We start from the raw sequence: 144,179 nt of genomic DNA on the forward strand, positions 1-144,179 counted from the left end.
CTTTAGTGTTTTGTAGTTTTCCTTGTAGATGTCTCTCATCTTTTTTGTTAAATTGATTCCCAAGGTTTTTGGGGTTTTTTTGAGGCTATTGTGAATGGGGTAGTTTTCCTAATTTCTCTTTCAGAGGATTCCTCAATGATATTTGCATTTGATTTATGGGTATTGATTTTATATCCTGCTACTTTGCTGAATTCATTTATTAAATCTAGAAGTTTTCTAATGGAATTTTTCAGATCCTCTAAGTATAGAGTCATGTCATCAGCAAATAGTGATAATTTGAGTTATTTTCCTATTCCTTTTCTATTTTTCCTTTAATTTCTTTGTCTGTCTAATTGCTCTGGCTAGAGTTTTAAGGTCAATGTTAAATAAAAGTGGTGAACGAGGGCATCCCTATCTTGTTCCAGTTTTTAGAGGGAATGTTTTCAAATTTTCTCCATGTAAAATGATATTGACCTTAGGTTTAGAGGAAATTAAGCCCCTGTCTCTCTCCATGCACAAAACTCAACTCAAAGTGGATGAAGGGCCTAGGAATTAGACCAGAGACCCTTCACCTAATAGAAGAAAAAGCAGGCACAAATCTTCATAATGTTGGATTAGGCCCCGACTTGCTTAACAGACTCCTAAAGCACAAGAAGTAAAATTAAGAATCAATAAATGGGATAAATTCAAACTAAAAAGCCTCTCAGAAAAAGAAACAATCAGTGAGGTGAAGAGAAAACCTACAGTATGGGAGCAAATTTTGAGCACTAATCTCCAGAATATATAAAGAACTCAAAAAACTTAACACCAAAAAAAAAAAAAAAAAAAAAAAAAACCACCCCATCAATAAATGGACTAAGGAACTGAACAGATACTTCTCAGAAGAAGGTATATAGTCAATCAACAAATATATGAAAAGATGTTCAACATCTCTAGTAATTTGAGAAATGTAAATCAAAACTACTCTTAAGATTTCATCTCACTCCAGTCAGAGCGACAGTTACCAAGAATACAGGAACCATAAGTGTTGGTGAGGATGTGGGAAAAAGGCGCACTTATACATTGCTGGTGAGACTGCAAATTGGTGTATCCAATCTGGAAAGTAGTATGCAGATTCCTTAAAAAACTTGGAGTGGAACCACCATTTGACCCAGCTATCCCATCTATGCCCAAAGGACTTAAAAACAGCAGTGACACAGCCACATCAATGTTTATAGCAACACAATTCACAATAGCCAAACTGGAAGCAACCTAGATGCCCTTCAATAGACTAATTAATAAAAAAAACTATGGTGTATACACACAATGGAATATTACTCAGCAATAAATAAGATCATGGCATTTGCAGGTAAATGGGTGGAGTTGAAGAATATCATGCTAAGTGAATTTAGCCAATCCCAAAAAACCAAAGGGCAAATGTTTTCTCTGATAATTGAATGCTAATCCACAATGTACGGGGAGGGCATGGGATGAGTGGAGGAACTTTGGATTGGCCAAAATTGTGCTCCATTTGTGTATAATGAATTGAAGAGTATTCTGCTGTCATATATAACTGATGAGAACAAATACATTAATTTTAAAAAATAATGTAAGAAGGTAAAGTGGGGTGTGGATGAGGCTAGAACAGCCATGGACAGTACCTACTGGAGCTAATGATGCTTTATAAGGTTCATTATTCTATCCTTGTTTATATTTTAAATTCTCTATTGTGTTTATTTAATCCTGATACTTCTACTGACACATGAAATATAAACTTCAAAGTTTCTGAATAGTACTTCTTAAGCCAATGCTAAGATGGCACATAGTATTGAAAACTAAGCTTTTAGAAACCAATGTATTTGGTTGTTATGAACATTGAAAAGAAATGTTTACAGATGTAACTATAAGTCATAGTGGTATTATAATCAAAGTTATGTTTCTAGGCATTTCCTATTGGTGTTGCTATACTTCAGAAAGACTTCATTCAGCGTAGGCCTGTGATTGTCAAAGTTTAGTGTGAGTCTGAATGTCTGGGAAATGATGAGAAATATGGACTCCAGGTCTCTTGCTGAAGAGACTGATTAGGAGGTTTGAAGTGGTAATCAGAAATATACGCTTTTAGTAAGTTCATGAGGTGGCTTATTGACTATACTAATCTGCAGACTTTTATTTCATGGATATAAACACAAAAAATGATGAAATGTTTTAATTAAAGCTTTTTGCAACAGCAAAAGCAACTTCAAGGTTTATGGATTGTGTTTTAAACAATGTAAATAAAATGTAACATTTACAAATCAACCAGTGTTGACAAATCTGTATACAAGATTCAAATGAAAAGCATAATTAACAAAGGAGCATAAATAGAGTAAGTGATGACAATACTGGCCCCAAATTCTTCTCACAACTGTTAGACTCATCAAAATACTGATTTGTTCTGTTAGGACATAACCAAATTTTCCAGCAAAAGTCTTTGTTATATGTAAGGAAAAGGTTGGAAAGCTTGAACACAAGAGAACTGGCTGGTATAGGTTTGTGTTTGTGTGTATTTATTTATTTATTTTTATTTTTTTATGGTGCTAAGAATTGAACTCAGTGCCTCACATGCTAGGCAAGCACTCTGCCACTGAGCTACAGACCCAGCACTGGTATAGGTATATTTTAAAGCCACATGAGATGTGGATATTTCCTATAGTGTTGACATTCAGTGGCAGAGTCATGTGCATTGGCAGTCATTTCCACCTGACAGCAGTACTAAATACAATACTAAAGCAACCCCTCTTTATGCTTGTTTAGAAATATGACAAATGGGGCTGGTTGGCCGGCAGGGGAAAGAGAAGAACTACCAGGTATTGAACCCCTGTTAGGTACGAGGTGCTTTGCATATACATTTATCCTGAGGTGTTCTTGGTGGGATAGGTTCCAGGATCCCTGGGGATGACAAATAGTGGATGACAAGTTCCTTATATAAAATGGTTATAGTATTTGCATATAATTTGTACGTATCCTCCCACAGACTTTGTCATCTCTAATGCCTAATTTGATGTAAATGCAAGGTAAATAATTGTTAAACTATATTGTTTAAGGAATAGTGACAAGAAAAATGTCTAATATGTTCAGAATAGATGCAATTTTTTTCTGACTATTTTCTACCCATGGTTGTTTGAAGAACCCAGAGATATGGAGGGCAAACTGTATTGGTTCAAAGGTGAAAAAGTTGCTCTGATGCCAACCCAGATTTCCTCCTTGTAGAACTTTTTGCAGTTATGTTTCTCATAGCCAACATTGAAGTTCCTTTTCATTTAATATTTTAGCATAATAGGAATTAAAATGAGACAGAATTCTCTTGACCCACAGAACCTATCATAAAGCCCAAAAGATGCTAAGTAGAAACAGGTCATTTACAAATAGTTGGGGGGAAAAAATGAAGAAGAAAAGGAGGAGCCATAATGTGAGTGAAATTACTCAATGATATTTTTATATTTTGAGGTAGTTAAAAATTAAGGAAGAAGACTGACGTCTAGTGAACAGGAATACTATTTCCTTGTCAGAGGTTCTTTACTAATCCTATTCCTTCACTGTATTAAGTAAACTTGACAGAGGAAGAGTTGTAAAGATCTTCAAACATCTTACCTATTAAGTTAGGTCTATGTCCCCAAAAGAGTTAATTTCACTGGGTCAATGAACTAAATTCTTACAATTTCAAGTCAAATCTAAAAGGTGATTTGATCTCAAACTTCTCTAAAGTCTTTTATTAAACACAGCAACTTAACATTCCCAATTTATGCTGTAGTGCTAAACCTTTTGTGGTCTTTATCAAAGCCTTCAATCTATTTGCTTTACCCTTAAGATATTAAACATGGAGGTAAACACTAATGAAATGTTTTCTCACTAAACACTGAACTTCTAGGCCCATAGCCACCCTGTAAAATATTGGTGGGGGGCAGGGGGTTGTGGAGTGAGTGGTTAACGCCTATCCCTATGTCAAGTTCAGGTCTACTGTGAGAGAGGTGAGCCTGGAAGAAAAAGCAACAAGGTCAGCATGTCCCTATGATTCTGCCATCTCTAGACTATGCCTGAAAGGAGTAAAAACGTTAAAAAAAAAAAAAAAGTAAGCCTGCTAAGTTAAAGAGCTTCTGGCCTTTAGCCATACTGTAGTGGTCTTATGAAAATAAGCCTGTAAATAATGACAGTTCATTGGGACCAAGGGCCAGGACAGATGATTACGGAATGGTTCCAGCTCTGCTCCCTATAGCATTTCTGTAGTGTATGGATGGGGTCTGGGCTGGTTAATGGTAGTGTTCACCTTGACCTCAAAGGGTTGTTGAGGAGTGGCTGCTATTCTCATTAAGGGAGGGGAGGCAAGGCATGGAGGGCACTGCCATTTGCATTTTATACTCTGAACAGTGTGCTGGCACTGGTGGAATTGTTGGAAGACTGTCCTTGTCTCCAGTCATGGGTGAAGCCAATTGGGACACATAATTCAAACTGGTTTCTTCAGCTGGTATTTCTCCCAGGGAGTTCATGTAGTTTTTTTCTAGTGTCTTTAGTAAATTATCAGGTGAGGTCAATAATCCCAGCTGACATGGCGAGTCTTCAGGAGGTACTGGGACATGGCCACAGGAACCAGAGTCAGAAGCTGACTGATTATAGGTTAAGTTCTCAAAACAGATGCAAGGGCCAGGGTGAGAGGGCTTCTTTTCTTCTTGTTTGAGATAAAGGTAGACAGGCTCAATTAATGGACTTTCTCTGACTGGCTTCCTAGTCTCCAGGAGTTGTGTCTTGGTCCCTTCTGGTTTATTTATAACTTCTATAGCATCTGGAATGCAGTCTTTGACATTCATTATTGTTAAGTGAGGGTTCTCCTAGAAAGGAAGCAAAATATATGTAAATATAAATGTGTGTCAGGGGATGTGTACCGAAGTATATTAAGCATGTGAAATGCACTTTGAGCTTCAATTTTGTTACGTCTCTTGCTGGTCACAAATTAACCTGGAGGTGGTATTGAAAAACCCAAGGATTTCCCCCAACAGAAGAAATCAAAGCTCTAATTGCTTCTATCTTTCTTCTTCTTTCCCTTTCTCAATAATTATTCCTAAGTCCCTACTCTCTCCTAATGCTGGGATGGAACCAGAGGTTGCACATATTCTAGGCAAGTGCTCTAACATTGAGCTCCACTCCCAACCTCTTCAATCACCTATTTAATGGCTGTGGGAGCAGAGGTGCCTCTAATTTGTCATATTTTCCTGAAGAGGTCTAGGAAAGTGTAATTGTTATGGCCCCAATCCACAACAAGTTCTTACCTTGGATTTTATTAATGACAGGATGCTGCTCTTGTAAGGGTCTGGGATATCAGGATAACACTTCTCCTTCACCCTAGAAAAATAGTGATAATGAGATGGAATTTCACGATTTAGTAGAATCATTAAGATCGAGAACTCTGAAGTCAGATTCCTAGGTTCTGATCCTTGTCCTGTCCCTTATTAAGCAAATTGCTTAGCTCCTCCTGGTTGGGTAAGTGGAGGTAATAGCAGTGCTCACAGGGCTGTTGTGAGGATGAAGTGGGTTATCTATATAAAGCACTTGGAACACCACCAAGCACATAGGGATAAATATGGCTATTGATAAAAACATTTGCAATCTCTTAATTTTAAGTGGTCATTATTTTCCTCATGTATTGGCTTGGAAAGCAAAACTCTTCAAAAATTACATATTCTCACATACACCTCCTTCATCCTTTCCCTTTTCAGAACTGTTTTTTTTTTTTTTTTTTTTTTTTGGTGGGAAGGTACTGAGGATTGAACTCAGGGGCACTTGTCTACTGAGCTACATCCCCAACTCTAATTTTTTTGTATTTTATTTAGAGATGGGGCCTCACTGAGTTGCTTAGCACCTTGCTTCTGCCAAGGATGGCTTTGAACTTGCGATCCTCCTGTCTCAGCCTCCAGATCTGCTGGGATTACAAGCGTGTGCTACCACGCCTGGTTCCTTTTCAGAACTTTTGCTCATATTATTCCCTGCTATTTCCATCTTACTAAACTCCTAAGGCTTTCTCTCACTTTCCTAGATAAAACTTCCTCACACACTTACCACTCACTTTTCCAGTAGCATGCTACTATGATGATCGAGACAAAGAGAATCATGGGCAGTATGAGGCGGATCAGCTTATGGTCTGGAGAAGGAAAAAAGACATTTGTAATGGGTACTTCTACCTCCTCAAAAGAATAAAAATAAATTTGTGAGCCAGAATAGTTTACACATTTATTATTCCTCAAATGTTCATTTATGCATGTTTCAATGTGAGTTTTACCTGATGGTGGGGGTAACTGACCAATCAACCCACACAGGGAGCCCTTTGCCATCAGCCAACACTTTGTGATGCAGACTCATTACCTCTCTGATAAAGTGGACCATGATTCCCACTTCTTCAGTTGCTCCCAGAGTTAGAATTATACTTTTCCCATTCTTCCCCAAGCTTCCCGGCAGGTGGAGAGTACCTTTCTGCCCCTTGACTGGGGACTCAGACATGTGCCTTGACTTGGCCAATGAGATGTTGGTAATTGTGATGTGAGGAAGTAGAAGCTTAAGATGTGCTGACAGAGTGAATCTGCCTGGTCTTCTTGTGCTCCTGAAACCACCCCAGGCAGCTGCTGCCCATTCAGCCTGAGCCTGAGTTGACCTACTGTGAAACAAACTTGAGCCCAACTGAAGCTGCAGTCCAGCTTGGCCCAGCCTAGATCAGCCAGGCCACAACTGATCTGTAACCCATGAGCAGAACAGAAATAGTTGTGGTATTGCCACTGAGACCTGTTCCATACAGTTCCAAAACTGATGTACGACTCTTCTAGTTAGTCTCAGATAAAATTAGCAGAAAATGTCTTAACCTCGGAGAATCATTCCATTTCCTTTTCTTTTCTTTTTTTTTTTTTTTTTTTTTGTACTGGGGATAAGACCCAGGACCTCACACATACTAAGCAAGATCTCTACCACTGAGGTACATCCACAATCCTTTTTTATTGTATTTTGAGACAGGTGCTCACTAAGTTGTCCAGGCTGGCCTTGAACTTGTGATCCTCCTGCCTCAGTCTCCCACGTAGCTGGGATTATAGGCATGGTGCCATAGTGCCTAGCTGTGTGCTTTTTTTTTTAATATCCATCTTCCTGTTCCCATTCTTGGTAAATAATACTCATAATTCAAATAGCTCAAGGAGTTTGGAGTCTAACAGTTATTCTATGTACTTAGGATTCTGTTCAATCCATTCACTTCCTCTGTACTCTCCACTCTATCCCTATACCAGGCTATCCTGGAAAAAGTGGAGCTTGGTTTGAGGGCAGCAGTATTGTGGGTGATGTTGCAGTTGGGAAAGAAGAGCTGGCCTGGGCAGATGCCCAAGACAGAGCAATGAGGCAACACAGGGTTCTGGAGAAAAGGACCCAGAAAGATAACAGGCCTAAGCAAGCACCTCAACACCTGGTCTCAAATTAACCTGGCCCCAGGGTGGGGAGGGGGGATGCTCTCTTCCTGACTCTTTCACTAAGAACACCTTCCTCTCTGGGTCAGCCCTTTAAACTACTATAATTAATTTAAAATCTGGTTAAATTATGAATATAGTTTAGAGCAAACCTTGGACCTAACAATGCTTCCAAATTTTCTACTAGTTTGCTAAATCTTTTAGTGAGGCATGATATAGGTAGAATACCTCTTCCTTAAAATACTTGGCACCAGATTTTTTTTTTGGTATTTCAAGTGTAATTTTATTTTATTTTTTTGCATTTCTTTATATACTGCATACACATAATGAGATATTTGTGTTTCCTGTGCACCTGATAGCCTGAAGGTAATGTTACACAATATTCTTAGTGCACTTGTACTTTGACTCAAGGTTCCTTCACTGAGCCGAGGCTGTAGGGATGGATGTCATGTCAGATAGAACTGCTGATCCTAGAGGGCCATGCCTGGTCACGGGGATACACACAGCTACAGAGAAGCAGGTGGTGGTTCCTGCCAGTTCACTCCTAGACCATCGCATAATCTTCTGTCTCCAAACCCAAGTTCAGAATTCAAATCAGTTTAAGATTTGAGCCAATGATTCACATTATATGAGCACTTTCGTCATGTTGAAGTTCATTTAAAATTCATTTCCAAGTTATTTTCTTCCCACTGCAGCTGTGTGTGCCCTTATCACCTGTCAGCACTCTGGGGTCAGCAGTTCCTTTCAGTTTGGCTTTCAATAAAGAGACCTTGCAAGCATCAAGGAGTTGGTGATTTCTGGCCAAACTTTTGAGCCTGTCTGTTTTACAAGGTCCTTTCCAACAGTGAACTTCCTCTGAGTTCATTGGAAGACATTCTTTTCTCCCCTCCCTCTACCAGTGTCTGTCTTCTCTCCCTACTGGATCATGGGATATCTGGGTTGCCCATAAGGATACATTTTTCTATCAACCAGTTATTTGCATTCTTCTTTCTTGCTTTCCCCATCCTTCTAGCCAAATGCATCTTGAAGAGACCCAGCTCTTCATCTCACCCTTTCCCAACCAAAAGTACACAAATGTAGAGCTAGTGAACGTGCTCCTGCCTGGCCTCTGGCCCACTGATGTCTAATTGCCCATGGAGGCCTGGCGAAGCAGGAAGCAATCAGTTTGCCACCAGGAAAACAGCCAGAAGGAAGACTGGCATTTCTGCCCAACTACCAATATCTGCCTGCTCTCTGGCTAGCAACACTAAAATACTGTGATTTTCAATGGATTCTGAGACTGATTCAGAGAAGGACCTCAGCGTTGGCTGAGAGGGGAAAGAGGAAGATTCCAAGCAAAAATTGGTCAGAATAACTCCAACTCTTTCCTGATTTTTGGAGTGGGATTCTGTGTAATAATTTGTGTGTGTGGGGGGGGGGGGGAGGGGGTGGGTGTGAAACAAAAAAGAAGAAAGAGGGAGAGAAAAAGGGTTGGAGAAGAAAAATCTGAAAATTCCTGATTTAGAAGAAGTCTAAGGTAACATGGCTGTAACTTGCAACTTCCCAGAAACTCCCAAGGAGGGACTTTTGATCTGGAAAACAACTCACAGGGCTCATCTGACGTCGTGACCTTCGTGAAAGTACCATTGGGGCCCTCACCAACTCCTGTGTACGAAGTGACGAAAAACTCATAGGAGGATTCCGGCTGTAGGTTTTCCATAATGAATGTCTTTTTCCTTGGGTCATTAATGTCGAATTTGCAACGTATTAAATCATCTGTGGTTGTCAGAAATTTTTTTTCAAGAAATAAGAATTAATTTTTTTTTATTGAGCAGGGTAGAGATCTCATAACAGAGACGGACATAGGCTCCTGTTGCCTCTGCCCTGTCGACATTCTTAAATCAACCCAAAGTCACACCCTGTGGGAGATCTTTAAGAGAGGGCACAATAAGCAAAACAATCACTAAACAGGCCTCACTGGTGACCCAGGTAGAGCATACAAATCAGACAAGACAGTGAAGCTCGCAAAGACTTAAAAATAAGTTGTAATAATGTTTGACGAAGTTGAAGGAAAAAGGGTGAATAAATTTCCTGAGTGGCAGAATTCTTTAAAGAACTGAAGACCAGGCCCCCAAGCTCTTGTTCAGCCCACTCATTGGTCTAAATACTCCTTTGGATCATTAAATCCTGAGGGAAAGGCACTCAGCCTGGCCACAGGGATGGTAGCCTTTGTAATGCTTTTGAATAATGAGATCTTAAAAGTCTAAGAGAATGAATAAAAATAAGTGTTACCTGAAAGGACCTCCTTTTCAAATCCTGGGTGGCACTGTCTGTTCCTGGCTTTCAGATAGACATGGTACCCTCGTATAAAACCAGGCTGGGACTCGGTGGCATAATCCTTCCAAGTCATAGCAAAGGAGCGGGAGGTCAAGTTAGTAATGTTCACTTGAGGGTTATCCAAAGGAGCTAGGAAGGGAAGTTGGAGTATGAAAGGAGTCATGATTTGGAAATAGTCTCAGAATAAAGAAACTACGGCCAGGGGCGGCTGTAAAAACTTATACAGTTCTACCTGTTATCCTAGAGGATTTATGCATGGGGATATCACTTTGTGAGGGATGAGGAGTTGAGCAGAATTCTTGTTTAAGCTTTGCCTTTCAGAGATGGAGAAATAAATACCCAGAAAGACTAAGAGAGAAGACAGACTAAGTAACTTGCACAAGAAGAACAAAACAAACAAACAAAAAAAGATGAAATCTCTTTCTTAGACTTGATTCTGTCCTTGAATTCTAAGTAGTGTTTGAGAGAAGACCCAACCAGAGAACTGACTGAAGGGAAGAGGAGGGGGAGGAAGAAGCAGGGTTATGCTCAAAGAGAGAGCGGGAATCTGCAGAACTCTGGCTCCCAGCTTGAGGCAATGAAAAACTACCCAAGTGTCACAGGGAAAACAAAACAAAACGAAACAAAAAAAAACCTGGGCTCATTTATTCTGAAGCCTTCGTGGGTCTGCTTCTACACACACTTAGCCACACATGTGGTCACACAGGCAGAGGGCACACCTGCTGCCTCAGAGCCAGCTGTGATCTATGGATCATCTACCCCCAGTGAAGGAGCCTGAGACTCTGTCTGATGCTCATGAGGACCACCTGTGCAGCTTTCAGGCAGCCTGAGACCTTGGATCCAGAGGAGGTGAATAAGCACTCTCAGGGAACAGCAACTTCCTGCTCTGCTGGGGGACAGTGGTGGAAGTTCATAGGGGTGATTTCACAAAATGTCTGAAAAGTCTTAAAAACTATAAAAAAGATGAAAAAAATATTTGAGAAGTTCAAACCCTTAGATGTAAGTATTTCACCTCTGGGGCTTCACATAAGAACCATTATCTTGGATATGGGCAAATGAGGTTTGCCAAAATCATGTTAATTCAGAAAGGGCACAAGAGACTGTGCCAAGGAAGAAAGAGAGTTAAGACTTGGCACGTGGACTATAAGATACTGAAATTGAATTTTTACAGTTTATTGTGAAAATTACTGTAGTCATTCTAAATTGTCATATATATGGTGGGGCACATTCCAGTCATGAAAATGATGTGGTTCAATAATGTTGAGTGACATGACTCAAAAAAGTAATTTACAGCTGGGTGCAGTAGTGCATACCTGTAATCCCAGCAGCCCGGGAGGTTGAGGCAGGAGAATCGCGAGTTCAAAGCCAGCCTCAATAAAAGCGAGGCACTAAGTAACTCAGTGAGACTCTGTCTCTAAATAAGAATTCAAAATAGGGCTGGGGATATGGCTCAGTGTATGAGTGCCCCTGAGTTCAATCTCTGGTACCTCACCCCCAATAAAGTAATTTACAAATTGTGCAGATTAAGATCTCATTTGTATTTAAAAGTGTCTATCTGTAGAAAGAAAGGGGTACCAGGATGTACATAAAATACTCACTCTAGCTTTATGCCTCTGGGTGTTAAAATCACCAATGATTTCATCTTATTTTGTAAAATAATTTGTAAATCACCTTTAATGAAAATGTCTTACATTTCTTTGATTAAAAAATAATTTTAAAAATCCAATTTCCAGAACAAATAGAACCATGATAATTAAGGAGATAAAAACTTCCTAAATCCAAAGCTAAGAATCTATGTATGGTTCTGAACCAATCTTTACAGAAGGCATATTAAATCCTTTAAACTTACCCAGTTCCTGGAAGTATCCTGTTTTATTCTCTAGTAAATATGCAATATTTTTCGTAGAAATTCCATGAATTCTGAAGTTATATCGTACCCCATGTCTAAAAGTATCTAGAGAAGAAAAGCCAATAACTTTCAATAACACAGAATGACAATCTCTTTTACTCTGAAAAGGAAAAGGATAAAAAATGAATTTGTGTTCTCCTAATAGTTTTCTTCTCAGGAGTTCTGCATTTTTCTCCACCATCTTCCCTCCTTCTGTTGAGTCTTGGAGTCCCCTGCGTGTCCAACCCTTGACCCCATGGTGTTGACATGGACTGTGTCCTCTTGAGTAACAACTCTCAAACATGTCCTTATCCATCTGCATAAAACTGGGTGATGATCAAGCCAGACACATAAAGCCAGTTCAAACTCTCCTTCCACTTTGAATCTCCTTGTAGTTATTGCCTTCATTCTTCCCATGAAAGCCCAATGCCTAGAAAGCTTGCTTCCACTTCTTTCTTTCTCCTCATACCTGCACCGCTGCAGTCTGCTTCCAGACCCGCTACAGCACTGAAACTGGCAGGGAACCCAGACAACTTCCACATTGTCCCTTAGCCTACTAGATGGTGCACCCACCCTCCTGCTGAAGCCATAAATGGGCTCCTCCTTTGACTTTGATAAAGTAGCAATTGTCAAGTTATAAATCCAATGTGGAGATGAGAGTTCCACCTCCACACATTTACTTATATTGAAAGTTGATAATTGACTCCAAATCAACTCTGTCTTCATCATCTCCCCAATCCACATACTTCTCTGCTTTTGTAAATGCTGTCCGGACAACTGTCATTCTGTCCCTCTTCCACTCATTTGAGAGGGCTAATGTAGAGGAACAAGGTCATCAAATCTAAAATTGATCCAAACCTTAGCTCTCCACACTTTGCAAAAACAGGTTAAAAGCTCAAAGCTTAGATTATACTCTTGTAAAATCTGAACTCCTAGCACCCATGCTGGATTTGTGATTTCAAAACTATTAGCCTAGCAGAGTCAAAGCATCTGTGTGGTAGACCAGAAATCCTGGTGCGCTCGATGTGAGGTGGATACACAGGATGGTAATGTGGAAGCTCTCCTCACCTGAGCTGATGAGTGTACTTGTGGTATTAGGACCCAGTTTCTTCCACTGCAAATTACAAAACAGGTCCTGACGATGCTCACACCAGTCCACAACATAGCCTACAACATCTCCAGAGAGGGGTTTCCAAGACATGAAGAATCCATCCTCTCTGCTGTTAATTTTTTCTTCTTCAATCTCTTCTGTTCCTGTGTAGAAACACAGCAGTGCTTTTGATTTAATTAATTATAGTGTTTAAAAAGTTAGTAAAGAAGAAAATAAATATGCATGTGAAATGTATCTGCTATAATTTGGATCCAAAATATCCCCCAAAGGGCTGTGTTCTGAAGCTTTGGTCCCCAGAGCATGCTGCTCTTGAGAGCTGATGAACCTTTAAAAGGTGGGTCACAGCTGGAAGAAGTTAAGTCATTAGGAGGGTGCACCCTTGAAGGAGCTGTTAGGACCCTGGCCCTTTCCTCTCTCCTTTCTCTCTCCCTCCTTCCTGGCCACCATGAGGGATCAACTTTGCTCCGCCATACACTGTCCACCATGGTATGCTGCCTCACTGTAGCCCCGAAACAATGGGCCAAGTGACCACAAAGTAAAATCTCTGTGAGCCAATATAAAACTTCCCTCCTTATAAGTTGCTTATCTCATATATTTTGTCACAGTAGCAGAAAACTGATTAACACAATAAATGACAGGTAGGAGCCTAGGTCTTTAATGTCCACAGGGGCTTGAGTGGGGCTTCTCACTTCCCAGAAAATACATCTGTATCTCACATACACTTGACCCCCTCAGATCCAACCAGCCTTTGGCACCTAGAACAGGGGTTGGCAAACTATTGCCAAGAGGATGATTCTGGCTTCTGAGGCCAATTTTTACCATGACCCTTGCGATAAGAAGGGTTCAGTTAAAGACAAATAAACCAACAAAGAAGAGTATAAAATATATGACAGACACTGTATGACCTTCAAAGTCTAAAATACTTATTATCTTCTCCTTTAGCCACAAAAAGTTGCTGAGAGCTGAGGATGTAGCTTAGTGGTAGAACGATTGTCAACACGAGCTAGGCCCTGTGTTCCATTCCAGTATTAATTAAAAATGGTTGCTGATCCTTGACCTACACCCAGAGCTGGTACTCAATCTGTTTTCAAAAACTACCTGTTGAATGAATAACCAATGCAGCTTTATCCCTGCCCCCAGATCCCCCCACCCACCGAAAAAAAATGTTAGCTATCCTTGTACAAACTGCTGCTTCTGAGCTGTTAATGGAAGAAATGGAGAAAAGGACAAAAAAAAAAAAATAAAATAAAAAAGAAAGAAAAGAAAGAAAAAAGAAAAAACCCTCAGGTAGGTAAGGTACTGACTTGGGCCAAGCCAGGATCAACATTCCATTTCTGACAAAGGCTGCCATCTCCACATACTTTATACATCCAGTCAGTTTTCCCAACATCTGATAATTGGAGAAAAAGTAATGTGGCCTCAAGGAACTACCAATTCTATAGATTTCAAGCAGGCCACACTTTGACCTTGAGGCATAAGGTTTCACCTATTTCCACTGACTTCCTCTAAAATCGAATTTGTCTATGTACAATTCAAATCTCACTAGGCTTGCTGCCTGTCGTCGGGCAGTCCTGGTGTGGAAGCATGGTGCTACTGACTTCTGGGCCACCAAACTGTTAAGTTCACCCAAAGGAATGAATAGGTATAAGGTAAGACCCCCTCCCCCAGGTGGCTTTAAATACCCTACCCATGTGCTTCCTTCCCTTCTCCACCAAAGAAGCAAATCGCTCTCACCCCGAGGCTGACAGTTTTCACTTTGCTTATTCATACTGACTGAAGCTGAATCCAAACTTAGGGCTATAACTCTTAAGCAAGGTGTTTCTTGAAAATTGCAAATATGTTTTGAGAGGGAGGTAAAGGAAATCTTTTCTTAATCACTCGCACCCTGGTGTGAATTGGATTAACACTGATGGGTTTTCTCATAGCACAGGAGTGACTTTACACACTCTAGTGACCTAAGAGCATGGGCCAGTTAAGGAAGGCTAGATGGAGCCTAACATGGAAGGGTCCCAGAGCCTGAAGGCAGGGCATGGGAATGGAAGCTGTGGTAGGAACCCACAGACAGAGAAGACCCCTGAACTGGCTGCACATGAGACAGTCTTTTATCTACCAGCTCCCACCAGCTGCATCCAATGCCCACTTTTCTCTTCTGGCCTTATTGAGCTCAGAAGGCAACTATTCATCTCCTCTCCATAGCTCTTCACAAAGCAAAGTCACCCTGAACGCTCCTAGACTTTGTCTTCTGGAGCACAATACTAGTTTCTTTTTCTTATCTGACACGTACTGAATAGTTCTTTAAAAGTCAAAAAATGAAACAGCACCACGCTGTAATCCAGTCCACTTAACCCAGATTTACAACAAATTTGAATCTTTGGTACAACACAAACTGCCACACCCTCATAAGCACAGCCTGGAGAGTTTAACAGCAAGAACTGAAGGACGTTATTATTACAAGGCTCATGAATGACCTTAGGATGTCAACTACCCATTGCCTTATACCCCCATGTGCACTGAGCCATGCTGCGTCACCTTTTCTGCAGCTGTCCCAAGAAGGAGATTCATATCCCTATTGACTCTGCATGCAAGGTCATTTCTACCTTGTTTGCTCTTTCACAGGTCGAGGGAGTGGCCACTTATCATCGTTTACTCAATGCAACTGGCAAGGCGCCTTAGGAAAGAAGATGCTAATTCTCCTTATGACCTCTCGAGATGTTCCTGGGCTTTTGGTAGGTGACAAAGACTGACCACATTTTTTTTTATAACACCATAAATGCAACTCATATTTCACAAGTCACAAGGCACAGAAGTGCCGACCCCACTTCTGGGGGAAGACTGTCTGTGGGGTGGTACCTACTTGAACAAATCTGGGATAAGTTCCTGAATGTGCTTCTCTGGCCTTGGCTGAGATCTTGCTAATGTGAGGCTGTGCCCCACTGAGGCATGTGAAGACACTGGCCCCAAAGGAAATGACTCACAGTGCTTGCCACTAGATGTTTTGTCTTTCCAAGTTCATATCTTCTCCATCTATCCAATGATACTTAGTCAAATCACCAATATTTTCCTAGAGAATGAAAATGAAACCAACCAAAAAACAACTCACTTTTTCCAGAGTCTCCAGAGATGACAATCACAGATGCTGGGGAAGTGCCCACACTGTTGTTGGCTGTGATGTGGATTTGGTAAGAGCACAGGTCAAGGGTTAAATTTGCGTCTCTGGTGGATGCAGGAATGGGGTAGAGCTCTGATGTGGATGGTTTGTCTAGATTTTCTACAACCACATTATAGAATAGGATCTTGCCATTGGCATGAAATTTTGAGAGTGGCTGAAAAAAAAATGATGAGTATTTTAAAATGAACTTTATTTTGAAAGGACTTTGTATAATTTTTCTTCATCTCTTCTGGTCCCTCAATAGCCTGACACATATGTGTGCAAGAAAACACACACATACACACATGCATATGCACACACACACCAGCAAATTCCAACAGCTTAATAGAGAAAATATTGTCTTCACCAACTTAGAATCAGATGTTCTAATCTATAACATGAGCAGAGAAGGCAGTCATTTGCATCTGATCCTCAAGACGTAATATGTCCAGAGAGGAGGTCCTAAGTCAGCAATCAAGAGAAAGGGAGATTCTTTAGCCTGGGTGCGGGAGAGATGTGGGAAAGCAGTGGAGAGGAGAAGACCCATAAATAGAAATAGTAGTACCCTGCAGCCTGTGCAGAGGAGCCTGGGCTCTGGTCCCATCCCTTGTCCAGTTCACAGTCCCCTTACTCAGAGCCTGCATTCATGCTTCTAAAAGATCCTTCAGGTTACAGAGAATCGGCCAACACAGCCCCAGGCCCAGGTCCAGGGTCTGTTCCTTGGGCTCATCCTCCCCAGGACAGACTGGGGTGTGCGCATCCCTAGACCTGAGACAAGAAGGTGGCTTTCTGCTTGGGATATGGGCAGCACCTGGATGTAGGACTGGCAGGTCCATGTGTGTGAACACAGAGGTCCTTGCAGAACATGGAAACTAGAGGTGAGAAGAAAGGCAGGCTGGGCCATGGCTGGGGGCTGACCCTCTCAGCATTACCATGCTTTGGTACAAAACACTGTCTCACTCAAAGTTCTGAAAAGAAGGCTGGTCTTCCAGGTGGTCAGGAAGTATGTTAGGCAATAAAACCATGCTATTTTACATAACAGTTTTATAGCCTGTTTATAAATTTTAAACACAAATTATATTAATATTTCAGTATTCGTAATTTAAAAATATGGTGTGTGGTTTTCCACATGTTCCCTTGCCCTGGGCTTTGCTAAGTTAGGGGTTGGCCTGAGTGGAACTTATAGAGAAGAAGGTTCTAGCAATCAGGATTGGCCATCAGTAGCATGGGCTGCCAGGAAAGTACTAGTGCCAGTGTCAGGAAGTGAAAGAAGAGCGGGATTCCTTGGCTGGGGACACAGTTCCCTAGGACCAGTACTGAGATGGCTCCCTGTTGGGAGGCTGCACCAATTTCACTGTGAAGGACACAGTACAAGCAAATCTGGCTTTTTTAAAGGTGCACATCTTACCTTCCAGAATAAGCTCACAATATGACTTCCTTTCTCTGACTTCACTATTCTCCAGATATCAGGAGCCTCAGAGGGAGCTGAAATTAACCAAAGGAAAGTTCCCAGGTCATAATGTGTGTGTAGACCAACTGCTTTCTAAGTCCATAATGAGCACCTGCCCTCCTGAGGCCTGCCTCTCACTTCTTCAGTCCCTGTGACCTCTACCCAATTATCCACAACCACGCTGTTCACTCCTCACTAGGTGCACACAGTAGGGACTTTTAAAAAAGCATCAGCTGGCCTTGAATGTGACACCAAACTAGACCCCTTTTTAAACATCAAGCCTCAAAGCTTTTGGAAACTGCCAAAGAGTTCTGCAATCATTTCTAGATCAATTCTAGGAGGTGGGTTGGGTAAATTTTGCCAGTTTTTGACTTCCCAGGTAGGGATCATGGCCACTTCCTTGTGCCTTTTGCAAAGGCTGCAGTTGAGGAGCACTCACAGAGGCCCCCTAGAGGCAGGAAGCACAGAGCTCTTCTTTGCCCTCCTGATTCCACCTGGCTGAAATGCCTCCTTGTTCCCCTCTGCAGCCCCAGCACCATTCAGCTGCCTAAGGACATGCAGGGCACCTGCCGTCCTGGTCCCTCTATCATGACTTGCCACACTGTTTGGGAATACTTTGATTCCTTGTCTCTCTATCAATAAACTGTGAGTTCCCTGGGGCCAGGGGCCTTAGCTCATTTGACTTTAAGACCCTAGAGCACTTGCCTAGTATGTGTGAGGCACTGGGTTTAATCCTCAGCACCACATAAAAAATAAACAATTTAAATAAAGGCATTGCAAAATTTAAAAATGAAAAAAAAGACCCTAGTCTCAGGATCAGGGCCTGGTACTTAATGATAGTTTTATGTGCACAGTTTGAATGAATAAAAAACAAACTAAGAAGGAACACAGAAAACAGCCTGCTTAATGTCCCAATATTTTTTTTGTCCTCATCCCTCCCTCATCTAATTGGTTGATTGACTAGTTGTTCATTTTGTATTGACTTTATCATTGCTTATTCAACTTAGCATGAGAAGGAATCAGTCTTGTAATCCACACCGACGCTTGATACCTCTGAATAAAGTTATTTGAGGGGAATCTCATTCTTACAGAAAAAGGAAATATTTATAATATTGGACTCCAGATAATATTTATAATATTGGACTCCAAACTCAATGCACAATCTTTAGCTGGCTTGTAAATGACTACTCAAAAATCAAAAAGTGCTGTAACATGGTGGATAGCACTATACATTTATATGCAAGACAGTTTCCACTGCAATGTCATTAACTCTGTGTGTAAACACTGTGTTTTTTTCTTATGCTTGCAATCCACCAAACATTGAGCTTTCCAGGATTAAGCAAAGTGCTATCAGAAGCAAATATCCATAGAGTCACTCTGGATGAATTTAGAGTCACAGATTCATCTCAGTTTATCATTATCAAAAGCAAAGTATTTTCCGGTTTATTATACCATAATCTAAAGACCCTCTCCCCTTTTGTCATTTTCCTTTTGTGCAAAACTATAATTATAATGTTAGAATCAATTTGCAGCAAATAAAAACCCCAAAGCAAAACAGCATCACTGAAGTAAAAATTCCTTAATGAAACACAGCTGAGAAATACACCCCATCCAGTCAGGAACAGGCCTTCCCACAGCAGGAGGATTCACGGAGAGTTTGCCTCCTTGGAAGAATTACTGGAGTCTTGGTGGTCGAGAACCCTGAAGGGGTTGGGAAGGATGCGGAACTCACTAATGGTCATCTCCATCGGTAGATTCTGACCAGCTGCCCTCACTGTGCCCAAATTAGAGCACTGCTCTAAAACGGCTCTTGTAGAATGCAGCAGACATATCTCTGCCAAGCTACTCACAAACAAGAAGACGGGATGAAACACATAGTGTAATCCTTCCCTTGGCTGTAAACAGCCAGGGCTTGAATAGACATGATCACAAAGCTGTGATCACAATGCCAAGAGAGGACACAGGAAACCTGGTTCTGGTCAGGGTGGAGCTCTGCAGCCAGGCTGCCCGGGTGTGAGTCACAGCTCAGTCACTTACTGGCTGGGCTAGTGAGATCACGTCACCACTCTGTGCCTCAGTGTCCTTACCCATTAATAGCACTTGCACATGTAGTGGGGATTAAAAGAGAACGACTGTGGGCACACAGAGCAGGGTCTGGCATAGGATAGATGTGAACTGCTGTGTTATTCTTGTGTCTGACATTCACGAATGTTGCAAACTGGGTAAGCCTCTTGAATCCATGGGTGCAAGTTCCCTCATCTGGAAAATGGGCCGAGGTAATACTTTATGATGATAAATTGGAAAGAGCTGGATGCAAGGCCAGGCCATCTCATCTCCTCAGGTCCATTTGAGCTCTGGGACATAGTTATCTGGGGAGAAAGCCTCTGCATGCCACTTAGAGCATGCAGAGGCTCCCAGAGCACCACCACTGGAGCAAATGACTTACTAATAAAGATTAAGGTCCCAAATATCAAGAGTACATTTCCAAAAACAAACTGAAGCTGTTCAGTAGGAGACCAGTGCTCTCTGTGGCATGGATACTTTTACTTGACGCTAGTCCTGATTTAAAGATCTATACTAATTTACGCAGGCCTGGATCCAATGTGCATTCAGCAATAGCAGTGGCTTAGAAACTATTTTAGAAAAATGAAAGATAAGAAAGAAAATGTATACTAGAAATAATACTGATGTCTCATGTTTGAGATCGATGTCTCCCTCTCATTAGGCATTGACCCAATTTTAAAAGATGGTATCCTGTGTTCATACTTGCCTCTTTTACAACTAAAAGCTCTTAGAGAAGCCAGCCCATCTCTGGGGTTTAGTTCCATGGGTTAAATGCCAGGGAGCTGAACATACCAGCTTCAGGGGTGGTGAAGTTTTCAACCGTCCATTCACTCCACTTCCAGAAGTGTTTGGCATTAGCACAGCGTACTCGGGCCACGTACTGTGTGTCAGGCACCAGCTCCCCAAAGAGGTGCTCCCCATTCACCTTCATGTCAACCCTGTGCTGCTTGATCAAAAAAGAGAAGAAAGGAAAAGAGACAAGGCAGAAGTGTTGGTGAGCTCAGATTGCAGAGCCAAACCAGAACACAGTCAATCCTGGTTTGGAGTAAGACCAGCTCTTCTTCAGGGGAAAAATAGAATCCCTAAAGTTTCCTTCCCTCCAATAAAAATTTACAATTAATGTCAAGTTCCTTTTTAAACAGATGATCCACATCACTGAACTCACAGATGAGTCAGAGTTTGGAGTGATTTTATTCAGCCACCTTCTGTTGAGAACATAGAGAAATATGAAGAACAGGAGGTTAAGCAGGATTCTTACTTGTATCACTTTCCCATTGCCTTCCAGTTCAACCTGACACTGAAGGGTCAAGTAGTTCCCAAGGACGTGCACCTTCCAGCTCATCAGGACGGTTGTGGCGCCTCTGTTTTCAAAGTGGACACTATGGGGAGCCATTGGATGAACTGCCAAAAAATGGAAAAAAAAATTAAAAATAAACAAAGAAAATAACTTAAGCGCAGATCCAAAAGAACTTTGGTAAATTGGCAGTTCATCTTTCCATTTAAAGAGCATTTTTTTGTTTTAGAACATGGTCAACAAAACCGGACTCACTGACAAAATATAGTCTGCCAACTACACAGCTTTTCTCTTTTATTGACTGTATTAGACACTTGAAAAACATAAAAAGAAATAAACTAAGTATTCTTAAAATTAAACATAATCAGGCAGATTGTGGAGGGGAGTTAAAACTTAAAGAAGAAAGCCCATGGAAGAATTTTATAACAGAACTCGGAGTCTAATAAAAACAATATTAACAACGTCAGGAAGATAATCCCAAATAGTCAATGTATAACAATATTCTGGAAAAATGTCACCAATTCCCAAGAGAAAAGATAAGCAAGAGGTGACAACTTCCAGATGACCCATATGAGGAACTGTTAGACAAAGATTTCAAAAGAGCTCCAAGAGGTAAAGGTGAGAACCTTGGGAAAAAAATGGCAAATATTCAAATGAGCGGTGGGGGCTGGGTGTGGTGGCACACGCCTGTAATCCCAGTGGCTTGGGAGGCTGAGGCAGGAGGGAACTCTAGTTCAAAGCCAGCCTCGGCAACAGCAAGGTGCTAAGTAACTCAGTGAGACCTGTCTCTAAATAAAATACAAAACAGGGCTAGGGCTGGGGCTGGGGCTCAGTGGTTGAGTGCCCTTGAGTTCAATCCCCAGCACCCAAGAAAAGGAAAATGAGAGGGAGGAGAGAGGGAGAGAAGAAGAAGAAAAAGAAGAGGAGGAGGAGGAGAAGCAAGAAGAAGAAGGAAAGGAGAAGGAAAAGGAAGAGGAGGAGGAGAAGGAGGAAGGGGAGAAGGAGGAGGAGGAGGAAAAGGAGGAAGAGGAGAAGGAGGAGGACTGCAGGAGAAGAGGAGGAAGGAAGGAGAAGGAGGAGAAAGAGGACTGAAAAATATAATATCTAAAATAAAAAACAGGATGAAATTCAGTTGTGAAAAAAAGGAAGGAAGCATCTTTGTCCTGTCTATCCCACTGAATGCAGTGGGCATAATTCACACAGTGCTCTCTGAGAAATTTGAAAGGCAAATAGCAGCAAAGATCCTGGAAACCAGAATTGGAAGTACTGCTTGAACTGGCAGGGGGTTCATCTGCTGCTTCCTTTTTTTTTTTCCATCAGTCCTCATAATATTTGGCCTTAGATGAAGGCACAGAAGAGGAAGTACCAGAGTGGGCTAATTAAAGTCCCAGATTTCTGACTGGAGAATCAAAACAGAGAGTTCCAGGACACCAGAAAGCACAGAGAAATCATGGAAGGGAAGGTGCTGGAGAATGTGATTTCATGAAATTGCTGAGGAACTCCCATGCTTACCTCTGATGGACATGCCTAGATTTAATCTTATGCAGCATACCAAAGAATCTGAGTGTTAACATACCCCTGTCTAGGTCCCAGATGTCACTGGGAGACAGACACATGGGTGGAATAGATTTTTAAGCCACTGCAAAGCCCTTGAAAACTGAACTGACATTGGGCTGGTTAAAAATGCAGCCCAAACCCATCCAGGTCAACTGTTAACTAAAAACTATCAATAATCCCCAGAGGATCTAAACCTCTGGGGTCTTATAATAGTCAAAATGCCCAGTATAAAATCCAAAATAATTCAGTATGCAAAGAACCAAGAAAATTTCAGCTCATAGGAGAAAATACAGCTGACCAATGCTAGTAAAAAGGTGACCCAGGAGTTGGAATTTTCTACTAAACACTTTTTTTGGGGGGTGGGATTTACCAGGGATTGAACTCCGGGCACTCAACCACTGAGCCACATCCTTATTTTGCATCTTATTTAGAGACAAGTCTCACTGAATTGCCTAGGGCCTCGCCATTGCTGAGGCTGGCTTGAAGTCATAATTCTTCTGCCTCAGCCTCTCGAGCCACTGGGGTTCCAGGCATGTGCCAGGAATGTTTAAACACTTTTAAACAATTATAATCTGTTCATCAAGCAATCATGAACATTCTCAAAACAAATAGAAAAACAGAAAGCCTGAGTGAAAATGTAAAAGATAAAAGGGAAATTTTAGACCTGAAAAATAGATTCATAGAAACAAAAAACTCATTTTAGAGGAACAGTAGCCAAAGAGAGAAGACATGGATAAGTCCATGAACCTGAAAGTAGATCAGTAGAAATGACCCAACCAAACAAGTGGAAAGAAAAAGAGTTGTTGAGAAGTAAGCCAGGCCTCAGGAGATGTGGGATTATAATAACAAGTCTCCAATATTAGTCGGAGTACTCAGAGTGGGAGGAGAAAAGAAAAATGCAATGTTGAGTAAATAATGGCTAAAAACTCCCTAAATTTGGTGCAAGACATAAATCTACAGATTCAAGAATCTCAGGATTAAAACCACAAATGGAGTAAAACTAAAGTCTATCCTAAACACATTAGACTCAAGAAAGTTTTGAGGATATATCAACAGAAATTATTCAACTCAAAGGCCAGAAAAAAAGACTGAAAAAACAAAATGAAGGGTCTCAAGGTCCTTAAACAATGAAGTGATTTTTGTGTGCATGTGTGCACATTGGGGATTGAATTCAGGACCCTACACATGCTAAGCATATACTCTACCACTGAGCTACATACCCAGCCCAATTAAAAAAAAATGTTACAACAATGTCAAAAGTACCAGAAGTACAGAACAAAGAGATAAGTCCAAAGTAATAATTGAATAAATAATGGTGGAAAACTCCCAAAGTTGGTTGGTGAGTTGCATAAAGTTACCTATTCAAGAAGTTTGGAGAATGATATATTCAAGGAAGATTACACCTAGACCAATAATAATTTTATAGAACTAAAATAATTTTCTTGAAAACCAAAGATACAGAAAAAAATTAAGCATCTGGATAAACAACATACATTATGTACAGAATCATTCAAGGGATTTCACATTTTATATGAGAAATCATGAAGGGCAGAAGGTGGTGGAACATCTTTAAATTGCAGAAGAAAAGTCTCAGCCTAGAATTCAATACCCAGAAACAGTCAGCTTCAGGAAAGAAGGCAAAGAGACATTATTCAGAGAAGCAAGACCAAGAATGTTTTACTAGCAGAACTGCCCTAAATGGAATGCAGAAATGCTAAATGGAGAGCTTCAGGTTGAATGGTAAAGGTATGAGAGGGAAACGTGCACCTTCAGATAGGAAGGAATAACAACAGAAATTGTAGCTATTTGGGTAAATACAATAGAAGACTATTTTCTTTTCTTAAGTTTTTTGAAGTATGTATGAATGTTAAAGCAAAAAGTGAAACACTGTCTGGTAGGGTTTCCGCTGTATGTAAGTGTAACACATATGATAACTATACCCTGCCATAGTAGAATAGCATGAAGGAGTAGATAGATAGCTCTGAAACCATGAGCCAAAATAAAGTTTTCCTCCTCTAAGTTGTTACTGTAAGGTATTTTTGTCAGAGTGACGAAAAAACTGACTAACACAGCATCTGAGAGGGAATTAATAAGAAGTCCTACATTTTTACACGAAACAGTGGAATAGTAAGTTGAAGATACGAGATCAATTCTCTAGAAGACATATACTGACATATACTCCACCTCCTACGCTGCCGGTTCTTGTTTATAATTATCAAGAATAACTAGAATATTCTGGGAAGAATATTCTGGGAATATAAAATTCTGAGATAAGGAAGCTGGGGGGGGGGAGTGCTGGTTGGAACAGTGTGGGCTCTCTCCCAGTCCCTTCTAAAAACAAGATGTCCTGATAAGTGAGTTCATATGTCCCCAGGGTATAAAATCCAGGGCTGACTACTTTCTGAGGTCCTGCAGCAGTAAGGCAAGTGAGAAAACTCAAAAGATGATATTCCAGCTGCCCAAGGCAGCTTTCCTGAGCCCTGTGAGGACTAACTAGCCATGAATTCCAAGGCAATCATTATCTTTTTTCTGCTTGTCTTTAATCTACTTCACATAACTAGTATATAACCAATGAGTGAGCAGGATACAGTCTGACAGAAACATGGTTTATTGGCTAAGTGGGAGGAGCAACATTCCCTCTCATACCTGGCCCAGGTAGAAATGTCAGTCTGGTGGTGCAAGGGATGGTCATGCAGCTGAATGATTTATGAGGAAAGAAGGATACTGAGGGGGACATAAGTTTCTCTCTCTAGCACACGCACATGCACACACACACACACACACACACACACAAGCATGTGTTGCATGGATTGAGACAGAAAAAAAATGGGAATAGATAAGCCCACTCACAATTCCCTGACTATCAGGCACTTATGTGATCTTTCATCCCTGGAAAGCCTGGGTAGTAAATATTTAGATGGACTCTCAGGCATCTGTTATGGTTTGGATATAAAATATCCCCCCAAAGCTCCTACATTAATAAAAGAACATTTAGAGGTGAAAAGATTGGATTGTGAATGGAATAAGCGGGTGGTAACTGTAGCCTGGTGGGCTGTGATTACAGAAGGTGGATCACTGGGGTATGTCCTGGAAGGGTATATCTTCCCCACAGCCCCTTCCCATCCCTCTCTCTCTGCTTCCTGGCCCCAAGAGCAGAGCTGTGCTCCTCTGCCATGCTCTTCTGCCATGAGGCTCTCTGCCTTACCTTGGGCTCAGGGCAAGGGACTTGTCCATGAAGTGGGTCTCTGAAACCATGAGCCAAAATAAGGTTTTCCTCCTCTAAGTTGTTATTGTAAGGTATTTTTGTTACAGTGATGAAAAACTGACTAACACAGCATCTGAAAGGGAATTAATAAGAAGTCCTCCAATGATCCTCAAGACATCTGGGAGGGAGCTAACATGAGCACTGCAACCTGCATAGAAAGGGGCACTCGTGATCTAAAGGACAGATGTAGAAAACAGCCAGGGGAGTCTCATGCAGCCTTGTTGGCATGTCTGCTTAATAAAGGGGCATTGCAGACCCATGTCTCACACTCAATTGCATAGTTAAGGATGGGGCCAAAGTTTCTGGGTTTCCCCATGAGGATCCAATGGCCCTCTATTCCTGTCAAGATCAAAAGGAAGAGTACAAAATTCAGACTTTTCAGAGGTTCTTGGATATTAGAGCTCACATGACAATACTTCCAGTCCCCTTACAGGAAAAATTAAATTGAAGACATTGGGAGGTTTGGAGACAGACACAATGACCCATGATACTTATCTGCTTGTGGGGAAGGACCCTTGGGTCACTGGGTATATTACAGACATTGGCATTTTATTTGTTGTAGCACAGAATGCTTCCTCCACCAGAGTGGTAGCTCCTTCACAGCTAAGAATTCCAGCAATAACAGAGGTTGTGTCCACTTCTGCCTCCATCTAAACTGGCAGAGTCCTAGTGGGTTATTCCTCAAAAGCAAAACTGGTACTCAGCAGAAGAGAGGTAGTTACTTTGTTAATGTAGGACCTAACACAGAAATGTCGCCATGTAACAGCCTAGTCTCATTGAACAAAAACATCTCCTGGGCTTAGAGACTAACCAGGGATTATTGGAGGCTAATTGCCAAAGCCATTTGGGCTGACAGCCAAAGAAATATCTGATACAGTCAAGCAAAAAATAGCTAGCCCTGACTGTACCCACTAATAAAAAGGAAGCCCAATAGCTGCTAATAGGTTTCTTTGAGTAATGGACACAGCATGTACCCAACCCGGGTGTCCTTTTACTCCCTTTATTCAAGGTGACCAACAAGGCCATTGTCTTCAAATGGGATCTTTGCAATAGGAAGTTTGGAAAGCCATTAAGTGAGGTGGGGTCTGGCCATTGCGTTTCAAACTTTTGGAGTCTACTAGTCGGATGGAATCACAGATGTCCCAAACTTCCAGACTTCCTGATTATAGAATGTAGCAAGAGAAAACTGCTAGCAGAGTGAGCCAACCTCACTTGCTGTTGGATGATCCTCTTTGGAGACTTAGTGTTTTATAGCCAGAGTTGCTACTTGTGGAGCTAAAACATGAACTGTGCATTCTCATGCGGGTACATGCAAATCCCACCAATAACATTGAGCAGATTCAACAGAGTAAAACTGGAACATTTAAGATCCAGCCCCACTGGGAACTCAAAAGACCCATGGGTGCCGTAAACAACTAACTTTCAGGACCAAGTGACCTGTAAGGTCTGTTTTGGCTCTTCCCATAACTATGTGGAACTCAAAATCGAAAACCATGCCTATGCATAGTATACCGATAACTCTGTAATCTAAAAGCAACCTGTATGTGAGCTGTAGCTGCCATATGGACAGTGAATGGCACTCTTTTGATTGAATCTGGATATGGATGTTCTTCCCAAGAAGCCAAACTTCACACATGGCAATGGCCATACTGGCCACCCCCACCACCATATCTTGATACCTTTGCACCAACCTCATGGGCCATTGCCAAGAGCCTCACCATCTGCTCCAGAAAATACAATGGAGTGATTAAAGAATCCACTGTGTGGGGACAAAACCTATGGCAATCACCTTCTGCCTAGAAGGGATAAATGTGTGTTGCTTATGTGGACCTGGTAGTACCAAAGCGACCCTTAAGAGGAACTGATGGCATCTTTTAGGATACCCTGAGACTTTACTCTGACCAAGAAACAACCTCATTAGACTTTCCATTTGTTATCCATAGGCTGATCGAGCCATTAAGCCAACTCACACAACACTGAAGAAAAAATATCCACCAAGACAGTTACTACTGGATGGCATCTTCATCTGATTAGGGCAATATGGGCACAAAGCACTCTAGTAAAAGCGGTAATATGCCTCTGCAGTGCATGCTGGGAAACACTGAGCATGGAGGGGTGGAGGTGGACCAGGCAGCTGCCTATTAGGCTACATCTACAAAATCCTAATCTCAGTGTTCCCGGTCATTATTTCTCCTTTATCCCATTAGTACACATGTCCTGGAGTGGTCTGTGGTTCAGGCACCATAGTACTACAACAATTTCCCTCCAACTCTAATGTGGAGGTGATACTTCCCCAATATGCCATCCCCATGGAATCCCAAGCAGGTGGAGAATAGGACCAAGGAGTACTAAGGAGTTAGAGTCCTTCTAGTTGTATGGACATTATCATACCTTCTAGGTTTGTATAGGACATTGTCTTTCTCCCTGGACTGGTTGAGGCCAGGAGATCTGGGTCAGGCAACAAGGGCTATGGCTGCCCAGAGGTAGTAGAGACAGACAGACTGGGCAACTATACCAACTAGGTCCAATCCCAGATAAGAAATACCTAAGACCCCAGGAGGGAGGGGAATAGGACGCAAGCCTGCCATCCGCTTTCCCCACAAGGACATGGCAGCAGAGGCCTGGAAGAACACTGTCTTCATCAGGCTCTCCACAGCTATGGCCACTGTGGGTAACCAGGAAGCACTGGATCTGCCACCCTCCTCCTTGTGCGTCACAGAGCAGAGCCACCCTCTCATCCTGCCCATGGTAAACTACAGCAGTATTCCTGATGCCACAATGTTTGTCCAAAGAACAGGAACCGTGCCTTACCAGGTGAGGATCTGGCTCCCACCACCTGGAAGGAAGCTGGAGGTGCTCTGTTTAAACTCAAGGACTCTGTGGCAAGATATCACAACCACAACAACAAAACTGTGGTGGGCTGGTATTTTCCAAAACTTGTTTGCCGGGTTGTTGAAGCCCAAATCCTAGGAGTCCATCCTAAATTCTCTTTCCCTTTTAATCCACATGATTTCCCTCCAGAAGTCCTATCAATTCCATTCTAAACTGTCCTCAAAAGATGCTCTCTTTGCACCAACTCCATTACTGCAACAGCCCCTAACCATCTCCTTCCACCACCCTACCCTTATGGTCCAGTGGGAGGGATTTTTTTTTTTTCTACACATAAATGCCATCATGTCTTTCTCCTGATGAAAACCTTTCAATCCAAAGTTCTCATGCAGTTCCATAACTGTTGTTCCATAATTGCCTGCCACTCCAGTCTCCTTGTTTTTTTCCCTTAAAGACATAAGGACATCCTCACTGCTCCTCAAAACACCCCCAAGCTTTTTCCATTCCACAACCTTTTCAAATCCTGTTCTATTTTGCATAAAATGCTTTTACCTTGGACGGCTCCCTCCTGCTCATCCTTCAGGACTCCACTCCTTCAGAGGAGTTTCCCCCAACTATCCTGATGAAGCAGCATCTTGGGCCTTCTGTACACCATTATTTGCATTTTATCTTCTCAGTAGGAATTATCGATACTTAAAATTATTTCACTTGTTCATAGGTTTCCTATATAAGCAAACGCACTCTGACCACCAGTCCACTTAACATACATTAGCATTTGAGCTTATTAGGGAAGCTTACCCAGTTTTGGTCACTCTGTACTGCAAGGTGGCCTAGTGAATAAGCTGAGCTACAAGATGTGCAAGAGATCAGAAGGTAAAACGAGGCTGGGAGTAGTGGCAAACGCCTACAATCCCAGTGACTTGGGTGGCTGAGGCGGAAAGCTTTGAGGCCAGCCTCAGTAACTTGGTGAGACCCTCAACAACTTAGCAAAACCCTTAAAAAAACAGAACTGGAGATATAGCTCAGCAGTAAAGCATACCAGAGGTCAATCCCCAGTACCAAAAAAATCCTAAGAAAACAAAAATTCTACATCAGAAGAGATTGTGAGACACCTGCAGGAGAGAGAAGGCTCATGACCTCACATTGAGAGCAGAGGGAAAAGAAAAGGTAGCAGCTGCTCTGTGTAAGGCCACCAAGGTCACAGTAAGTGATGTTGTCTTTATCATCAGAAAAATTCCTCATTGAGTTTGAAGCAGGGCAGCAGGGGTGACATGATCAAATCTGGTTTTGAGATGACCAGTTTGCCAAGGTGTGAAGAACATTAAGATACTTCTAGACCTGGGAGGAAGCCGTAGCTGTGGTTCACGTGAGCAGGGTAGTGGACTGGATGAAGAGTAATGGTACAGATGGAAAAAAGCGAGTAGGTGTAAAACATATTTAGACAAAAAATAAACAGTAATTGTAGGTGGAGTAAATGTCAGTGGTCAAAGAAAGAAAAGTGCAAAGATGATTCCCACAATTGACTTACAGAAAATCAGATTATAGGCCACGTCATTCACAGAGATGGAACATGCTAGAATAGAACCAAGTATGAGAAGGAAGCAATAGCATGAGTTCAGTTTTTAAACTTAGGGTATAAGGCATGTTTGAAGTGTCAGGAATATACTCAGATATGCAGAATTACATTGGTTCAGATCATGACAGAGAAATTCATCTGTACACAAGAAGTTACTAAAGCCACAAACATGTTAGATCATCCACTAGGTAAGAGAAAAAGCATATGGGCAAGACTTGAGGTACTGCAAATATTGGTGTCTGGCAGAGAAGGCTAAGCCTCTGAAGAGAAGCGGGAACTAGAGAGGTAAGAATAAAACCAGGATTTGGGCATCTCTATCTAAAAAGACAACCTGATTTGGCATCTTCAATAAAAAGCCAGTTTTTTATTCTAGTTAAGAGAGCATAGCAAAATTGTTGCTATGATGATTCTGCCTTAGTTGAAAGCCTTCAGGTATGATATCAAATATAGATCCTGTCTGGCCACTACAAATGCCAACCTATAATAGTTGGACAGAAGATGACAAGGGAGATAAGGAAAGAAGACTTACTAAAGAATTACTGAACCAGGACAGGATGATGGCTCCCTCCCCCAAACACTGGATGAAGATTCAGAGAAAACTAAGGAATTCTGTACACCCTCCCTCCCACACACACTGGCAGAAACTCAGACCACTGGAGCAGGAATCCCCCAGAGTAAGGTTAGGGGAGGCAGGAACACTGAAAGCAGCTGAGGGAAACCCATGGAGCCAAGGGATCTGCGGAGTCTCTTCCCCCTCCTCTTCCCTGAACTCCCAGGCTGGTGGATTGCCATCTAACCTCCTGATGCTGCTACTCGAGGGATGAGCATGAAACCCTGAGCTGAAGGGCTGACTGGTGCAGGAAGGAATGCTTAATTCTGGTTTCGTAGGGCCTCTATCTCCTGATCCTCAGCTCATCACCTGCCCACAAGACTTGGCCCAGGCTATTACATCTTCCCCTGATAAGTATGCCCTGACAGCATGGCATCCACTTGTAGGAGAAGTCCAAGTTGTTGGACACCACTTGTAGGAGAAGTCAGGCTCACATGCCAAAATGACGAGAGATCTGTGCAACAGGAATACAACCAATTGATCTACAGTCAACAGTGTTAGTCAGCTTTTCATCACTGTGATTAAAATACCTGATATAAAAAACATAAGGGATGAAAGTCCATTTTGGCTCCTGGTTATTCCATGGTGGGCTGGCTCCATTGCTTTGAACCTGAAGTGAGGCAGAACATGGTGGCAGAAGGGCATGGCAGAGAAAAGTGGTTCAGATCATGACAGCCAGGAAGGAGGAGGTTGGTGAACATCCAGAGGGAAGATAGAGTCCCCAAGGGAAGGGGGTTGGTGAGCATCCAGAGAGATGATAGAGTCCCCAAGGTCATGTCCTTAGTGACTTCTTTCCTCCAGACATGCTCTACCTGTCTATAGTTTCCACCACCTTCCAGAGGTCCATTCAAATTATTAATCCATCAAGTGGATTAATCCACTGAGGGAGGTTAAAGCTCTCATGATCTATTTGTTTCCTAAAAGCCTCACCTCTGATCATTGCTTCTTTGGGGACCATACCTTCAAAATATGAGACTTTTAGGGACGTTCCAGATCTAAACCATGACAAGTGGCATTAGAACAAATAGACTGAGAACTTTAAATAAAGATATAGGAAGTCTCATACAAATGGTATAGCAATTTTAAAATATAAGTTTGATAATATCCTCAAAATTCTTCTTTTTTTTTGGCTAGCATCATCCTAAACGGAGAAAAACTGAAGGCATTCCCTCTAAAATCTGGAACAAGACAGGGATGCCCTCTATCACCACTTCTATTCAATTTAGTTCTAGAAGTACTAGCCAGAGCAATTAGACAGACAAAAGAAATTAAAGGCATAAAAATAGGAAAAGAAGAAATTAAATTATCGCTATTTGCGGATGACATGATAATATACTTAACAGATCCAAAAGGGTCTACAAAGAAGCTGCTAGAGTTAATAAATGAATTCAGCAAAGTGGCAGGTTATAAAATCAACATGCATAAATCAAAGGCATTCCTGTATATCAGCAACAAAACATCTGAAATGGAAATAAGGAAAACCACTCCATTCAAAATATCCTCAAAATTCTTAAGACAAAATTTACCGTTACTATAAGGAGAAATGATTCTATAAACAGTGGGTAATTTTAGTAAATACTTCCCAATCATTGGTAGACTGATTAGCAAAACTCAAGGATATAAAAGATCTGAACAACACAACTAACACATCTCGTAGATCCACAGAACAATTACAATTCATGCATGCTAGATTGATGTCTGAAATTCTGCACTTCCACAAAGATCCCAGGAGACAGACACTTCAATCCACAGACCATATGCTGACGGCAAGGTATAAGACCACAAAACAAGGCTCAACAGTTCAATGAACCTGCATTACATAGACAGCTTTACTGACCACAGTGAAATCTGTTAGAAATTAATAATGAAGAGACAAACATTCTTCTATTAGTAAAATTTAAAACACATAATTCATGGATTATAGATGGTATCATATATAGCTCATTATAATAAAGGAATTCCAGTGCCAACATTTACTGGATTATTTTAGATGATAAAATTGATATTTCAATAAAGATTTATGTCTTTAAGCATTGTATTTGTGAACCAGTATCCAACTTCCGAAAATAAAAAGAACATCAGAATAAATCTAAGGAAGCAAAAGAAAACAGATAATGAAAATAAAAGCAGAAAAACAATTAGCTGGGCTGGGGATGTGGCTCAAGCGGTAGCGCGCTTGCCTGGCATGTGCGGGGCCCTGGGTTCGATCTTCAGCACCACATAAAAATAAAATAAAGATGTTGTGTCCACCTAAAACTGAAAAATAAATATTAAAAAATCTCTCTCTCTCTCTTAAAAAAAAAAAGAAAAGAAAAAAGAAATTCAATTAGCAAAGAAAGATACAATTAAAAGAATATTTTAAAGCCAAATTTGTTTGTTTGCTTTTTGGGGAAAAAAGCCCAAATACTTAAACTTCTAGCAGATTGAGAAATGAGAGCAAGGGCATGGGCAAACCCCACCTTGTAAGGAAAAGAGGATGTAACCATGGGTAATGCAAGAGCCAGTGAGATAACAGACTATTTCAAAACAGACCAAAAGACTTGGAAAAAGTGATGCAAGATATTAAAGAACAATATAACTCAGATTTAGAAAAGTCATAACTGAGGGACAACTCAAAAAAGAAATAAATACAAAACTTTTAAAAATGAATTAGAAATGAAAACTAAACTGGGAGAAGGCCCAAGAGCAAATGAACACAACTGATCGTTCCTTTGAGTAGAAAGAAGGTAAAAGAAGACAACTTTTAATAATCTAAATTAAATGAAGAGATAAAAAATAATTCAAGAGAAAGTGGCACATATTGAAGATTGAAAAGAAGGCCTAATAAGTGGAAACTAGCAATTTCTGAGAAAACCAAAAGAAGGAAACTGACTGACTAGGGTCTGTCCTTTACCCTTTGCCTGACGTTTATTGCCTGTCAACATGGTAGATAGTTCAGCAAACACAAACCAACAACAAAAACAACAAAACCCTATAATTCAAATACTTTCAAAGTATTTGTAGCTACATACAGAAGGAACATATCATGTTACCAAAAATATCAACCTAGAATAGCCAACATCAAGACAAACCATAATGAAATTACTGAATTTTAAAGAGAAAAAAAAAATCCTTTGGGCATTTAGGTAACAAGATCACATTGCTTCTAATGGAAAATAAACAGATTGCCATGACCATGCGGCCTTTGTCTGCATTGCTATAAGGCAGGAGAAAATGGAGAAGTGCAGTTTATGACACTCAAGGGAGAAAATGCAAGCTAAAGGATTTTGTCTTCACTCAAACTGACTTTTAAATACAAAGACGAGAGTCAAACTTTGACTGACATTCAAGAATTCACTGGACTTTTGCTCCCACAAGCATGAACTTCAAATAACCAAACTGAATAGATGAGCATTTGCATAAGAACTGGTGGTGGAACATTAAGAATACATAATTACTTATAGACCAAGAAGATTCAGTAAAGGTTAGAAGAGAGGTGGATCTAATATGTAATATCTATAATGCTTTGATGGGGGAGATAGAGTAGAGTAAAATTACTGGATTTTAAAGAAAATAAACAACTATTTTTTAAAAATGGAGGGGTTTCCCAATTTAAAAAAAATCAAAATTATAGGAAAGAAAATGAGGAGATTAAATGTTTAAAATGGTTTAAATTGTTTTTAGAAATTGTTTTCATGGTCGTAGCACAAAAACCATGCAGGAAGTAATTTGGGGGAAGATTTTAAAACCTTTTGTACAGACATTAACAAAGGCCAAAATAAATGTAAAAATATACCATCTTCATGCATAGGAAGATGTAATAACATAAAGAGAGTGATCCAGGTTACATGTGTAAGTTAATCATGAAACTAATGAAAAAATCAACAGGGTTTTTATAGACTTTGATGTATCAATTCTCAGATTTATATAGAAGAATACAGCACCAAGAATCATGAGGATATATTTGGCCAAGAAGAGGGAAGGTATTTACCTTAAGTTGAGACTCATCTGAAACTTAAGAAATTCAATGTTATATCTCTACCTTATTTAATATACAAAAATCAGTTCCACATGGATTTAATTGAAAAAAATCAGGGATTTAATTTAAAAAACAATTTAAAAATTCTTAGTAAAGCATTATAGGTGACTAGACTTCTGATCAAAGGACAGGAAAGGATTTCTTTAAAATATTTTGAGATAACTATGTGAAAATTGAGAGCTTTTATCTATCAATAGGCATGTATAAGATAATGAAAAGGTACAAACTGGAGAAGATATTAGTAATATATAGGAACAAAAAGCATCAGCATCAAGAATATACAGATAACTTGTCAATTAAAGCATAAACAATGTATAGAAGAGTAACAAATAGCATGAATAAATATTTTTATAAAAGAGAAAGCAGATGTGTTCAAAACATAGGAAGAGATACTCAGCCCTAAGAATGTGTAGATTGAAACCATCATCACTACTATTTTATACCCATTCAGTTGGCAAAAATGAAAAGCAAGAATAACCAATGTGAAGAGATATGTGCATCCCTAATATGGTTCCATTGGGATAATTTCTTTGGAAATAATTTGATATTATCTTATATAAGGTAAACATTCAGATACTCTATACCTCTGCCAATTCTATCCTTAGGTACATTACTCAAGAAAAACATTTGCATATGTATACTAAAACACGTGTGTGTTAAATGCTCATTAACTAAAATGGTACTCAAAAGTAAAAACCTGGAGACAACTTGAAATCCATCCAAAGAAATAAGTGAATAAAAGATTGTATATTTACATGAATGCTATATTGTAGTAAATGGATGGACTAGGAACACTCAACAATATGAGCAAATCTTAGCCATTTAATATTCTATAAAAAGCAGTTACTAGATTCTTACACACAGATTGACATCCTTCATACACATTAAAACCAAACAAAATTGAATTATTTTTAGAATTAAATAAAAAATAAGAATATACACAAACACAATTTAAACAAAAATAATCTTGGTGGAAGGAGACCGGTAGGGAGGCAGTGAAATAGATCATGAAATAAGTTTATGTCAGAGTCCTGGTTTTTAAGTTGGTTAGTAAGCTACTAGGTGCTTAAAACATTATCCAAATAAACAATAGGGGTGCATGCATCTTAAAGGGTAAGTGTGGCATGAACAGCAGGTATAAATTATAACTTTCACTTAGGCTGTGTATTAGGCAAAAATCCTACATCACATTTACTCAATCGTACAGTCAGGTATGTTGGTGGCCACAGTTGCTGTAACAAATCTATTCTCACCTCGATGACTCAGGTTAAAAATAATATTAACACTTCTCTTCCTTAAGTTATTTGCTGTTGTGAGAGTGAAATTATACATTTCTTGTGAATCTTCAGTTATTTTCCAATCGCACGAGTCTTTGTGTTTGCAACTTTGTTTTTTCCCAGAAAATCTTCAAAACAAAACAAAACAACAATTAAAGGGTTTACTCCTTTGTCAAAGCAGATGTCTCTCCCTGTCCCTTGGGAGTGACTTTAAAACAATATTCCACATATTGGCATTGATCCATCACTAAGATACCAGTAATGAAAACACCGTTTCTATGTATTTGCTATATTTGATTAAATGTATTAATGAATTGCTGATTCATTCAGAGGGGAGGACATCAATCAGCTTTGTGTGTGTGCTACTGGTGATTTAAGCCAGGGATGCTCTACCACTGAGCTACATTCCCTGCCCTTTTTATTTTTTTATCCTCTTGCCTTGGCTTCCGGAGTAGCTGGGGTTATAGGTGTGCACTACCGTGCGCAACTCAATCAATTAAATTTAAGTAGTCTTAAAAAGTTGGAAAATGAGATAGAGACAGATCATCAGATGAGATTACTTTCACATAAAGATATAGTATGAACTATTTTTCTTATTTCTATGGTACATATTTTTGAAGAAAAAGAAACCGCTCAGGTAGAGAGTACGATACACCTGTGATCACTTAAAGATTTCCTCCTGACCCTGGCAGGTAATTTGGAAACATTTGTATCAACTTTCTAACATTTTGTATATAACATGTAAGTGTAGCTTGTTGTCACTTACGTCACAAACAAGGAAGAATCTGTCAATACAACTAGAGCTAACTTACGATTCAAATAAAGTGTAGCTTTGGGAATGTTGTATATTCCAGTCCAAGCCAGTGTCCACCCCAGGATACCAAGTACATCTCACGGTCTCGAAGTCCTGAGTTTCACAAGAAAAGTTCTTGGGTTCCTCAAGTACTTCTACCCAAACAAAGAAAATAAACAGATGAAAGACCTAATGAAACACTTTTATTGAAAGACAGATTAAATGGAAAGCTCTGGTCAGGATCTGAAGCCATAGGGTTACTCAGAACAATGAAGAAAACTCAGAGTGGAAGTCCACATATCAATAGCCCAATAAAGTCACATCACAGGCACCTCATCATTCCGAAGCCCCCTCTTCTGTGATTTTCTGGGGTATCATGGGAATGGGTGGTCAGTGTTATGCAAGAGGTCGGCACCATGTCCATTTGAGAGGATGTGTCCCCAGTGCCTGTTTGGTGTTTCATTTTGGGTGATGTGACTTACAGAAAGCCCAGAAGATGTTAGAAAGTCAGACTCTGTGACCTGGATAAACTCAACAGCTGGGAGCTGAGTGTCCCAGAAATGGCAAAGCACCTCTGGGATGCTGGAGTCACTGCTGTTCCCAGTGTCCACATTAAGGCACACAGATAATCCCAAGAGACTGGAATTATCCACTTTGACAATAGAGGGAGGAAGAGAGCTGTCACAGGTATTGTCCTACAGTCCAAGGAAATGAGGCACTTAAGACAAAGCACAGGAGGCCACTGAGTGGGCACACAGAGACCTGCAGAAATGTCAACATGTCCCCACTCTCCTGATATAGCCCACAGAATCAACTTTCCCCACAATTTAGAACAAGAATGGCCACCATTTGTTGAAATTTTGGTATTTGCCACCAGTGCGTTGAGGCCTGGCACTGCCCATGGTCATAAACCCCCCAACCACCATCACCCCCATACTGGCTCAGAAAGGCTAGAAAACTTGGCCAAGAGCACAGGCCCAGCCAGGGCACGATTTGGACACACGTCTTCCGGGCCACCACCCTGACTGTGTTGTTGTGGTCAGATGATCTGCAGCCCCCTCCTCCCTCCATGGTCCTGAGATGACTGATTCCACTCCAGCTGAGGCAGAGTCGGCTACTTCCTTAGTAGTCCAGGTCATGACCTGAGCTTTCTCTCTTTTAGGCCTGTCAGTTTCTAGGAATAAAATTGTTTATATGGGCAAGGAAACAACAGGAAATCCTGGAAACATTGCTTTGGAATTCCATTTTCAGACTCTCTCCTAGAAGACTTGGGAAACAAAAGGAAACTAAGATCATTCACGGAAATGTTTACTTGTCTTCTGGTAAAGGAGAGTCAGTGCACTCCACAGAAAATGAGAAGAGGGGGAAACAAGATTTGTACACTTACTTGACACAAAGAAAGTGGTGCCATTTTGAATATCTGTTTGGTTCACTTTGCAAAAGAAATTTGTCCCTGATCTCTTAAAAAAAGAAACATTATTCAACTTGAATGCAGAAGCCTTTGGATCAAGTTGTTCTCCATGAATCAGTTCATTATGCAAGTAGCAGGTTATGTTATTGTGATTAATCCCAGAAATATAACAGATAGTGATACTGGAGCCTTCTTCTACCAGTTTATTTTTAGGAAATACTAACAATGTACTTGGTCCAGGATAATCTTGAACTGCAAGACAAAAAAGCTTGGTTAGAATCTCATTTAGAACTTGAGACAAACCCCTCCTACCTCACCCTCAGAAGACGGCTTTAGCTATTTTCATTTCCTGGGGAAATGAAATTTCTACACCAAACCAATATCCTTTGGTTCATATAAGGCAATGCTTTCACCATGGCTCCTATTGTCACACTAAAACCACCACTGTTGCCTTTATTGCCAAAGATGGCACCATTACCAGTGCCACTGCCAACTCCTGTATTATTGCCATTTTTAAATGAACATAATAGCTCTATAGAGAGCAGCCATGTGGGAGGCCCAGAGTCGAGTGTATCTGCATCTTCCCTCATGCTATTCTTGCTACCTTAAAACAACGGGGTGGGAAGATTGTTCTAATATAAATTAGAACTAAAAGTAAGGTTATAAAGTTTGCTGTGGAGAGACAGATATCTGAGGTTTTTGTTGATGTTGCTTTAGCTTTATTTTTTATTTTTATTTTTTTGGTACCAGGGATTGAATCAGGGGCACTTGACAACTGAGCCATTTCCCTAGCCCTATTTTGTATTTTGGGTCTCACTAAGTTGCTTACTGACTACCATTGCTGAAGCTGACTTTGAACTCATGATCCTACTGCCTGAGCCTCCCAAGCCTGGGATTACAGGCATGCGCCACTACGCCCAGCTCAAAAACCACCTCACTTCTTACCATGAACTTCCTCCCATGAGCTCCAGTTGCTCCAGATACTCAGTTTGGGGAACTTGGCATCGTCCACCATACTCTGTATTCTTACAAAATGTGTTGCACATTCCAAAGGGAGTTCGGATTCCCAGCTCCAGTGCAGAACTTGGTCCCGCTTCACTGTGGTGCTATAATTCCCCTGAAAGTAAAGGAAATATTTGGAATCATATAGCCATCCTGTTCTGAAAAAGAGCTCAACTTGACTTACCCCAAAGCACAAACTTATACCCCATTACAACTCCACCACATGTACAAATAAAGTCTGTCCCCAATCCGTCAATCTCCCTGACTCTGACGCTTCAGCAGTGGGAAACTGGCCTCCTGCCTCTTGAAAACTCAGCTCTCAACTCCTATGACTTTCCAACTCCGGGGGACCAGGGGAGAGGAAAGAGAAGTCATTCAAGTCTTGGGGAGAAGATCAGTGACAGAAGGTTCTTAGAGCCAGTCAGAGAACCTGCAAAGAAGATTCCTGAAAACTAGAGAATTGAGTCATTTTTTGTCATTGAGTCGTTTTTAAGTATTCATTTTTAGCCAGGATTAGATTATATTGGCCAAATCTCAGTAGAAAGAATGGTCCTTCATGGCACCCTGGAAGCTTCATTGTCTCCAGAAGTCAACAGATAGCTCTCCATGTCACCCTTGATTTTCTCTGTCTTTTCAGATATGGTGGATGTGTGGACCAATAACCCCAAGATGAACTTCATCTGTCAGAATCTTTGTTCCTAGAGATGTCAATCACATAGAATGTCTTACACTGTTTCTTTGAGAAGCTTGTCCAGGTTGAACTCTAACTTGGTCTTTTGGCACAGCCTCTGGTCTTAATCTTTCCAAGACATTGGTGTCTCTGTTCTCAAGTTCAAGAGCTCCAATGGCTCCATTATATCTTATCCTGTCATTCAAGGTCGTCTACAAACAGGATCCATCTCTCTCTCTCTCTCTCTCTCTCTCTCTCTCTCTCTCAAGAATCTTCTCTCTGGAACCATATTCCAACATATCTGGGATATGCTTTGTTCCTTGACACCTCGTTGCTCGCTCTTTGTTCATGCAGTGTTTCTGGATTAGTTTACCCTATTTCCCTCTGCATTAGGAACCAGTATCATTCTTGACTTCCAGGTCATGCCCTATCTCCTTGATGAGATTTTCTTTATCCAGTGGTGCTGGGCATGGAACCCAGAGCCTTGCTCATGCTAAGCAAGCACTCTACTACTGGGTTACACCCCCCATCCCCCATGAAGCCTTTATTGCTCTTTCTTCTTAATTCCCCCAACCTCCACCTCCTTGAAGCTCTCAAGAATATGATGTTTAGGTCTTGGTATTGATTTGCGACTCTAGGATGGTCCTGAAACAGCAGGGACTATGCTTCCTTATTGTTTGTGTCCCCCATAGCTTTAAGCACTCGTTCTTCTCAGTGTACCTCTCCCATGACTTCTGCTTTCTGCTCCCACAGCTGGGAATAGAAGCAATACATACTTTGCACTTCCTTGGGGAACCTGAATCTGCATCTGCACCCACATATCTAAGGGAAAATAAGTCTCAATGGACAGGCTGGGTGACCTGCATTTCACAACCACCTGGAGGCAGCAGCTGGGACTTTCTCTGGAATCTTTCTCTGGAATCTTTCTCTGGGACTTTTTCTGGAATCAAAACACCCTGGCCCACTCAGTGGCACTGAATTGTATTCTTCCTTTTTTTACTCTGTAACAAACTGTAATTTTTTAAATGCTTATTTCACCTTATTGAATGATTTTATTCCTAGATCATAAGACCATTTTTAATATAAAAGCAAATACAGGAAGAAAGAGAGAGAGAGAGAAAAAGGAAGAAAGAAAAGAACTTTAAAGAATTATGTTAATGATAACAATAGTCCTTTAAATGTCAACAAGTCACAGACTGGATTTTACCTCCTGCAACTCCCTCAAATTCAGCCCCTTCTCTTGTCTCTGGCCCAACCCTGAAGCCCACTCCTCCCAGCTACTTCCCCCTGCTTCTCCTGTTCTCCTAATTGTTCTCCACTGTGCGGTTGAGTGGGCTTTTAAAAAACTCAAATCAGATCTTGCCACTGCCCTTATTTTTATTGCTCTTGGATAAGAAGCAAAACCTGAGTGTCTCCCATGGCTCTGTGCAGTGAGGCCCCAGTCCCACCTGGCCCGGCCTGTCCCCACATGGTCAGAGCTCCCACACAGCACCCTGCATCCAGGCCTGGCAGTTCTCCAGCCAACATCCCACTTTAAGGCCTCTGATCCCACCCATCAGCTTTTCCCAGAGAGTCTTTCTCCACATTCTCCACTAAATTACTTCCAGATCTCTTTCACATTTTGGCTCAAACAACCCTACATCCAAGTTGCAGGAGGTCAACCCCAATCCCATGGTGCCTGTCAATGACCTGCACGCACACCCCACATTTAGAACAGTCTATTTGTATGTGCATCCCCTTTTCTCTGCTGGCATGCTCAGCACCCATATGCCCCACCTTGCACAATGCTCTACCTGGACCCAGAGTTTATAAATACTGTGTAATGAGTGATTTAGTTACATCATTAATTTTCAGTGTTGTGTTTCTCCAAGAGACTTTGTGTGGATTGTTTGTCATCTCAACTTGTGCTTTGTGGTCTTTACAGACTTGTAAGTAAAGGATAAAACAATCCTTGGATACAGAAATTCAGTGATTTTAAAAAAAATTGTCAAGAACCTTTATTTGATTTATTTATATGCAGTGCTGGGAATCAAACACAGTTCCGAGAATCAAACACATGCCAAGCAAGCGTTCCACCACTGACCTATATCCCCAGCCCCAATGCAGTGATTTGTAAAAAATATGATGGCTGGATGTGGTGATGCATGTGTGAATTCCCAGTGACTTGAGAGGCTGAGGCAGGAGGATCACAAGTTCAAAACCAGACTGGACAACTGGGCAGACTGGGTATAATGACCTGCATTTGGGCCACTTTTATTCATTGAAGGGGCAAGTTTAATTTGGCACTGGGTACCATTAGTAATGGGTAGACACACGTTGACACAGAAGTCTAACTGAGGTCCCCGATTCATTGCTGAAGCATGAGCTCTATCCCTGACTCACACTCTGGGCCTCCTTCCAAGTGTCAGCTGTCACTCTGCCTATTCCTACTGTTGACAAAATCACATGGCAACTGGCTGGAAGGGAAGGGCAGAACATTGGCCCAGGGCAGGGTGATGTGTGAGTCTGCCAGCAGGGCTCTGCATGGCCAGCACTGTCCAGGAGGTGGCCCTGGCCCTGCTCTAGGCACCTGGATCAAGATGCCTTTCTTCTGTCTCATTTGGGAACACCGTGATCTGAAACAGTGCTCCTCTCAGCATGAGTGAGGATGCTCTGTCAGGCCTGTGTTGTGGAATCTGCCGTAAGGGGAGGAGAATACTGTCCATACGGAGGCAGCCTATCTCGCTTGGTTGGCTTTCTTCCTCTTCTATAACTGAGGAAGAATCCTATGTCTTATCTCAACTTGAGGCATGAGAGAGTCAGACAAAAGCTTCTCAGGGCAACATCTATTCTGTTATCCACTGATGGCCCGGGGATATGGCTGCGCTCCCTGTTGGGTGGACACATGAGGATACCACCCTGTCTCTGTCACCTGGAGGAACACAGCAAATCTCTCTGGACTGTGACTTTCTCCTCTGTGGTCATCAGGCCGGGCTGGGTGTTGTGAGAACAACACAACAGACAAGGAAAATCTTGACTCTTAAAGATCTTGAACCCTAATAAGTTAGAGAATAAGTAATAACCCTAATAAGTTAGTTGGTTCCACAAGCTGCTCTACCTTGCAAAGAGACTACGGCATGAATCTAATGGGAAAACAGACATGAAAAACTGCTGTGGGGGAAAGGGGGATCCAGTTGGCTGACACTACAACTGACATGACAACTTTAGGAAAGTACAGCGTAAGATACACTTGCTTTAGGGTTAATGTTATTATTGTTAATAGCAATAAGGGCTAGTTTTTAAAAATTCCTCCAGGACTCCCCCCAGATTTCTTTTTCTTGGACCATTTTTAGCCTAAATAAGACCCTTGTTCAGTGTTTTTCCAGCCCAAATCAACAACCAGTTTATCCATTAAAACCACACACACACACACACATCAAAAAAAAAAAAACAGATTTGAATGTGAGGGGAGTGGTGGGAAGGCGAGCTGACGGTGGAAGTGGACAGCTACACAGCATTACCATTGTTTAAAATCAGCACACTAGACAACTCTCATTGGAGGAAATTGACTTTGGAGTGGTCGGTTATAGACGTGGTATGAGTCCCGTGTGGATTTTACTGATCATAGGCTACTTGCTTGGATGTCAAATACAATAATGGAGAAAGAAAGCAGCTGAAGCAGTGGTAACCTCTGGGCTTTACTACAGGAACTAACATCCTGGATCCCTGCACCCAAGGTTTCCTCTGCCTGAGAGAAGGTGGACCTCTACTGGGCTAAGGAAGGTCCCAAGCAGTCTTGTGCTTCCAGGGAAAATCTCAGGTTGCTTCAACAAGAGAACATCCCACTGTCCTTAAACCTCCCATGATAATAGCAGACCCTTCTGTTATTAAGGTTTCCCAGAGCAGAAACGGTAGTGGGAAGAAACCACCCATGTGTCCCAAGGCACTAGATGTGTCAGGCACAACAGACATGACCCTAATTTGAACCACGATGAGTGAAAATCTACTCCAAATAATCCAAAGAGAAAAGGAGTGAAATTAAGATTTTCTTAACTTAATTTTTTGGTAGAAAATCCACACGGAAGGAGACAAAGAACACTAAGTTATTTTCCAACTGGGCCCATGGAGAACCTCTTTGCTGGCTCGAACATGAAGCACTGCTACTTATTTTTCCTTGCATTTCAACATGGTATAAGCGAAGAAAGTGACAGGAAGCCACACTGGCAAGAAAAATGTTACCAAAATAAAACATTCATGAAAATCTCTGGTGGACAGAGAAGAAAAAAGGGAAGAGAGATGAATGATCTTCATGGATCTTAGGAATCTAGTACTCACAAGAATGGGCCTAATAGCCTTCTTACAGGAAAGAACAGAACTGGGAAAATAATCTGTTTTCATAAAACATCCCATCAAACCAAAGTGGCCATTGTTACTTCGTCCTGGATATTCTCTGAACCAAAAACACAGAAATGCAACTGTTTAGAAAAACTGTTTGGAGCTGTTATTGTGTTTGCAGACTTTGTAGATGTTATAAGGATAAATCATGGAAGGATATTAAAAATATTGAGCCCCCAAGAAAAATACTTACCACCCAGATGACATTGGATGGTCTAATTCTACTGATCTCCATCTGAAATACCATTTTCAATTCCTGATGATAAGGAAGTCCGTGGACATTCCATTGTAACTGCAAACACTGACATGCAGAATTGGTGAAGACTTTAAGTGATTCAGGAGTCAATGATAAATATTCAGCCAAGACTGAAAGTACAAAGAAAGGTACAAAATGACATTTAACAGCAGCATGGTGAATAATCATAGATAGTTAAACTGTTCCATATCACCATTGTTTGGTCTTGAAAAATATTCCTCACTTGCACATCCTAGAATCAGGTACCTTGGAAAGCTGGGAAGAAATTTAGAAACCACTTAGCAGAGGAAGAAATTAAGATTTCGATGAATGAAATAACTTGCTTAGCTGTACACAGCAAGTTAATAAACTAGTAAACAGACAAAACAAGAGAATCTAAATTGGACAATCTAATTGGTTTGAAATTCATAACAGGGCTAAATAAAGAAAGAGAATATGTTGCTATAAACTTCATATTTCCAGAATTAAAATGTTTACAAAAAAGCTATAAAGTGGATGCATAGCCTATCTCTAGACATAGGCCCTTGCATTTTGGTGTATTGAACTTAAAAGCCCTCTAGAAAGAATTTACTGAACTCTTTGGATGAGACCAGCAGTATATGAGGCACTTGGTATGAAACAAAATACTTATGATATGGTTCCTAGCTTACAGGAAGAACTTAGGTGGAAAGAAAAGACAAATTCACATGAAAGATTAGACACTATAGTTTAGGGTAGTTGGTGGTATGATAGAGTTTGTAAAAAAAAAAAAAAATAGGAAATTTAGGCCTGGGGATATAACCTAGTGGTATAGTGCTTGCTTACTATTTGTGAGGCCCTGGGTTTGATCCCCAGCATAGAATTTTAAAAAAATCAAATTTGAATGGATTTGTGGAGGTCATTAACCTTGGGAAGCGGCCCAATAGTTCTCAAACTGACTGTCTTTAAACCATTATTGGCACCACTGCCAGTGACCACTCTGGTAGCAGAGAGAAGATGAGCCCTGAGTGAGTTAAGTTGCTGCTCATTCTTAGAGCAGCAAAACATGGCTTTCCACTCAGGAGGAGGGCATGCCACATAGATCTGAAAAGAATTGTGTGTTGCTGGTTCAACTATTTCCATTGTTGGACTGAAAGGATCTGAGGTAAGCTGGGAACGGTGGGAAGGAATTGAAAAGATAAAGACTTGACAAAATCAGCTGGTGTCTGATCACCGATGGTATAACAGGTACCACCAGCGAGGCATTCATTTTTTCTAGAACCTTAAGAATTTGCTCTAGTGAAATGAAACGCTCTGGCATGTAGTTTAAAAGGCAAGAGAGGGACTGGGGAGGGGATAGCTCAGTTGGTGAGTATGTGCTCAGCAGGAGGAAGGCTCTGAGTTTAATTCTCAGCATCCACTCCCTTAAAAAAAAACCTGAGGAGAGTGTCTCTTTGTACAACAAAAATGGACACTATCTCCAATACTGAAGAGAGTCCCCAAATTTTTGTGATATGCTTTTTTTTAAACTGGAAAGGAAACACAACAACACGATTGAACATGTACTATTTGCCAGGCACAACGCTACTGCTTTATATTATGTGGTCTCATGTAATACTGTAAAACTGTAAGGCAGGAACTTTTTTAAAATTTTGTTTTTGTTTTGAGGTACTGGTAATTGAACCCAGGAGGGCTCTACTGCTGAATTACACCTCCAGCACTTTTTATTTATTTATTTATTTTTGAGACAGGGTTTTGCTAAGTCATGCAGGCTGGCCTTGAACTTGTGATCCTCTTGCCTCAGCCTCCCAAGTCACTCGGATTACTGGCATGTGCCCCTGCACCCAGCTGACAATACTAAGAAAACTGAAGCTCCATGAGGTTGAACAACTTCAAAAAATTTATATGGAATTTAAACCGTGATCAGTTTAATGCCGAAACCTGTGCTGCCCTTTGCTCTACTGTCCCCCAACGGTCAAGACAGGAAAATTTGTCCAATCAAAGGTCTCAGGGTTTGGAATGTCTGAGAGGGATACTTCATGGCTGCACCAGTGTCCTGCCACACTCCCACACTCAGGAAACAGATGACAGGATGGGGCTCTGGATGGAGCCAGATAAGCTGAGGAGCTGAGACAAGAAGGAAGCTCCTTCATCGACGGGTCCACTTAGCACAAAGCTTCAGATCCAGACAAGGAATTACCACCAGAATGTGGAAGAAAACTCCAGACAAGAGATTCTAGGGAAGTAAAATTAATAAGAATAACCATAAAACAAAGGACACTAGCCATCAACAGCTACTTTCACAGAAAGTAACCCATCCCTTGCGATGTTTGTAAAGGTGAGGAGATGGGGAGGGTGGGAGTGCTCCAGGTGGACTCCGCAATCCTGGATTTGGCAGTGAGTCCTAGAAGTGATATTAAAAGCACGGACAACAGAAGAAAAGCATACAAATTGACCTACCTTAAAATTTAAAAAAAATTGTGCATCAAAGGGCATTATCAAGAAAGTAAAGGGGTGACTTACACATGGGAGAAAATAATTGCAAATAACATATTTGCTTAGGTTCTAGCATCTATACAATATAAACAACCCTTAGAAATCAGCAACAAAAAGATTAAGAATTCAGTTCAAAAATGGGCATAAGACATGAATGGTCAGTTCTCCAAAGAAGATATACAAATTGCCAACAAGCTCATGAACATATGCTCAGCATCATTAGTCATGAAGGCAATGTAGATCAAAACCACAGGGAAATACCATTTCACACCCACAGAATGGTTTGAAGAAGAAGAAGAAAGTGGAAATAACAACTGTTGGCAGAAAATATAGAGAAACTTGCAACCCTTATACATTGCTGATGGGAATGTAAAATGGCTCATCATTATGGGAAAGCTTTTTGCCAGCTCTTCAGAAAATTGAAAGAGAATTATAGTATGATTCAGCAATTCCAATCTTAGGACTATATTCCAAAGAATTAAAAGTAGGGATCCAAACAAATACTTGTCTGTGGATGTTTGTAGTAGCATCATTAATAACAGCCAAAAGGTAGAAATAAATCAAAGGTGCATCAGTGGATGGATGAATGAATAAACTGGGTCATGTCCACACAAAGGACTCTCATTCATAGGAAGGAAAATGAATAATGCTACAAATTAGATGAAATTCAAAAACATGCTAAGTGTAGGAAGCCAGTCACAAAAGGTTACAGATTGTATGATTCCACTTATATGCAATATCCAGAATACGTAAATCCACAGAGAAGAAAGAAAACTGGTAGTTTCCAAGGGCTGGGGTTTCCTTTTGAGGTAACGGATTTGTGTTGAAACTAAATGTTATGTTTATATAATATTGTGAATATATTAAATGTCAATAATTTACTCACTTTGATTATTAAGTGGTTAATTTTAAGTTATATGATATAACCTCAAAAATGTTAAATACACATAATCATGATAAAAATGTTGAGGTACTATAGAAGTTGAGCCCCTTCCCTATAATCCCACCAACTCCACTCTCACTCTGTCGCCAAGTTTAAATCATATGTTTTCCTCAAACTTTTCCATACTGCTATGGTTTGAGGATGTCTAACAAAGGGTCTTGTATTGAAAGCTTGATATCCAGGTTGGTAATGTTAAGAAGTGGTGAAACCTTGAAGAGGTGTGGCCTTGTGGGAGGAGGTTAGGTAATTGGGGGCCCTACTCTTGGAGGGCTTTAATGTAGTTCATTGGGACCCTAGTTAGATTGGTTCACTATAAAAGAGTGAGCCTTTTCCCTGAATCTCTTTGGTTTTCTGTCATACTATATAATCTCTCTCTCTCCACATCCACATCATGGGTCTTCCTGATCTTGGACTTTTTAGCTTCCAAACTGTAAACTAATTAAACCTCTTTTCTTAAAAATACCCAGTCTCAGGTATTTTCAACAGAAATGGACTAAGAAACATATGCTTCTAAAAAAATTGGATTAGGCACCCCATATTGAATTTTTTAAAAAAATAGATGTTATTTTTTAACTTACAAAGGAAAGTAAAACTAAAATGTTAACAGTCATTATTTCTAAATGATGAGGTTGAGTGATTTTAATTTCTTTACACATTTCTTTAAATGTTTTGGCAAATGTTGTTTTGAAATATGTATTAGTTTAAGAATCACATAATATGTTATATTTGAAAACAAATATTGTTTTAAAACACCAGGTTTGCTCTGTTATAATGATACTTCAGAATACATCATTCTGCCATGGTTTTTCTCAGGCCTTGTTTGGAGCACTGATAACAGCATGCCATAATAGGCTACCCTCTGTGTTTGTCTTCAGTAGGCTGTGACATAAATAAGGGTGTGACTAAGGCTTACTCAGCTCAGGGAAACAGAGACTAATACCATACCAGTATAGATATTCTGTGATTGGTTGCAGAACGAGTGGGTCAATTACCATTACAGACTTTATTTCCAAAGGCTCTAGAAAATTCTAACATGTTGCTTTTGACATACGGGAAGCTTCATAATTTAAATTATGCAACCAGCAGTACTCAGATTGTTCAATAACGTCAATCAGAAATAATTTGGTCAAAAGAAATAAAATGCCAGGTAAAGTCTGAGAGCTAAAAGAATCATAAAATTTATTAAATCCAATCCTATTGGTTTTTCAGATGAGGGAGCTGAGGTTAAAAATCAGGAAGTGACTTTGCCAAGGTCAAACACCAGGCCAGACCCAGGGCTCCTGGTTCCCAGCTCCAGCTCTCATTGCATCACACTGGAATGTGGCCAGACTTGTGAATCAGACCTGGACTTGATTCTCCTCCTGCTTTCCCACTACTTGCCTGGCTGGCCTGAAACTGCTTGAGGAAAGAAACTGCAATCCATTCACAAGGTGGGATGCCATGTAGCACTGAAATAGAGTGTTATTTCTAGATGGCAATTTAGTATCAGAGTGAAGCACTCACCCAACCTGTATTCATTGTGTAACTAACCAAAACACCCCCAAGATATATATGTGTATGTATGTGTGTGTGTGTGTGTGTGTACATATATATATATATAATATATATATATACAAACATGTTAATATATGTAACTTTTATTTTATAAACTACATATGTGCATCTCTACGGAATATAGACACAGATGTGGAGGAAAATACACCAAAATGCTGCAGTCATAATCTCTGGTGGATGGAAACATGTGCCCAGGCTTAACTGAAGAGAGTCTCTGTGCTGTCTCACTGGGAGTAGCTTGGCCAGGTTATCTGAAGGAGATTCTCAGACCTGCACCTGGATGGTTGAGGGGAACCTCACTCATTTGTGGGAAGGTTTAGTAGGTACTTGGGCAAATGTCGCAGAAATCAAAACAAGAAATCCAAACCATACAGGTGAGGACAAAGACCAGACCAGCTGACCACAGAAGTCCTGCTTGGCAGACAGAGCGGGCAGTCGAAGCGAAGCCTGACCAGTAGGAATATAGGGAAATGCAGGACTGATCTATCAAAAGAAGCTGGAAGAGTGGGCAGCAGGGCCTGCTCTGAGAGCAGAGGGTCTGAGCGGAAGGCCTAGTGTCAATAGTGAATCAGGTAGTGAGACTTCTCTAGAGAAAAAAGCTGTGCCAAAAACCTGGGGCTGATGGCGGGGGTGGCCTGGAAAGCCTGGAGTTGGGGTGGTGGGACTGTCTCAGAATCAGGAGCACGGAGGACAAAGCATTCTCACTGGGCAGGCTCCCCACTCAGCTGGAAAATCTCAGCCTGCTGAGGAGGTCAAGGTGCTCCAAATGAGAAATCCTCTTGCCACCTCATAGCCCACATCAGAGGAGAAATCAACAGATAATCATTTTTAAGAAGTCATAAGAAGTAGTATCTCCCCTTGTGTCGTGGACTGAAAACAAATGAGATCTGAAGCATATCAGGCAGAGAACTGAGCTATTTATTATCAGAACAAAATCTGCTTTTCCCAAACAGCTTTTTATTTGGAAGTTTTAAGAAATGATGAGAAATTCTGTGCACATTCCTTAAAAGTATCATTTTCCAGGATCCACAGACAGGAATTGGGTGGGTAATTCCTAAGAGGAGAGAGCTGTACTCTCTGTTACAAAGCCAGCACAGAATAAACAGAGGAAGAGGAAATGTAAAGTCTCGTAAAATAGGGATGAAGGCAATGGAAATTTAGGAACCAACAGAAACTCAAGTCGATCTCCTTTTAAACAAGTTCAAAGTCCATAAACTTTTGAGAAGTGTTGAATTCTTCTTGACCTGATTTACAAAATACCCTCTATTGGCAAGTAGCAAATGGACAAATTTTATTTCTTTATCTATAAACAGCTTTTCAGCACTAAGTTTAATATCTTGCAGAGATTTGACTGGGTTCCTTTGATTCATGAAATTTTGTGGCTTTCACCTATATTTTACAAAGCTGACAGCTTCTGAATAAATATAGCTGAAGGACCACAGCATGTTCTGACTCAGCAGGCAGTACTGGTCTGGCACACTCCATTTCCGTGCCCAGTAAGGTGAGAAGCAACTACTTTGGCAATGGCCTTGGTTAAATACATTGATCATAAACTTCACCCAGATTGGGTCTGGTCACAACTGTGCTAGTGAGCAAGGCATTGATCATGAAGTCAGGATTAAGGCATTGCAATGAGCCACAGGAAGTGGAAGGAAGACCAAGGCAACTGTTGCTGTGAGATACCGACACATCACTTCTTGTGAACTACACATCATCTGCAGGTAATTCCTAAAGGTGGTGGGGGGGGGGACTGCTTTTCTCCAAAACACCAGTGACCTCATCTTTTCTAAGTGACCTGTTTCCTTACTGTTCTTTCCACTTCTTACCTTCACTCTGGTAAGTTCTCCAGGACAGCAATGCCAAGAGGAATGTTTTCTGAAAGATGGCAAAGAAAGCCATAGGTCCAGGTATCCTGAAAAAGATAAATTACCAAGAAGGGAGATTTTATTTACTTTAACAACAAGAGGACTCTTAGAGCCCATCGTGGTAGATGGTGGCATTAAAGACTCCCATTTTCCCCCACCTTGGATCCACATTTCTTGTCAGATGACGTTAGAGCCCCCTCAACAGAGGAAGAACACACATGCCCCCATCTCATTAAACTTTTTTTTTTTTTTTTTGCCTGTACATAAGGCACAATCGATAGTGTACCTCTTAGGTGGCTGGGCCTCCAGAGCCCTGGTGTGTTTCTGCTTGCTCCGTGTTTCTACTTTGACATGAAGAGAGCATTTCTGTGCCCTAATGAAGCCAGGAGAATGAGCGATGAAGGAAGTAGAGCAGAGTCCTCTCAGCTGCTCCAGCGGAGGCCAGCCTACATAGTCTGAAGCTGGTCAGCCCCAGCTCAGAGCCAGTGACCTCAGGTGTAACAGCCATGAAAACTTATTGTTGTGTGCCACTGAGGCTTAGTGGCAATGGATAACTGATCAGTCAGTTTCTTCAACTCCCTCAAATCAAGCAAAGGTTGATAAAAAGGATAAAGCATTCAACCTTTGATATCCTAGGTCTGGCTTATTTCTCTTAGCACGATGGTTTCCAATTCTATCCATTTATCAGCAAATGCCATGATTCATCCTTCTTATGGTGAGTAATACTCCACTGTGTGTGTGTGTGTATGTGTGTGTGTGTATAAACATTTTCTTTATCTATCATTAGTTGAAGGACACCTCAACTGGTTACATAGCTTGGCTATTGTGAATTGTGCTGCTGTACACATTGATGTGGCTGCATTATTGTAGTATGCTGATTTTAGATTTTTGGATACAGTGCAATGAATCTGACCTAACTTTCCTATGTACATATATGACTATACCAAAGTGAATCTCACCTTTAGGCACTAATTTTAAAACACACTCTAAGTAAATAGCAGAAAGATCAGTAGACTCAAGGGAAGGGAACAGGAGCGGGGAAGACAGGAGGGAAAGGAGAAGTCTCAGAGACTGAATTAGAACAAATTATATTCCACGTTTCTTTATTATAATTGTGTCAAAATGAATCCTAATGTTTTGTATAACTAAAAAGAGCCAATAAATTTTTTAAAAGACCAATAAATAATTTTTAAAAGAAGGGTAAAGAAGAAAAACAGGAGTTAAATATGAAAAACAGCCTCTGATTAGGAAGAGAACAAATACCACAGTTTCAAAGGAGCTGAATTTAAATTATTTCTCTGCAGAGGAGCATTTCCCTTCTTCCCTATCCCCCTTGTTAAAATTCAACCCAGGGAAAGTTAGCACATTCTATCAGGAGACAGTTGGTGTTTCATTGTTCAACATAATTTCCGGTTCTTCCTGCCTTAGAAGAGGGCTGTACATTATAGGCCACTGAGCTTCACTGATTCATCAGGCACTTTGATCACAGGACAATCTGAGGGCATGAAGAGTGAGCCTGGATGACCTCAAAAAGGCTAATCTGGTCTTAATTTTATAATAAATGTATTAGTCAGGGGAAGCACTAAATTTCACTTTTCTTCTGCAAACTGACTCAGCAGAGTTAGCATGAAACAAATCATTGTAGTCCAATTTTTACCTCTGTCCAGCCACCTGGATTTCATCAAAAGCTAGAAACACAATGAGCTAGAGCATCAATTTTTACTGCCCACTCTCTCTCTTTCTTTAAATTAGTATTTTAGAGGTAAATGCAAAAAATAATGGCAGGAAATAGGGTAAACCACACCCATAAATTACCCCAAAGTGATCAAACCTCTTAGGGATGAGTCCATCTGACACAGTAGCAAAGACCTGTAAAGCACAGGACTTGCTCATGTTCCTTTAGCACTACCTCCTGCTACCTTTTAATTTTGGCAAACACATCAATTCGTACCTCCCCCAAATCTCTACTTAAAATTTTGAATAGTTCCTGGTATAAACAAATATCAAAGTCAGAGTCCAGATCAATTCAGGAGGACATAATTTCTGCTCAAAATCAAGGGGAAAGCAAAGGTAAATGCTCAGAGTAAAGACCCTGGAACCCATTGAGCAGTTCATTTTCACCTCTCTCCCATCCCACTGTCCCATCCTCCTCACATACACACCATCTGAGGAGCACAGGGGCCACCGTGGGAGGAAATCGCAGCTCATGCTTTTCAAAGCAAATGATTCGGAGGGTGAAGTGCACATTGACAGATGTTCTCTTTATGAAAGTATTATTTTAAATATTTCCCAAAGCTTGAACTTTCCCCATTAAATCAAATACCTTACATGTCACAAAAATTAAACCAGTTATAGGAGCAGAAATGCTCAACAGTACAATTCAGAAGCCACCTACCATTTAAAGGTAAGCAGATATTAATGAATAAAAGTTGTCATGTAAGACCTGCGTAATATGAGTATTCATGGATGACTGTGGTTTGGGTGTCACAGGAGAGTCTAGGAATCTTCGGGGTAGTCTTGTCCATTGCACCATACCCACTCTCTTTCATACCCATTGGGCTGTGAATCCCAGGCTGGCTGCAGCAGCCACTCACATTCCCTGCTCTCTCTATCATCCATCCTGACATGCACTGGGCAGGTGGCACCTGTGATGCAGTGGACACTGCCCATGAGCAAAGTGCCCACAGTAGTCCCCCTTATATGCAGTTTCTCATCCCTGAGTTTTAGTCACCCACAGTCAACCACGGTATGAAGACATGAAAGGGGAAATCCCAGAAATAAATAATTTATGTTTTAAATACCTTTTAAAAATTTTTATATGTTTTAATTAGTTATACATGACAGTAGAATGCATTTATGCACTTTGATATATCATACATAGATGGGATATAATTTCTCACTTTTCTGAGTGTACATGTTGTAGAATCACATTGGTCATGTAGTCACATGTATACATAAAGTAATGATATCTGTTTCATTGTACTCTCCTTCCTATGCCCATGTCTCCTCCCCTCCCCTCCCTTCACTTCCCTCTATACCTAATCTAAGGTAACTCTATTCTTTACCTTTGATTATGGTTTGTGTTACAGTTGTTCTGTTCCATTATTGCTGGTGTTAATGTCTTACAAGTTTTAATAGACAAATTAAAGTTTCTCGTGGGTTGCCAGAGGCCACCCATGACCCATAAGTGAACTGCGTGTGAACTAAAACACTATTGAAGCCATTAGGCAGGAAAGTCTGGTATGGGGAAATCCCAGCAGAACACTTGGTTCATGTGGCTTCTGACCTAGCTCTATCACAAGTTCAACACAGCAAGGGAGATGGGGTGACCTGCTGGAGCCACACAGCCTCTTGGAGATGGATGTGGCTTGTCAAAATGCCAATCAACCTGTTTACTGCAAGACCTCTGCCACACGGAGAAGCAAGCACCAAGCAAGCACCAAGCCAAGACTCCACCCACTGAAACCTTACCCCTGCCTTTGATGTACTTGCTCCCCATTAAATAAAGAATCAGGGCCATTTTTAAGTTGTCCATTTCCAACTCCTATCAGGACTGGAGGACCTATCAGGTGTTCCCCTTTCTATCTGATTTCTGGCTCTGTCTCTATTTCTTACTAATTATTTCAGACTTTTCATTTCTCAGGTGGTTCACATCTTCTGAGAAGGAACTTACCCTGGTGGGGTGCTAGTCACCCTTCAATAACAGATATGTATACACAGTATATGAAAACACTGTAGATACAGAGTTTGGTACTATCACTGGTTCAGGGGTATCCCTGGGAGTCCTGGAATGTGTTCCCTGCAGATAACCAGGAAAACTGTATTATTTCCATCAATTTGACTGGTCAACCGCCATTTTCCGTGTTTCAGGCCCCAGAGCACCTAAGGACCACAGGTAGCAGGAATACGAGTCCTAGCTGCTCTCTGAAAACCTGGCAAGATCCATCGAGTCCCTCAAAACTTGCAGAATGTGGAGGTGACAACTGGAAGAACATCCTAGAGATACCATGAAGCCCTCTTTTGGAATTACCATAGGGACAGTTGTCCGGATAGCCCAGGGGCTGGGGCTATGTGAGACACTAATGGCTCCAGCCAGTTGCTTCCAAGTTAGGGAACAGCCCAACTGTAAATAGTTTATAGTAAATCCTGCTCAAGCCATCCTGTTCTCAGTGTGCCACCAGCGTCCACATGGGACCCTGAATAAATGCAGTGAAAACCGGCAGATGATGAAGCAATTGTGCAGAGACCCCAAGGTGGGACAGTGCATGACAGATTCAAAGAACAGCTCAGAGTCAGTGTGGCTAGGGCAAGTAGAGAGGAGAGGGGGCAGGCTCAGCACGGGCACACCTTGGGCTTTAACTCAGGAACATGGGGACCACTGCAGGATTTTCAGCAGACGTGTAACCTGGGCTGACACAGAAGAAAATCCTGAAAAGATGAGAGAGAAGGGGCAAGAGTGGAAGGAGGAAGAGAAGCTGGGTCATCACAGATAGAGTCCAGGTGAGAACAGGAGAGCCTGGGCTGGGTGGGGTCAGTGGGGGTTGTGGGATTTGGACGAGGTTCAACGACAGAGCTGACAAGACATGAGGTGGTGAGCAATGAGACACCATGAATGGCTCTGAGTATTTCAGCCCGAGCCCTTGAAGAACGGAATCACCATTGGGGTAGAGGCAGAAGGCTGTGGGAGGAACAGGCTGGGTGGTCTACAGTGAGAACTCAATTTATGACTTGAGTTTGACATGATTTTCTTATTGCCAAGGGAAGACAGCAAGTAGCCAGTCTGATATATACTCTGAAGAGTTCCTGGCCAGGGTATAATTCAGATATCCTTGGGGCATACGTATTGTTTTTAAAGCCATAAGACTAGATTATCAAGATGGGATAAACATAGAAAAAAGTTCAGATCAATACTCTGGGCCTCTCCACAACTCACACTAACCCACACATGTGCAAATGCACATGCACTCGCGCGTGCACACGCCTACCCACACACCATGTCCATCAAAATAAAAATCTAAGCTTAAGCCAGGCTTTTCTGCACACCCAAGGATGAGGGTTTATGGCTGGGGCTGTGACTCAATGGTAGAGCTCCTGCCCAGCACATGTGAGGCTTTGGGTTCTATCCTCAGCACTGCAAAAAATAAAATAATCACAATTTTTTTTTTTTTTTTAAGGAAGAGGGCTGTGTGTTTGAATGGGCTGGTGGGCAAGTACCAACCTGTGGGGCTGCCAGATGCCGCTGGCTGCTGCCCACCGTCTCCTGTTCTCTTTGCTGCTCAGGGCACCCCAAACTCTGGCTGGTTTTCCTCCACAGCCCTGCGGCTAACACAGAACAGGCCACTCAGCCCTCTCATTCATCCAGTAGGCTTGCTCCGTCTGCAACTATCAGTGAGAGCACCACCACTTCCAATTTCCAGTGAAACAAACCAAGTCAGGGAAGTGAGAAGCAGCAGACTTCAGAAACAAGTCCAAACTATTTCCCGCCTCAGTGGTGCTACTTGATCCTTTCCCTAAATCTTTGTCTCTCCCTGTTTCTCAGTTCTCCATCGTTCCCCAAAAGATGATGAGCCAGTGATGGACAGGCCTGGATCTTCTGCCCCACCATCTGTGTCAGTCTCAGAACACAGGTGCCAACCAGGAAATGGCTGGAAAATGAATGCAAATTGATTTCCATTTTCTCATCTTCTCTCTTGCATGGTTTCAACCCTATTGTCATGAAAACAGATTGCTTTTCAGGCCTCTCCACTTCTCTTGCCAAATATTGCTTAATTCATAGTATTTCACAGACATTCCTTTTCTGGGGTCAGGGAGGCAAAACAGGAAGGAAAGATAAGAAACGCAGCCTATTCTTTTTGTAGAACTTCCTACTCAAATGTTGTCTCTTTGCCAAATCTCGTTCTCAGGGAAGATGCCCATGAATGTCCCTCGGTGTAAATTCTCCAAGTGACTAAAACTTTTAAAGAGAGTGTGAGACTGCCCTTCCTCACCAGCACTTCTTGTTCTGCCACAACTGAGACATTTAATCCCGGGGCATTGCCCCATCACAAATAATCCCCATGTGGTGCAGTGTGATTAACAGTCAGTTGCTTCCCAAGAACTTGGGTGTGTTGCCAAATTCTTCAAAACTGGCTGGGTGACCTGATGACGTCACATGCAAATGCTATTTTTAAAAAGAAACTGTTCATGGAGGGCACGTGCCTGGGTGTGTGTGCACATGTGAAAGAGTTCTCTTTTCTCCACGGCACACTGAACACTCTCCAGGAAAGATCATACTGTAGGCCATGGAAAAAAGCCTCAACAAATTGTTAAAAACCAAAATCATATTGAGAATTTTTCCAGTTTTTCTTGGAATCAATAACAAGAGCTCTGTACAAAGAGCTGCTTGCCACATCTTGGCGGTTCCCTATCATTCTCACATTCAGTTACCTTCATTTATTTTTAAATAGCACTACATTTGCACCAGGGAATCCCTTTGAAGTGGCCTCCATCATTACAGCAGGTTTGATTAGCTACAAAGTTTCACTCCAATTCCTTCCTCTTCCAAGCTCCACCACCAGGACTTCCACCCACAGAATTCAAGTGCTTCTCCCCTCTCCACCCTGAACCCATCCAGTGGATAAATGTTAAGTGCTTCTACCAGGTTTATAAAGTATATCCTGATTTATGGGATTGAGTTACCTCATACACAACTGATTTTTTTAAAAAAAATTTTAGTTGTTGATGGACTTTATTTTATTCATTATTTATATGCAGTGCCGAGAATTGAACCCAGTGCCTCACACATGTGAAGCAAGTGCTCTATAACTGAGCCACAACCCCAGCCTCCACAAATGATTTTTTTTAAACAATGTTGAGTTAAAGATTTCTGGAATTTGTGATATCAGCTAGGTTTAAAGCTGAGCCTCTAAGTGGTGACTGAAGCCGAATAAAGAAACAGAAAATCCAAATTTAAGGAGCAGTCTTGATGAAACAAATATGTAGGAATTTAGTATATGCTAAAGGTGATATTTCAAATAATTTAAGAAAGATATATTATTCTCCCAAATGACATAGGAACAATAACCTGGACATTTATGGAAGAAATGAAGGTGTAATAGTTAAGTACATGGGTCATGCTAACTAGGGTCAAAAACTAGGGTCAAAAAACTCTGGCACTTAATATATGTATTCCTGAATTCATGTTATTTAACTTCTCTAGGATTTAAATTTTATTTTCTGTAAATGAGAATAAAAGAACCTACTTCATAGTATGGGCATGAGGATTAAATAACATTAAGAGACCCTCCACATTCAATATCCAGTTAATGTCAATTTAAACCAGTATTGCTGTTGCTTCACTCTCTTCAGCAAGTTAAATTCCAGATAAAGATATACATGTCAGAAATAAAAACATTAAAGGTACTAGAATAAAACATGGATGAACACTTTTATAATCTGGCAGACATGACATAAAGATAAAGAGCACTATGCTAATTACATAAACATTTAAAAATTTCAGTGCTATAACTGGAAATGATAACTTCTCTATATTTAGCAAAGAGCTACTATCCCTAATATACAAAGAGCTCTTAAGATAACTTATCTAAAAAAAAAGCGGGGGGAACAACTCTATAAATTACATATTTATGTATTTGACGAAAAGAAGAAAATACAATGTCCAAAAGAACAGTGAAAAACAAGGCAAGATCACTAAGAAAGAAATGAAAGTTAAAACAGCAATCATGTGTCTGTATGAATATGAATGTCTATGTAGTATCCATTTGGCTAAGCTAAAAAATACTAATGCCTCTCATTGGCAAGAGTTTTGAGAAATAAGCATGTTCATTCATTAGTGAACAAAGAGGACAACTTTATAGAGGTCTATATGAACATATCTATGAAAATTTTAGTGTGCATTTCCTTTTGATTCAGAAATAATTCTGTCACTGGAATTTTGTCCTACAGATAGTATAGATTCATATGTGTATATATGTATAGCTATCATGAAGTCACTGATAACACCAAAACTTTGTGTATATTTAAGAGAAAAAAAATAAAAACAGTGCAAAAGTCCCTCAAAAGGAACTGGAAAAGGAAAATATAATAATGGGACTTTTCTACAAAGGAAAACGATGCAATTTTTGTAAAGAATGAACTACATCCATGTGGGCATGGAAAAATGTCCCCAAAATAAAGTGAAAAGGCAAGTTGCAGAATAGTGTGTGCACAGGAACATCTCTGGAATCGAAGTGTGGCAACTATGCAGCTGGCCTCAGAGCTGGCTCCAGAAGAACCCTCCTCGCTGGAGTGTGGACTCACAAGAGCACAGCTGATAGCCACCCTCCACACACTCACACCCCTATGCTGCTCCCAGCCAGGGATCACAAGACTCAGACTCCTCCAATGAGCAACTCTGTTCAGGCTGTGCGTCTTGCTTGGCCACAACTCTCCTAGAACTATACCACAGCCGGAAGCAACTCCTTCCCACCGTCCTTCTCCTGGACTACTGTTCCAGGTCTCAGACCCACACTGGTCTGGAGGCTCCCTCTGCCCATACCTGCATCCTTTTCCTCCCTCTCTCCCTCCCTCTCCCCCTCACAACTGCTTCTCTCAATACATCTCTGTGTACCTTTTTCTGTCTTGCTGTCCTCTACCTGAGGGATCCCAACAGGCCCCCAAACACATACACATTTACTCATAGTTACAAACATAGAGCTGGGATAGGAAAGGGCAGGTGGAAAGGATGAGGGAAATTACAAATAACTCTTTCAAATTATGTGATTCTGTAACACAAAGCATTCTTTAAATTGGTGTGTGTGTGTGTGTGTGTGTGTGTGTGTGTGTGTGTGTGTGAAATACTTTCCTATGAAAGTAATAGGAAGATTGGAAGTAAAGAGAGGTGACCAAGACAACAATAGTGGAAAGGTTTACTCACAAGCAATTTCTGTTGATTCACTTCTCAAAAAGTTGGTGCCCATACAAATAGTGAAACTTCATTCTGTGTTTGCCAAGTACTATTTTTGGTTTACATTTTTCCAAGTGTTCTGTACAACTTACTTAATTTTTTCTGTTTGCAAAACCACTTGCAATTGTGGCTTTTCTTTCCATGACTTTAGGTTTTATACTCAGATTGGATATATGTTATATGATTTTTTCATTTTAATCGACATTTTCAAATAATCAAGATAGTCAGGGGCTGGAGTTGTGGCTCAGTGGTAGTGCCCTTGCCTAGCATGTGTGAGGCACTGGGTTCGATTCTCAGCACCGCACATAAATAAATAAATAAAGATGATAAAGGATTGACAACTAAATTAACAATTAAAGAAAATATTTTAAAAAGATAGTCAAATGTCTTAATTATTTCATATCTAAGAATAGAACTAGGTATTATAATTTAGTGCTTTCATTAAATGCTGTTATTTTAAAAAGGACTGAAAGAAGGAAAGCAGGGAGAAAAAGACAAAGAAGAAAGGAAAACAAGTATGACTTAGTTCTTTAGCACAGGGTATTTAGAGAAAGTAATTTCTAAGTCCTAGTAATCACATGTGTTACAAATAGGAAATGCTGTCACCAGCAGCATAATTTTAAACGGTAGTAAAAGACTATACACACAAATTATGGACAAAGGACAAGTAGCTTTGATATCATCTGGTAGCTTTCGAGAATGCAACCTCCCAGGCCACATTTCAGACTTATTGAACAAAAACATTTTTCATTCATGCAAGGTCCCCAAGTGATTCATGTGTATACTGAAATTTGAGAAGCATTACTAAATTGGAGATTTATTACATATTTTTTCTCCTAGGATACTAACAATAAATAATTGGCTAGTTCCTACTCTCAACGATTCTCCAAAAATGACAGAGAATGATATATAAAAAATAAAAGGATATAAAAATTAAAAAAGTGATCACAGTTAGCATGCAGCACAGATTAATTCTCCAGCTGGTACTTCCCTAAGCTACTTATAGGCATCATTAGTTGAATCTTCACAACTGTCCCATGGAAGAGATTCTTTCATTATCCCCATACATAAATGAGGAAATCAAGGGTAAAACAGGTGAACAGTAACTTGTCCATGTTGACACAGTTAATCTACTGTGAAGACAGAACTGGAAGCCAGGTGGGTCGCTTACCAAAGCCCAACCCTTTACTGTAAGGCATCGCTTCCTCAATGCCTGGAGTTATATTAAAATGAGCAATAAGGAAGAAACGACTGCTAATGATTATGAACTCAACAAAATTCCAAGGAAGTCCAAGAGAAATTTATTAAACTTGACAAACTAGCTATAAAGTTTATATAACAAAGAACATGTATGAGAACCACTTAAAGATTGTGTGAAATATATACTATTAGACATAAAAACATTATTAAAGCTCTAGTATTAGCAGGGTGATATTGATATGAGAAACAGAATAGAGTCCTGAAACAGACCATTGTATAAACAGGAATTTATTTTATGATAAAATCAAATTTCAAATGAGTTAAAAGATGGACTAATAAAGAAAATGGTGTTGGATTGACTGTCTAAAAATTAAAGAAAAAATAAATTACATTCCTACCTTTAATTTTATTTTTAAAAATCTGATGTTTTAAAGATCTAATGTAAAAACTAAAAAATAAAGATATTACAAGAAAATAAGATAATTTAATTTTTAAGTGAAAAAGACTTTCCTAAGCGAGACAAAGCACATAAATCAAGAGATTGCTGTGTTTAAAATTTCTGTGCAACAAAGATAAAGACAAAAATAGTATGAATTAATAAGCAAAATGTGAAAGATACATATGATGGAATAGAAATCAGCCTTAAAAATGAAAAAAAAAATTCTGGCACTTGGTACGACATGAAGTTGGAGGACATGATATTAAGTGAAGTAATCATGAAAGGATGAATAACTATTTCATTTATATAAAAGTAGAGTGGAGTTTGCCAAGGGTTAGGGAAAGAGAGAAATGGTGAGTTATTATTTAGTGGGTTCAGAATTTCAGTTATGCTAGCTAAAAAGTGTTCTAGAGATAGATGGTAGGGATGGTGAACAACAATGTGAATATATTTAACAGTACTGAACTATATCCTTAAAATTGTTAAATATTATATGTAGTTGGCCAGTGTAAAAAAATGATAAAAGAGATCATTATGCTACAAAAAATATTTGCATCATCTACAAGAGACGCAGTTAATAAACAGATAGGTACAGAGTTTGGGTAATAAATAGGGATGAGGAAAACCCAACTCAATAGAAACTGTCAAAGGACATGAACAATTAATTTATAGTTCATAAGTGATCCATAAATATATACAGGTAATTAAATCATAGTAATAATTAGCAAAATGCAAATTAAAGTACTGTATTGGATTCCATTCTCTTACCATATTTAAAAATAGAAAAGAAAAGATAACAGTTGGTGTTAGAAGGGATGAGGGGTAACAGATTATCATGTGCTGAGTTTAAACCAGTACAACAGGAGGACGCGCAATTTGAAGGATTGTGTTTGCCAAGTAGAAATATGGGCTCAAGAAAAGCTCTCATGACCAGTCTAATTCCACATCATGTACAACCACAAGAATGGGGTCCTAATTAAAATACGTTATACTCTAATTGTATTTTGTATGTATGTCAAAATACACTCTACGGTCATGTATATCTAAAAAGAACATTATTAATTAATTAATTAATTAAAACTCTCCTGGGATTCTAGTCCATAGAAGTACTAACACTAGAGCCCAAAGACAGATGCACAATCTTCCCTAAAGCAGTCAATAATGCCAAATTATTTTAAAGAACACATATGTGCATTGATAAAGGGGATGGGTAAATTATATAGTATTTCTTCTTTGAAGTACATGGAGCCATTAACTAAAGAGATAATGTATAGATTTGGAAAGCTCTCTTAAGAGTTGGAAAGTGAAAAAGGAAGCTGTACACTAAGAATAGTAAATTTGCATGCTTAAACAAACTAAAAAGTGTGTGTATATCTATCCACATTCTGCAAGTCTTTAGAAAGGAAAAAGATCTTAGAATGACAAACTTAACCTCTGCTCTTCCAAGTGGATCCGGGTATCCCTAGATGATGATGATGATGATGATGATGATGATGATGATGATGATGTGCCTAGATATCATTGCATATACTTCCACATTATTTGAGAATGTATTGTCATTCTTGTGTTACTTTACAAACATACAAACCAAATATCATCTAGAGCAGATGCTGAGAAACCAGTAGAACGAAAATGAGGAGGGGTGGAAGAGGTGAAGCCAAGGACAAAACCCTTGGAAAAGAAACTCTCCTTCTATAGCTCTGAGGAAGCTTGCCTTCCTTAGAGAGGCTTTCTCTTGCAATACCCTACTTTTTTTTCCATTTCACATATTATTTTAAAACTAAGAAAGATGTCCTTTCCCAGGGAAAGGAGGTCAAGGCTCCCTGTTATTGTAAGTGATGGAGATGAAATTCAGGAGTCTTTCTACTAGAGCCAACACCCGCCCCAACCCAGTTCCCACAAGGAAAACATGCTCCTTCCTCTTGTCAAATACAATATCACTGGTTCCTCTTTGAAAACCACAATAGTTTTCCTGACTTGGTTCCTTTCTCAGGACAAAGGGTTACAGAGACCTGCCCCCTCTGTATTCTGCTGTAGATGTTTCTATCCAGATAAAGACAAGTGAAGAGGAAAGGTGACCCAGAGCTCAAGCGTCCTCCCCCAGAGGCTCAAGTCCCTGCTGGACACCCAGCACCAGCTCTGTTGTCTCAAAGCTGCTTTTGATCTAAAAAGCTCAGACAACAGGAGGCAGAACAGGGGCCAGGTTGTAGTCCCAAGGAGACAAATGGCTACTGAGAATAAGCCCTGTCCAACAATGAAATGCTAGGTGGTGAGCTTTCTGCCCCTGGAGGCATTCTAGCAGTACTTGAAATGCTGCCAGAGATATTCAACTGCGCATCCCCTGAGATTCTGAATAAGTAGCAGTGATTGAAAATTTTCAGGAATGATTCTCAGACACATCTCAGTTTGGGCCACTGTTTGAGGATTTCAACCTCCAGGGTCTTGGAATATACTTTAAAGTAGTACAGAACAGAGGCAAAGCAAGATACTAAACAAAAACAAAAACAAACAAACAAACAAAAAACCAAACACCTCAGGCCCACTCCAAAAACAGCATAGTGGTTTTGAGAAAACTCCAAGGCCAGTCCTGACACTGTCACCTGCTAGTTGTGTGGCCATAATCCAGTTACCCAACCTCTCTGGTTTTCATTTTCCTCATTGATAAAATGAGGATAATAATATTAATACCTTATTTATTTACTGGTGAAGTTTAAATGAGCAAACACACGTAAAACGCATATTTAATATAATACCTGTCTACAGAATGAACCATTACTTATTTAACCAACAAAGAAACTAAAACCAGTAGGTGAAAAGTAACTTGACTCAAGTTCCAAAGTCAGTTTAGACTGGGGAGTTCTTTTCTCCACCAGAATTCCTCCTAGTTCAAATTAGTTATCACATTCAAGTCCATCTTTCCCCTGCCTACGTCTACGCTCACCTTTAGTCCTCCTGAATCGGTAATAAGCTTGTTCTCAAAGTTTTCCACAAGTTGTTCAAGGCAGGTCCGATAACAAGTGGCAGTTCTCGGCAGTTTCTAGTATTGTGCGTGCCATGCAACAGGAGGATGGATGGAAGGATGGATGGATGGAAGGATGGATGGATGGATGGATGGATGGATGGATGGATGGATGGATGGCGGGGTGGGTGGATGAATGTCAGGAGAAGAACTATCAAGAAGGGAAACAAAGTGTTGGCGAAGAGCTCTGGTTTGTGAGACCTGGGTTCTGATCTCAGCACCCTCACAAGTTACTGACCCTACACCTAAGGTTTCTAGTCTATAAAAAAGGTACTGCTTGCATTCACGTGGCTGGAAAAGAGGTAAATTACTGCCTGCCCCTGCCACCACCTCAGTCACTGGGATTTCCTTTCTCCACCTGTACGTGAGTGAGTGACCGCCCTGCTTCCCGCTTGTCTATCTCAACAGAGACCTGGTGGTGAGAGAGACACGGATTCCCAGAGAAAGGGCATTGTCAGGTGGGAGGTAAGGTCAGGAGGAGCTGGAGACAGAAATTAACTCCAGAAGTTATGTTAGAAGAGAGACAAAAAGGGAATTTTAACTCAAACATTTCCCTACCACTTTAGAAAGAGGCGATGGGAGGTGAACTCACAACCAGGCTGGGAAATGTGGTGCCCTGGCCATCTGCACTAAGGACACCGTCTTTTTTTAGTGTTACCTGCCCGGTAGATGCACCAGAGACTCAGACCCCTTGGAGCACCATTAGCGCAAAGGTTGAAGCTCAAGCCCAAGCGAACACTGTCCCAGGCAGCGCGGAGCTCAGAGCCAGGAAGGACCGTGCTGTAGCACGTCCAGCGGGAAAGGCTACAGAGACGTGGGATTCTTCCCAGCACCGCGCGGGGTTCGCCCTGCGAACAAGTCACCGAGGGAGGCGGGGCGCGCGGCCCGGGAGCTGAGGTCTCCGTGGGGGCGCCGAGCGGAGCTGAGTGGGCGGATCGGGGGTACTCACCCCGCGGGCAACGGGCTCCGCGAGCCGGGCCGAGTCCTCAGAGGCGCCGGGGGCGCCCGTGCGGACGCCGGAGTGGACGCGGGACGGACGTGCTGGGGCACCCCCGCACCCGGTCTATGAATCAGCTGCGGGGCGAGCGCCGAGGGGCGGGAATTACGGGAAAGGCGCGGGGGAGGGCAGAGGGGCGAGGACTTTTGCAATTTCCCGTCTTGCGCCTCACTCTTGGCACTCCTGGGACCCGCAGGAATTCGCCTCCTTCTGGTCCCGGGGGAAGGCGGACGGGACCCTGCGGGGGGCGCGTCCCCCCGGACCGGGACTGGGCGGGCGGGAGGGGACCGGTGGGAAAAGGAAGTGGGAGAGGCTTGAGAAGGACAAGGGGAAACCGAAAACTCCGCGGCCAAGGCTTCCAGCCCCGCGCGCGCCGCTCCTCCCGCCGAGAACCGGGGACTGGTGGGGTCTGGGCCCAGAGTGCGCCCTGGGCCACTGGTTATCCCAAGCCAGAGACCCAAGTTCTGGGCTCCCCGGCAGAAAATCTTCCGCGAAAACACAAGTTCTCCGTCCAAACTAGTGATCTCGCTTCCCTCTGGAGTTCGGAGCAACAAAAACGTGTGGGAACCTGTTTCTAGGATCCGCAGGGCTCCGTGACCAGGGCCTGTCCACAAACTCCCTGACAGTTTCTCCTGCTGCGCTGGCCCCACGTTTGATTTCTGAAAGCGCCCGGGTGCCACAATAGGGTAGTTTACTTTTCCTTTTTAAAAATACCACCCAATCTTTACCGTCCAGGCCTTTGAAAGACCTATTAGAGTGATTCTTTATTGTTACATGAGAGAACAATTGAAAGCCAATCGACCTTCAGAACTGGTACGAAAACCATCCTTAATGTTCAACCGCCTGTCTCTTCTGTGGCAGCCTCAGAAGGGAAGTCTTGCTCTTCCTCTGCCTGATGGCTCTGCAGGCTTGCTCTCAGGGGACCTCGCTCTTGGTCAGCTAACAACTAAATCTGATTTGGTTCAGATTTGGGGACCCTGAAAAAGTGTCACATGTGGAAAGAAGTTGGAGAGAAAAGTGTGATCCGGAAGGATTAACCCTGAATCATGTCTTAGAATCACTTCTTGAATTGACAGTATGGCTCAAAGGAACCTCAGAATTATAAATTATTACAAATTTTACTTTTAATGTTTGTGCCCATTTTTTTTTCTCCTCCCTGATGTCATCCTAGGAAAGGAGATTTTTAGACTCTAATATATTTAATACTTAATGATACCACAGACCATGGTGCATAATAAATATTTGATGATAATGAGGGAAAGGTAACTTTTGCTTAGTGAGTCAATGTATGGTCCCTGGCCACACCTTTCATTACTTTAAGAGTTTGAGAGTCCATTAGTTTAGCCACCTGCCTGGCTATGGAAATTCTGTCAACACAGGTCCTTAGGTCCTTATGGACTAGGAACGCTTTCTGATTCTGTTATTTCAATGAGGGGCAAGAGAGAGAGAGAGAGAGAGAGAGAGAGAGAGAGAGAGAGAGAGAGAAGAAAGAATGATGTGCTGACTTTTTTTTTTTTAATAAACAGTGACATAGGTGTTTCTTATGGCTAATAAATATGTGGAATTTCTACAAAATGACTCTTAAATTTTGGCTTCTCTTACAATTGAGACTAAACTGTAAAAATTTGATCCTCACATAAAATTTATCCATTTTTGTACTCTTCCAATTTCTTACGTTTCCCTTTGTTCTAGAGTTCTCTTGCTATAGCACCTGTATATTTGTGATCTTATCTCTAGGGTGGGTGTATGGAGTTGAGTAGTGTCCTCCCCAAATTCATATCCCTCCAAACCTCAGAACATGACCTTATTTGGAAATAGTATTTTTACAGATTTAATTAAACTAAGATTAGTTTATACTGGGTAAGTCCAGTGACTGCTGTGTTTATAAGAAGAGGGAAATTTGGTCATAGACACCCAGGTAAACACCATGTAATAGTAGAAACACAGACTGGAGTTATTCTGCCTGAATCCAAGGAGTGGCAAAGATTACACAACCAACAGAAGCTGGGATAAAGGTAGAACAGAGTCTTCTTCTGACCCTCTAAGAAGGAACCAGTCCTGACAAAGCTGATTTCAGACTTCTGGCCTCCAGAACTGTGAGAAAATGGCTGTTTTAAGCCACCAAATTTGTGGTAGTTTGTTACGACTACCCTAGGAAACTGATACATAGGTTATGTTCCAAAGGTTAAATTAAAAAGTTTTCCTGAAAACAGATAAAATGAAAAATTCCAATGGCTTATTTAGCTAGGAGTTGAAATACCCATCCTTGCATAGCATTAATAAGATGTTGCAAAGTCACATATTCTGCATAATTTGCCCTCCTCCCTGACACTCTCTTTGCCTTTTGATTTCAATAGCAAACTCTCTTCCTCACCATGTCCCTGACTTTCTTTGCCATCACTTAGGACTTCTTGTTCTCCTTGCCCTTAAGAGGTTGATGTGTCCTGGGGTCCCCTCCTCAACAATTATTTCATCCCAGTTTCAAAACAATTTCTTTGTACTTCAAATTCAGTATATCCATTCCTCAGTTTTCTTCATTATTATCCAAAGTACATGTATGAAGACACAGATTGGTGTGAATATACTTTGTATACAACCAGAGATATGAAAAATTATGTAATAAGAATTGTAACACATTTACATATGTTATATATGAAAAGGACAATTTGAGGGCCATTAAAGTACAATGATCATTAAAACCATGGATATGGATGAGATCATTCAGGAGACTCTGAAATCACAGAAGAATGTACTTTGGATAATAATGATCATCACATTCCACCATCATTAATTACCCCATGCTCCCCTCCCCTCCCACCCATCTGCCCTATCTAGAGTTCATCTATTTCTCCCATGCTCTCCCTCCCTATCCCACTATGAATCAGCCTCCTTATATCAAAGAAAACATTCAGCATTTGGTTTTTTGGGATTGGCTAAGAAAATTTCATATTTATAGCTATTGTAGGGGAGTCATGAGTGGAATCCTCAACCAATTTGTCAGAGGAAAATCAGCTTCATAACTGTCAAAAACATCATTTATTATATATCTCTTATATGCAACATAAAGATATGCACATCATATGAAATCAGCTATCTAAATTATGAAATACAAATGATCCTATTTGTTTAATGACTGCAAGTATCTATAATTACATATTAGGCAGTATTTAGTTACCAAACTGATGAAGTTTGAAGAAATTGGGAGTTTTGTGAAGAAAATGACTTTATCAACTAAGCAATGAATGATTGTTGAAAATCGCCCTAATCTATAAGAATTTTATCAATGTGTGTGTGTGTGTGTGTGTGTGTGTGTTTAATCCAGGGGTGATCTACTCCTGAGTTACAATCCCAGAGGCCACCTCTCTGCCACTTTCATTTTTATCTTGAGACAGGATCTTGCTAAATTTCTGAGGCTGGCCCTGGTATTAAGGCTATACCACTGCACACCACTTTAAGAATTCCCTATTTATCTGGCTTATTACATCATATTTTCACTTTAAATCCTTAAAGGCTGCTTCTGTGATCATGATTGGTGGTAATCTTGATATCATATTAATAAAATTTCATGGAAACAAAAATTCTATTCTTGCAAATGTGTCCTTCTATGGTGAAAAACTGAATAGGTCTTCCGCAAATTTTCTAATCTGAAATATATCATAAAACTTAAAGTTAAGAGTCACCTATCACTTCTATACATCGAAAACAGAAACTCTGCAATGACAAGGCACGATGTTGAGTGTAAGAGGGCCACCGGAACTTTCTTGCTTTTTCTTTCAGCATTTATAAAGTGAATTTAATTGAGGAATAACATCATTTCAAAATTCTGAAGTGGATTATTTTTTCCTGCAAAACAAAGCGCTCACTTATCAATACAGTAAAATGTTAAAGCAGATCTATCGTAAACACGGGACTAATCGAAATCCAGATGGAGTGATCAAAACTACTTTGTTTCCTGCATGGTTTGTCTCCTCAGAAGTGGATATTGTTTTAAAAGTTGGCTAATTGCTTTTGCGTGTTCCATCCTTTCCTGGCTGTTGTAATGGGGCTCACATCTTGTTATAGAAATCAGAAACCAGACAATGAGGAGAACCTTTTGCATCTTTTTTCCCCCATGGGATTTTAGAAAAATGTGGAATGTGCTTTTGTTTAGATGGCTGCTCTTATTCGCTGGGCCTCTGGTTACGGGACTTAATAAATTTGAGTGCAGTAGTTGATGCTAAAGGATGGAACATTAATATAATGAAGGAGGAAGTACTTTGGGAAGAATTAGATGGGAACCTTGGAGACTTTGGAAAACTGTTTGCTTAAAGTTGATCCAAAAAAGATTTATAACTATTTATAAGTTGCATATGTTTCAGAGTATAGTTGGGGCTGAAAAGAAAACCCATTCTGATAATCTCTAATTTAATTTGATAAGGGGTGTTTAGTACACTTACATTTAAGGCAATTGATATACTTGTGCCTAGCCTATGATTTTACTATATATTTCCTTTTTCTGTTCTTTCTGGTTTGGTTTTTTTCTATTTTTCCTTCTTTGGATTATTTTGAATATTTTTTTTAGAATTCCATTTTAATTTGTGTTATTTCTCTTTGCACAATGTTTTAGTGTTTCCTCTGTGGATTACGTTATACATTCTTAATTTTTACTTTTTACTTGATATATTACTGTATCTTTTTACCTAATATGTCCATTTAAACCACACATCCATCCCAGTTGTAAAATGTGTTACATCAATAGACAGGATAAAACCCACGAATTAAAGAAATTAAGAGAAAAACTTATATTTTTAATCCACATATTTATCTTCCCCAATGTTTTTTAATTCTTCCCAAAGATCCTAGTTTTATTCTGGTGTCCTTTACCTAAGCTTCAAGAATTTACCTTAGTTTTTGTGTAGTGAAGGTCTATTGCAGACACGTACTCTTAATTTTCTTCAACTGAAAGTGTTTTTACTTCATCTTTGAGTGATATATTTGCTGGATATAAAATTCTAAGTTGACTGTTTGTTTGTTTTTCTTTCAACTATATAAAGATGTTGTTTTCTAGCTTCTATTGGTTCTGAAGAGAAGTTAGCCATGATTTGAATCTACTTTCCCTGTTCATAAAATGTGTCATGTTTTCTCTGATACCTTTCAGTATTTTCTCTTTACCTTTGTTTGTCAATAGTTTATCAGTGTTATGCTTAGAGATTTCAATATATTACTATTAATTATACTGACATTTGCTGATCTTCTTAAATCCGTAAATTTATGTCTTTTTACCAATTTTGAGAAAATTTCAGCCAGTCTATGTTCCAATGTCCTCAGTGTCCTTGAAATTTTGTTGTGTTCCATCATTTCTCTATGCTCTTCAGGTTTAGATAATTTCTATAAAATGATTAAATTTACTGATTCTTCCCATCATCTTCATTTTGTAATTAAAAAAATGTACTGAATTTTGTGTCATAGGTAGTGTATTTTGGTTCTAGAGATTCAGTTTTTTTAAAATATATTGTTTATTTCTCTACTGATAGTCCCTCTGTTTTTCAATCATTATGGGCAAGGTTTCCTTTAAAACATTGAGAATAGCTATTATAAACTCAGTGCTTTGTTATTCCTGTATTTAGATCATTTGGGGGTTAGTCTCCATTGATGGCTTTTCTTATGAGAGATAATGTAATGGATTACATTTTCCTGGTTATTTATTTATCTGCCTTTGGATTTTCAAGAAATTTTGCAGTGCAACCTGGACAGGATAAATATAATGCAATGAAGACTGTGGATTCTTTCTGTTCTGTTCCTTTCTGTTTTCTTATATTTGGGGAGGGAGTACTTGGATTGAACCCAGGGGTATTTTCCCACTGAGCTTCATATTCAGCCATTTTATTTATTTATTTTTATGAGACAGAGTCTTGCTAAGTTTCTAAGGCCAGCCTTGAACTTGTGATCCTCCTGCCTCAGCTTCCCAAGTGACTGGGATTATAAGAGCCAGGTGCCATCACATCCTGATGATTCTGTTCTATTCCTGCAAGGACACTGATGTTCTTTTTAAGTGGGTAATTGGTGTGGTTAAAGTCAAACTGCAAACTTGATATTGCTTACAGTAAGTAGCAACTGAAATCTGAGTTCAGATTTCTAGCCTCAACAGAACTACTTTGAATTGGCTCGCATGAGCATGGTTCAGACATTTGCCAGTAATTGGTATAGACTTGAAACACAGAATTCAACTTCTTCCTCACTAGCTCTCGCCTTTCTGTGATTCCCCCTCACATTCCAGAGTCTGCGGTTGCCCCAAACTCTGACCTCTGCTTTTTTAAGCCAGAAATGCTGTGTATTTTCTAACAATTTTAACTACCCCTGTACAAACTCAGACTAGTGTCAGACAAAGGGTTATAAACAGTGGGCAGCTCACTGCATGCCAAGTGCTGACTCCCCTCCAGACTTCCTGATGCAGGTCACTTTAAATCTTTCTCTTCTTCAAATATTTCTCTAGCTTTTTATATTGTTATATGCAGGAAGGTAAGTTGAGAAGTACTCAGCTGTGACTGGAAGTGGCACTGCCTACATCAGATCTACTAAGTAAATATGTTATCAGGAGGAAATAGTGTGAACTCTTTCCTCTGCTAGGTTAGATTCCTCTCCAACAGAACATTCTTTTGGACATGTGTTAAGTGTTATTATAATAATAACTTGAGATAATTAACTTATAAAGAGAAAAGATTTATTTTGGCTCTCAGCTTTGTTTTGGAGATTCTGCTCCTTGGCTGGTTGATGTGATTGTTTGGGGGCCTTGGCGAAGCCATAACATGGCAGGAATATGTGTCAGAAAACCTGCCCACATCATGACTAGGAAGCAAAAGAAAAAGAGAGGAAGGGGCTACCGTCCCACTCACTATGTCCTCCAAAGACACGGCCCAATGACCCAAAGAGGTCCCACCAGGTCCTGTCTCGTGGAGGTTCCACCACTTTCCGATATGTGACACTCTGGGAATTAAACTCTCACTACACAGATCCGAGGGGAACATTTAAGATCCAAATTATAGCAGGATACAACCCACTGCTTTGAAAGATTGCCTTATACCTTACTGTAGAAATTAATAAGAACAAAAAACCTGTTGAAGTTATGTAAGGCTAAGCTATTAAGAGTAAATATCACTTTAGAATGAAGACTGCTTACGGGCTTTAATAACACTATACTACAAGGGAAGAAATTTTTAACAGTAAAAAGGAGTGGTTAAACTTGAATTTCCTCTGAACTTTATTCCAATGCTAAACACAAGATTCATTTGAGGGAGTTACTGTAAGCTACATATCTATCTTCCTGATTCCATTGATGCTTTAAATTAGCTCCATTTAGACTGAAATGAAAAGTCACTCATACTAGTCAGTCTTATCAGCTTCCTAAGCGTAGTCTCTGTTATCCAGTTCTAACTCAACAGGAATTGTTTTGTCTATCCTAAAATATTGTTACATGATGCTTAGTCACTTTGGAATAGTAGGTAACTTCCATACTCCCCAGGGAACTACGATGGGACCAGACCAGGGAGAAATGTTGATTCTATTCAATGTGAAACAACTGAGCTAAGGGAGAAAAAGATGGCACACCCAGGAAAGAAAGGAACATTATGAGATCAATTTTCTTAGCTCTTGAAGCAAAAGCAATAAGTATTTGTCTTCCTAAATTATTGGAATAGGATACTTGAAGATGTAAATGTTTTGAAAAAGAAATGCTAGGCATTTTCTTCTGAAAACTGCTTTGTTTTTAAAAAGAAAGGTGAAGGATATTGATACTTCACCTTGATGGGAATTTAGGCTTCATAATATTCATACTTGCAAAATTATAACACACTTACTGTCCATAGAGGCTCATCAGAAGAAATGTGGTAATAGCAAAAAACTGAAAACAATTTAATGAAAAAAAGTAAGAGTTAGAACTGCATATATAGCATATCCTTCTCATCTTTCTTTATGAGATATCTATCCTGAGTAGATGAGGAGAAATTGGTAACCAGGGTTATTCTTGTGGAGTAGCTAAGAATAAGGAGAGAGGGATTTGAACTTTTCATTTAAGACCTCTCTGTGCAGACTGGCTTTTAACATGGGCATATTTACCTTGTAAAACAGTAATTTTGGAAATCTAAGAATGTCCTGCTAGAGAGGTGGCCTCATTTGTTTTTGAGTTTGGATGGTATGACTGATTTATTGCTAATAAATATTATGAACCCTTATATATAAGGCAATAGGCCAGGTCCTCGGGGAAATTCAGGGAACAACTTGAACCTTGGTCTCCCTCCTGAAGGAGTTTACTGTCCAGCTGTTAATGGTGACAGTAAACGGCATGTATGGTAAGTGCCACATGAGGAGCACAGGCAATAGGCTTTATAGGAGTTCAGAGGTGGGGTGGCTTCTGGCTGTAGGGGTAGGGTTAAGAGCTGTGGGAAAGAAAAAAGTAAGCACATTAAAGAGATAATAGAGGTAGCTAAAAGTTATATAAACTCAGCAAGAGGATATACCTCAAAAAGGACCCCTGATGGTATTTCAGGGGGTGGGGTGGGCAAGGAGCTGATTTCTCTCAAGGGAACAGGAATCTCCTTTGCTAGAATGCCTTGCTGGACACAGCCAACCCTTGGTCAGTATCATCCAACTCTGCGTGTCTCTGGGAAGAGTACTGGTGTGATTAACCTCTGAGTGGGTTTCTGAGCTGCAGAGGAACTGAAGGGAGATTCATGATGCACACAGCAAAATCTTGTCAGAGCCTGAAGGAAGGTGGTACTTCCTAGTTCAAGAGCGTGCGTGCTATATTGAAGATAGGAGCCAAGCAGGACCTGTTAGTTACTAGGTAGAAAAGCAGGTGTTCTAGGCTAGGGGAGAGATCTGCATGAAGGAAAATACAGAGGTTACTGGAGAGGCAGTAATCAAGCCTGACAGAATAGATGAAGAGGTGCCTGTTGAAAGGAAATAGGACATTCTTCATAAGGAAGGGTTGGAGCCAGATATAATGACAGATATTGAATGCTGCCTGATGATTTTGCACTAAATTTTATAGGCAACATTCAGAAGTATGGCAGTTCATGCATGGTACCATTCTGAAGAAAAAAAAAAGAGGGTAGAAAAGATTAAAACATCTCTCCAAGGGCATAGAAGAAACAAACCTAATTTCTTCTAGAGAAGTCCTTGGGTGACTAAGTGACAACCTCTTTTATTAAAATGTATTATTTATTTAAAATTATAATTTAAAAAATGATGATTAGCAAACAGAGAGAGTCTGATTTAAACCACTGGGTGAATGGGCTGAGATATCAACAAGTAAGTTTCATGTGACAGACAGATACGTGCCACAGCCTGGGTGCAGATACAGTTGTCTGACAATGCTGATCCTTAACACAGTTTAGGAAATTAAATTCACAGAGTGGGAAGAAAGAGAGCCCTCCAACCAAAGGGGGGCCACAGACACTGCCATGGGGAAGAGAGAACCTTTGTTGCAAGTCAACCTATTGCTGGAAATATCAGAGGCCATTCCACAGACAGTTATCTTAGTGCTACTGCTTTCTCTTCTCCTCCATTTTCTTCTTTTCTTATTAAAGAAGGGCTCTTGGTAGAAAACAACAAAGTGGTATAAGAAGAAAATAGTAAATGTCACTTTTGTTTATTTGACATAGGAAAAGGTTATCCAAACACTTCTGATTTATTATAACTGGAAAGTACCAAAATCTTGCCTTTACTTACAATAATGGAAGATTGGAAACAACTTGCAGGAGGTGGATTAACTGGAGGCACCACTGGGCAGGACAGAGATTTGTTTCTCTCTGGGGTCATGACCTGATGATCTGTCACCATTACTCATATTCCATTGGCTAGAACCCAGTCACATGACCTTGACTGAGCTGCTAGGCAGGCTGGGAAAGGTGACCTTCCTATGTGCTTAAGAAGGGGAAACAGCAGGCAACATGAGTTAAGGCATTGTCTAGACACACAGAAACACTGCTAATAAGTTATGACATACCTTTATGATGGAACATCATTTAGTCATTAAAAATTTTTAAGTAGAGCAATTTAATGATAGGAAAATGCCAGTGATAAGTGCAAACTATAGGATGTTATGATGTTAATTTTTGGAAAAAGAACTATCATACGTGTGTACAAATGCTTATGAAAATAGATTAGAAGGAGACAAAATATGTTATTTAGGTTATCTCTAAAGGGTAAGGTAATAAGCCATTTTTATATTTGATAAGAAATTGCTAAATTTTCATAAGTAATCACATATTTCTTTGAAAATAATTATGCTTAACCTGAAAAACAAGTTTTTTAAAGTGAAATCCTCAGCTCATCTGAAACTTAAAATTCCTTAAGTGGAAGATAAAAGTTGCTACAGACTATGAATCTGAAGTTATGCTAGTAAGCTTTTTTAATCAGTGGAGGGCAAGCTCGTGGTTTTAGTGCTTATTTTTCTGCATAACATAACCCTTAGCCAGACTCCCTGTTTTACACATTAGCTGTGGTCAGAATAACGTATGAAATTTATTCCTTGGGAAAGTTCAAAATATGTCCTTGTCAGTGGAAGACTTATTGAACAGTGTATGTTTTGCTGAACAAAGCAAACTAGCAAACCAGGTCTGCCCATTCAGGAGGTTTTAATTGAAAACAGACAGAACTAACATATCTTCAGGTTCAGCCACAAAACTATGAAAACGCTGAGCTGTCACACAACACATGGACATTCTCCTCACAAGAAGCAACTACATTTTGTTTGGAAGAGAACTGAGGACCAAGCCAAGGTGGCTGGATATTCTGATGGGAAACGGTTACCCAGAAACCTAGTTTCCTTTGCAGAGAAAAACTTCATGGATTAAAAAATATCATTTTGAAAGGCCCATACAGGGCAAAGAATATCAAGAGAATGTGAACTGACAAAATATAACCAGCTAATTAAAAACAGAAAAAATGGGTTTAAGTTGTATTTTTACTTCATTATGCTGGAAAAATTTACAAAATTGATCATGTCAAAAGCTGATGAGGGTGTGGGTCAACAGTCAATTTTCAAATGATGTTGGTGGAAGTATAAATTAATCAGCCTTTGTATTATCAATTTCCAGGTGTATCTACTTTGATGGAGAAAGTGTGCATTCTTTGCCCTGAGGCAACCCACTAAGCAGAGCTAATACGGGAGTTGGGGTGGTGGTTTCTGCTGTCCAGCTGCATACCTTGTCTGCAGAACATAACAGTGCTTACTCATCTGGCCTAGGAAGGTGTAAAGTAGCTCAGGAATACTCTGGGTTTATAGGAGGGCAAGTTGGAGACGGTAGAGGAAGAGAGAGAGAGAGAGAGAGAGAGAGAGAGAGAGAGAGAGAGAGACACACACACACCCACCCCCCCCCACACACACACACCACGAACTCTAAAGAGCCCTCTAGTGGCTGCTTTTTAGAAAATAAGCCATTTAAGGAATTTGCTACAAACCTGACATTAGAGGGCCACCCACTTCCACCTCCAGGGTCTGAGACAGGCCAGGCACAGACTTTGCCTAAAATGTACATCCTCAAGGTGGTGCGATCCCAAATTCCTTCCCATCCATTATTTAAATAAATATTTGCTAAGTCATCGTAAAGGTTTTGTTCACGACCCTTGAGATAGGTAAAGGGACCAGGGCCATGTGTTTTACAGTAGGGGAGAGAGACTGGGGTCAACTCCAAATACAGACAACATGGGAAAGTGGAAATTTATAGCCAAGATTCAGGGTGAGGGTCAGTGGATGGAAACCTACCAAGAGGCAACATGCGTGACAAGGAGGATTATGGAGAAAGGGACCTGACCAGATTCTTGATGAACACAGGTCTAGGTGACCAGACCACTCTGGGGATGGTGTAGGATGAGAAAGCTGATCAGAGATTCAGGATGATCAGACATCAAGGGCAGGATATTTTGCTAAACTAACGTAGCAAGTTACTTTGCTAAAATGACTTTACAAGGGAGTACAAAGATGAAGTGAAGAGAAGGCTCCGGAGTCTGTCTGGGTTGGCCAATCAAGGGATCTTCATCACTCTGTACCAATGCAGACAGCTGAAGAACTGGTGGAATCCTCACAGATGGTATCTTATGTGAACCAACCCTACATACCCTCTTCCTTGTTAAACACAGGGGACACACTGGGTATGGCAATTAGGTTTCCAATAGCATCCTTGAAAGTATGCAAATTAACTTTCCAAGTGGCCTCTAGTTATACAAGATTGGGCAAGTAAGAAGTGTACACAGGGCTGGGGATGTGGCTCAAGTGGTAATGCGCTCGCCTGTCATGCACGGGGTGCTCAGTTCATTCCTCAGCACCACATAAAAATAAAGATGTTGTGTCCACGAAAAACTAAAAAATAAATATTTAAAAAAAATTCTCTCTCTCTCTCTCTCTTAAAAAAAAAAAGAAGTGTACACAGATAGGAAATAATGGTGGAGGTGGACAAAAAGGAACATTTGTATTTACAAAGTGCTTATCGTATGCCAGGAGCCAGAGCTGCTGTATGCACTGGTATCAAGTACAGGACCAACCACCCACCAACTCCAAAGTCCCCCTGCACATCAGCCAAAAGTGGGTGCAGGGCTTGGCAGAGAGATTCAGTTGGAAGCCCAGTTCTTGCATATATGTAGCTGCATGCTGAGTCACACACTTGACAAGAAAATTAGACTTGAGTCTGGTTTCCACTCGCCTCCACTCTGTTGGCAGGAGTATGCAGAAAAGAAGTGAAACTCAAAGAAATAGTTAGACTCAGGAGTTTATATATCATTTTAACAAAGTAAAGTTTGGGCTTTCGGGAATGATAAATAATGGCATGTACCAACCACACAGATGTGGAACAGCCCTGAGTTTCCTGATGCCTCAGGCAGGCAGGCACCCAGAAAGGGGGAAGCATAAAAGCCCAAATGTAGCCCTTGCTCCTTTGACCAACCTCAGAGTCCCATGTCTGGAAGATGACACATATCTTTGTGTCAGAAGCTCAAAGGCACTTTAAGTGCTAGTGATCCTGAGTGTATGTTGTCATCTCCTAAGGACTCTGTCAGGTAGGCAGAGGTGGATTTACTGTTAAGTTAATGACACAGATTTTTCCAAGATCCAGGGAGAAGCCCAAGGACTGGGTCACATGGTTATATTTTGTCCTAAAAATTGCAAAAGTGGGATATTTATTTAACTGTGTCATTATAATACTGTAAACCTGTATTGTAAATTCACTTAAAGCTATTTATTGTGATAGCAACTTGTGAAGACATGTACAGTTACTTTCCCAGTTCTCATAACTGAGCCACAGAAAAGCTAAGCAGCATTACTGGATTTGTTGCAGACTCCAGAGTTGGAAGATCATGGAGAAGATATACATTGTTTCTAAGGAATCAGACTCCCAGAGTGTCCTCCAAGTTCTAGACATTCTTGCCTTAAAGTCTCCAAATGTCACAAGACAAAGGTGAGAAACATCTTTAGAAGTTCTAGTCAAGGGACACTGTAATAGCTAGAGGACAAATTGTAGATGTCATGCCAGAAGAATGAAGTGGACACTGTGAAGCCTTTCCTGGGTGGTGTGTGACAGCTGAACCACACAGACATTGTTACTAAAGAGAATCCCAGGACCACTGTATTATTTAAGTCTGTTGAGGAGGAAGAACTTTCCCTCTGCCTCCTTAGCTTCAATATTTAGAGACCCATGAATTAAACTTGAGAAAGATCAATGGGAGAAAAGGCAAGCACATTTAAATTAGAATTTACATATGCAGGAGTTCACAGAAAAGAACTGAAACTCAAAGAAATGGTTAGACTCAGGAGTTTATACATCATTTTTAAAAAGTAAAGTTTGGGCTTTCAGGAGTGATAAATAATGTGAAGTGACTAGGAGATAAATGGGGGAAGCTTATGGAAGATGAGAGTTATTTTATAAGGTTTATTTGTGTAGATTCATGCCGGTGCCAACTCTCCATGTCTGGTGATAAGAGTGGATCTCCTCTTCCTGTGGAAGGACATGGGACACATTTACAAAGGGAAATTTATGCCTTGCTTTTAAGCAGAAAAAGGGAGTCAGAGAACGCTTCCTGCATCTATGGATTTTTACTTGCCTTCAGTTCAACATAATCCTTTTGCTTAGCAGGTACAAGGCCCTGGGTTTGGTCTCCAGGACTGAAAAAAAAACCCAAATTCTTATAAAATTGGCATATTTCAAGATGGCATATTCTAATCTTCTTCAAGTTTAAAACAAAACACTATAACTTACCCCAAATCTAAATCTGCCTCTCTCCTATTTTCATAGTCTCCAGGTGACTGGCCTGCATAGATAATGCAGCTCCAACACACTCAGCATGCGGCTTCAGGATTGCTCCAGCCAGTCATCTCCTTTCTCCAGCCAGGTGAGAGGTATGGGGAAGTGAGAGTCTTTGGGGTTCAAACCTAGTCATGTGGTCATTTCTGGCTGCAGGAGAAGCCGCTAGGGTTTGGATGTGGTTTGAGTGCATCTACCAACAATTGTAGAGCTGGAAACAGGCCCCAGGCTATATTGGGAGTTGGTGGAACCTTTACTAGGTGGAGCCAAGTGCAAGGTAATTAAATTAGGTCATGGGGCTATGACCCTTGGAAGAGTTGAATGTAGATCTCAGGGAACCTTGGGTAGTTCTCGGAACGGTAGTTGTTATAAAAAGACCAAGTTTGTTCCCTGAATTTCTTTTGCTTCCTATTTTGCCATGTAGCTGCTCTTTGCTTTCTGCATGACCTTCCACCATGATGCCATCTGCTATATTGTGATGTGGTCAGAAGGCTTTCACCAGAGGCTGGACAGGTGGGGAGGCCCAGTCTCGGACTTGTACCCACCGTGATTGTGAGCTGAGTCAACCTCTTTATAAATTATCCAGCCTCAGACATTTTGTTATAGAAATAGAAAATAGAATAACAGAAGCCAAGCTATTAATATGTAGGTGGGCTCAGGTAAACCTGGGGGGAAATTTTACCGAAAGGTAGAAAGAAAGATGAATATTGAGAGATTACTTGCAGTATCTACCAATGTCAGGATGGTTTGACCTAGAAAACTGTGAAAACTGCTAAATGTTAGTATAATGTGAGAAGTAACATCAATTACAACAACAAGGTAAGCAATAAATCAGATCTAGCCAGTGGGTAATGAGATACAGGTTGTGTGGGCAAGAAGAAAAGTGGAGTCAGTGAGACAGCAGTTCAGGGAAGTTTTGCAAGCTGTGGGTGTGATAATCCAACAGCAAGAAAAGGCAAAGAGAAGCTGAGAGCTATTTCTGTCCACTCACAGAAAGATTTGGGAGACCCAAGAAGAAAACCACTTTGGTTCAGTGTATAAGGAGAGGATAATGAAAAGATAAGTCAAAGAGCAGAGAAGTTGGACCTGTCCTAGTCAGTTTCCCTCAGCTAGCGTTTGCCAACCCCTCATGGAGGAGTGATTCATCACTACACTGAGGCACATGGGTGGCAACCACATCCTTCCCCCTCCTTTCTTAACCAAGATTCTGGAAAGAATGTTTTGGATTCATGATCTCCACTTTCTCATCTGTTCTTCATTCCAATGAAGCAGCTCCTGTTCTGGTCTCCAGGGACATCATTAGTACTCAGTTCAGCAGGTGATTTACATTCTTGGCATTCTTCTGTTTCTTTGGATTTTAACATTAATCACTAGCTTCTTCTTTATTGTCATTATACCCAGCTTTGTTTTCCCCTATCCCCCTAAATTCCTCCACTTCTACTCACACAGTACTCTGTGAGGAAGAGTAGATTGGCCCACTCAAGTTATCAGAGGTTGGAAAGCTAAAAAATCACTACCCCAATTTCCTTGCATCTAGGGCTTCAGCTATATTCTGCTGATGAGGTGGATTCACATTGAGACCCGAGGAAGAAATGGGGGATGAAAGGAAGACGTTTTGGAGAGGTTCTTACCAAGGTATTCACTGGACTTTTAAGTCCATGTCATCCAGGCCTGGTGACACACACATATGATCCCAGCAACTCAGGGGGCTGAGGCAAGAGGATCAGAAGTTCAAGGCCAGCCTTGGTATTTAGAGAGACCCTGTTACAAAATACAACTAAAAAGGACTGGAGATATAACTCCGTGGTAAAGTGCCCCTAAGTTCAATCCCCACTAACAACAACAACAACAAAAGTCCATGTTTGGTCCATTCAGGATAACAAAATGCAGCCTGTCTAAGTGGCTTAAACAGTAAACATTTATTTCTTAGAGCTCTGGAGGCAGGAGGGTCTAAGATACACATACTGGCAGATTTGGTGATAGGCCCAGCTTCCTGGTTCATAGAAGGCTGTCTTCTTGCTGTGTCCTCACATGATAGAAGGAAGGAGGAGAAAGCTTTCTCTTAATAAGGACACTATTCCAATTCATGAGGGCTCCACTCTTATGACCTAGTAACCTCTAAGGACCCATATCCTAACACCAGCACCTTGGGAGTTTGGATTTCTTTTTTCTTTTTTTTTTTAAATTTTTATTTATTTTTTTTTAGTCATACATGACAGTAGAATGCATTTTGACATATAATACACACATGGAATGTACATACATCAATCATATTGTCTATTCTGTTCTGCTGCCCTTCCTATCCTCCCTACTCCTCCCCTCCTCTCCCATCCTTTCTCTCTATCCAATCTAATGTTTCACACCTTTTTTTCCTTTTTCTCATTACAACATCATATATGTATTCTGTATAACAACGAGGTTCTCCTTCCATCTTCTGTGCAACTCCCCTTCTCCCTCTTTTTCCCTCCCACCTCTCTTCCCTATTTAGTGGTAGTCTTCTTCTCATGCTCTTCCTCCCTATCCCATTTTGAGTCACCCCCCCCTTATATCAGAGAAGACATTTGGCATTTGTTTTTTAGGGATTGGCTAACTTCATTTAGCATAATCTGCTCTAATGCCATCCATTTGCCTGCAAATGCCATGATTTTATTATTTTTTAGTGCTGAGTAATATTCCATCATGTATAAATGCCACATTTTTTAATCCATTCATCTATTGAAGGGCATCTAGGTTGGTTCCACATTCTAGCTATTGTGAATTGTGCTGCTATAAACATTGATGTGGGCTGTGTCCCTGTAGCATGCTCTTCTTAGGTCTTTTGGGTATAATCTGAGAAGGGGAATAGCTGGGTCAAATGGTGGTTCCATTCCCAGCTTTCCAAGGAATCTCCATACTGCTTTCCAAATTGGCCACATCAATTTTCATTCCCACCACAATGTATGAGTGTGCCTTTTTCCCCCGCATCCTCGCCAGCACTTATTGTTGTTTGACGTCATAATGGCTGCCATTCTTACTGGAGTGAGATGGTATCTTAGAGTTGGGATTTCAACATACAAAGTGAGAAAACATTTAGTCCACAACTGATTAAAGGTGAGTCATTGTATTATACAGTCTTCCTAGAAAATGCAGTTGCTCCAATGTTTCAGTTTCTTTATGTCTGCAAATGTCTTCTGTTTGTCAGCTATTGATGCAATAATGATGCATAAAAACTAAACAGATTTTTATTAGAGCATTACATTTATGCATGACATTGTGATTCATTGTGATATGTTCATACATGCACATAAAATGATTTCATTCCCCAGTGCTACTCCTATCCCTCCCCTCCCCTCCCCCTGACCCCATCCTCTATACCTCTGCTCTATTGATTCTCCTTTTATTTTTATGAACACTTTCCCCACTCCGAGTTTTCCCTTTTTTTCTCTCTAGCTTCTACAGATGAGAGAAAACATTTAGCCTTTGGCTCTCTGAGTCTGGCATTATTTCCTCCATAATGTTCTCCAGTTCCATCCAGTTTCTTAAAAATGCCATGATTTCATTCTTTTGGGCCAAGTTAAACTCCACTGTAAGTTTAAAGCAAGCCCCGGTAACCTGCAGCCTGAAGCAATGTTGTCCTAATTGAAGTAAAATGAAATCTCAGTTTTGATTTGCATTTCCCTATTGCTGAGGATGTCAAACGTTTTTTTTTTTCCATGTATTTTTGGACATTTATAGTTCTTCTTTTGGGAAATGCCAGTTTAATCCATTTACCCATTTATTGATTGGGTATTATTATTATTATGTTTTTGGTGTTTTTTTTCTATATTATGGATATTAATCTTCTGTTGGAAGAATTTCTCCCATTATGTGGGCTTTCTCCTCAAGCTCATAATTATTTCCTTTGCTGTGCAGAAGCTTTTTCATCTAATGCCATTCCATTTGTTAACTCTTGGCTTCATTTCCTGAGTTGCAGGAGTCTTCCTGGGGGTATTGATGCCTGAATCTATGTGTTGGGGTGTTACTGTATGTTTTCTTCTAGCTGTTGTAGCTCTGGAGTCTGGGAAGTCCAGGATCAAGGCACTGTAGGGTTTGGTCTCTGGTCCCAAGATGTGCCTTATTGCTTTATCCACCAGAGAAGAGGAATGTTGTGCAGTCCTGTGGTGAAGACGGAAAGAGGGAGAGAGTGAGCCCACTCCCACAGGCCCTTTTTGTAGGGCATTAGTCTGAAACACTGCGCCAGAGTCCCCACCTCTCAACACTGTTGCATTGAGAATTAAGTTTCCAACACAGGAATTTTGGAGGGTACAAAAACATTCACACCACAATACCATCGCAAAGTCCCTAGCTCAAAGCAAGATTTTGTATTTTTATCCTCACAGTTCTAAGTACCATTTAGGACAACATTGCTTCAGGCTGCAGGTTACCGGGGCTGACTTTAAGCTTCAGGCTGGGCTTAGATCCGCTCAACGTGTCTTCATATTCCCCTGGATTGAGAGTCGTGTAGGGCATCTTCTTAATATGGCAGATCAAGGAAGCCCAAGAGAAAAGTCAGATCCCAGGACCACATTCAAAACTTCTGTTCCTTCGAGGAGGCCTGCTCCTGAGAGGTCAAAGTGAGACAAAGGTCAATTCAATTCAATGGGGTAAGGAAGGGTGCTTGTCCTCTAGGGAAGAAGGGAAATGAACATTGTCCCCAAATCAATGAAATCAGTTCCAGCTTCTAATATAAATCTCAAGATGAGGCTATTTCCTGCCTGTGAGACTCCTTTCTTACACTGGTCCTGATTCTCACGCTGTCTGCAAAGATGGTTCATGACCTTCCTACAGCGGGCGGGGGAGGGGGGGTGAACAATATTTAATAACTGCCACCTCACAAAATGAGGTAGGGAAAGTTAACAAAGACTGAGTTGGCTTCTGCTAGAGAGGACACACGAGAAAGGGACAGGGCACACACGTGTGTGATGACTCAAGATTCCTTCAAATATAGATGGAAATTTACCATTGAAATCCTTCTGTCTAACCTCTGTTGAATTTTTCAGATTTTTTTCCTTTGATAACCCTCCTTTCTGTCCCCAAAACTTGTTCACTACCCAAATGACAATAAACAAACACAAAATCTATTAGGAAAAAAAAAAAAAAGGAAAGAAAGATCTTGTTTGAAGACTGACCTTTCCCAGCATGAAAAGATAAATTCTTTTACCATTTAAAAAGATGTAAAATTAATACACAAGCTGGGACTACTTTTATTATATTAACAAAGCTTCAAATTAATTTCCCAAATGACATGTCAAAAGTACCAATATTTGGATTAATTTTTCACCAGGAAATGTATCTGATTTTGCTCATTTTGTAAAGTGGAGATCAATGAGTCTCGGAGCCTTCCACCAACCTCACTTCAGGCTCCTGCTGAAGTACATAACTGATTCAGACAAAAACACGAATGCTTTGGGAGAAACCCTTTTTTGAAGACACTGAATGGATTCCTTCTAGACCCCGTTGACTTCTCTCAAGTGGGTCTCACCATCACAGTTAGTGAAACAACACCTGACTCAGGTGAGCACAGCCAGCGCCGACCAGGCTCTGTCCCTGGGGCGGCCTGCCATCCTAAGAGTCACCTGGAGCAGAGGATGAAGTTGCAGGGAAGGCTGAAGGCCCTTCATTCGGTGCCCAAATGTGATTCCTTCATTTTTCAAAGAGATTTATTGTGTCACATCCCAGAAGGATGAATTTTATTCAAGTCTTTTGACACTACAACAATCAAAACAAACCATCTCAGCTTCACCATCTTTTTATCTCAGAGATGATATTATTATTATTATTATTATTAATTATTATTATTATACTGGGAATTGAACTCAGGGGTGCTTATCCACTGAGCCACATCCCAAGCCCTTTTGTATACTGTATTTAGAGACAGGGTCTCACTGAATGGCTTAGGCCTCACTAAGTTGCTGAGGCTGGTTTTGAACTTGCTATCCTCCTGCCTCAGCCTCTTGAGCCACTGGGATTACAGGCGTGCACCACTGCACCTGGCCCTGATCTTGTTTTTGAAAAACATTTTATTGTGGAAAATTTCAAACATATACATAAGTAATGAAAACTAGCATAAGATACTCCGTGTTCTTATCATTCAACTTAAATAATTATTTGCTCCTGGCTAGACTTATACTCTCTGAATATCTATCCATTTTCTTCCATTCCTCTGCATGATTAGGAAGCAAATGCAAAGCTTCCTATCATTTTATTTAGAAATATTTCAGTTTACTTTTTTAAAAGATAAATATTCCTTTAAAAAGTCAATCAAATTGGTGCAACCATTATGGAAAGCTGTATGGAGAGTCCTCAGAAAACTTGGAATGAAACCACCATTTGACACAGCTATTCCACTCCTTGGTTTGTACCAAAGGACTTAAAATCAGCATACTATATTGGCTGGGGCTGGGGCTCAGGGGTAGTGCACTTGCCTGGCATGTGTGAGGCACTGGGTTCGGTTCTCAGAACCACATATAAATAAATAAAAAGTCTACCAACAACTAATATATATACATATACATATGTTTATATATGTTTATATAAATATACGTTTATATAAACTAATAAACTAATAAATATATGTATTTTTAAATCAGCAAACTACAGTTATGCAGACACATTAATGTTTGTAGCAGCTCAACTCACAATAGCTAAATTATGGAACCAACCTAGGTGTCCTTCAACAGATGAATGCATAAAGAAAATATGGTATATATACACAATGGAATATTATTCAGCCTTAAAGAAGAATGACATGATGGCATTTGCTGGTAAATGGATGGACTTGGAGAATATCATGCTAAGCTAAATAAGCCAACCCCCCACCCATCCCTCCCCCAAAACAAAGGCCAAATATTTTCCCTAATATGTGGATGCTAATTCCCAGTAAACAGTGGGGGGTGAGGAAAGACTACAGATATTCTGCATTAGGCAGAAGGAGTGAAAGGAGGGGAGGGGGATATGGGAGTAGGAAGGATAGTAAAATGGATTGGACATTATTACCCTATGTTCATAAATGATTACACAACTGGTGTGATTCTACATCATGTATAACCGGGCAAATGAGAAGTTATACTTCATTTATGTATAGTGTGTCAAAGTGCATTCTACTGTCATGTACAACTAATTAGAACAAATTAAAAATTATAATACTAAAAGTATTTCAATAACACCTAAAAAGAAGTCAACATAATCATCAGGATCAACCTTATATATCAACCTATAAATGTGGCACATCAATTGCTATTTAGGCCAGGTGTGGTGGCTCATGCCTCTAATTCCAGCAACTTGGGAGGCTGATACTGGAAGATTGCAAGTTTAAAAGCAGCTTCAGCAACTTAGAAAGACCCTGTCTCAATAAAAAATAAAAAAGGTCTGGGGATATAGCTCAGTGGTTAAGTGCCCCTGGGTTCAACCTAATATGAGAGGGGTGGGGGGCGGAGAGAGAATTTACCTGTTTCTTGGTGAGAGAATTTGCAATTTGAAATCATCACAACAAATCACCTTCTATGGATATCAGAATGTGTAAACCACAGAGGCATTCATTTATAAAACTTGATGCTGAACATGTCACTTTAACTGCTCGCTTTAATTGGAAGAGTTTATTTTAAATAAATTTAAAACAAGAGGTTTCCACATTCTGCTTAGCTACCCATTTGTCAAATTATTCCTAATACTGCTCTTGAGGAATTTTTACAAAATTGTATTTTTTCCAATTACTTGTTTAAAATGTTCCCAGGACCTTAACCTTTGCCTTTTCCTGCAAACTGACTTTCTGTTTTACTTGTGAAAAGCTACATTTTTCACAGGTTGATGAGCTCATTGCCAAAAACCAAGGGCTGCTGCTTTCTATCATTGCCTCTGCACCAAGTTCAAATGTTTAAATTCTGAGACATTTAATAGTGGTATCATCAGTATTTCCCAAGTGGCTTATTGATAGTGAGGTGGTGGTGGTTCGAGTGTTCCTGTGTAATGAATGCCATTTCCATTTTAACTCTGAGCATTGTTGGCTTGCCTACTATTTGAAAAAAATCATCACTGTGAATTTTTCCCTGACACATGATATTTCTTTCTTGTTTTTCCTCTATTATTTGCCCCTTTTTATTGTGGTGGTTATTTATTAACTAGTCAATATTTAAATTGAGGTACGATTTACATTGAGATACAATTGACAAACATTGTATATATTTAAGATATACATTGTAGTGTTTTGATGCACATTGTAAAATTACTCCCCAAATAAAGCTGATTAACTTACCTGTCATCTCACATTTACTTTTCTTTTTTGAGCTATTCTCTTAGTAAATTTTAAGTACACAATATTTCAAGTATGCACATAGGACATTTCATTTCTTCCTTTTTTTCCCCCTCTTGCTTAATTGCCCCGCTAGGACTTTTAGTACTCTGTTAAATACAAGTGGCGAGAGTAGAAATCCTTGTCTTGTTTGTGATCTTAGAGGAAAAGGTTCAGCTCTTCACCACTGTGAGCTAGTCATCCGTGGCCTTTAGTATGTCAAGGTACCTTCCATCTGTACCTAATTTGTTGAGAGTTTGAAATTTTTTTCATTATGAAAAAGAAAGGATATTGAATTTTATTGAATGCTTTTCTGCATTGATTGAGATGATTATATGATTTTTAATCTTGATCATGTTACTGTAGTATATCACAATTATAAATTTTCATACATGGAACCATTTTTGCTCCTCCTTGGTTGTGGTGTCAGATCATTTTAACGTGCTGTTGAATGCAGTTTGCTTGTGTGCTTCATTGAGGATTTTTACATCTGTGTTCATCAGGAATATTGGTCTCTCTCTCTCTCTCTTTTTTTTTTTTTTTTGGTAATGTCTTTGGCTGGCTTTGACATCAGGCACTAGTGACCTCTTAAAATAAGTTTGGAAGTACTTCCTCCTCTTCAAATTTTGGGAGGAGTTTGGGTTGATATTAATCCTTCTTCAAATGTTTGGTGGAATTCAACGGTGAAGCCATCTGCCCCTGGTTTATCTTTGTTGAGAGGCTTATGACTACAAATTCAATCTTCTTAATCATTATTGGTCTGTCAGATTTTTTTCTGTTTCTTCATGAATCAGTCCTGGTAGGTTGTATTTTTATAGGAGTTTCTCCATTTCTCCTCAGTGATTCATATTTTTTTTGGCATATAATTGTTCATAGTAGTATCCTATGTTGCATTTCTTAGCATTGATCATAGTGTCTCCTTTTCTATTTCTGATTTTATTTACATCTTCTCTCTTTTTTTTCTGAGTTAAAAATGGTGTGTTAATTTTGTTTATATTTTTAGAAACCCCAACTCTCAGTTATTTTTATTTTTAATAATTATAGATTGACAGAAAGCCTTTATTTTATTTGCTTATTTTTATGTGGTGCTGAGGATCAAATCCAGTGCATCACACATACCAGACAAGCAGTTTGCTGCTGAGCTATAACCCCAGCCCCCAACTCTTAGTTTTGTTGATCCTTTCTAGTCTCTATCTTATTCATTTCTCCTCTGATCTTTGTTATTTCCTTGCTTGTGTTAAACTTATTTTCCTTGTTGCAGTTTCTTTTGGGGAGGAGGTACTGGGGATTGAACTCAGGGACGCTCAACCACTGAGCCACATCCCCAGCCCCTTTTTGTATCTTATTAAGAGACAGGGTCTCACTGAGTTGTTTAGCACCTCACAAAGTTGCTGAGGCTCACTTTGAACTTGTGATTCTCCTGCCTCAACCTCCTGAGCTGCTGGGATTACAGGCATGTGCCATCAACCTGGCTTGTTATATTTTCTTTGATAAGGTTGTTTATTTGATTTTTTTCCTTAATGTAGGCATCTATTGCTATAAACTGTCCTCGTAGAACTGGGGCTGTGGCTCAGCGGTGGAACACTTGCCTAGCATGTTCGAGGCCCTGGGTTCTATCCTCAGCACCACATAAAAATAAATAAAATAAAGATATTGTGTACAACTCAAAAATAAATATTAAAAAAGAACTGCTATTTCTACATCCCATAAATTTTGTTATGTAGTATTTCCATTTTCTCAAGATATTTTTAATTAATGTCTTTATTTTCTTTTTATTTCTTTATTGGCCAATGTTTATTCAGGAGCATGTGGTTTAACTCTCACTTATTTGTGAGATTTGCTTCTGGAATTAATTTTTAGTTTGTACCAAAAGATACTTTATATTATTTCACAGTTCACCTCTCAGGTATCCCCCTCCCCCGCCACGTCCTAAGAACCTTCCAAAGCTCTACTTCTTGAAATTCCATAGCACTTTTCAATAGTGCTACCCTGAGAACCAAGTCTTTAACTCCTGGATCTTTGGGGGGGATACTACTTACATTCAAACTATCCACTTTTGTGCTTTGTAACAGACAGGGAGTATTGAGATTTTGCCTTTATGGGAACAGAGATGTTAGGTGTGGGTTAGGTAGACTTTCATGCAATTCCTCAAATTGCTGTAGATTAAAACCTAAAGTACGCAGATCTGGTTTGCTAATTTTCCTGTTCAGCAAAATAAGTACTATTTAATAAGTGTTGCTACTAGCAATAATGTTTCCTACTTGGCCTCTGCTTCCCAAAGAATTATCCTGACTATAGTCAATGAATAAGACAGGCAATTTAGCTAATATTCATGTTATGAACAAATATATGAGGAAAAAGTATGAATATGAATGCATACACAAAGGCTCTGGGAATTTAAAGGATATTAAAAATACCTAATTGTCATTTTTCTGTCTTCACAATTTCATCCATATCTGTGTATTTTCTCAATATTTTTAAGTGATCAAAAACCTTAAATACTTTAGCATTGTCCTAACCAATAACGTGTATGAAGCCACTGTTGTGGTGTACTAGTTGTTATTTAATATGTATTGACATTAACATGCCACCATTGGAATAAAAACATCCATCTTTTCATTTTCTTCCTCTTCCCTTCTTTGAAAAATTAAATCCTCAATAGGACAGAGGAAGAGAGTGTCTATGGTTGGAGGATCTAGAGGAGACTTCATGGCCCAGGGTGGATGTGAGAATCCAATCAGGGTGAAGGAAGTGCTTACATGTGGAGGTTGGAGTGTGGAATTCGGACACAGAGTGAGGCAAGGAGGGCATTTCCATTGTCTGATGTAGGAGGTGAGAGTTTGAGCAAGGTGAGGAAAGTGTTATTTTAAAGTACCCAAGCAGAGTGGGTGGGGCGTCTCTACTGAGGAGTGACTTTGATCTTGCATGAAGAGTCAGAATCTGGCCAGGTGCCGTGGCACTCACCTGTAATCCCATTGGCTCGAGAGGCTGAGACAGGAGGATCGCAAGTTCAAAGCCAGTCTCAGCAACAGCAAGGCGCTAAGCAATTCAGTGAGACCCTGTCTCTAAATAAAATACATAATGAGGCTGGGGATGTGGCTCAGTGTTCGAGTGCCCTTGAGTTCCATCCCTGGAAAAACCCCTCCCTGCCAAGAAAAAGTCAGAGTCTGATCAGAGTAAGGGAGGTTTCCATGTGTGTGGGGGGAAGTTCCTATATAATGGGAATGTTAGAAACAGGTAAAGTCTTACCATGGAAAAATCATTGAAAAGGAACCAAGGGAAGAGGAAACTTGGCCCACATCCTTTTACAAATGTCAGCAGACACAGAGGAAAGTTCAGGTGATCCCAGAGGAAGGTCCCATGGAAGGCATCATTTTTCAGGGGTAACAAGGACCCCATCATTTCACAGTGCTCCTAAGACTCCTCTCATCACCTCTATCCCCAGGCATGGAGTCATGAGCAGGAGTCCTACACTCCATGGAAAGACCTGGGTTTTCCTTTGTTCTGAAGGCAACAGGCAGTGTCCCCACAACTGAATCCATGTAGCATTTCAAAACCCTAACAGAGAGAGCTAGTGCCCAAATGAGGGTTGACACACAGATGGGGTGCTGGATGCATTTTTTTACAGTATATTATTTTACACAAAAGAATATTCAAAGCAACATTCTTTATATGTTTTATGTGAGAAATCTAGAAACATTCCCTTTAACATTCTTAATGACCATATGTATTTCTTTATCAGATTTATCTGTTAAAGTGATGATCATTTTTTCTTTTTGAGAGCAAATTCATCATTTTTTTTCATTCTTTTGGGTATCAACAATTGATGAGCAATTATTGGGTGCCTGCCACAGGTCAGATGTTACACTAAACACAGGACATGCAGAACTCCTCTAAAAATCTCATAAGATTGGAACTCTATTGCCACCCCATTTTGCAGACAAATATTGCAAAATCTTTTGTTGTAAGATTTGTGATGCAGTAAGTTCATGTTTATGCTTCTGAAAATGCAGCATTACTGCAAAATATCATGTTTAGCTATCGGAGTAACAAAGATACAGAAATTCAATCTTGTGAGTTTTATATGCGTTAGGAAGTGGAGATAGAGTCCATTTTTTTTTTGTTTGTTTAGGAGTATAAGTTGGTAAGATTCTTCAGTGGGCAGTTTGACAGTATGTTGATACTTATTTCCCCAGCAATTATACTTAATGGAATTTGTCATTCCTGCACAGATGCAAATAATGGACATGCAGTAGTATTCACTACAGCGTCATTTGTGATTGCAAAAGACTGAGAGAAAACATGTTTATAAGCAGCGGACTAGTAAAATAAATCATTGTGCAGCCACAAAATGGAAACAAGAATGAAGAAACCATGTACTAATGTGAAAATATCTCTAAGATGTAAAACAGGAATGAAGCAAGGTATAAAAAATGCTGCAACATGTGCTGTGTGTTACTGTCAGTGTACAAAAGGATAAAAAATAATAAATAGACCTAGTTAGTTAGCCTTTGCTCCTCTGGAGTCCTTCCTCACTATTCCTAGCAACTGTGTGTTCTGAGCATATGAACTGTGTGTACTGCCTGTGATACAAACGTACCTGGTGACTGGGCTAAGTCAAATGCTCACCTAGATCTTGCTGTGAAGGCACTTCTAGAAGTTATCAACATGTGAGTGTGTGTGTGTGTGTGTGTGTGTGTGTGTATGTGTGGTGTGTGTGTGGTGTGTGTGTGTGTGTGTGTGTGTGTGTGTGTGTGTGTAGCACTGGGAACTGAACCCAGGGCCTAATGTATCCTAGGCAATGGCTCTACCACTGATCTACATCCCAGCCCTTCTTAAAATTTTTATTTTGAGTCAGTCTCAAACTCTTTTGCCTTGAGCTTGTATTTCTCCTGACTCAGCCTCCTGAATAGCCAGGATTATAGGTGTGTAGGATTACACTGAAATCAGTGGACTTGGGGTAAAAAGATTATCCTCCATTATATAAGTGGGCTTCATCTAATCAGCTGAAGGCTATTCAGTCTGCTTACTTGCTCTACCGATTTCAGAGTGGCCAGCCCCCAAGGTCATGAGTCAGTTCCTTCAAATCTCCCTTTGCACATGAATGTGTCCATACATCTTACTGGTTATATTTCTCTGGAGAACTCTGCCTAATGCATTAAGGGGTTTCTTTGTTTCCACTTGAGGGGCTTTAAATCTCTACCAAGAGCCATTGCTCATGCTGGACAGCCCTCACCAACCACATCCTCTCCTCCTCCCTGCGTGGGTCTAGAAAAATCTGCCTGCTGCTGTTATTTCCTGGACACTTTGCCATTCCAGGTTATTTCCTTTTCTCCTTTCTCCACACCTTTTTGAAAAATGTATTCATTAAGCTCCCTTCAGGTTACCAACTTATTTCCTAATAATGAACTCTGTGTACATTAAATATCTCTAAAAGGAATCACAAGAAACAAGTAGGAGTTTTATAGAGCATGGGAAACTAGGTGAGGAAAACAGCCTGCTCATTTATGCTTTTAGAAATCTTGGAGTTTTCAGTAACATGGATGTCTTAGCTATATGTGTATATTACTTATATTGTTATGGCACTTGTCTACAGCATGTGAATACATTTCTAACCCTGATGACATGTTTAACCTGGGGAGTCTCTATTCAGGGATTTTTCTACTATGAGGACATAACCAGATAGAGAGATAGAAAAGAAAAAGAAAGAAAAGGAGATTTCACCAAAAACATCTGCCTAAGGATGAGGGGGCAAACATTTACCATCTCCTTAAAGCAATCAAGTACAAAGGTAAAGGAAGTGATTTTTTAGATAAGCAAGATCTCAGAAAATTTACCTCCCATGTACTCTTTCTAAGGAAACTGCTGAAGGGTATGCTCCATAAGAAGAAGAAAGTAAATCTTCAAAGAGGAAAACAAATCAAATTCAAGAAATATATAAAGGAATTTCTCAAATTCATGGGAAAAGGAGATTCCAAGAAAACAAGAGGCAGTCCTAGAAATCAATCCAGCAAAATAATTGCAGTCTAGAATACTCTGGAAGAGACATCTTCGAGAAGATGAGATTAATGGAGTACTTAATTTGTTTGAATATATCCAGAAAAGATTTATAGGGAGAGTGTTTGGACAAATTTGTGATAAATACATAGAAAGCCAAGCAAATGGAAAAGCAAGACAAATGCTGATTTCTGGGAAAGAAAATATGAAGGGGAAACAAGCAATCATATTAGATTGGAGCGTTAGTCACTATGTGCAGTCATAATGATTTGCTTACTGAGGAAATGATTTTAACTCAATTATGATGATGGGTAAATGAGAAGTGGACTGGTTGTGTGTGTGTGTGTGTGTGTGTGTGTGTGCGTGCGTGTGTGTGTGAGTGCACGCACACAAATGCACAAAAGAGCAACATTCTCAGCCTCCATAGAGGAAAGTGGGTGGTGGGTGGTTACTGCTGAAAACAGATGATCAAAAAGTAGTGATATAAGCATTTTCCCCAGAAGTCTGTGAAGATGATTTCAAAGGAATTCAGATTAATCGCCCCTGAAACACTGGAAATGAGAAGGAATAGAGGAAGCTGCTCTTTCTCCTAAGATCTATAGCTTTTTGACTCCTGTCATGGGTTGAGTTCTCAGAGAAGCAGATGCCAAGTTGGATGCAGGGGGTTTATTGGGGTTCATGCTAAAGGAAGAGCAAGGGTCCTACAGGGAGGCAACAAGGTGATGGGTGGACCCAAAAGCAAATAGAAGGTTATGTGGCCCACGGTGCATTTGTGCTGTTATAGGAATTGGAGATCAGGGCCTTCAGCTATTTAACTCTGCTTTGTGAGAGCTGACACGCTGTTACTACACATGTTGTGATTCAGGGGTTGTTCTGCAGCCCAGATGCTTGTCCATAGACAAACCCTTTATTAAAAAAAAGATGTGTCAGTCACACACAAAGGTATGGAAAGGCATGCATTCTTGCAGTGGAAGGGTTCAGGGATTGACCTTGTTAGAACTACTTTCACTCAAATGTGCTCATTCAGAGACCCTTTATCAAAAAATATGATGCTATTCCAAGCAGCACACTTTAATGAACTCATTTAATTAATGGTGGCTGAACTTTCTTGAGGAACACACCCCCTCATTTTGATATTGTTCTTAGAAGGAAACATGATTCCCTTTATGAGGAAGATTCAAAGAACTGATTGATTGTGGCCAAAATAGGGTCTGCCTGTACATGCCTGGTTGGCCAAATGGAAACAAAACTAAACAAAGCTAAATGCAGGGAAGAGATCCAGGAAAGAATGAAAAGAGGGGTGTGTGTGTGTGTGTGTGTGTGTGTGTGTATGGGGGGGGTTGTCTGGAGTCAGGTTTGAGGATGAAGTAACAATCAAAAGGAATCAATCATAAGGGCCCAGTGGGAAACAGTTTTGTTTGTTTTAAAATAAGAAGGCTTAGGTGGGGGAAGGCGGTATCCCCAGAGGCTGGGGGGAGGAATGGCTGCTCATTAGAGAATAGGAGGGGTGGACTCTGCCGAGGCAGGCAAGGAGACTGGGGTTCTGATGGATTAGATCATTCCATTCCAGGGGGCACTCTGCAAAAAACAGGAGCCAACAAGCCTGAAAAGGAAGGCATGAGAAATGCAAGGCAAGACCTGGGTGTCGGGGTCTGCCAGTCAAGATCATGGGATTCTCTGTGTGCCTATCAGTTTTTTGTTTTGTTTTTTGTTGTTTTTAGCTACATCTAATTTCTTTGATGAGTTTTCCCCATGCTGAGGTCAGGTTCACATTCTGAAACAGAGACCCTAATAAGTTGCTACCCCCTTGCATAGACTTGGGGGGAATGGAAGTGGTGGGAGGTTGGGGAAGACAACGTGGCTTACTCGTTCTAAGATGACCTTCTAGAGAGGAGAAAAATATGTACATGCTTTTACCCCTGCTGCCTTGATTGGAGAAGGATGCAGGAGATGAGCTGGGTGAGTGTGACGTATCTGGCAGTTCAATAAGCCTGGCGCAACTTCACGGCAAGGGTCAAGGGTATAGGGGAGCATCTTCTTTACTAATCATTTTTTTCCTTCTGAAACCCATTAGTTCTAAAGAACACTTAACAGTATGTATAGGGTAAAAATTATGATGATAAAAACTGATAAGCGGTTGTCTGGAATCAGGGCTGGGGAAGATGTGGTTCTCAAGCTGTGGAGATGCAGTTTCTGACCCTGGAGCTGTATTTGTATACTGGTAGTGGTGACAATTATATGCATTTATACATGTGATAAAACATTATAGACTACATGCAGGCAAATAGTACAGGTATATCCAATGACATCTGAATAAGATCTGAAATTTAGTTCAATGTCAGTTTCCTGGTTTTGATCACTGAACTATCCTATGTCAGTTGACGTCACTGGGGAAAGCCAGGGGAATGAAAAAAACACAATAGGAACACATTTTTTGTGTGTGTGAGTATAAAATTATTTCAAAAAAAAGAAAAGAGCTTAAAACACGGGAGGAATTTAAGTAGTAAGAACACATCAGACATCCATCACCAACCAGCCACTCTAAGGAGAGCATTATTAGCCTTATTTTGGAAAGCTTGGAAGTACCCCTTCTGAACCCTGTCCTGTCCCTCTCCCATCATATAAAGTATTACCAGGGATTCTCGTATTCATCAGCCTTTGTTTTTCTCTAGACTTGTAGCCCATATATTTATATCCCCCAAGAAGATGTTGTTTGGTTTTGCATGACCTTGACTGTTACATGAACAGAGTTTTTCTTCATACTTTCCATTACTGCTTGCTTTTTCACTCGGCTCTTCCTTTATGAATTTCATTCATGTTGTGTGTAGCAACATGAACTATTTATTCATTGATGTGTTCATTGTGAATACAACACAACTTGTCTATTCATTCTGTTGTCTATCAACATTGGGTCTGTCTTCAGGTATATTATTTTTAGTTATAAACAATGCTCCTATAAATATTCTTTTACATGTCTCCTAGTACACAGTGCAAGAGTTTCTCTAAGAAATGTACCTAGGGGTGGAATTACCAAAGTCAGAGAGTTCAGGTGCTTTTTGAATTTCCTAGAGGATACCAAATTATTTCCCCAGATAGTGTAACTACTGCTGTGCATTCTCAGTAACATTGTGGGTTAGCAGGACTCTTAATTTCTGTGTATATCATGGAAATAAAATAACATTTGATCATTTTGATTCTAACATGTTCTTTCTCCAATTTTTAACAAGATTAAGCATTTTTCCATGTATTTTTATTTGTGGCCATGAACACATTTGACATTTTTTTCCCACTTATGATTGCTTTTTTTTTTTCCTCATCGACTAATGGAGTTTCTTGTATATTAGGATGATTAACCCTTTATGTGGAAGTATCTTCTTGTAGTTTCTGATTTACATTTTTGCTTTTTTCATGATGTTTTTTAAATAAGATAAGATCACAATTTTAACAGGTTAATGTCATTTTAAAAATTATTTCATTTGTAGCATATATATTTAAAAGAGTTTTTATAAACCAGAAAGGCACAAAATCATTATGCTATGTTACACTTTGGTAAATTTTACAATTCTATTTTTACTTTTAAATCTTTAATAGACCCCAAATTGGATTTTATGGATGGTGTGAAGGGTCCAGTTTTATATTTTAAACATATGAGTAATCTATTTTCACCATACTCATATATTGAAAAAAAATCATATTTCCCCCAACCATTTGCAGTGCCAGCTCTAGGAAAAAAAACATATTTCCATGCACATGTGTGTCTGTTTCTGGGCTCTATATTCTGTTGCACTGTCCCATCTATATATTTTCCCACCAATACTACATTGTATTAATTGATACAGCCATAGGATATTTCAATATATGGAAGACAATTTCTCCCATTTGGTTCTTCTTCTTTTTTTCTTTTTTTTTATTGTTGGTTGTTCAAAACATTACATAGTTCTTGATATATCATATTTCACACTTTGATTCAAGTGGGTTATGAACTCCCATTTTTACCCCGTATACAGATTGCAGAATCACATCAGTTACACTTCCATTGATTTACATATTGCCATACTAGTGTCTGTTGTATTCTGCTGCCTTTCCTATCCTCTGCTATCCCCCCTCCCCTCCTCTCCCTTCCCCTGTTCTCTCTCTACCCCCTCTACTGTAATTCATTTCTCTCCCTTGTATTATTTTTCCCTTTCTCTTCACTTCCTCCTGTATGTAATTTTGTATAACCCTGAGGGTCTCCTTCCATTTCCATGCAATTTCCCTTCTCTCTCCCTTTCCCTCCCACCTCTCATCCCTGTTTAATGTTAATCTTCTCATGCTCTTCGTCCCTCTTCTGTTCTTAGTTACTCTCCTTATAACAAAGAAGACATTTGGCATTTGATTTTTAGGGATTGGCTAGCTTCACTTAGCATAATCTGCTCTAATGCCATCCATTTCCCTCCAAATTCTATGATTTTGTCATTTTTTAATGCAGAGTAATACTCCATTGTGTATAAATGCCACATTTTTTTTATCCATTCGTCTATTGAAGGGCATCTAGGTTGGTTCCATAGTCTTGCTATTGTGAATTGTGCTGCTATGAACATCGATGTAGCAGTGTCCCTGTAGCATGCTCTTTTTAGGTCTTTAGGGAATAGACTGAGAAGGGGAATAGCTGTGTCAAATGGTGGATCCATTCCCAGCTTTCCAAGAAATCTCCATACTGCTTTCCAAATTGGCTGCACCAATTTGCAGTCCCACCAACAATGTACAAGTGTACCCTTTTCCCCACATCCTTGCCAGCACTTGTTGTTGTTGGACTTCATAATGGCTGCCAATCTTACTGGAGTGAGATGGTATCTTAGGGAGGTTTTGATTTGCATTTCTCTGACTGCTGGCGATGGTGAGCATTTTTTCATGTACTTGTTGATTGATTGTATATCCTCCTCTGAGAAGTGTCTGTTTAGGTCCTTGGCCCATCTGTTGATCGGATTATTTGTTATCTTATTGTCTAATTTTTTGAGTTCTTTGTATACTCTGGATATTAGGGCTCTATCTGAAGTGTGAGGAGTAAAGATTTGTTCCCAGGATGTAGGCTCCCTATTTACCTCTCTTATTGTTTCTTTTGCTGAGAAAAAACTTTTAAGTTTGAGTAAGTCCCATTTGTTGATTCTAGTTATTAACTCTTGTGCTATGGGTATCCTATTGAGGAATTTGGAGCCGGACCCCACCCCACAGTATGTAGATCGTAGCCAACTTTTTCTTCTATCAGACACCATGTCTCTGATTTGATATCAAGCTCCTTGATCCATTTTGAGTTAACTTTTGTGCATGGCGAGAGAAAGGGATTCAGTTTCATTTTGTTGCATATGGATTTCCAGTTTTCCCAGCACCATTTGTTGAAGATGCTATCCTTCCTCCATTGCATGCTTTTAGCCCCTTTATCAAATATAAGATAGTTGTAGTTTTGTGGATTGGTTTCTGTATCCTCTATTCTCTACCATTGGTCCACCCACCTGTTTTGGTACCAGTACCATGCTGTTTTTGTTACTATTGCTCTGTAGTATAGTTTGAAGTCTGGTATTGCTATACCACCTGATTCACACTTCCTGCTTAGTATTGTTTTTGCTATTCTGGGTCTTTTATTATTCCATATGAATTTCATGATTGCTTTCTCTATTTCTACAAGAAATGCCGTTGGGATTTTGATTGGCATTGCATTAAACCTATAGAGAACTTTTGATAATATCGCCATTTTGATGATGTTAGTTCTGCCTATCCATGAACAGGGTATATTTTTCCATCTTCTAAGATCTTATTCTATTTCTCTCTTTAGGGTTCTGTAGTTTTCATTGTATAAGTCTTTCACCTCTTTTGTTAGGTTGATTCCCAAGTATTTTATTTTTTTTTTGAGGATATTGTGAATGGAGTGGTTGTCCTCATTTCCATTTCAGAGGATTTGTCGCTGATATACAGGAATGCCTTTGATTTATGTGTGTTGATTTTATATCCTGCCACTTTGCTAAATTCATTTATTAGCTCTAATAGTTTCTTTGTAGACCCTTTTGGGTCTGCTAGGTATAGAATCATGTTGTCTGCAAATAGTGATAATTTAAGTTCTTCTTTTCATATTTTTATGCCTTTAATTTCTTTCATCTGTCTAATTGCTCTGGCCAGTGTTTCGAGAACTATGTTGAACAGAAGTGGTGAGAGAGGGCATCCCTGTCTTGTTCCAGATTTTAGAGGGAATGCCTTCAATTTTTCTCCATTCAGAATGATGCTAGCCTGAGGCTTAGCATGGATTGCTTTTACAATGTTGAGGTATGTTCCTGTTATCCCTAGTTTTTCTAGAGTTTTGAACATAAAGGGATATTGTACTTTGTCAAATGCTTTTTCTGCATCTATCGAGTTGATCATATGGTTCTTATTTTTAAGTCTATTGATGTGGTGAATAACATTTATTGATTTCCGTATATTGAACTAGCCTTGTACCCCAGGGATGAATCCTACTTGATCATGGTGCACAATTTTTTTGATGTTTTTGTATCCGATTCGACAGAATTTTATTGAGGATTTTTGCATCTAGGTTCATTAGATATATTGGTCTGTAGTTTTCTTTCTTTGAAGTGTCTTTGTCTGGTTTTGGAATCAGGGTGATGTTGGCCTCGTAGAATGAATTTGGAAGTTCTCCCTCTTTTTCTATTTCCTGAAATAGCTTGAAAAATATTGGTATTAGTTCCTCTTTAAAGGTTTTGTAAAACTCTGCTGTATACCCATCCTGTCCTGGGCTTTTCTTAGTTGGTAGTCTTTTGATGGTTTCTTCTATTTCCTCAATTGATATTGGTCTGTTTAGGTTGTCTATATCCTCCTGACTCAATCTGGGCAGATCATATGACTTAAGAAATTTCTCGATGCTTTCACTATCTTCTATTTTATTGGAGTATAAGGATTCAAAATAATTTCTGATTATCTTCTGTATTTCTGAAGTGTCTGTTGTGATATTGCCTTTTTCATCCCGTATGCTAGTAATTTGAGTTCTCTCTCTTCTTCTCTTCATGGCTAAGGGTCTGTCAATTTTATTTATTTTTTCAAAGAACCAACTTTTAGTTTTGTCAATTTTTTCAATTGTTTCTTTTGTTTCGATTTCATTAATTTCAGCTCTGATTTTAATTATTTCTTGCCTTCTACTTCTTTTGCTGTTGTTTTGCTCTTCTTTTTCTAGGATTTTGAGATGAAGTATGAGATAATTTATTTGTTGGTTTTTTCTTTTTTTAAGGAATGAACTCCAAGCAATGAATTTTCCTCTTAGAACTGCTTTCAATGTGTCCCATAGATTCTGATATGTTGTGTCTGTGTTTTCATTTATCTCTAAGAATTTTTAAATTTCCTCCTTGATGTCTTCTATAACCCATTGATTATTCAGTAACCTATTGTTCATTCTCCAGGTGATGCTTGATTTTTCCTTCCTTCTTTTATCGTTGATTTTCAGTTTCATTCCATTATGATCAGATAAGATGCATGGTATTATCTCTACTCCTTTATATTGTCTAAGAGTTGCCCTGTGACATAATATATGATCTAGTTTTGAGAAGGATCCATGTGCTGCTGAGAAAAAAGTGTAACTGCTTGATGTTGGGTGGTATATTCTATATATGTCAATTAAGTCTAGGTTGTTAATTGTGTTATTGAGTTCTATAGTTTCCTTATTCAACTTTCGTTTGGAAGATCTGTCCAGTGGTGAGAGAGGTGTGTTGAAGTCTCCCATGATTATTGTATGGTGGTCTATTAGACTCTTGAACTTGAGAAGAGTTTGTTTGATGAACATAGCTGCACCATTGTTTGGGGCATATATAGTTATGATTGTTATGTCTTGTTGGTGTATGGTTCCCTTGAGCAGTATGTAGTGTCCCTCTTTATCCCTTTTGATTAACTTTGGCTTTAAATCTATTTTATTAGATATGAGTATGGACACTCCTGCTTGTTTCCGCAGTCCATATGAGTGGTATGATTTTTCCCAACCTTTCACCTTCAGTCTATGTATGTCTTTTCCTATCAAATGTGTCTCCTGTAGACAGCATATTGTTGGGTCTTGTTTTGTGATCCATTCTACTAGCCTGTGTCTCTTAATTGGTGAGTTTAAGCCATTAACATTTAGGGTTATTATTGAGATATGGTTTGTTCTTCCAGCCATATTTGTTTATTTATGTTACTAAACATGGTTTGTTTTCCTCTTTGATTATTTTCCCCCCTTTACTGTCCTACCTCCCACTGTTGGTTTTCATTGTTATTTTCCATTTCCTCTTCCTGTAGTGTTTTGCCAAGGATGTTTTGAAGAGATGCTTTTCTAGCTGCAAATTCTTTTAACTTTTGTTTATCGTGGAAGGTTTTAATTTCATCTTCCATCCTGAAGCTTAATTTCGCTGGATACACGATTCTTGGTTGGAACCCATTTTCTTTCAGTGTTTGAAATATGTTATTCCAGGATCTTCTAGCTTTCAGAGTCTGTGTTGAAAGATCAGCTGTTATCCTGATTGGTTTACCCCTAAATGTAATCTGCTTCCTTTCTCTTGTAGCTTTTAAAATTCTCTCCTTATTCTGTATGTTGGGCATCTTCATTATAATGTGTCTAGGTGTGGATCTCTTATGGTTTTGCACATTTGGTGTCCTGTAGGCTTCTAGGATTGGGATTCTGTCTCATTCTTCAAGTCTGGGAAGCTTTCTCATATTATTTCATTGAATAGATTGCTCATTCCTTTGGTTTTGACCTCTATACCTTCCTGTATCCCAATGACTCTTAAGTTTGGTCTCTTTTTGTTATCCCATATTTCTTGGATATTCTGCTCATGGTTTCTTAACAGTCTTGCTGAGCTGTCTATGTTCTTTTCAAGTTGAAATTCTTTGTCTTCATTGTCTGATATTCTATATTCTAAGTGTTCTACTCTGCTGGTAGTATTCTCAATTGAGTTTTTAAGTTGGTTTATTGCTTCCTGCATTTCTAGGATTTCTGTTTGTTTGTTTTTTATAACCTCTATCTCCCTGTATAGTTGAACTTTTGCTTCTTGTATTTGTTTATGTAATTCATTGTCGAAGTGATCTTTCATTGTCTGATTTTGTTGTCTAATGTCTTCCTTGAGACTCGAGATCATCTGAAGCATGTATATCCTGAATTCTTTATCTGACATTCCATCTGCTGCAGCTATTACCTCTTCTAAAGTTGAGTTGACCTGCATTGCTTGTGGTCCTTTCTTTCCTTGTCTTTTCATACTGCTCTCGTTTCTTTCTGCTTGGTGAAACTGTTGTGTTTTTGAAATTTTCCCCCTATATATTTATATTGCTCTTGTATAGTTGAAAAGTCTCCCTTGCAGGGGCGGGCGGCAGCTGTGCTCCTCCTCCAATTGGGGTGATCTGTCTACCACGCTGGCGGGCCGCTGGGTCTGTTCTGCCGGTTGGTCGCAGGTCTGCCTACCTTGCGGGTGTGGGCGGCAGCTCTGCTCTGCCCTTACTCCAATTGGAGTGACGTGACTTCTATGCCGGCGGGCCTCTGGGCCTGTTCTGGGTTCTTCTTCTTTTTGAGTGCCTATTCTTGGTTCTTGGTTCTTTTTCATATGTAATTCTGAATTTTTTAAGATTAACATGACAATAGCTGCACAATTCACAATAGCTAGACTGTGGAACCAACCTAGATGCCCTTCAATAGATGAATGGATAAAAAAATGTGGCATTTATACACAATGGAATATTATGCACGCAGCACTAAAAAAATGACAAAATCATGAAATTTGCAGGGAAATGGATGGCATTAGAGCAGATTATGCTAAGTGAAGCTAGCCAATCCCTAAAAATCAAATGCCAAATGTCTTCTTTGTTATAAGGAGAGCAACGAAGAACAGAACAGGGAGGAAGAGCATGAGGAAAAGATTAACATTAAACAGAGACAAGTAGTGGGACGGAAAGGGAGAGAGAAGGGAAATTGTATGGAAATGGAAGGAGACCCTCATTGTTACACAAAATTACATATAAGAGGTTGTGAGGGGAAAGGGGGGGGAACAAGGGAGAGAATTGAACAACAGCAGATGGGGTAGAGAGGGAAGATGGGAGGGGAGGGGAGGGGGGATAGTAGGGGATAGGAAAGGTAGCAGAATACAACAGTCACTAATATGGCATTATGTAAAAATGTGGATGTGTAACCGATGTGATTCTGCAATTTGTATTTGGGGTAAAAATGGGAGTTCATAACCCACTTGAATCAAATGTATGAAAGATGATATGTCATGAGCTTTGTAATGTTTTGAACAACCAATAAAAAAAGATTAACATGACAAGTATTTAGTTATGAGGTGTCCCCCAAGAGCCCATGTATGAGACAATGCAGGAAGGTTTACAGGTGAAATGATTGGATTATGAGTCAGTGAATCAAGCCTCTAATAGGGATTAACCACATGGTAACTAAATGCAGATAGGGTGTGACTGGCAGAGGTATGTTTCTGGGGACATGCTTTTGTCCTGGTTGAACAGAGCTCTCACTTTGCTTTCTAGTGACATGTCCTCAACAACTTTCCTCCTCCACACTCTTCTGCCATGACATTCAACCTCACCTTGAGCCCCAAAGAATGGAACCAGCTGTGGATGGACTGAGTCTTCGGAAACCTTGAGTCCCCAATTAAACTTTTCCTCCTCTAATTGTTCTTGTTAGGCCTTTTAGTCATAGCCGCAGCTGAAAAAGCTGACTAAAACACCAAGATTCCCCCCAAACACTTGGACATTTTAGTTGGAATTACATTGAATACATAAAGCCATGTGTCTTGGAGCATATATGTTTATATACTGGATTACATTTTGTAGCCAAATAGATCACGTGTAAAACATTATATCTCACTAGGTCATTTGTGGCATATGAAAGGCAGGGAATTGGTTTGGTATGGATATACAGGATGTCAATGATTCTTTCCCAGCTTCAAAACATCACAACAATGTAGAAGGAAAGTCTGTGTTTAAAATGCCATGAACATAGTTTTCACTTACCAAGTTGTTCCCAAAGTCAAAAGATTACAGGGACTGCTTTGGCTATGTACATGAGTATGATAGAAGACTCATGAAAACGTACTTCTGTGTATGCCTGGTACAAAGCATTGGAAATAGCCTTGAAAACATATAACTGTATATGGGACAAGATCAGTGATAGTGCAAATGGCTGTTTAACAGTTTAAAAAAAGACTGTCTTTAGTACATCTGTCCACGTCTTCTCTGAACTCACAAAAATTTTTCATAACTAGGACTCTTGATCCAATTCACTTGGGAATGCAATTATACAAATAAGGGTGCGGAATGAGCATAAATAATCAGAATTTCAAAAACTACTCTGCTTCTAGATCAAATTAATATGTGTAATTTTTTGCAGTTTAATTAAATCTAAATAAAAATGCCATGTGAAGCCTGGAGACACGTGAAGTGAAGTGTATCCAAGACATTTTTCTCTGACCCTTGCCTGAACACCCAGTATTTGCCTTCGTCAAGGAAGCTCAAGGAAGCACTGCACTTTGGCTTCAGTTTTAACAGTCTTGCCCATTGATACGCATTTTGTGTTTTCTAAGGATAAAGCATGGCTTCTCTGGCATTATTTGCTGTGTCAGCCTTCTGGAAAGTTCTTCAGGCATATACCTTGTGGGATAAACATAAATTCACCACTTTCAAAAAAATGGGTTGTTCCTAATGTGTTGTAGGTAGGTTCTTGTGAGAAATTGATTGAAGGTAATAATAGATCAGAATCAATCATAGGGCTCAGAAGCTGAACCTGAAAAGATGCTCTAAAAATGATAACCTGGTTGTCATTTGATTATGGTGTCAATGCCAGTGAGTGTGTGTATTGTTTGTTTTGAGATGGGGGTTTCACTACGTGCCCCTGTGGGCCTCCACCTGGTGATCCTCCTGCCTCAACCTCACAATAACATCTGCCTCTTGAAAGCATTAAGATTATTCAGAAAAGACATCACTTTTCAAACAATCTAGGTGTTAATGCAAAATTACGTCACAATTTCTAGTTTGTTTGGGGACATGAAGTGATAGGATCTTTATGATGAAGAAATTTAAAATACAATAAATGAACAAAAGGCCTTATTGCCATTGAACCATTCAGGAAAGACCACTGAATCAATCAGGGATGGCACTGGGGTTTGGGGAATGATCATAATAGCAAGTGAAAAGAAATAGCCTTGATCACCTATCTGTCAGAAAGCCCTGATTGTCAGTCATTTGCCTTCATTAATTGAGCATCCAGAAGTTGGTCTTCAATATTTTTTAAACACTTCCTCCTAAAAGAATTTTTAAAATCTGTATTCCTGTCGCTGTTTCTGCCTCCCATACAGAGATATCCAAAAGAAATGGCTGGGTGCAATTTGCTATGCTGATTATTCTAAAACTGCTTCAGCTTTGACCAAAACTTTGACTGGTTTATTAAGATGCAAGGAATTCAGGGGTTTTCCCTTTAAATTCTAGGATGATTAAACACTAGTTAATATTTACTATGTTCCTGCCATGTGCCAGGTCTTATTCTAAGCACTTCCAATGGTTAACCTCATTTAATCATCACAAAACCACAATGAAGTAGGTACTAGAATTGTCCTTACTGTATAGAGAACTGAGGTCCCAGAGGCTTGAGGGAAGCAAGCATCAAACCAGGCATTTGGTTCCAGAGCCCTTGTCCACAACCTCTGCATTCTCCAGGCCCCTTCAAAGGCAAAGGCTTTCCCTTGCTCATGTGGTCACGGGACCACCTTCCACCTGAAGCTTAGAAGCCCCCTTGAGCCTCTGCTTTCCACATAGGTCTGTGCTCTCCCTGCGGGAAGGGCTGCTCTAGCATTCCCTATGTTCAGGGTATGCTGCAGGAGGAGCAGGCACACCAAGCATCTCCTCTGGGGCTGGGGTTTGTAGAGCGGGGGAAGCCGCATCTCACAAAAGGGCAAAGCCACAGCATAAGTTGTCAGAATGTCCTTTGACTCGACCATCTAAGTTTGTCACTGGAATTGTTTTTGGGAGCCTCTTTTCTCTTTAGGACTTGGGAGCTTTGCCCAGAGGCAAATATGACAAGAGAAAAAAGAAGAAGAAAAAAGAGGCTGGGGGTGGGGTGGGGGGAGAAGAAGAAAGGAAATGGTAGCTCTTTGTCAATTTCAAAATCTTTAACTTACGGTAGAATCAAAATTCTTCTTGAAGTAAAAACTGCACAGTCACAGCTGTTACTAGTGTGTGTGTGGGAAGGGAAAGCAAGTTTAGAGAACTAAATCCTTGTCCGTGTAAGTTTTGATTACTATTGCCTCTGGGCTAAATTCCCTCATTAGGTTCAAATAAATGTTTTCCATCATGAGCAAGAAAGGTTTTACACAAATTCCATTTCCCAGAACTCAGTGAATGAAATGGAAACTCCCTTTTCTGATGTGGAAACAGAACCAACCCTGCAAACCTGCCCTCTCCTTTTTCTGAAGTACCCTCTGGGTGTGCTAGGTGGCGCCACAGGCTAAAGCATGGGTCCCTGGGCTCCAGCCGTGAGCCCTTGACTTCTGTGCGAGGACCAGAACAAGGGGAGGAAGACTTCTCCTCTGTGGTCCCCTCCTGATCCAGGATCTTCAGATCAACAACAGGAGGTGAGCTCCATTTGACAGGACTCTGGCCTCTGTCGTGTCAAGAATTGTACCCGCTTTCAGGTTCATCGCAGCTGCCAGGGAAGGGGGTCCTTGGCTGTGTACTTTGACAATTATAGAGGGATATTCTGTGGGATCTTAAGGGTGATCCTAAATGTGTTTCTCTCTGAATCTCCTAAAAGTTGTTCAAGAATTTTGGGAGGAAGGGCCAAGAATGAAAGCAAGGAACAATAACTCAAAGGCTTGCACCTTCCCCTTCCCAATCTCCAGAGAAAGGTCAGCTTTTGGGGAACTCCCAGCCCCTACCCTTCCCTGAGTATCCAGATGTTTCCCAGCCTCAGTGGGGACCTGGGCAGCCTGTTTCCCTCTCTGCAGGGGCAGAAGAGAAGGCCTGGATGTGGGGAGAGGGTGTCACACGTCTCAGGAGCCCTGTGTGGTCTGAATGATACCCAGGGACCTACTGATTTAAAAGAATCTCTTTCTCAATTAACAGCTAGAATATATAAAGAACTCAGAAAACTTAACACCCCCAATCCAAATAACCCAATTAATAAATGGGCAAAGGAATTAAATACTTCTAAAAAGATGAAATACAAATGGCCAACAAATAGATATATAAAAAATTAGCAATTAGGAAAATGCAAATCAAAATGACCCTGAGATTTTTATTTCGCACTAGCCAGAATGGCAGTCTTCAAGAATATAAATAATAATGCTGGAGAGGATGTGGAGAAAAAGGAACTCTTTTACACTGTTGGTGGGATTATAAATTAGTACAACTATTATGGAAATCAGCATGGAGTTTCCTTAAAAGGCTAGGCATGGGGCCACCCTGTGACCCAGCTATACCACTCCATAGTATGTATTCTGAGGAATTAAAGTCATCTCACTAGAATGATACATGCATACCCACGTCTATAGCAGCACAATTCACAATAGTCAAATTATGGCACCAGCCTAGGTGTTCATCCGTGAGTGAAGGGATAATGAAAATGTGGTCTATGTATGGAAAGGAGTACTTTTCAGCCATAAAAAAATTATGTCAAGTGCAGAAAAAAAAAATCTGGAACTTGAGGCCATTATGTTAAATGAAATAAGCCAAACCCAGAAGGTCAGGGTCAGGTTTTCTGTCATATGTTGATGCTAGACAGCAAAAAAGGAAAAGAAAGTTGTGTGGGGGGGGGCAGATGGGGAGCTCATGAAAATCAAAGGGAGATCAGCAGAGGAAAGGTTCCAGGTGGTGGAAGGGATGGCGGAAGTGCTGGGGAGTGATATTGGCAAAATTATATTGCTATGTTGTGTGCACGTATGAATACATAACAACAGATCCCATCATTATGCATAAGTACAATGCACCAATAAAATATATGGAAAGAGGGGGGGGGGAAAGTATCCTCTTCCCATCCTGCTAGAGGCCTGGAGCATTCAAATGACTGATTTCTTTGCCTTGGATGTTAAAAATCCTCCTCAAAATACAGATGTCAGGGAAGGTTTAATTGGGAAACCTGGGGGAAAAATCCAATGGCACTGCTCAGAGAGAAGCCCAGGGAAGTGCCAGTCCTGGGTGGGGTGTGGCAGCTGCAAAAAACAAGAGGTCAGTGTGACCCGGCATCTGTGGCACCATGGCAGCACCCTCTCCACATGTTCTCTCTGGGACCTGGGAGTCAGATCCAGATGCATGCATGCCAAGCCTGTGTGCCCAGGAGAACCTGGGACTCAAATGCTGTCCCAATATGTCCATATGCACATATTTGTTAGTCTGTACATGCATCCTACTTCCTTCCACCATCTCCTAAAATCCACTTCATGCTAGGGGGCAGGGCCCTGGTTGAAAACACCAGACTGAAGAGGAGCCTCAGGCAGGGGACACATCACCCACATCGTACCTGGAAGGAGGCTTCATCAGGGTTCAAAAGTGCACATTATCTGAGATGGAGTAGGAATGCACCTCAATTTTGCACCCAGAGAACATAAAATAGAAGAAATACTTCATAAAAGTAATCTGTAAACATGAAAAGAAGGAGAGCAGAATTTGAAAAAAAAAAATTACCAAACACACACACACACACAGTCATAAGAAGGAGCAACACGAAAACCTAAAATTGGAGAAGCTGAAAATGAAAATATACATCTATGCTTTTAAGTGATTCCATTGTGAGTCTACTTCTTCTGAAATGCCCTAAAATATTTATTTGAGCAATTGTAGAAATTTCTACAATGCCATGTTCATCACTATATCATCATCTATCTGTTTCAACTTTGAGAAATCTACCAGCCCTTCCTGCATTTATCTCTGTCAAAGCAATGATGCTTCTTTTGGCAGTAAACATTGGTAAACTTAAGTTCCATGAGTCATATTTTCGATTTTTAATCAAATCATGGTCTAGCTAGAGTTTGATTGATTTCAGCCTGAATTAATTTAGACCCTGGACCACATAAATTTACATGGTTTATTTAATACAGCTCATGATTGTACAGATGTGAAAGTCCTTAGATAGAACATGTATTGTAAAGTCACCCTCTTATCAAGCAGAGTGGTAGGATATGATTTCTAAGGGTGTGGTTAACTTTAATCTTAAAACTGTCAGCATGAAGGAAATCTGTTGTTTTCCTAAATAAAGACAGTTATGGGAGCATCTAAAGATACTGCATTCCATATGTTTTCACTCTTAAGAGCTTTAGTGATATGACAACGCCTCATTAAAAAATGACTGGTGCTGTGTGTGTGTGTGTGTGTGTGTGTGTGTGTGTGTGTTTCTCTTTTCCCAGAATGGCTGGAGAGGGTCATAAAGTTACAGAGTAAGCATCCAGCAAAGAATTTATCTGCTGCACTCCAATATGCTAAATACTGTTTAAAAAAGCGGAAGTGTTAGTCATCCCGATACCACGTTCCTAGAATTCTTATAAAAAAGCATCATCATCGTTAATTAATGTTCCCAAGAAAGGGTCACAGCTTACAGGAAATGAATCGGAAGGTGACAGGAAGAAAGGGTGGGGAGCACAGAGTGCTCTGACTAAGGACTGTTGCAGCTGGGAACTGAAAGGACCCAGGAGGAAGAGGGTCAGTTAGGCTGCACCTTTAAACTCAGATTTGACCAGATTGGCAATGCAGGGGTGCACAGAGAGGGAGGGATGAAGAATGAGAGGAGATGCTGTGAACCGCTGTGAAGCTCCCTCTGCTGCCCTGCTGTCAAGCTGCTTTTGTGGGAAGGGGCTCCCTGGAACTTCTGAGTGTTCAATGGGATTGAATGAGCACAACTGGCAATTCAGCATTCACGACTCAGTGGAGCTTGCAGCCTATAGCAAGTCATCTCTTAACTCCTAGAGGGCAAAATGAGTCAGATTCATCTTTGGCAAGAGGCATCATGACATTTGCTTGGTGGGAGGAAAGCTTATGCTCTTGCATGTGTTTGGAGTAGAGTGTAGATGTTGACCCTGCTGCTGTGCGTGACCTGGGCGGTAGGGTAGAGGGTGAGAGGAGGCCAAGACCAGGCCTGCATGAGACATTCAGGCTGCATTCTCCCCTTTAAGTCACCCTACCTACATTGGGTTACACCCTGCATTTCCACACAAACCAGCAGGACACACGCTCCAACACAGGATTATTTTTCTCATGAGTGGTTTGATGAATAGGAAACATTTGCAAAGGCCTAAAAATCGAATTAAATTTTCATTACATGCTTAATGAACTTATTTGTCAGAAAGAATTCAGTATTCCAGGAAATCTGGAAAGAGTGGGTGTCCTACTTCTAGCAATTCCTGAAAATCCTCATGTATTATTAATGTTCCTGGAGGGAGGGGCTGCGAGGGACTTTGCTGGTTTACAACATCAGAAGCATAGCTTTCTTTGTCTTAAGAAGATATCCTAAGATTCTTCTTAAAGTCATTTTGATCTGCTTTATTACATTTTGATCGGGGATTGGGCAGGGGAAAGAGGACATGACTATTATATAATTCAATAAAATGTCAAGCATTGCAAAACCTAAAGGTTGGGACAATTTGGACTGGCCCCTAGGAATCAGGAAATATTAGCAGGATCATCTTCCTTGCTGTGTGCCTGGCTAGGGCACTGGTGATTGTGCATGTGATGAGAAGAAAAGTTGGGTTTCAGTGAGACTCTAGGTACTGTCTGCCAATCCATCCACAAACACTGGAAAGTCCCATACGCATGTGATATTGTTTTTGTAAAAATGATAGCTCTGCTGAATGGAAATAAGATGCCAAGAAAACTTGAGTAATGTTTGCAACATATCATAGGAGTCAAGACTTATGTTCAAAACCCAGCTCTACAACTAAATAGCTATTTGGACTTGGACAAATCATGTTATTTCTCTGAGTCTCTTTCCCAGGAGGACGGGCTTTCTAATCAGTACAGGCCTGCTTGGCTTTCAACTGTCTACCAAGTCTTCCAAATTTCTTTTATTATATTTTGGATATTTCTTAACAAGGAAATGAAAAGTCTCCCACTCTCATTTATAGAGTATACGAATTTGGAGGGACAGGGGAGTTATTGTAACATATAACCTCGGTGCTTTCTGGTGAAATCTGTGTTCCTAATGTTACAACCTTGGTCTTGACCTTTGTGAATGTGCATGGGGAGCAGAGCCATCCTTGGACTTCATAGGTACATCTTACTAAAAGAGACATCGTCCCTCAAGCTCGGTTGCCAGTAATCTAACAGGAAAGGCAAAAATGACTAATCTACATCTAACTTAGATCTGCACAGAATAGAAAGGAGTTCTCCGAGGACAAATTCATGTAAGGACAGATGGGGAATGGATGGAGTTGGCAGGGAAACCTGATAGGAGCCAGGCCAGGCCCTGAGCTGGGAGGACGTGCTTGGACAAGAGAACAGGCCAGCCTTTCCTAGAAACCTCACTGGGCCTCTTCTTTCTTGGAGCGTGGAAAATAGAAAAGAACCATCTTTTCTGGCTTGGAGATTGTTAGCCCATAGGTGCCCCATGGTCTTGTGATCCACTGAAGAGCTGCTGCTGTGTCCTGTCCTGGGTGGAGGGAAACACTTCCTTCTTCTTTTGCTTTGGATCTCAATCTCTCTCAGCTTTCCCAACGTTAATGTGCACACATGAAAGGGCTCATTGCCCAAGGACGCCATGGAGCCTCCCAGTTTCACCAGGTATAGAAGGAATGAGGAGATCAGGCACCTTGCCCTCTTGTACTACCTGAGGAGCGAACCTCTCCACGTTGGCGTGTGTGTGTGTGTGTGTGTGTGTGTGACTTATGGAGTTTCCACAGGAAACCTTCCTGGTCTTTGGGTCTGTGATGGCCAGTTCTGTCAACTTGGAGGGGTTTTTTTTTTGGATGAGATTAACATTAAAATTAGAAAATTGTTTTCTATAATGAAGATATGAAGATGTGAGATAACAGAAGTTGAAGGTGGGAATAGAACAGAAACACAAGAATAAAAAGGTGGCCCTCCCCCAAGCAAGAGGAGATTCCTTGGCAGACTGCCTTCAGGCTTCATCTCCACAAGGCCTTTCCTGGGTCTTGAGCCTCCTGGCCCACTGGGTCCAGGATAAAGGCCACTGTCAAGTCGAGGTACAGTACTTGATTATGTTCTCATGCAGTAAGGAGCTTTACTTTAGCAAGAGGAGTAGAGAAGGGATAAGGGTGTGCATATGAGAACTGGTTTCAGCTAAGAAAGCCCTAATCCAGTGTCTGCCATGTAACCCCTTTTAAATGAACTCTTTCTCTCTACTTTTATCCACATGTTGTTTGTAAGCCCCAAACCCTCTGGTTATTGTAGGTTGGTTTCCCTGTTGAGGCAGAGTTTAGGGTAGAGGATGTCTATTAGGTAGTCCTCCCTGGGCTCAATACCTTAAAGGAAGGGGGGCAGATATAGGATTGGGACAAGGAGTGATAGAATTTTGAGTTACCCAATAGCAACCTCAGTGAACCTCAAGAGGAGCCCTGAAGACTGAGTGGCCTACACAGTTGCCTCACATTGGTCTGAAAGGCCAGCCTCAGTGCTCTATCAACCAGTTATAGCAGGAGGACAAGCCCTTGGGCTCTCTGCCGCACAGGCAGGGCTGGAACTGAAGGTGAATAAGTGCCAACACCCCAACAGTGGGGGTCCTTCCTTGACGTGGAAGCTGGGAGGTGCATCTTCATGTCCTCCACACCTGTCCAGAGACTGATGTCCACTAATGAAATTTTGCCCTTATAGGTCCCAAATCTTCATCAACTAAAGACTATACTACTCAGCCTTTTTTGAAGTTAGGTGTGGCCTTGGGACTCCCTTCTGGGGTGTTAGCAGAAGTGTGTGTGCAGCTTTCCCAGCGTGTTCTTAAGTTGGAGAGAGGTGCTTTTCCTGTCTTCTTTTTCTTCCCTGTTGACTAGAAAGCAGATGTCATGACTGGGGCTCAAGCAACCACCTGGACCCTGAAGTCTCCTTGGAAATGGAGATTGTACATGACAGAGCAGATGGAAGAGAAGGTTCCCTGTCTCTTGGATTATTTACCAACCTCGTTTTCGCTTCTTACAGACCTCTTGAATATGAGAGAGAAATAATCTTCTTTCTTGTGTAAGTCACTGCTATTTAGGAATTTTCTGTTTCTTACAGCTGACGTCGATACTCGTATGCACATTCCTATCCCTGCCGTGCCTCCTCTTGCTAAGGTAAAACATTATTGCACTGGGACGGAGTCTTAAGTCCTATACCACTTGGCCCTTTCTTGTGTTTTGAAATCCTCAGGTATTCTCTACAGTGACCTTTATCCTGGGCCGCCTAACTTCTGCTGGTTCAGCAGGAGAAAGGGGTAAACTCTGGTTTGAAAGACTACAAATTTAGAGATGGGGTAATATAAATAGGGCTAACCTTTGCTAATGGGAAAAGATGAAGGGGCTTCTACTATGGCCCATGGCGTCTTCTTTTTCTGAATCTCTAAAATTATACCCCCCCCTCAGCACAATAAGAATTAATTTCCTTCTAAATAAAATAATTTGAGTAAAACTCACATTCCTCCCAGTCATATACATTTTCATTTGTTTCATGTAAATTAGTCTTGAAACCTTTTGGGGGGCGGGTGTTTCGGCTCCTCCTTACCCTAGGTTGCATTACCAAATTGGATAAACTGACGGTGAAGGGCTTCTTCTCAAATGCCCTTCCCTATTTTTTGAACATGGGTTGGGGTTAGAATAGATTTTACTTCTCTTTACATTCCAAATCTGGGGTAACTTGAATAAAGACTGAGGAGTGGAGAGTGAGGTGGGGAGAAGGGAGGGGACAATCAGAAGGAGCAACAGTGGGGTATCCATAATCTGTTGTGAAGGGCAAGCTTGAAGGTGACCTTTTGTTGTTGACTCTTGAAATTCCTGTCTTCATCCTCTCCCTTGAGTGTGGGCAGGCCCTCTGGCTCACTTTGAATCCACAGAATGCAGAAAAAAACAATTTGATGATGACTGTGCAGGTGATTCCACTTGACACAATTGCAATTCCTACTTTGCAAGGAGAATTTCTATTGCTGCCTTTGAGGATAAAAGTTGTCATTCGTGAGCCACCTGTGGAGAACATGGTGTGGAGCTGGGGGCTATCTCTGGCCAACAACCTACAGGAAGCTGAGAACTTTGGTCTTACAATTTCAAGGAACTGACTACTGCCAGCAACCTCTATGAACTCAGAAGTGGTCCTTCTCCAGTGAGCCTCCAACTCTGTAATGAACTCAGAAGTGGTCCTTCTCCATGAGACTGACCAACTCTGTAATTTCAGCCTAGTGGAATCCTCAACAGAGGATCCAACCAAGTTGTTCTTGGACCCTTGACCCATAGAAACTGTGTGATAAAAATGCATGCTATTTTAAGCCAGTAACTTTCTGGTAACCTAGCTACACAGCAATGGATAATTAATTAATAGACCCATAATAAGGAAATTGGCTTTAGAAGAAGGAAAAAAAATGAAAAGTCCATTGATGAAGACTTTCAAGAGTAAAATAACCAGGGATGGATACCAGGAGCTGAGGACGGTGCTTTGCTCTGTGTGTGAGTACTTCTAAGTTGGAGAAGGCTGGGTGGTTAGAATGGAAGTTGGAATTTCTGCAGTCCAGGTATGAAAGTAGCTAGAAAGGACAGTGACAGTAGGAATTAGCTAGAAAAGGGCTGTATAAAACTTTGTGATGGAGAAAGGTGACAGTTAATTTCTATTAAAATGGGGAGATCGAGAAAAAGCAAAAAAAAAAAAAAATCTAGGTTTTAAAAAATGACCGGCTTTGGAGCTGGCTTCACAGTGCTGGTTATGGTGGTTGTGAGATTCTAGGGGGTGTTCCACCCTCAGATGGTGGGTGGACGAGGAGAGAAACATTTCTGAGAAGGGGTCTTTCGGGGGCAGAGCAGTAAGGTGAGTTCACATAGGCTTTGGGTCAGAAGGCCTGTGCTTGAGCCTCTGATCTAACACACATTTAACTGCATCACCTTGGCCAAATGACTTCATCTCTCCAGGCCTTAGTTTCCATATCTGTAAAATGGAGCTAATGTCATTACTGGTTAATAGGTTTATTGTTTTGGGTCAATGAGGTAACACAGGAGAGGCATCTGACAGCACACATAATAAATGCCTAATCAGTGATAGCTTTAAGAAATAATGACTGGAAAAAGAGTCATGAAGTTTGGTCAGGTTTTGACTTTCCAAAGTATTTACAAATTTGCTTCCTTAAAAATTGCCCATCAAGTTGTTAAGATCGTTGCAGTCAGTGATTTTCTTCCTTGGTTGATGTCAACATTACCTGGGGAGATTTAGGATGTACTGATGCTTGGGCCCCGTCTCTAGAGATTTGGATTTAGTTGGTCTAGAGAATAGTGTAGCCATCAGGGTTTTGAAAAATTCTCCAGGTTATTTCAATGTGTAGCTAAGCTTGAGAATCACTGCTTGGTTCCTTTTTCTGTTCCTTAATGTTGCTCCTGTTTGTTTCAGGTGTATCTGTCTGCCCACGCAGCTAGATAGCAAGTCCTTATGGCCTCATCTCTGTCTTATCCTTTGTAGCTTGGCAGAGGAAGAGGCACAGGTAACTAAAAGCCAAAGCCTTGGTTTCTCTCCTGGTCTTTCCTAACTGGAGGTAAGACTCTGGTCTTAATAAGATTGAGCATGTACCATGAACTGTTCCAAGCACTTTGCATGCATTAGTTCATTCATTCCATCAGCCTGATGAGACAGCTTCTATGATTAGCCTCAGAGCTAATAATAAAATAGAGAAACTAAGTCATTTGTCCAAGGTCATACCACAGTGTTTCTGGATATGAACCTAGAAGACCTGAACTACCATGTGAGCCACTCAGTCTTCTGGGCTGCTGTGAAGCTGGTCTTGATTTTATTCATCATGGAGCAGAGGAGCTGGCTGTCCTTGGGTCCCTCTCAGCTCTGATGTCTCTACAGTTCTGCTGCCCCACCAGCACCTAGCAGAGATACCACATGGTGGTGGGTCTGGTGCTTCTCAGTCATAGACTGATTTTTAAATCAAGGAGTTGACCTCGGACTAGAACGGCAACACCACTTCTAGGGCAAAGAGGGCAGACAGATGGAAGAATGACCAGGAGCGTGGCTGCGCTCAGAGGGGACCAGGTTAAAGGGATAATGTGACCTTTACTATCATGCCTTCCTCTGTGCTTTCGGCCCTTCTGTTTAGCCGAGCACAGGGATGTGTTCCAGTCAGCCAAAGGCTAGTTTAGCCTTGGATGTGGAAAGCTGAATTTCCCTACATCACACAATGATTAGGAATTTGGGAAAATAAAGCCTAATAGCTAGAGAGAGGATGAAGCAGTCCCTTAAAAGGATGTGACCCAAAAAGTAAAAAAAAAAAAATAATAATTCTATGGGACTGGAATTTTCTACAGCTACTAGATATTAAGGTGGTGATATCTGATGTTTGATCATAAGTTGATGCTTGTGTTGTTCAATAATCCTTCATTAGCACTAAACTATCCATTAAAGTCTGCGACACGCACAGATGAACATGAGGCAGACCCTGCCAGGACACTGGAAGAAGAGGGAGAATGGTCTTTATGTTGAAAACGTTCAAAATTGAACACATTTTAAATTAAGAAGTGCCCGAAAACAACTACCCACCCAGAGCTCAGAGGAGGCCCCCAAAGTCTGATCCCAAATGACTCAAACTCATTACCAAGAATCACTTGCATTAGAACTATTTCTGCTTCATCCAAGAGGTTTTCAATTACCTTCAGAGTCAACAGGAAATTAATCAGCAAGTAGAAAATTGAAAGAAGATCTGCATCTCACTGTAGGAGTCATTAAAATAAAAGCAGATTTGGCAAAATGGTGAGGTGTTGTTTTTACTTTTTAAAATCTCTCTGCCATACCCCACTGGAGCCAAAGATTCCAAAATTGAAGGCCAGAGATTCCTTGGATGATAGGGGCAGACACTGTCTTGGGACCCGCAGCCTGCCACCATCCAAACAGCTTCCCCTCGGCTATGTTGAAAAGCCCCTGGAAACCTAACCGTGCCCTGACATGGTCTATTTAAAACTTCCCGGACTCAGCCCAGGCCACATCTCTGCCTGGTATTGTTTCACTTGCCTCTATCCCCTGAGCTCTTAGGGGGAAAAGAGGCTTTTTTTTCCCCTCCTTGTTTTGGAATGATTTTATTTATTATTGTAAGCCGGGGTGGAGAATGTCCTTCCTTGCTTATCACACAGTACTGTAGAAATATTAGATAATAATAATACCTGGATGCTGTAGAGAACATAAAACTCTGCCTATCATGTAACCTTTGCTCTGCCCTCCTGAATATCTGGGGAAACAGCTTCTCTCTGTCTTCCTTATTATGGGATCTAAAATCATCAGAGACCCTCAATGAGAGGAGTGGTATATGGAAGGATGGTGAGAAATCTTTTTGCTTTACTAGCTTCTGACCTATTGATCTGAAAAAAAGGTTCACTTTCTGTCCCTGCCTCAGAGTGGTTGGGAGGAGAATGACTCTGGGTCAGTGCATTTCAGGTGGGGTCACAGTTAAGGCGCTTAAGGTGGCAGGTACCAGAAACCAAAGCTGGTGTGCACCAGCAAGGTAGGGAGTTGACTGCAGCACCCGGAGGGCTCTCCACAGAGCCCAAAGACTGCCTCAGGGCCCTGCTCTTTAGCTCTCTCTCTGCCTCTCATCTTTTTTTTTTTTCCTGTCCCTGACATACTGTGAGTTTCAGGAACACAGGGGTTTTGTCTGCTTTGTTTCTTGAAGGCTCAACCGTGCCCCAGAACTGTGCCTGGTGTATCACAGAAGCTCATGCAACATCCACATGGTATTTTTCTGCAGAGAAACTTCCTATATCACTCCATGGTCATTCCAGAAGCCAGTCCCACCATAGTACCCAACTTTCTATCTTTGAATTTTAGGCTAATGTCAAGTGCTCACTCTCAGTCCTTTTTGGCCAGGGGCTGGGATTTCCTACCAAATATGGTTGAGGTAAAAGTGCTGTTTGCATGCAAAGAGTCTTTGGAGTCAGGAAGCACTGTACATGTTTAAAATTGGACAGGTAGTTGTGACAGGTACAGATAGTTTGTGGGAAGTAGTACAAGGCAATTCCCAATAAGGCCATTTTTAAATTTTACATTTATTTATTTATTCTAATTTGTTATACGTGTCAGCAGAATGCATTTCAATTCATAGTACACAAACAGAGCATAATTTTTCATGTCTCTGGTTGTTCACAAAGTAGAGTCACACCATTCATGTCTTCATACATGTTCTTAGGGTGATGATGTCCATCTCACTCCACCATCTTTCCTATCCCCATGTCCCCTCCCTTCCCCTCTATCCCCTTTGCCCTATCTAAAGTTCCTCCATTCCTCCCATGTCCCCCCAACATCCCCATTATGGATCAGCATCCACATATCAGAGAAAACATTCAGCTTTTGGTTTTTGGGGATAGGCATACTTCACTTAGCATAATATTCTCCAACTCCATCCATTTACCTGCAATTGCTGATTTCATTCTCTTTTAATGCTGAGTAATATTTAATTGTGTATATATGCCACCATTTCCTTATCCATGTATCTACTGAAGGACATCTAGTTTGGTTCCACAATTGAGCTATTGTGAATTGTGCTGATATACACTTTGATGTGGCTGTATCACTGTAGTATGCTGTTTTTAAGTCCTTTGGGTATAAACCGAGGAGTGTGGTCAAATAGTGGTTCCATTCCAAGTTTTCCAAGGAATCTCCATACTGCTTTCCATATCAGTTGCTCCAATTTGCAGTCTCACCAGCAGTGTATGAAGGTGCCTTTTTCTCCACATCCTCACCAACACATATTGTGTTGTTTGTCTTCATAATAGCTGCCATTCTGACTGGAATAAGATGAAATCTTAGAGTATTTTTGATTTGCATTTCTCTAATTGCTAGAGATGTTGAACATTTTTTCATATATTTGTAGACTGATTATATATCATCTTCTGAGAAGTATCTGTTCAATCCTTGGCCCATTTACTGATTGGGTTGTTTGTTTTTTTGATGTTAAGTTTTTTGAGTTCTTTATATGTCCTGGATATTAGTCTTTTATCTAAAGTGTGTGTGATAAAGATTTGCTCCCATTCTGTAGGCTCTCTATTCACCTCATTGATTGTTCCTTTTGCTGAGAAGAAGCTTCTCAGTTTGAATCCATCCCATTTATTGATTCTTGATTTTATTTCTTGTGCTATAGCTGTCTGATTAAGGAAGTCAGGGCCTAATCTGACATGATGAAGATTTGGGCCTACTTTTTCTTCTATTAGGCGCAGGTTTAATGATCCACTTTGAGTTGAGTTTTGTGCATGGTGAGAGATAGGGGCTTAATTTCATTTTGCTGCATATAAGTTCCAGCTTCCCCAGCACCATTTCTTGAAGAAGCTATCTTTTCTTCAATATATGTTTTTATGTCTGTATGAGATAACTTTATTTATGTGGGTTTGTCTCTGTGTCCTCTATTCTGTACCATTGGTCTACCAGTCTATTTTGGTGCCAATACCATGTTGTTTTTGTTACTATATCTCTGTAGTATAGTTTAAGGTCTGGTATAGTGATGTCACTTGCTTAACTCTTCTTGCTAAGGATAGCTTTGGCTATTCTGGGTCTCTTATTTTTCCAGATGAATTTCATGATTGCTTTCTCTATTTCTATGAGGAATGTCATTGGGATTTTGATTGAAACTGCATTAAATTTGTATAGTGCTTTTGGTAGTATGGCCATTTTGACAGTATTAATTCTGCCTATCCAAGAACAAAGGAGATGATTCCATCTTCTAAAGTTCTTCTTTAATTTCTTTCTTTAGGATTCTGTAGTTTTCATTGTAGAGGTCTTTCACCTCTTTCATTAAGTTGATTCCCAAGTATTTTGTTTAAGGCTATTGTAAATGGGGTGGATTTCCTGGAGCATTTGTCACTGATGTACAAAATGTCTTTGACTTATGGGTGTTCATTTTATATCTTGCTACTTTGCTGAATTCATTTATTAGTTCTAGAAGTTTTCTGGTGGAATTTTTTGGATCCTCTAGATGTAGAATCATGTTGTCAGCAAATAGTGATAGTTTGATTTCTTCTTTTCCTTTCCATATTCCTTTAATTTCTTTCATCTGTCTAATTGCTCTGGCTAGAGTTTCAAGAACTATGTTAAATAGAAGTGGTGAAAGAGGGAATCCCTGTTTTGTTCCAGTTTTTAGAGGGAATGCTTTCAATTTTTCTCCATTTAGAATGATGTGGCTTGGGGATTAGCATAGATAGCATTTACAATGTTGAGATATGTTCCTGTTATCCCTAGTTTTTCTAGTGTTTTGAACATGAAGGAGTACTATATTTAGTCAATTGCTTTTTCTGCATCTATTGAGATGATCATGAGATTCTTTAAGTCTATTGATGTAATGAATTACATTTATTGATTTCCATATGTTGAACCAACCTTGCATCCCTGGGATGAACCCCAATTGGTTGTGGTGCACTCTCTTTTTGAAGTATTTTTGTATTTGATTTGCTAGAATTTTATTGAGAATTTTTGCATCTATGTTCATTAGATATATTGGTCTGAAGTTTTCTTTCTTTGATGTGTCTTTGTGGGGTTTTGGAATCAGGGTGATATTGGCCTCATAGAATGTGTTTGGAAGTGTTGCCTCTTTTTCTATTTCATGGAATAATTCGAGGAGAATTGGTGTTAGTACTTTCTTGAAGGTCTTGTAGAACTCAGCTGTATATTCATATGGTCCTGGGTGTTTCTTAGTTGGTAGGCTTCTGAAGGTTTCTTCTATATTCATTGCTTGAAATTGAGCTGTTTAACTTGTATAAATCATCCTAATTCAGTTTGGACAAATTATGTAACTCTAGAAATTTGTTGATGCCTTTGATATTTTCTATTTTATTGGAGTACAAATTTTAAAAATAATTTCTAATTATCTTCTTATTTCTGTGGTGTCTGGCATGATATTTCCATTTTCATCATAGATGCTAGTAATTTGAGTTTTCTATCCTCTCTTCATTAGCATGGTTAAGGGTTCATCAATTTTATTTACTTTTTCAAATAACCAGTTTTTGTTTTCTCAATTTTTTTAATTGTTTCTTTTGTTTCAATTTCACTGACTTCAGCTCTGATTTTAATTATTTCCTGTCTCCTACTGCTTTTGGTGTTGGTTTGTTTTTCTTTGTCTAGGGTTTTGAGATGTAATGTGAGGTCATTTATTTGTTGACTTTTTCTTCTTTTAAGGAATTAATTCCATGCAGTGAACTTTCCTCTTAGAACTGCCTTCATAGTGTCCCAGAGATTTTGATATGTTGTATCAGTGTTCTCACTTAGATGTCTTCTGCAACCCATTGTTCATTCAATTACATATTATTTAGTCTCCAGGTGTTGAGGTAACTTCTATTTTTTATTTTATCATTTATTTCTAATTTCGTTCCATTATGATCTGATAGAATGCTGGATAGCTTTTTTGTATTTGCCAAGAGTTGCTTTGTGGCATAATATATGGTGTATTTTAGAGAAGGATCTATGTGCTGCTGAGAAGAAAGTATATTCATTCATTGATGGATGGGATATCTATATATCTGTTAAGTCTAAGTTATTGATTGTATTATTGAGTTCTATAGTTTGTTTAGATTTTGTTTGGAAGATCTATCCAGTGGTGAAAGAGGTCATCCAGAATTATTGTATTGTGGAGTATTTGACTCTTGAACTTGAGAAGAGTTTGGTTGATGTACGTAGATGCTACATTATGTTTGGGGCATATATATTCATAATTGTTATGTCTTATTGATGTATTGTTCCCTTAAGCACTATGAAATGTCCTTCTTTTTCCCTTCTGATTAACTTTGGCTTGAAGTCTACTTTATTTGATATGAGGATGAAATCCCCTGCTTGTTATGCAGTCCATGTTTTAATCCAATCTGCCAGTCTATGTCTTTTGATTGGTAAGTTTAGGCTATTGACATCTGGGTTATTATTGAGACATGGTTTGTATTCCCAGTCATTTTTGTTTACTTTTGGTATTTAACTTAATTTGATTTCTCTTTTGGTTGGTTTTCCCTTTAGTGTAATACCTCCCTTTGTTGATTTTCATCTCTTCCTCATGGAATATTTTGCTGAGGATGTTCTGTTGTGCAGACTTTCTAGTTGTAAATTCTTTAAACTTTTATTTATCATGGAAGGTTTTTATTTCATCATCAAACCTAAAGCATAATTTTTCTGGATATAAGATTCCTGGCTGGCATCCATTTTCTTTCAGAAGTTGGTATATGTTGCTCCAGGATCTTCTAGCTTTCAGGGTCTGGGTTGAAAAATTTGCAGAGATCCTAATTGGTTTTTCCCTATATGTAATTTAATTCCTTTCTCTTGTGGCTTTAAAAATTCTATACTTATTCTGTATGCTAGGCATTTTCATTATAGTGTGTTTTGTTTTATATCTGTTGAAAATTTGTACATTTGGTGTCCTGCAAGCTTCTTGTATTTGATTTTCCAATGCATTCTTTATATTTGGGAAATTCTCTGATATTATTTCATTGGAGAGATTGTGCATTCCTTTGGTTTGAATCTCTGTGCTTTCCTCTAATCCAATAAATCTTAGATTTGGTCTTTTGATGTTATCCCATAATTTTTATATGTTCTGTTCATGGTTTCTTACCATATTCACTGTGTGGTCAACTTTATTTTCAAGATTATATATTTTGCCTTCATTATCTGATGTTCTGTATTCCAAGTGATCTAGTCTGTTGGTGATGCTTTCTCTTAAGTTTTTTATTTTATTTATTGCTTCCTTCGTTTCAAGGATTTCTTTTTTTCTTTTTCTTTTCTTTTTTACAGAATCTGTATCTCTTTTTTGAAGTAGTCTTTTGTTACCTGTATTCTCTCCCTCTCTCTTTGTTGGAGCAATCAAATTTTACCTGTATTTGCTCACTCAGATCATTCTTTCATTCATAGATCATTTTAATTATGTACATTCTGAACTCCTGCTCTGACATTTCATCAACTGGGCTGTCCATGGATTCTATTATGGTAGTATCTTGGTTTGTTTGGGGCACTTTCCTCTGTCTACGTATCTTCCTTTCTTGCAGTGCATATCTGAGGTGTTAGTTTCAACCCTGTAATCTTATAGTGTTCCTGCAGATTACCTGTACCTCACCTTGGTGTTGGGCTTCTAGAACATGGCTGGTGTCTCACAATAAATGCTACTGCAACTAAAGTGGTGGTGGCAATAGTGTAGATAACTCAGGGTAGCAGTGGGTGTGTCCCAAGATGAATGGATGCAACCACTTTTAGAGATGGGGTTAAAAGGGTGGGCTGTCTGTTCAGAGATGCAGCTGCTTCTAGGCCCTATCTGTTGTCCCAAGGGAGAGGCTACTGAATGGGGAGGGTTCCGGTGATGGCTGCAGTGTCCCAAGATGGAGGTGGGACAGGCCTCAGCTCCCAACATGGATATGCCAGGTTGGAGGGTGGTCCTAGGCCTGGCCCTGGGTTCTGGCATAGTCTGCTGCTCGACTGGGCAGTCCTGTGACTAACCTTGGCCTTTGCTCTTGCATGGGTTGGAGTGGTGGTTCTAGGCCTGGGGCTGGGCTCTGGCATTGGTCTGTCCAAAAAGTCATTTCTTGATGAATAGCAAACGCAAGAGGACTCCATCTCTTCCCACAGTATGAAATTTTCTTGTAACTTTTATGTTGTCAGCCAGTTCCTATTGGATATCACCAGGAAAAAAAGAAGACATTATTGTTCAAGAATTTTTCACTTCACTGAAAAAATAAAATTTTTAATCATTGGAAAATCCATCCCTGTATCTCTTAAATCCTACCTCCATAGGTCTGAGGCCTGCCTTTTGGAAACATGGAGAGTGAGTTTCTCTTTTATATGATAACCCTTAAAAGTGATATGAAGAACAAGACTATGTTGCTTTAAAGTCTTCTTCTTGGGGTGACAAATAAATACTTTCCATGCACTCCAGATATTGCTTCTCACATTGCCTTTTTCTGATAGAATCAGTAACTCCATTGTGGATAGAAGATGAGTCTCCCAGACTTGGTACTGAATGATCTTGGTCCCTGTCAAAAAGAAAAATTTAGCCAGGCGTGGTGACACACTCCTATAGTCCCACAGGCTCTGGAGGTTGAAGCAGGAGGATTTTAAGTACAAAACCAGCCTCAGCAAAAGCAAGGCACTAAGCAACTTGGTGAGACCTGGTCTCTAAATAAAATACAAAATAGGGCTGGGGTTGTGGCTCAGTGGTCAAGTGCCCCTCAGTTCAATCCCTGGTACCAAAATAAATAAAGACTTAATGTGAGTGTCCAGGGTGTCTTTCCACCACCCTTTACAGACACAGCAGTTTTCATCAATGGGGTAAATAGCTAACTGGTTACTCTGAACAAATAAAGGTTGAATTGGTAAACTGTGGCTATTCTCAAGCTAATTACAAATTAAATTTGTCAGCCTCTCTTTCTTTTTCTAAGACTAAATGTACTTTTATTCTTTAAAAGCATTTAATTCACTTAGCAAATATTTAGAGGGTACTGATATTTGTGAGATAAATTGTACTAGTTGTTGGAATAAAAGACAAAGGACATGATTTCTACCTTCAAAGAATTCACGGTGAAAAGGAATAGAAACCTGAGTGAACACAACTGGATGAGTCCTACCACAAAGGCACAGATAAAGACCATCTGTGGACACAGGAAGAAAGCACTCGGCATGGAGCAGGAAAGGGTTTGGAGACTCAAGGAATATTCAGCTACTGCCTGAGATGTCTCAGAGGTGGACAGAAATTAGCCCACTGAAGGAGGATGGGTGAGGGAGGAGACTCAGCAGAGATTTTACAATTTTGAAACAGTTCAGGGGAACTCATGTATGAATGGTTCACAGCTCGGCCAAAGCATGGGATTTGAGTATACCAGAGTAGCAAGACAAGATAAAGCAGGACAGCACATGTGGGCTGCAACAATGGCCTTTTTTTGCTACATAACAAACCACCTCCAAATCCCAGGGCTTCAGACAGTAAGTCTTTATTATTGTTCATAAGCCAGGCAGCTGTGGAGTTCTGCTGAACTGGCCCAGGCCTGTCTGATCACTACGGGGCTTGGTCTTGTGTCAGGGGTCAGGTGACAGGCAGGGATCCACAGGTCTTGGATGGCCTTCCTCCTATGCTGGCAGTTGGTTGGCTGACAGATGGGTGTGGAGGTGATGTGCTTCTCATCATGCAGCAGGCTAGCCTGGGCTCGTTCATAGGACGCTGCCAGAGAGAGAGAGATGGCCACATCAAACCAAGGTTGGAACTCCTATACCATCACTTCTGCCACATTGTAATGACCAGAAAAATCACAAGGCCACTTCAGAGTAAAAGGATAGGGACATAGACCACCTAGTTTTGAGAGATGTGGCAAGGCCTTGTTTCAATGGATGTATGCATAGGAAGGGGTGAATGATTATAGCCATTTTTTGAAATAAGTCTAACTTATTCAAGGAACTTTGAAGATTTTATCTTGACAAAAATCAATAGGATATTAAATTTTAAGAAAATCATATTTTATTTACACTTGGAATATTAAAATTTTCTCTCTTAAAAAAAAAAAAAAGTTTGTCAGATAAGGCCCAAATCATCTGCCATCCACGTCCTTGTTAAGTGAGATGAGGTAGATGATACCTCCCTGGACACCACTTTCCAGATCCTACTATTGGTCAAAGTGGACCAGTCTTCAGTACCCTTTGCCTATGCTGGCCCTGCTAGTTAGAAAGCCACCTGCATCTCTTTGCACTGAGATCATATCCTCCACTTTTCTGCAAGAATATAATTGTCCACTCTCTCTTGAAATCTGGACCCATCCTGTCCACAGGTTTCCTTATTGATTCTGTTTTAGCAAGCCTGTCGGAAAAGAGGATGAGGTTGGTCTAGGACAACTTGGCTCTCTCAATCTTCTTGTCACTCACTTCTTTCATAACGGATTCTAGATGTTTGCTCAAGTTCCATTTGCAGTGACTGTTACTTGGGCATCCACACTGACCCATCTTTTGGAAACTGGAAACTGATTCCCTGCCATTGCCAAGATTCCTTTAACTTACTGAGAAGCATTTGCATTATATCATCGCTGGGTCTTCCCGGCTCCCCCAGATACATTCACCATGGCCCCAAGTTGATTCATTCAGATCCGCCAGGGAGGTGGGCCAGCTCTTCTCTTGGCCAGATCTTCGGTTCTCTCAGGCCAGAAGCTTCAGTCTTCCTACATGATGGGGGGAAAAAAAGACATAAAGAAAAAGATGAGGAAATAAGAAATATAAAAAGATGAAAGGAGGAAAGGGAGAAATTAAATAGGTGCTATTTTGTTTCTGTCACCAGTTTGTATTGTATTTAAACTTCTAATTCTGATAGATCTCTAATTTTTTGTGCATCTTTTTTAGCATTTAACTGAAAAAAAACCTTATGGAATGTTTTTCTGGAACATTCCAGTTGTTACATTTGGGGAGATAAGTAGGGGCAGGCTTGGTGAGGACAGGAGATTTCAGATTTTCTCTCCTGGTTGAACTTTCTATGCACGTCTAGGAGAATTACCTGAAAATGGAATTATGGAAGTAGTCGCTGGGGATGTGCTTTGGGAGTTTTATTTTGTCCTTGGTGAGCAGAGCTCTCTTGCTGCTTCTTTGATGTCAGGAGCTATGGAGTTGGCCAGCCAGGGACTGAACCTGTGAAACTGTTAGCCAAAACAAACCTTTCCTTCTCTACATTTCCCAACCTTCTATTTTATTGGTTTTTTTGGTTTCTTTGTTTGTTTTTTTATGCTAAACTTTGAAAATTGTGCCCCTGGTAATCGTGACTTACTGAGCTGCTACTTTTCCTCCATTTTCTCAAAATCTGAAGCGGTTACTTTCTCCCTACTGGCTATGCTCTTATCCAACTAGTTTGTCCTGATTGATCAAAATTAGGGGTAGGATAACTTGTCCTTATCACTTTTTCAGACTTCTGGGAGATAAAGTGGTTGGAGGCCACCCGAGGAATTTGTTGTATATGTGTTCTTTGCTGACCTGACCCCTTTCAAACCACATAATAAAATGCTCTGGGTCCTGCATTCTGCTGGTTACTTTGAGTTTTGTTTGTTTGTTCATTGTTAACCACAACTGAACTTTAAGGCTGGGAATAGTTTCCAACTTTCTGGAAATAGTAAGTGGCTCCCCTTCTTTGTCTTGTTGCTATAGATCAATTTTGAAAAGAAATTCAACCTCAAAAGCCTTTCTGATTCTTCCCTCTCACTTGATCCCCCTCTCCTGTATTAAATTAATGATTCCTTTCTCCAAAATCTCTCTTATATCCTACTGTCATAACAATTATTTGCCATAGTCAATAAAAAGTTCAAGTTTTGAAACCTCTTAACCTACCCTGTGGCATCAACTCCTGACCTAGACCTGTAGACATATAATTTTCTCTCCAACATCCATCCCACCCTGAATAGTTACTCTAACCAGGTCATACTGAAGGATCCTGCTTCCTTTCCTAGCTTAGGAAAGGGGATGTGACCAAATCTGCCAGGTTACAACCTCTAGCATCCAATCCCCAAAAAACAAATGCTGAATGTTTTCTCTGATATAAGGGGGTGACTCAAAGTGGGGCAGGGAGGGAGAGCATGGGAGGAAAATTACCTGTAGATAGGGAGTAGGGATGGGAGGGAAAGGGAGGGAGAAGGGGAATAGCTAGGATGGTGGAAAAAGATGGTCATCATTATACAAAATACATGTATGAAGATGTGAACTTGGTGTCAACATACCTTATATACAAACAGAGATATGACAAATTGTGGTATAAAGGTGTAGTAAGAATTGTATGCAAAAAAAAATAAGAGAGCTCATGTATAATGGCATAATTTGGCATGAACATATTTTATATACAGAGTTATGAAAAATTGTGCTGTGAATGGATAATTATGATTGTAATGCACTCCATTATTGTCATGTATGTAAGAAATTTTAAAAAAAAGAACCTCTAGCATGTGCCCTGAAAAAGGATTTCCTTGGTCCTAAAAACAAGAAGAGCTAGTTTCTTTTGTCTCCTCCGGTTGTGTGAGCCTGGAACTGACAGCTGAGTCTTCAGTGACTTCCTAGGCGACGCCTGAAGCCTGCCTCCTTGTCCAATTCTTGCTATGTGTAAGCTCAACTGTTGATATTTTAAAATGCAAAGCTTTTCAACAGATGCACCAGCCTCTCTGCCATCAAGTTCTCATGTTTGATCTTACTAACCCCAGATTAGCCACCCCAAAATGAAAACCCTTTAGGATTTCATGTTTCTCTTCTATTTATCTCGAGTGAGGGGAGTTGAGAGTTAGCAGCCAGGATCTGAGATTATAAGAATCTGTAAAATTCTACAAATTTGTGACTTCTCCATGGTTATTATTTTTAAAATATTCCATACTTGGTCATTTCCATTTTTTTCAACAAATATTTACTGAGCACCTCTTGTCAGGTGTTGTGCTATACGGTGGATGTACAAAAGGAAAATGAATAAGAATCAGTCTCTGAAATTCAAGAAGTTACATTCTAATGGAGGAGAATGGCTGGCCCTAGTGATGCCTGTTCAATAGAACCCCACCTTTCTTGATATCAGAATCTCAATTTTGTCTAGATAGTGGTGCATCTGCCCAGAGGGAATGATTTTTAATTTATTGAGGAGTGAGCATGTGATTGAAACTTAATTGGAAGTCTACTGGGAATTTAGGGAAGAATTGTTCTCATGATAAAAGGTACTCTTACTTCTTGGGACCCCCATTAAGGACAGACCATGGTGTTTGGAGCTATGGCAGCTTTCTTGAGATGGAGACAACTGGTTGTCATTGAGATGCCCACTAGTGCCAACATCACTGAATTGCTATGCCACTGCCTACGTCCAGACCTAATTTTCTATAGGGCAATGAAGGGGCTTTCTTGTTTAAGCCACCATTGGATTTTCTCACTAAAACAAGAGAAAAAGTCATGTAACTAAGTACCTGAAATAGTTTATATAGATGTGATTATAGAGTCATATGTAGAAAGATGGTATAGAGTTCAGGAAGATAAATAATACTCTGTCCCTGGCCCTAAGAACCACAGTCCTTGAGGATGCAAATCCAATTAATACATTTTATTCTGCATATAATAAACACAGTACTAGAAATATTCACCGTGTAATATGAGAACTTGAAAGAGGAAAATATAACCCAGGGATGTGTGAGTTGGCTCAGGACAACAGTGAGCTGAAACGTTTTTGAGGAGCATCATGATGACATGTCAAGTCCTGCTTACTCAGTAGACGCACGGTGTCTAGCCTGTCCCCAAACTGGGAATGTTGAGCTGCAATACAAGGATCAGAAAGTGTTTGTTTGCCAGTTTCTCCTTTTTAAATTCATCATTTCCCTTTGTTATCAATATGTATCATAAGAAAAGATATTTTGATGTTAAGAAGATAACTTTGTCTTCTCAAACTTTGCTAACTAGTTCTAGCATCTATTGATCTGCTGCATCAATCATTACAAAGATGTTTGTGACTTTTAAAGCTCTTTTATTCCTACCATGATTCATGGTATTCTATAAAGTAACAGCTTTCTCCCTCATTCATTCACTTATACCATTATGAACTTATAGATTCCCATTTTATTTAATAGGTTATTTGTAAATATTATTTATTTTGATACTCAAATTATCCAAAATGTGGCAATGGTAGACACTTCAAATTTCCTTTGGTGTCCTTATTCTTTGAGAATTTTCTTAATTTATTGCACAAGAAGATATTCTAGATTCGTCTTGAACTTTCCTTCACTAGCCATGAGATCATCCATTCTCCATATGGTGCTTATTTCTTTGGTGGAGAATGGGTGGTATTTGGAAATGAATATCTGGGCATCAGATGTGCCCATTACTATGAGGATATTAGAGCTTCTAGATCTTCCAAGTAAGCATTAGAAATAGACATCTGTATACACAAATGTATACATACACCTATATTCATGTAGGTATACTTCATTTCTATATCTATACATCTTCAGACATATGTATATATTAACTATACATCTGTTTCTTATTTACTGTTTAGAAAACCCAAGAATAGATAAAATATATTTATTTATATATGCCTGAAGTAAGTTCATAGTGTTACCTCCAATTCTAATGCAATCTACCTCTCTTGGACAGTGAGAAATATGGTCCTATTATTCTGTATATTTGTTTAATCCCAGAATATACTAAAAACATTCTTACAACTTCTGACACATACAATTGTGATAAAAAACTCAACTTACTAGGCTTAGATATTTATTTAAAGTTCTTATTATCTTCAGTCTAAGGGTATACCACTACACAATAATTTGGTCTATTATTTGTTTATAGAGATTTCCCCACTCAGATGTACGTACCCCAAATGCAGGAACACTATCTTATTGTTTCCTGAATTTCTGAATTCCAGCAAAGAACCTGGCACATATGAGGTACTACAGCAATGGTTATCAAAGAAATTGATAGCTTAATCACTCAGTTACTCCCATTCCTTTAGGAAGAAGTCTATCATTCAAGGATTTTTTTTTTAGTGATATATATTTTTTTCTTTGATCTAATTATTCTACATGATAGTAGAATGCTCTTTGACACATCATACATAAATGAAGTATAACTTATCATTTTTCTGGTTGTACATGATGTGGAATTACACTGGTCATGTACTCGTATATGTACATAGGGTAATAATGTCAGATTCATTCTACTATCCTTTCTATCCCAATATCCCCTCCCCTCACTTCACTCCCCTTTGCTTAATCCAAAGTACCCCTATTCTTCCCTAGCCCTCCCACCTTATTGTGAATTAGCATGCTTATATCAGAGAAAACATTCAGCCTTCAGTTTTTTGGAATTGGCTTATTTCACGTAGCATAATATTCTCCAGTTCCATGTATTTACCAGCAAATGCCATAATTTCATTCTTCTTTTAAAATGAGTAATACTCTATTGTGTATATATATCACATTTTCTTTATCCATTTATCTGTTGAAGGACATCTAGGTTAGTTCCATAGTTTAGCTTTTGTGAGTTGAGCTGCTATAAACATTGATGTGGCTGCGTCACTGTAGTATGCTAATTTTAAGTCCTTTGGGTATGAACTGAGGAGTGGGGATAGCTGGGTCAAATCGTGGTTCCATTCTAAGTTTTCCAAGGAATCTCCATACTGCTTTCCATAATAGTTGCACCAATTTGCAGTCCTACCAGCAATGTATGAATGTACCTTTTCCTCCACATCCTTGCCAATATTTTTTGTTGCTTGTATTCTTGATAATTGCCATTCTGACTGGCATGAGATGAAATGGGGTAGTTTTGATGTGCATTTCTTTAATGGCTAGAGATGATGAACATTTTTTCATATGTTTGTTGATCAATTGTATTTCTTCTTTTGTGTAGTGTCTTTTCAGTTCCTTAGCTCATTTATTGATTGGGTTTTTGTTTTTTTGATGTTGAGTTTTTTTAGTTCTTTATATATCTTGAAGATTAATGCTCTATCTGAGGTTTGTGTGATAAAGATTTTCTCCCATTCTGCAGGCTCTCTCTTCACATTATTGATTATTTCTTTTGCTGAGAAGAAGCTTTTTAATTTGAATCCATCCTATGTATTGATTCTTGATTTTATTTCTTACACTTTAACAGTCTTGTTAAGGAAGTTAGTTCCTAAGCTGACATGATAATTATTTGATTCTACTTTTTCTTCTTTTAGGCAAAAGGTCTCAGTTGTAGTGCCTTATCTTTGACCCACTTTGAGTTTGTTTTTGTGCAGGATGAGAGGTAGGGGTTTAATTTTATTTTGCTACATATGGATTTCCAATTTTCCCAGCACCATTTGTTGAATTGGCTTTCTTTTCTCCAATGAATGTTTTGGGTGACTTTGTCTTGCATTAGATAACTGTATTCATGTGGATTTGTCTCTGTGTTTTCTATTGTATACCATTGGTCTAGTGTCCATTTTAGTGCCAATAGCATGCCTTTTGTTACTTTGTCTCTGTAGTATAGTTTAAGCTCCGGTATTGTGATGTCTCCTGCTTCACTCTTCTTGCTAAGGATTGCTTTGGCTATTCTGTGTCTCTTATTTTTTCAAAAGAAATTAATTCAATTTTACTATTACTGAATCCTACATTTCCTTAAATGGACCTTCTTGCACCTACTACTGTCTACACAATATACTTTGCATTCTCAATCCTCTGGTCTTTTATCTATGGTACAATTTTTGTCATGAATTCTTTCTATCCTTATCAATTGTATTTTATTTAAATAAATTATTCCCCCCTTTTAAAAGCAAAATGCCCATTAAATTTTGTTCTAAGGTACTAACTTGGCATGTGTATATTAACAAGAAATGTAGATATTTTGTGCATGTGCACATATATTATGTATTTCAGACTGCCATGTTACCTGTTATCTTCAAATTTTGATCTGTGCCTATGACAGGGCTTTGCAAGTTGATGGCCAGATGTGAATGTTTGCTAAATGAAAGAATAAATGACAGGCAGTTGTCAATCACATAAGTAAACCAGGTAAGTTAGGCTCAATATACTACTATTAAGGATTTATTTTTTCACTTATTGTTTTTGAAGGGGCATATGGGGGATTGAACTCAGAGGCACTCAACCACTGAGCCACATCTCCAGGCCTATTTTGTATTTTATTTAGAGACAGGGTATTACTGAGTTGCTTATTTTGCTGAGGCTGGCTTTGAACTCATGATTCTCCTGTCTCATCCTCCCAAGCCACTGGGATTGCAGGCATGTGCCACCACCAGACCCAGCTCTTTTGGCTTCTTTTGAATTTATCTTCTTATTCTCATTCTTAATTTCTTATCATTCCATTAATCTCATTAACCCTAGGATGCTGGCGATGTTTTCCTCTCAATTCTTTGGAAGTAATGCTAGAACCACATACCCTCCTATGGAAGACTCAAGGGCTTCAAACATTGAGCCAGTTCCTGAAAACCTGTCCAGAATCACCAAGAGGTGAACACATTTCAAATGGGTACTGAGGGTCTTCTTAGCCACTGTTACAAGATGAAAGTTTTCATGAGTGATAAGAAGATAAAAATGCTAAAAATGCTCAAGTCTTTCAGATGGTGTCTATAGATTTGTGGACAGCAGTTAGACAGTGAACAACCACTTCTGTCTTGTTATTTCTGCTCCCCACCTAATGATTTATTTGCCCCTAAACAACTCTCTTGACCTATTAAGGGCTAGCCTAACTAAAATATATTTTTTTTTATTAGTTACACATGACAGTACAATGATCTTGACATATCATACATTTGAATCAAATGGGGTATAATTTCTCATTTTTCTGAGTGTACAGGTTGCAGAATCACATTGGTCATACATCACGTATATACATACAGCAATAATAACGTCTATTTTATTCTACTGTCCTTCCCTTCCTCCCTTCCCCTCCCCTCCCTTCCCATCAATTTTAAACACAAACCAAGTATTATTGACCTTGGGAATAAAATAGTCAATTCAAGCATAATGATCAGTTTCCCAGGCCCTTTGGAAATTCCCTTCATGGTTTAGAGTAAATCGCTATCTGGACTTTTGTGGGTTTTATCAGAAGTCTCACCTTCAAAGTCCTATCTGCACTGACAAAATAATCAAAACTCTATACCCTAGAATCCGAATCCAACATCTCTGGGACAGCTTTTAATGTCTTCAGAATTAATTTTCAATTTTCTATTATGATAAACATTCTCTTCCTCAACGTATTTTCTCTTTTCATTTACTAGTTTTTAATTGATCCTCTTTACATTCAGATTCATAGTATTTTATGTAAATTCTTAGCCTTGCTTCTCATTTTCTTCCAACTAGCTCTTAAATCAGCAGAGCCGCTCTAACTCTAAGTCCCTGGAGATTCTGCTGTTTCCTGTAGCAAGGAAGACATCGGATAATGCAGAGTACTTGCCTTGCATGGGGTGACAGTCACTGTGAACTGGGAATCTTCATCCAACCAATATCCATTTACAGAGAACTAGGATTATGGACTGAGGCCTAATGGGGGCAGAGTTAGAAATACATATATGTCAGTTCAGCAGAGAGGAGAAGATTTCTTTATAGAATACTTGCGCCAACCTGAACCAACTCTCATTGTATCTTCTGAGGCCTACCTTTACCGACTAGAGTCCACCGGGCTTGCCTTCAGTCAGGCCTGTCAGTTTCCTCCTGTACCCTGTGGAAAAACAACTCGGCTGCACCACAAATGATTTTCAGTCCAACCTCACTTCTTACCAAATTTTCCAGCTGGGTGGACAGCAAGCCCCATGAGGTTAAGCGATGTAACCCAGGTTAGGCAGTGAGTCAGTGGCTCAGCTATGTTATAAGATGCGGGCCTATTTGGGCTTCCAGGACTTCTCTCTAACCAGAAGACCACATGGTCCCTCTTCCGCAACAGGATCAGCCTGTCTGCAGAGAAATGGAATCAAGCTATTAGCAAGTGGTTTCTGACTCTCCCAGAAGCACCAGCAACAATAGCCACTTCTGCCTAACGTTTTCAGAGAGCTGTTTGTTTTGGCAGTGCTTCACTAAATTACACATTCCTGCCACTTAATTGTCCTTACAAAGATAAACAGAGACCTTCTGAAGCAGAGCTGGCTATGTAACTCAGCCAACCCAATGTTTGTCAAATGAGGGAGGGAGAAGAGGTTTGCTCTATGTATTCAGCTGTACTCTGAAGTGAGACCATCTTGTCTACACAGCCAGCCATTTCCTGAGCTTCTGTATCCTTCCCCTACTGCCTTCATTTCTGAAAGAAGAAAGCTTAAAAATATATTCAAATTCTTGATTTCCCTTGTTATCAAACTGTTCTTCTGACCTTCAAAGATGTTTGGCAAGTCCAAAATAAACATGAGACCTGGTCTCCAAATTTTTGTGTTGCCCTTTGAATACAGCACAAATCACATAATGACGATGTTGATGGGAGTAGGGAACAAACACCTTCAAATCTCCTATTAGACACTGACAAAGGACTCATTAACTAAGAGCTGCGTAGGACGTGGACCTAAACGTGGCCTCTCGCTTGATAAAGATGGCACAGCTGTTGATACACATTTTCCTCTTGCCTTCTATGTACAGTTCCTGGCCCAAAGGCCAGGGAGAGATCCAAGTGAGATGGGAGAGTCCATTCCTACCCACAGAGAGTGAGCCATCTAGCAGAATGGTGAGATTAGGCCATTTTTACTATCATGGGAACTAGATCTGCCATGCCTGACTCCAGGGCTGATCTACTGAAGAACACCATAAGAGGAGAAAACAAGGAAGCTCATTATATTAAAATTGCCCGTTAGCCACTGGGTTATTAGTAAAACTGTTTAAAGTACTACCGTGATACAGAAGCACATAGAAGAGAAGATATTGTGTGACTCTTACGAATTAATTGAAAGAAAAAAGATGCTTAAGAGGCAAAGGACCTGAGAGGTGAATCCCAGCTGACTTTATACAGGGTCATCCCAATACCAGGAATGTCACTCTTTGCCTGGTTCACTCTTGATGCCTCTGCTGGCCTCAGTTTGAATGGCACCTTCTTGAGGAGGCGACCCTCGGTTCTCTAAGTTTACACCCTCCTGTGGGATCCTGTAGAAGTCCCCAGTCTCTCAACCATACTTCACCATATTTTTTTTTTGAAATTGCCCTGCTTGGATCTGTCCACTGCGGACCCAAGCTCTTCCAGAGTACAGATGCTGTGTCAGATGTTTATCCCCAAACCTAGCACCCAATAGGGTTATGATGAACATTTTAAAAACAAAATACTAAAATTATCCCTCTCCTTCACGTAAAGACAGTGACAAGGACAGCCTGTACCGTGTAGCTGAGGGATGGGGTGTTAGTTTTTTGTGGCTTTTATAATCAATCATCACAAACTGAGTGGCTTAAAAATCAGAAATTTATTTTCCCACCTTCTGGAAGCCAGGAGTCTGAAATCAGTGATACTGAGTGGCATCAGCAGGGCCCTTTCGCCCGAGGAATTTCCTTAATCTCCGCTTCTAGCTGCCGACATCTTGTGGCTCCTTGGCGCAGTCACTTCTCACTTCAACTTGAGCATCTCCAAATCTCTCTCCGTTAGCAAGAAGTGATTTGATGAAGGATGACATATAACTGACAGCATGATCAAGACCTTGGAAAAATGAAGAAGTTGATAAGAAGGAAATTTTCACAAAGGAAACAATATTTCACTTGACAGTGAGGGACGGCAGATTCTGCATCCGAATCCTTAAGAGCACAGACACAGAACCCAACTGCGTGGTTAGAATTTGGCTGCGCAACTTACTGGCGGTGTCACTCGGGGGAGTTACTTAACTGCTCTGTGGCCTCATCTTTAGTATAGGAAAAATGCTAGTATTTACTTCAAAGGGATGTGGTGAGTGATTAAAAGAATCAGTATATTTTAGAGCACTTATAAGTATTTGCCACTGTCATTCTAAGGAAGCTAGAAATCTAGAATAGAAGAAGTATGAATTAAAAAAAAAAGAGAGAAATTTGTGGGAGCTATACATTGGTTAAAAAAGAGGACTTTAAAATGACTGCCAAGAAAAAAAAAGAGTAAAATAAAATGATAACTACATAAATGATGTAAGATGAAAGATATTTTTAAAGCAAGTTAAAAACATTTACAACCACAAATTTGAGGGGGAAATAGGGTAAATATGTTGTATATCAAAAGAAAGGCCAAGACTATAATTGAGGACATCAGGAAAATTGCACAAAGCAGAAAGGAATGTTCCAAGAGTAACAACTGTTCTTTCCTTTATATATTTATGTGGTTGGTAGTGTTTGGTAGTGTTTGTTTATTTGTTTTTTTTCATATCTTCTATGTCTTTGCTGATTTTTTGTTATCTTGGGTATTGTATAAATTTCTGAGAGAAGATTGTTAAAATCTCTAAGACAGTGGGGTTCTCAGTTTCTCCCTTTATGTCTGGTTTTTAATGTGCTTTGAAAATTTATTAGTTGCATACACATTTATGATTGTTATGTCTTCAATCAATTGACCCTTTTATTATAAGGAAATGACCCTCTTTATCTCTGATAATCCTGTTGAGTTCTGTATAAGTTTCCTAGGGCTACTATTAAAACTCACATAAATTGGGTGATTTAAACCAACAGAAATGAATTCTTTTTCAATTGTGTGGTGCAAAGTCCAGAAGCAGAGGGACTGTTCTCCCTCTGAAGGCTCCGGGGAGCGTCCTTCCTGGCTCCTTTTGCTGCAATGGCCCTCTGCAGTACTTGGGGTCTGTGATTGTAAAGGAATCAGTTCAATCTCTGCCTCTGTCCCAGGGTATCTCTGAGTCTCTGTCTTTCCCTCTTTAAGGACATTGGTCTTTGGATTAAGATGCACAGTAATACACTACAACCCCTCGTAATTTGATGAAATCAGCAAAGATCCTATTTCTGAATAAGGTCACATCCGTGGGCACCAGAGGTTAGGACTTAGACATATCTTGTTAAGGGCACAATTCAACTCAAGCATCTTGGAATCTATTCGTGTCAGATGTTTGTATGGCCATTCCAGCCTTTTTAATGCTTTCTATTTGTAGAGTATATTTTTCCCACTAATTTCCCCTCTATCTTCGGGTTTATAGTGTGTCTCTTATAAATAGTAGTTTTTAAAACTCCATTCTGACAATCTCTGCTTTTTGGTTGAATTGTTCCATTCGTGGTTATCTAGCATAAAGGATATGTTCTAGTGGGTCTACCATTTTGTTGTTTTTTTACTTGTCTTCTCTCTTTTTTCAGCCGATGTTTTTCATGAATTGCCTTTAAAATTCTTTGAATATTTAAAATTTCATTTAAACTTTCTTACTGGCTTTTCAGCTATGCTTCTTTGCATTTATTTTTTTACTGGTTGAATAGTAATTGTAATATATATATATATATATATATATATGTGTGTGTGTGTGTGTGTGTGTGTGTGTTCATTCATTCTTAACTTTTCAGTTAACATGGTAACATTGTAATACTAAAACATGAAACACTTGCAAATATGGACAGACATATCTACCACTGCTCTGCCCTTGGTGTATCACATATCCCTATATTTTAAATCCCATAAGACAGTGTCAGACGTCTTTGTTTTAAACAGATTTATTTTAAAAACTAAAAAGAAAAAGAAAAAAAATTTTAACTTTTCATCTAAAATGTTTACCCTTCAGTTTGAGGAACTACCATAAGCATTTTGAACAGTACAGATCTGCTGGCAATGAATTTTCTTAGTTCTCTTTCAACTGAAATTGTTTTTATTTTGCTTTCATCTCTAAATGACATTTTTTTTCCCCTGGAGTAAGTGTTCTTTGAGTGGTATTATTTTTCTGGCTTTCATGGCTTCTGGTGAGACTGCAGTTCTTCAGGTTCTATTGCCCTGTAAGTTTTTCGTGTGTATGTGTGAGGGTGCGCGCGTGTGAGCTTGCGGGGATCAAAACCCAGCATGCCAACTGAATGATCTTTCGCTGAACTCTATCCCAAAGCCCATTTTTCCCCCTTTGTCTTTCTTTTTTGTTCTTTTTCTTTTTTTTTTCCTTTAAAACTTCCTTCAAGTTTTGTTCTTCATCTTTGGCTTGATAGCTTTACTAGGTGTGTTTCAATGTCAGTCTTCCTGAGTATTGTGATTGGTATTGGCAAAGTGTCTTGAAACTGCAAATTCCTTTCAACAAATTTGGGAAACTTTTGATCATGATTTTTTCTGCCCTCTTCTCCTGAGACTGCCTGTATATTCATTTAGCATTATCTCATGGTTCCTTCTTCATTTTTTCCCCTGTCTTTTCCTCTCTGTTCATCTACTTAAATGATTTTATTGATTTATTTTCAAGTTTGCCTTTCTCTCTCTTTCAGACATCTTCATTTGATAACTAAGTTCATCCAATAATTTAAAATTTTCAGATACTGTGTTTTTCAATCCTAGAATTTCTATTTGACTCTTTTCATTGTTTAAATATCCCTGCTGAGTTTTCTTTCATTTTTATTCATTATGAGCATATTTTACTTCACTTTACCAGGGACAGTTAAAATAGCTGCTTTGACATCCCTATTAGTTTCAACATCTGGTTTGTCTCAGGGTCAGATGAGATTTTCTTTTCTCATGAGAATGTGCTCCATTTTCTTGATTTTTCATATGTTAGGCTGATTTGGATTGCATCCTGTGTATTATGAATGCGAAGTTAAGAAGATTCTGATTTCCGTTAACTTTTTTCTACTGGGCGTTATTTCCTTTGATTTAGCAAGCAATGTTTTTGGCTGGACTTGAAGTGCAAATTCTGTTTCTTTGGGCAGCAACTCTGGTCTTCATTCAAATTCTTTTCTTAGCTGAGCTGCTTTGTTCTGTTGTGTGCATGCAGGACTCAGAGGTGAGCCTGAGATAGGGGTGGTCTGAATTGAGGGATTCTTTCCCTGTCTCCTCTCTCTTCCCTTCCAGGATTTCTCCACTTGCTTCAGTGGTACTTTCCCAGCTTCACTTTTCTGATTTCCGCTGGCTGGAAAGACTGGATTTTTCCATGAGTGCCCTCACTCCTGAACTGCTAAATGCCAACCTGACCAAGGTTGGAGGAATGGGGACTCATGTCACAGTGCTGCTCTTGTTTCGGCATGCACTTCCACAGGAGCTTCTTTGATTCTGTTTATGCTCTAATGTCTTCAGGTAGTTGCTTTTGTACTATATCTAGGAGTGTGTGTGTGTGTGTGTGTGTGTGTGTGTGTGTGTCTCCACGTTTTATTTTTATTTCTGGGGAGAAGAGGAAAAGAGAATCCTCTCCTCATAGGGAATGAATTACTCCATCATTTCCAGAACCCAGAAGTCCATTTACCTGTTGTATTGTTTGTAACAGTAAAAAGTTGGAAATAACTTGAACATACATGAAAAAGAGGGGGATTATGAACGCAGAGACTCATCATCCTCTGGAACACTATGCAGCTGTTGAAAAGAAAAGGTCACTCTAATACTAAAAGGGACAGGTCTCCAGGACATATTCTTAGGCATAAATGAGTTTCAGAACTACATGTGCAGCAGCCTACATGGTGGATGCTGTGATGACAGTGTGCCTGCCATGTCCTTCCTTTGGGAATGATGCACCTAATTCTCCAGGAACACTGGCTGCTGAAGGACACGGCAGAGCACTTCTCTAGGAATTGCCCTGAGTTGAAGGGAACCATGTTTTCCAAAGTACACCTCCCCTCAGGAATAGCTTGCATGCAATGACTGCTTGATGACCTGGTTCCAGTGTTTCAATCTGAGTCAATCTTCAGGCTAATCCTAGTTCAGTGCCCTGGTAGATTGGCTGAGACATTAGCTGTATTTGTATCATCGTTCAACTTGTTCCACTCAACCTTCCTTCCCTCTCTCTCCCTTCCAAGTGTTGTTTCAGCAATCTATTTCACTCCATTAAATCTTCTGCACAGAGATCTTCATCTCAGAGTCTATTTCCTGGAGAACCTGACCTAGGGCAGCTCCATACCTTCTAGGTAAACATGCAGACAACTTAAGAGACATAACATGGATCTGTGGGCCCATACACACACATAAAGGCATAGAAAAAGCTGTGGCAGAGTATAGGAGAAAGTGATAATAGCAGTTCCTTTACAGAGGAAGTAGGATGAGCTAGGTTCTTAAGAGATACGCTAATTTATATGTACTATTTAAACTTGTTCCAATCAACTGTATTTATGTGTCTTCGTATAATTACAGACAAATACAATTATAAAAACCAAACTAGCTCTTCTATATCTTCATTCCAGATCCTTCAAAATCTGAGCTTGAGAACCATATACCCAGCTGCTTATCGCATTCCTCCACTTAGATGGACCTCACAGTTTCATACTCAGGCTTCCTGTGTTAATCAGTTTTTTGCCCCTGTGACAAATATCTAAGAAAAACTGGTCTTTAGAAGACGGGAGGTTTATTCTGGCTCACACTTTCAGAGATCTCAATCCACTGTTGGCTGACAGTTTTTCTCCTGTTCTGACTCCATTGGTTTGGGTCTGAGGTGAGGCAGAACATCACGGCAGAAGGGCATGATGGGGGGAAGCTGCTCAGATCATGGCAGCCAGAAAGAAGAGAGAAGGTGGAGGTGGCCAGGGACAAGCTACAGTCCCCAAAGGCAGGCCCCCAATGACCTACCATGCCCCACTTGCCTACAGTTTCCACCACTTCCCAGTAGTTCATTCAGCTATCAGTGGTTTAATCCACTGATGGGGTCAGAGACTTCATGATCCAACTGTGTCCCCAAAGCCCCAGCTCTGAACATTGCTGCATTGGGAACCAAGCCTTCCACACAGGAGACTGTGAGAGACATTCCAAATCCAAACCTTAACACTCCCACTGACTCAGCATTTCCTCCCTCCAGTTTTTCTCCAGTTCCTGCTCTCTCAGCAGATGCAAGCATCACCCACTCTTCTAACTGCACAAACAAGAACATGGGAACAATTTTCTGCTTTCCTTTACTCCTTCAATTCTTCACCTCCATTGCCATTGTCTTATTTCAGGTATCCATCCACTTTTTCCTGGATGATTGTTTAGAATCTTGACTTTTCTCCTTGCCCACAGGTTTGTTCCTCTTCGATCCATTCTTCATATTCCAGCAGAGGCACTGTTTCCAAAATATTAAGCTTTTCAAATTACTCCCCTTAGGGTTGCATTCTGGCCTTCCTGGAATAGTAGAGAAGAGCCCACTAACCTGCCGTTGCATATTCCAGCCACACTATGCCTCAGAATGGTGCACTCTTGACTCTTTTTCCTCTTACATCACACTGAGTTGTACCTCATTAGGTCGTCTCTTCGCCCTGGTGTCTTCTGGCATCTGTTTCTTCTTAAATCAACAATCTACTCAACATATCTCCTCATCATTTACTGAAATAACTCTTATTAAAATTCTAGGACTCAATTATGTGTCTTTTCTTCCCAAGACCAAATTGGGTGCCCTTTCTCTGTGCAACCAAGGCATCCTGTGCCTATCCTACCCTGGCAGTCACCACAGGGCCTTCCTATAGGCTATTTGTCTGGGACCCTCATTAAATTGTGACTGTTTTATTCTCTTATGAACTTTTTTTATACTTCACATTTAACAAGTAGAATTGCTTAGTTTAGCCAGTAAAAACACATGGAACATGGTCAAATTTGAATTTTAGATAAACAAATATTCATTTCTAAGATAAGTATGCCCCAAATACTGCATGAAACATACTTGTTCTAGAAAATTATTAGTTGTTTATCTGACATTCAAATTAACTGAGTTTCTTAAATTTTATCTGGCAGCCTGACCAGCACTGTCTTCTGACAAGACCAACTGTTATAACCCAGCCTCCATTTTTGTTTTACTCTGAATAATTTTCAAAGCACATTCAGACACTGTGCCATTTCATTGCTAAATGCCTCAGGGTATGTCTCCAACTTCTATGAATAAAATATATATATATACAGCCACCATAGAATTAACAAGATGAGCAAAATTAACAGTAACTCCTTAAAATGTCATTTAGTAATTAGTCTAGATACAAATTTTCTTGATCTTCCCAATGACTTCTGAGTTCATCACAAACAATTACAGATGCTCTTCAGATAGAGGGAGAGAACAGGAATGAAGGCCATAGGAGAGTGGTTGGTATCCCAGGTAGAATTCCAAAGTACCAGGAAATTGCCTGAATGTCCCTTGTAACGGGCTTCACCCGGGTGAGAAAGGAGTCCTGGAAGAAGGTTGGTGCACAGGGCAGTGCAGGAGTGGTGAGTGGCCCTGGGTGTCAGGCAGCTGATTCAGATGAACTGGCTTCCTTCCCACTACAACCCTGCCTGAAGAATTGTGACTG

At 40.1% G+C, this 144,179-nt stretch overlaps 1 protein-coding gene across 1 annotated transcript; it reads right to left on the reverse strand.

The window, feature by feature from the left end:
* Positions 1 to 2,202: 2,202 nt before the first annotated feature.
* Positions 2,203 to 65,815, reverse strand: Osmr (oncostatin M receptor). The gene is made up of 18 exons (XM_026401807.2): positions 65,704 to 65,815; positions 51,114 to 51,199; positions 44,274 to 44,446; positions 38,980 to 39,151; positions 38,011 to 38,286; positions 36,643 to 36,778; positions 35,807 to 35,958; positions 20,663 to 20,805; positions 20,197 to 20,347; positions 17,299 to 17,375; positions 15,843 to 16,065; positions 12,700 to 12,885; positions 11,593 to 11,697; positions 9,699 to 9,872; positions 9,015 to 9,182; positions 6,046 to 6,127; positions 5,259 to 5,331; positions 2,203 to 4,820 (listed from the first exon to the last, which is right to left on the reverse strand). Exons 2-18 carry the CDS (start codon positions 51,184 to 51,186, stop codon positions 4,269 to 4,271), a joined length of 2,916 nt encoding a protein of 971 aa, XP_026257592.2. The 5' UTR covers positions 51,187 to 51,199; positions 65,704 to 65,815; the 3' UTR covers positions 2,203 to 4,268.
* Positions 65,816 to 144,179: the final 78,364 nt, after the last annotated feature.

This window comes from Urocitellus parryii, chromosome 1 (assembly GCF_045843805.1).
Source record: "Urocitellus parryii isolate mUroPar1 chromosome 1, mUroPar1.hap1, whole genome shotgun sequence".
Taxonomy (NCBI): Eukaryota; Metazoa; Chordata; class Mammalia; order Rodentia; family Sciuridae; genus Urocitellus; species Urocitellus parryii.

What these genes read in the sequence shown, in the direction of transcription:
- Osmr (XM_026401807.2), bottom strand. Translation starts at nt 51,186, where the DNA reads ATGGCTTTCTTTGCCATCTTTCAGAAAACATTCCTCTTGGCATTGCTG. An exon ending in GCAATGGGAAAGTGATACAA is followed by an intron (nt 20,348 to 20,662) that starts GTAAGAATCCTG and finishes TTGATCAAGCAG; the next exon opens with CACAGGGTTGACATGAAGGT. An exon ending in TTGTGAGCTTATTCTGGAAG is followed by an intron (nt 16,066 to 17,298) that starts GTAAGATGTGCA and finishes TTTTTTTTTCAG; the next exon opens with CCACTCTCAAAATTTCATGC.